Raw genomic sequence first — 109,998 nt, forward strand, 5'->3', positions numbered from 1 at the left:
TTTTTTTTTTTTTTTTTTTTTACCATTCTTCCTGTTTTTCTAGTTTGACATACAAAGCCTGCAGACAAGTGACGAAGAAAAGTTTGTGTAAATTATGATGATAAACAGACCACATTTAAAGAAAATATCTACATCCCCATAAAAACATACTTGGCCTACACATGAGTACTGAAGCATGTCCCATTTTAAGTCCCCATCAAATGGAGGATTTAGTTTGCGTGGGAGGATATAAGGAGGAATGGATGGTAAACATGTGTAACAAGTTGAAGGAAAGGACCTCCAACCGCAGCGCAACAGAAACAAAGAGGCTTATTTCACACTTCATTTCATACTCATATATCAAACAAAAACACTTAATATATTCCAAATGTGGGCAAACACCAAACAAGCACGCTGAGCTGTAAACACTATAGATGGTTGAACATGAAGATGGATGGGATTTCTGTGTCATCTACCCTCTTATGTATGCAAAGTAATGGTGAAGATGGAGGCTTCCAATGGAGAAAGAGCCACAGTTTAAACTATAAATATGTCCTGCAATCCTTCCATCTAATATTATTTTATTTGAGCAATTTAGGCTTTGGTGGACTTTTAAAAGGAAGTTTTATAAAACTGTAAACTGAAAGCCCGTACTAACAAATAGGAGAGGAGTGGGGGATAATGTTTGTAAAATATCTTATATTTAAGAGAGGAAGTCTGAAATTGTGCTGTCCAGTCTGAAACAAACATGTATGGCTTTTGTTTTTGTTGAAGTCCCAGTCAGCACAGGAGGAGCTCGACTGTATCTGACCTTAAGAAAAGGCCGTGTGGGAATCTGAAGAGATGAGCCTCTCTCGCAGCAATCACTAGAGGCCTCTCAGGTGACACTTCCACCTCGGTGGTGGAAGTCCCTGAGGCAGGAGGATAGTGGGTAGTTGCACGGCCCTGCAGTAGACATGTCTCCCCCAGAACTAATTAAGACAGAATCCTGCAGAGCTATCATGGCTGACAGGCCTTCAGGTCACATCCTTTGGGCTGGCACAGCAGGGTGGTGGTGCTCCCTGTCGAGCTGTAAAATGATCTACAATACTTTGTTGTTAGCAGTCAGTTAGTAACATAAAATCTCAACATTGTGAGTAAAACATAATTGTTGGGTGTCTGTGATTATACACTAAATTAACACCAAACCTTTGGAATGCTATTTCTCCTGCCTGAGTTCAGTTGTTAGTGCTGAGGTGAACCCAGCCCAGAACTTCAAACAGACTCAAGAACCCTACCCTGGTTAGGTTATAAATGCCAGTCTTGACATTGGTTTATCAGAACCTGGAGCAATTCAAATGCAGGGGGATTAAAGGCCTACCCCAGAGTACAAACAGCAGTAAGTAGCCGAGTTTCTATCCAACCCAAATGCAAATTTTAAGATGATTTTTAAAAGTAAAGAAAAAAGAGAAGAACATTTGCAGTATTTCCATTTGGTTTTAAAGGTATAGTGTAAGATTTTCGCAAATTTTTGAAAAGACCCGCCCTCTCCACTTTTAAAACAAAAAATGCTCATGCACAACCAGGTGCAAGAGCATGCACGAGCCCATTTCTCCTTGTGCACGCTCTGCTCAAAATCTGCTGTTTGTATAGCTCATACAAGCTTACTTTCCAATAGAAGATTTGAAATTCTAACACTATGTCAGACTCACCACTGATAACTGAAAACGAGCATGAAGGACGGCATTACGTTAACATATCACCAGAATGATTGACAATTACGAGGACCACTTATTTTGATGATCCACCTGGAAAAATAAAATCCTACACTATACCTTTAAGAGTGAATTAACCAAGCACTGCAAAGATTTATGTTATGATACATCGTCATCCACATGTCAGCCAGTAGTGGTGATGTTGCTTCCAGCCATGTCTAAATGCATGATCAATGCAATCAAAGAATCAAAGATCCAATCCAAGAAGATGCCGACACCTGATCAGTCATGTAAGTAATAATTAGCTACTTCAGAGCTGATTCAGGAAGAGTCATTTTAATCTCCAATTTTTCCACATAACCCCTTTTTTTCTAAAAGCCAAAAACAGGCTCAAGCAAGCGTAAAAACTTTGTTGCAGATTTCAGATTTTTACCGTTTTCATCAAGATTTTCTGATGCGATACTTCAAAATGCGCTTTTAAAAAAGTTGATGCATGGACTTGTGCTTAGTAATAGCAGCACATATGAGTAGAAGATATAAAAGAAAGGGAAAACACAAGAGATTCAAAAGTTATTATGTGGTTGCATGGAACAGTGAATATAAAATCAAACTAGCAAGCACCCCAAGGTGGACTTTCTTCTTCATTCTTCTTTATGAATGGAATATTAGGGCGATAGTGCCCCAAAACAATCTGTTACATCTGATGATGACTTGGTCCGAACTTATAATCTAAAATCAAACCAGGTCAGCTGAAGGTGTTAATCTCCTCAGTTTCACTGGTTCGTGAACCAGACTAGCATAGGGGATGGCCCTTAGATATTAAGAGATGGTCAACAAACAGATTCCCACAGCATGATAAATCCACCACCATGCTCCAAGCTGGAAGTGCTGCTTTCAGCCTCTGTTTTAAATCAAAATATGTAACTTATAAAGTCGATCATTTGCTAATGGCATTTATTTTGGGGTAAAAATGGCTAAATACCGTACAACTATAAAACATTTATTATATTTCAAAATTACTAAGTTCCACTGAAGACTGTGGTTATATTTAGATACGATTAAAAAAAAAAAAAAAGGTTCAGGAAGCATTTAAACTATTTTGAACCAGTGTATTATTGTGGGACTTCTCTTTAAATACTCACCTGATACTTTCAAAAGAATTCCCAGAAGATATGTGTACACACCAATTCAAACTGTATCAGCTGGAAGAGATGAGGTGTCATTTTCCCATAAGCATAATTCAATGATGTGAACAGAGGTCAGGAAATAATACAGCAAGTTGTAGCACGCATCACACCAAGTAAGTGTGTGTTTAGTGAATTGATTTTCTGGCTGAAGGAATCAATACGAGCTGACAAGTTGAGGCTTTTATATCATATGATATTCTTGATCCCATTAAACTTGTTTTTAAATCATGGTCATCATTTCAACACATACAGAGATAAACATTTGACTCATCTACTGCTGCAGAGGGGGGGGGGGGGAATTATCCGCTTTATATTTATATTTCTATACTACTATATATTTGGTTGCATGAATTACAGCAAAAATGCAGCCTAGATGAAGGTGGTCAGCTTGTGGAAGCCCAGAGAGTTTTGTGTCATATGCATTCCTTGGTTTGTTGATCTTCTTTAAGAACAGCATTGAGGGCGAGGATTTGCTAAACAAAAGAAATGCTGAATTTTTGCCTTTTTCTTCAATGCACCCGATCGCCTATAGGCTCTTGTGCACCATCTACAGCTACACATTTACCTTTCATTCAACTTTCTGTTAACATGTTTGAATTCTATGTTCTACTGACACCCGGATTGTTTAGAAAATTAATTATTTTATGACTTACCCCCTTTTTAGAGGATTAAATGCAGCAGTTATTTGCAATGAGATATCACTGGAGTCATATCATATCATCATATCATTTCTGTTTTAAGATTATGTTGTTCTTGGTCTCATGTAAGTCTAGTCATTTTTGGGGGGTTTCATTTGCTATCAATCAAACCTATCAAAGTTAACAGACTTTACATTAAGCTACAAATATTTCATTATTTCTTTTGATAAAAATACCAAAAGAATAACCTTCTTTGTGACATTATTGTTTTTTTTTTTTGTTTTTTTTCTTTTTTAGATTCACCTTTTTGGTCTCCCAGTCATCAGCGGGCAACTTTTAAAAACCTCATCCTTTGTCCTTAACATGTAAAGATGAAAGGCTTAAAACCCTGTCAGGACATTACAGTGTCAGTATTCTATATGACTATAAAGTAAAAGCTTCTCTCTGCATAATGAACAAATATCAGGCTGGTAACTGGCTAATTCAAGAGTCATAATAATCCACTCTGTCACTCAGAAATAAGCAAACGGTAAAGCATGCCTGTGTTTGAAATGCTGAATCTCAAAGCTGCTGCAGAGTTTGATAACAAAGTATGTTCAATTTCAGGAGCAGAAACAGGTGATAGTGATGAATTTGGAAGGTTCTTTTCTTGAGTGACTGCTTTTCTCATGCAGGCCTCAAAGGAGGCTGACTCCTCCACAAAGTTATGGTCAATTTGCCTATTTTACAAAAAGAAAAAAAAAAATTCTCGTTCCTTTCAATAGTAGAACGCGTTTTGTCAGTTCACCGCCTTAAGACATTCTCAACCTATCACTGACCCAGAAGGAGGAGGAAGTGAATCTGTATAGTTTCTCTGTCTCTCTGAACAGACAGACCATTTTACCATTAAAACAACAAACTGCTTCCATTTTACTAGTATTAGTTCCATTTTTTTTTCGGAAAAGAGGGGAAAAATAGTCACTGTCAATAATTTCCTTAATTGTCTTCTTATGGGGAAATTTGCCTTTGGGCTCATAAACAAGTTCAGCAGCAAAAAAGGGGCATAAAAGGGTTGAAGAAAGCCATTATAAAAAGAAAAGCCAGATGTTTGCAGTTTTTCCATAAAAGTAGAAACTTATGTTTGGAGGCATTCTCTATCTAGTCTAACTAAACTTCAGCTAACTAACAAAGAAAAGTGCAAATCTCCAAATGACAGAATGGACCCAAATAAGGAAGTCTTATCTGGTTTCCAGATCATTTGTCATTAAATATTCCTCAACTTCACATCCTTAAAGAACCCAGTATGACAGATTAAGCACTGTTGACACAGTCATTAATTACATGTCAGTAGCCTTATTTTAAACAGTGTCCACAATAAATGTTGGCAGGGAAATATAAAAACGACACATGTGAGCAATCTTTCAGCTGCCATGTGGCGGCTATGTAATCAGAATGTGTAAATCCCAAGCATTACATAAAATAGATATGTGCAAAATTTCTGCAACTATTCAAAATGAACAGGGTCTGCAGGAGGAACCCTTTTGCTCATTTTTTTTTTTATTAATGTGGCCATCAGGCCTCAATTTAGCGTCTACAACTGGATTCCCATTGTTAAAAAAAAAAAGTATTTTGTCCTTTACTGTTTATGTTCCTCAATTAGCTTCTACCACGGAACTGTTTATTGTTTATTTTGTTTGATCATGGAAATAAAACAGGAAAAACACCAGCAACATGCAAAACAAGCCAGAAAAGCACAATGAGGGGGGGCAGGCAAACTAACACCCACCACACACACAGCGTCTCAAGCTCCAACAAACCATTTGGCTGAGATGGTGGCTGATGGGCCACCCGGCAATAGGCAATGAAATAATGTCCTGACATAAACACATACATGCACACACTGTTCAAATCACCTACACACACAGATACACACTCTAATCAGGGTGCAATGAGCCCATGCAGAGAACAAAATGAGCTGAAAAAAAGACTGGGGAGGGAGAAGTTGGAGACAAACAGACAGAAAAAAAAAAAAAACAACAGAGAGGCTGTTGGCTTGAAATATTGAAACTATTGTCCACAACAAAACATATTTCCCTCAAGTCTATCTTAAAACTGCCATAAAAATGATCGATTATTCTTTTTCTTAATTCATCTAGTTTTACCCAGGTCATCCTAACACTCTTTGCAGAAAAAGTTTACAACATAACAATCAGTTTGGATTTCAAATTCTGTAAGTCAAATATTCTTCATTATTGGACATTTGATGGTGTTCATAACTACAATGGATGTAGACATGATTGTATTTTTAACTATCTAAAAAAAAAATGAAAAAAGTTACATTTAGAGCTAATTGGCAGCCGCGTATGGCAAACTGGGTCATGTTAATCAACAAGAATCTATTTCCATGTTAATAATTTTGCCAACAACCTTTTTGAACTTGGCCACAAAGATAAGGTCTATGAAACTCTGTTGAAATTAACTTTTATTGCAGTACAATTATTTTACACTGAGAAATAAAAAGTATCTATTTGAAAGTGGAAAAGCTGTATTTCCCTGTATTTATGGTGGTTGTTGACACTGTAGCACCAAGAGACGATAATGTGCGGGTTTGTATCAAAACAATGGAAGAAGAAAATGATTTTAAAAAATCTAAATGATCCACTTAAAATTTTAAAGCAGTTTATGTATCCCTGTTTCCCCTTAGGATAAATTACATTCCCTTTAGAAAGGCTTTGCGATTAAACATACTGGTTGGGAAGAACAAAATTCCTGAGCCATTTTTAAGTAGAAACAGGCCAGCAGCACAATAAACCCTCTCGCCATGGCTTGTAGATTGCACCCCACGGTTGTTTTAGGGATTTGCTGACCTTAAGGTGTTTCTGTGATTGTGCTTCTTTTTTGCATCATCACTGCAAAAAAATTTAAATGCAAGTTAGTAATTTCTTCCTTAAAATAAATGCCTTTTTTCTTGAATTGGGCTGGTAAGTTAGACAGTTTGCCAATGGAATAAGATCATTTACATGTTAAATAATGAAAAAATAACTAGAGACTCTTATTTCAAGTGCTTTATATCTAAATATCTTATTTTAAGGATAAAAATACTAATTCCACCGACAGATTGTGGGGATACACTTATTTTAACAACCTTTTACTAATCTGTAGATGCTCGCTGTGGTACATCATAACATCCGTTCTAATACATCATTGTATTTCTCAATTCCAGTTACTATAAACTTTTTGAACGAACTATTGCTCTCAAATACATATTGTACAATTATAGCTTAATAAGTTTGAGGACCAACACACATTTATCCTACCTAAATAGGATGTTCTGTAACATTTTGTACCCCTTTCCTTCACATTATTCTGGTAATGAATCTGCTTTTGGATACAAAAAACAGCCATACAAAAAAGCCCTTTTTATAAAGGCTTAAAGTAAACTTTCAATTAAATAAAAAAAAAAATTCACATCCCTGAATGTGCGTTTGGTTTTTACAAATCTACTTAGTGATCTCTCTTCCTTTACGATCCTTTTATACAGCTCCCCTTCCTCCTATATCCCACAGTCTGTTTTTCTAGCCCTTTCTACTGGTAGAAGTCCCACCAGGAGCTGGGCCTCCACAAAGACCTGACACCCAGGAGAAAAGAGAGATGGGGAGAGAGAGGGGACAGCTAGGAGAAAACAGAGGGTGAGAGGTCACTTAAGAGAAGAGAGCGCCCAGAGAGGACAGCCATAAAGAGAGAAGAGAATGGGGAGGGAAAGAGAGGGAGCGCCGAGAAGAAAAAGGATATTGAGAAAAGGAGGCAAATAAAAGCGGGAGAGAGAGTTTGTGGTGAAAGCAATGGAACAAGAAAAGGAGAAGAGGGAATAATGGAGAGCAGACAAAGATGAGAAGAAGAAGAGCAGAGATTGGAAAGGACCATGGGATAGAAGGAGGGATAAGGCTTTGAGACAAAGAGGCATCCAGCTGAGTGGAAAGGTGGAGAAGAGACAGATTTGATGAAAAGAAATCAAGCTTTTGAATAAAGAGGGAGGGAGCAGGCCGGTTGCCTGGAGCCTGTGAGTGAGTGTGTATTGTAGGGGATGGAGGGTCATAAGTAGCTGCTAAAAGGCTTGTGCCACCTCTCCTGGAGGAGGAGTCCTTCAGAAAACATCTCATCAGCTGAATGTCTCAGTGTGTGCTCTGTATGTGTGTGTGTGTGTGAGTGTGCAGTCCTGAGAGGAAGTGTTTTTTTTAGGACCAAACGGTGAGCTAAGAAGATTGTCGCTGGTTGGGTGATTGCACATTTTCAGCCAACCCCCTGAAAGAGAAACACACTGTCTGGTCACCGTGGCGCATGTTAACGCTTTAGCCCTAATCATCACCTCAGTGTCAGGCTGACAAAACGCCCCGCTCTGATCTGGCTCTGGCACGTACGCGTTGCATTTGCATGCACTTAGTAAATCAGATTAATGTTGAGGTTTTAGCAGTAACTTAATTTCTAAAATTTGATGTGGAAGAGAAACCTGATTTCTTTGGCTTGATGAGGAAGTAAAGAAAACTGAAATTAGCTGAGAACTCTGGTAAAGTGTCAGAATACACATAGGGGGGGATGAACTTGATCTGCTGAAATCAGAAATGCACAAAGAACCTTGTGCTGTCATTTTTATTAGATGATTAAGTGAAATAGGTGCAAGAATTTAGACCCACACAGACCTGTTATGAGCCCATAAAGGCTTCCAGATGTATCAGTCTTCTCTGCCTTCATGCTTTTGATTCATTTGTCAAGTTCCCTGTTGGGCATTATTTGCACTGGAAGGCAGTTTTGAAGCTTCCAAATTCAGACGAAGGTTCCAGACGATATCAAACATGGCAACAGTGGACAAAGCTCTAATAATAAAGGGATAAAGACATAAGAAAGAGTCGGGGTAGATGAGGTGGCCAGTGCAATCACTTTTAATACAGCTCAGCATGTTGATGGACAGGTTTAGCCATTTCTGCCATGGTCTTTGTCTTTATTTCACAAGGGCATGGCCACTTTGAAATGTCCGTGTCTGTTGTGTATATAGGTATACATGTAATAGTTGGACTTGGTATACATTTCATGTATGTTTGTATGTAATGTACGCTCTATATATTTTTCCTCCTGTAGCACTTTGAGCTTCTAAACGGCCAAATATTTTATAAACTTAATAAATTATTGTGTGTGTTTTTATACAAATGAAAATGTCTGTCTCAAAGTTAAATGTTAAATGTCTAGCCTGTATATGTAATGAATATATTTATATGTACATTTTTGCAAATCAACATATTGACATTTGGTAGAAGGTTATGGAACATTTACTTGTGAACCATCAACCTGAAAATCCAGACTAGAAAGCAGGAATGCATCTAAAGATGCTAAAACATGAAAGTAATGGAACAGCAAAGGATATTAGCAAGTATCTTCAGTGCAGATTTGCTTTAGATGCTTCCCAGCTTACCACACCCAAATTCAATTGATTGCTGATTAAGAGGCTTTGCTGAACAGCAATCTAAATCCGGCGTGTTAAAGCAGTGAGACATCTAAAACCTGCAGGGCAGTGTCTCTCAGGGAGCGGGTTTGAAATGCACTGTTGTATTACAGTAAATAATTGTTTACTTCAGAAATAAAGGAAGAACAAAGACACACATGGCATTTTGGATAGTTTTTAAACTCCTGATACCAGGCCTCAGGAGACAGAGGATGCTCCAACACACAGAGCTGTCAACGTCAGCCATGTTGGGCTACATGTTGGATACAAGAATTAGTTCAATCCATGGAAGAAAAGCAGCCCCAAGACAGTTTATTGTAGTAACTGATGGTTTGTGGGTTTAGACGTGATCATTTTAGTCCAAACATAGACATTTTGACATCTGTTCCTCTTTCTCTTTATCCTGATAGCTTTTTAAATTAATTTATCCAAGGTTAATATTTTGGACACAAATATGCACAAGGCTAAAGCAATTAGAAATCTCTTCTGCATGTCTCATTGTGCTAGCCTGTGACGTGCTGTGGAATGTGGTAAACCTTTGTGGTGTAGCTCTGCTTGATGTAGGTAAACCGTCTGTTCTTTTTCTGCCACATATGAAGTCCAATGACCCCAAAGCACTTCACACTACGCTCAGTCATTAATACACTGAAGGTGGGAAGCTACATTATAAATACAGCTCCCCTGGGGCAGACTGAAATAAGTAGTGCTGCTATAAAATGGCTGCCACTGCGCCTTCTGACCACCAACAGCAGGCAAGGTGGGAAAAATGTCTCGCTCACGTTGCCTGTGACTGAGAGAACAGGGGGCTTGAATGGTAACCCACTAGTTACAGGACACATCCCTTCCATGAGCCACCATCTCCCATTTGGTGTCCACAATGATATTCAGGCACAGCAGTGTTGAGAACCCGGCTAGACTGATGTCCAGCTGCACTTGTGGCCCGTAGAGCCTCTTGGTCCTGGTGTTTCATGCATACCTCACTCAGTTGCTGTGGATACGCTGGGAGCAGAACTGGGCTGCACTCATCAGTTTCACTCCATTCTGAAAACAGATGCCAATTAAAAATGTTCAGTCCATTCTCCTTATCTGCTATTCTGTGGCATTATGGGGTTGTGGCATGATCAAATGCCTTGTCTGATTGATCTACATTTACATACATAAAAACCACACATGGCCGACTCACTCTCTACTGGGAGAATGCCAGGCAGTGTTGTCTCCAATTATGCCAGCCACTTGCACTTCATTTGGAGCCACTGGTGTTGAATCACTCTTTTGTATATCAGCTTTATCCTTAGTTTTTACTGACTTCTGCCACTCCTTTCTTTTTGTTGTATTGCTGCATATCTGCCAAATAAAGTTCAACACCTTATTTCCACTTTCAGTACTAATACCTTGATTTCACATGCTGCCTATCTTTATTTTCTGCTACTAAACCCTGTTACCGTGGTTATTTGGGGTCGTGGTGGGTACCTCCCGGATATATATACCTTGCACTTACTTGAAGGAGGGCAATGCTGATCCCACACCTGCATTTAATTTTCCGCATATAGGGATGCATAAAGGAATATTGTGCAGTAACACATTTATGCAAGGTTTTATGAATCAGACTGTTTTGTTTGCATGCAAGCTTTGAACTGTCTTTGCTACTGCCAACTTCTGGTATGAATACTGTGTACTCTTTTAAACATGAAGCCCCTGAAGACTCACTGAAACTCTCTCAGGAGAAAGATAGACTTAATCAACTTGAAGCCTATTTTTAGTTGTCTACAAGCCAGGAATCAGATTTTTTAAGGTGGATATGCAAATAGACACACCCATCTAGCTATATATTTATTGTTTTTTTATTCAGCTGCTTTCAAATGTAAAGCACCCTGTTTTAAAAAACATTGTTTATAATTATTTGCAGTGGGGGTGTGACAGATCCATCAGCTTCCTCTTCTATTGATTTTGTCTACAGTTGTTAACTGGTTATTCTGGTTCTTCTGCAGCTCACTGATGATATTTGAGATTTTAAAAAAATTGCATCTAGGTGGTAAATGAGGACAGGAAGCAAAAAAAATCAGTCCTCAGAAACGTTTTAACTAATGCTAAATGATTTTGGTCTTTGTTCATATTACATTGAATGCAGAAAGTATTAAATTGGTTATGCAGATTAAAAAATCCCTTTGTCCATTCATGTGTTTAGCATATTTTTACGTTTTAAATAATGTTTCAAAAGAGGCAAATCGTGATTTCATATATCTTTCCATGAAGTTGCATCCAAGTTTAAGCACTGTAAGGCTTCAAAATCTAACACTACCACACAGCTTTGTGAGATTTTTGGTTATTTATGCTGCCTGCATACAAAGCCATGCCTTTGTTTTCTGTTTTTCTGGTTTTAAAGATCAAAATATGGAGGAAGTTTGCTGAGTGGCCAACTGACAAACTAGTTAGCACAATCGCTTCAAGAGAAAAAGGTGGGTTGATTTTCTTTTTTGTTTTCCATAATGGATGACATGCCTTGTTTTGACATGTCTAAAATCATAACTAACTAATGCAAGGTACGCACCATATGATGCACAGGAGAGAAGCAAGTGCAATATGATATCCTATATTGATTAAGAAAACATAGCAGTAACCGTCACATTGTTTATCTCCTTATAAAGATGAAAGTAAAACATTTTCATCATAAGCAGCGCACTTGCAGTGCAGCTGCAGTGTTGGGTTCCTGCAAAAAGTCACTCATACTAAATGCTGCGACCCGGATGGCTCAGCTGGGGCTGATGTCACAGAGCTGCACTCAAGAGAAAATAAATTAATGTGGGTTCACACATTTTCCTGGAATACTAGGACAGATTGTAATTCCTCTAATCCTCCATCAGCCCCTCTTTTTACTCATGTCTTTTGCCATTTTGTTTTCTATAGGCAGTTGATCATGGCTACGTGGGCTTATTTTATTCTAAAATTCACCATGACTCTTTCATTTCTGGCGCCTGACTTTCTGTAAATGGCTGAGAGGTTGACATGGGACAGTTACAGCATCTGGCTAAACTTCCTTCTTGGTCAGTCCATTGAACTGGACGAGCTCGGTAACCACATTTGCACTGTACCGTGGCTGATGTGAGTGAACACATTTACTTTAATGATTTGTGTTCTTCAACAGCACCATAATGCATGTGCTCAGAATTAGATGGGCTGGCATACTTATACACCACATTACAGAGGTATCAAAAGCATCAATGGTTATTACTCAACAAGAAGAATAAATCCAACAGTTTAAAAAACACTTTTGTAGAAGTTAGAGTATCAACTTAAGCTTTTTACTCAAGTAAAAGTGTGAAAGTACCATTTTAACTTCTACTTAAAATAAAAAAAAAAGTAAAAAATAATGCAGGGAAAAAATGGTGAGGACAAATGCTTAAAACCTTATACTGGTTATTGCACTACCCTATTAAAGGAACAATTTCTGCATGATAGCTTCCTTATACTTAATTTTCTTAGTTTTATAACTAATGGTAACCATGTCAAATTTAACTCTGCACCAAAATAAATTAATTGTCTGGATGAAACAAATCAGAATAAAGCTAACATATTTCGCCCGCAGGTTTTGACATTTTAAGTGAATTTAGGCGCTAATAAACTGTTTCAGCAGAGTGATCATGTACTACATCAGCAATTTTTGATGCACCTTGATGCACATCAACCATTGACTTTGCATGTAAACCAGATGCTTCTGCTGCTTCAATCTCATGCGGTGGGAACGTAGAATTATTCTTGATGAAGGTCAACCAAATGTTATGTTCAGCAAACATTGCAGGGACTAGCAAATGTATTGCATCTCATCTAGATTCGAGGTAAAAGTCCATATTTGTCTGTTCAGCATATTAAAGAACATGATCAACACTCTTCATTATGTCTAAGTGTTTAATACTAAAAATTTTAAAATAAGAAAATTTGTATTCAGTCTGCAAATTAAGGCACTGTTTTATGTAGGCCTGGCCCTACAGTATGGCTTGATGGAAGGTGAACCTCTGTCCTGGCCACAGGTATTTTCCAGCTGCTAAAACGTTTTCTTACAGAATTGCAATGTAATGAGTCAGAACAGAGAGATTAAGTATTTAGACTAGACCGACACTGAAATAACTTCAAAAGCGTTTATTTAAAACTGGGAGATCTGAGTAGCAGCGGCTAGGACGTCTGAGGCAGAAAACTCTGGAGAGAGAAATCACTGGTTTGTGACCACGTAAATCTAATGCGGGAAGATTATTAGCGTGAGTCACTAACCTGGTTCACTAGTTCAGTCCATACCCGGAGAGCGAGGTAGGATCCAGTCAGTGGGCTGCCAACAAGATGCAGCAGACACCAGCCAGAGAGTCCTAGATGCTGCAGCCCCAGGAATCCAAAGCAAGGTCAGGCCAACAGATCAGAACAAGAACAGGCAGACTCAGAGGTCCAGGAGTCCAAAGCGAGATCAGGCAAACAGATCACAATAGGAACAGGCAGACTCAGAGGTCCAGGAGTCTGAAGCCAGGTCAGGCAAACGGATCAGAACAGGAACAGGCATGCTCAGTGGTTGAGAGACAGACGAGGTCAGGATCAGGAAATCAGAAACACCAAGGCACTCTAAAAACACTCTCACCACTGGCTGGAGAGAACAAGAATGATTAGCCCCTGGTGACTGGATGCAGGCTTAAATAAAGGAAGGAGCAGATGGATCAAAAGAAAGGTATTTAGAAACTGGGCAGAATAGGACAGGTGAATGAAATGAGCAATTAGGCCAGTCATCAGTGCCAAGATCATGACATGCGAAGTATTTTGCTCCATCCATCGTCTAATCAACTCAAAACTGTCTGCCTATGGCTGCCAGACAAAATTCCCACAGCATCATTCTGCCACTGTCTTATTTCACCAACCACTAGGATTGTACATAGTGAAGTGAAAATCTTAAGGTACATTCACCATGAACCTGAGAGCAGAAAATCTTCAGTGTGTTTCAGCTGCCATTGGTCACCTTCTCACTTGCAATTAGTCCACACACTGCAGCGACCTTTACCCAGCTACCTTCGCTGCATCTTCAAACAGGGAAGCATCTATCTGCTTGCTGGTTCATCTTTTCTGTTACGCTGACCTTTGTGGATCTCAATATTATCGAGAGATACACAACGCAGTATGACATATGGAAAGCCAAACAACCTATCCTGTATCCCTGGGTCCAGCCAGAACCTGGTGTACCCCCGGCAGGGGGGTGGAAAAACCTCTGGTGACTTTTTCACACAAAAAAGTTACCTTTAATAGGCTGCATTTTTCAGATGGGCCAAAAGGTTTTCTTTTAGTCATATCTGACCAGGGCCTTTTGGTCTAATATTTTCCATTTTCAGTCAAGTATTAAACCATATAAAACCTTTCTTCAACTTCACAATTATGTGTGACTTTATATATCACATACCATTGAAAGAAAAAAGATTCAAGGCTGTGGTTGTAGTGTGACCTGGTGTTAAAAGATATAAAGAGGTGTAAGTGCTTTCTGAAAAGTGTTCTAGTTTATACATGCTCCTCTCAGAAACTAACTGTAACCTTACTATCCAGGGCTTTCATTGCCACAATCACAGGAGACAGTGAGGTTGACATTTATTGATCACATTTTAAATAGATGGGAAGATGAAACAGTGCTATCTCAGCATAATTTTAAAAATGCAAAGTCAGATAATCTCCCTTGCTCCCCACAGACAGTCTGTGAAAAGGGAAATACCAGTGAAACATCTCAGTTAAATCATTGTGTTTCAGTGCTGTAAAATAACAGAAAATCAATACCTACCGGCAGCGTTCACATTAATTCAAATTTAGGAACCACAAGGGACTAGGTGATCTGCTCTGCCACTAAGCTGTCCTGGTTTGAGCCCTGATGTAGAAAGCTTTGTGTAGTAGAAAAAGAGTACCTCTGGGAATGTCCACAGTCTCCTACACGAACCTTTGATACAGCTCTAAAAATGGTCCTCTGAATTATGGGCTACGTTTCCAATTAGGCTCATTTAAAAGATGTTTTTGCTTGTGACCAAACATAGCAACATGAAGCCACAGCTCTCTTCAGCTTTTATTTAATTCACTGTGTTTATATGAAAATGGTGGGGCTTCAAAGAACAAAACTCTTATGGGAATAAATAGAAATAATTGCATTTGTCAGCAGAGGAAAAAAAGAAAGAGAGAATGAGCGACAGATAAAGAGGTGAACATTTCTGGCCTATTGTCATCCAGCTATGAACCACTCAAACAGAAGTGTTTATAGCAAGATAAGCATGTCGCTGAGCTGTCAGGGCAGCATTGGTAAGCCAGACAACAGGTGTCTGCGTATGTCTGTGCGTTGGTGTCAAGGCCAGCAACACACACTGTCAAACGAATGTCTTCACACTGAGGTGACGCTCTGCGTTTCTCACCAGAGGCCCAGCTTCTGTTTTTCTGTCACAAAAGAGCAGGAATCATAGAGCCTGTATACCATAACTGTAGTAAGGACACCCTACAGACAGCTAACTGTGGCACTCAGGGCTAACAGACACCTGCTGGGACTTTGGATGACAGAATATACCTTCATTTTAGGCATTTATGTTTCTTGGTGAACCTAAAAGGGTTTCAATGTATTTTTTTTTACCTTATCTAATGGAAATACCTAATTTATTTGCTAGTTCATATATGGCTACTGAAATGTCTCATTTTAGACTTTATCCTAGGCAGCATTTCGTGTCCTTAAAGGAATAGTACACCCAAAACATGATTAGCCTTCATTTTCTACTCACCCCCATGCTGAACAACACTCTGGAGTACTTTTTTGATATCTCAAATGCATCTGGAGATCTGGGAGGCTTCTTGCTGTCTGCTGACATTCAAATAATGGAGGTCTATGGTGACCGAGACAGAAAGGTCCATAAAAGTCCACAAAAAACGTGTCAATATTCCTCCATACTGCTCGTCCAATGTATTCCAAGTGTCCTGAGTGGGTAGCATCCAGAATTTACTCGAAACAAAGTCATTTAGAATGTTTTTAGAGCATAAACAGTAGTGTATAGGATTTCCTGAAAGCGCGCTCATGCGCGTTCACGACGCTACGGAAGCCGGCAGACCAAACCAGATGAAAGTGCGCATTCAGCGTCTGCTCTGCCAATAATGCAAGCATAGAAGAAGAAATGTGCTGTTTACCTGTGCAAAGAAAGAAACAACGAAAGAAAAATGTCTGAGGACTTCAGTGTTGAGGAAGAGCATGAGTTCTTTGCCGAGCTGAATGCGCTGGTTTGGTCTGCCGGCTTCCGTAGCGTCGTGATCGCGCATGTGCGCGCTTTCAGGAAATCCTATACACTACTGTTTATGCTCTAAAAACATTCTAAATGACTTCATTTCGAGTAAATTCTGGATGCTACCCACTCAGGACACTTGGAATACATTGGACGAGCAGTATGGAGGAACATTGACACGTTTTTTTGTGGACTTTTATGGACCTTTCTGCCTCGGGCGCCACAGACCTCCATTATTTGAATGTCAGCAGACAGCAAGAAGCCTCCCAGATCTCCAGATGCATTTGAGATATCAAAAAAGTACTCCAGAGTGTTGTTCAGCATGGGGGTGAGTAGAAAATGAAGGCGAATCATGTTTTGGGTGTACTATTCCTTTAAATGTGTGCTGAGCTTCCTCACCAACCTCTTCATCTCTGATGTTGACCTTGCATGTCTTTTTTTGCTTTGGGTAGAGGATTCTCTTCTTGTAAATGTCTAACTGATTAGTTGTGGATCTATGCTTTTATCTCTGTCTGTTTATAATGCTGACCTCATTTGGGGTAGTTTTTAATTTCCTTTTCTGTGTATCACAGTTATAATATTTATTTCTGATATACTAAGTTGCTTGACATTTTGCCTCCCTCTGGCAAACAGTTCACTCTGACCCTCAAATAAACTCTGCTTGCCCCTCTTCGTCACCAAATAGGAGGAGTTTCTATCCACTTGCCAGTTCCTTCTTATAATGAACCACAATTTTATCAAGCACAGCACTGTGCTGCATTTATTGTGAAAAGCCTAAGAACAGTGTCACTGTCCCTGGGTCCACCCAATCTTTTAAAGCTTGAATAAAACAAAAACTTTGGCTCTCGCATCACTCCTTTACACCACATCACAACCACGTCCAGTATATGACTGGTTAAAAGAATGCAAAGTGACAGAAAAGTTCAAATCGTTGAACTCGTTTTGCTCTATGCTCCACTCTATTGGCGGTTGTGTTTTGCTTTATTTGTCCAATTTGCAGCATTACTCAAAACATGTCCTTCACAGCAGTGAGCATTAATTTGTTCCTGATTACGCCTTAACATAGGAATAACATGTAAATCACTTGAAACATATTGTTCGCATTGGCTTTGAATGCGCCTTTGGTTCCACATTGCACAAATATTGTATGTTTGAAAGAGTGGCAAGAAGAACACAATGACAAACAATGATAGTTAATTTCAGCTATACAGTGTACATATTAATAAGGTGCCTTAGTGAAAATAAACCAAATTAAACCTATTTTCTACATGCATGATTCTGAGCTACTTTGCAAAGAATTTCTCTCTAAGATGCAATAAACTTGAAGATAAATACACAAAGAGATACAGTGACTGCAGCTAACTAAGTCAATAGGAATGAATACACATGTTGACTAAACTTTTTGTTGTTTTTTTGTAAAACTTAGATGAAAACCAACCATGTGTTTTCCTTCTACGTCCTGCCACTACTGACCTACTGCTTCGTAAATTATATGCGAATTAAAGGTGCATAGCACTTTCTAGTTATACTTACCACTCAAAGACCTTTCACTTTAAATTATCACACTTTTATAAAGTGATACGTAAAGTGGAAGGCAAGGTGGGGTTCAAGGGAATGTCCAAGGGTCCAAGGTAACGTCGACATGTCGCTGAGCAGTAAGCTGGAATGGAACCTAGAACTTTCTTACTGGAAACAGAGCGAGGTTATTTTGCAACACAGTTGCACTACCACTGTATATAGACCCCTGTGATGTGCGAATTAAAATGACAAAAGTGGATTTATGAAAAGAGTTCCCTGCAGATGTAACCATACCCCTTGAACCTTTTCACAATTTGTCACGTTATAGCCACAAATTTCCACGTATTTTTATTTTATCTTTTAGGATTTTAGGTAGGGCTAAAAACAGTCAATCAGATTGATCGTGATTCAGTGATTACTGAAATAATCGTCAACTAATTTAGTAATTGCATTGTTAATTGGAGAATAGAGGCTCTTAAACAAGCTGACAGGGCAACCCACTTAGAACAGTATTATAACAAAAAAATTGTAAAAAAAAATATATATAAATATATTTTGCATTTAAAATTTTCATAAAAATAACTATGCATTATCCAGAACTCCACAAGTGGAAACATTTTAGTTTCACCTGGTTTTTTGTACAAAATCTCCTTTAAGAAACTTTTTGCTATCTGATTATTAATTGATTAATTAAAAGAAAATAATCGAAAGATTCATCGATTACCAAAATAGTTGGTATTTGCAGCCCTAGATAACCAGAAAATAGCACCTTAACATACAGAAGGCAGAAAATAGTGCAGAGCCAGATAAATCTGAAAATATTAATGCATTTGATAAAATAAACATTTATCCAATGTCCTATAATGTAATGTTGGCTTTCTTGTATACAGTGCACACTTTTTCAACATACTTAGATTGACAGCCTATTTTCCTGTATTATCTATCATTTCTAATCAGTGGCTGCCTCCTCTTTGGTGACTTACCGCTCATCAAAAAGCCTCTCCATCCTCAAGGCTCCTCCACAATAACAGAAAACATGTCATTACAGAGACATTGCATCTTTACATTCCCTGTTCGCTACTTCTGCTGATGTATCTGCGGAAGAGCTTTGCACTGGGGTGTCTGGGAACCTTTACAGCACTTCTCTACACCGAGTGATAATGAGAGGAATTTTACACAATGGATCCACTTTTCTCTTTGGAGTCAGCAGGGAGAAATAGCGAGTAGGGTAGAAAGGGAGAAAACAGGATGTTGGGTGAAAAGAGGGGCTAATACCAGGTGAAAAAAGGAGAGGAGAGGGAATGACTGCGAGAGCAGGGAAGAGTGATTGCCTGTTGACTGAATTAGAAAGGATGCATCATTTAATAATTGTAAAACCCACAAAGATGGGGTGTAATAGGACTTTCTTTCCTCCCACTGCTGCATTGGTAATTTATCCCTCCCTCTCTCTATCTCCTCTTTCTGCCTCGCTCGTTCACTCTGACACCCATCAATCTTTTTCCAATTACCTGCTCTGTCTATCCACAAATCCATCATAATCATTTCCATGGAAACGGGTTGCATCCTCCACTGGATTTGGCCTATTGTTAAATATAATTGCACACCAAACAGCGGTCTTTAGAAGAAAAAAGGGGACGCTCAGAGAGGCAGAGACTTGGATATTGTCCCGGCGACTAATGTCTCTCCCGCATCTCCAAAGAGTCAACTTTAGAGATGATTCAGTGCTTAATTTTAACCGTGGCGTTCATTCATCAGACATTTTATAGGCCATTATATGTGAATTGGCTTCATCCTGAGCTGATGAAACATCTTCATGGCCCTCGAGAATGTCAATTATTTTGTAAATGGAAGATGACAACGGTTAATTCACGCTCAGCAAAGCATAACAGATTGTTGTATTTTGGAACAAATGGTTGCCAAGAAATAAAATAGTTCTATAAAGATAGTTTTACTCTCTGCATAACTGTAAATTCTAACAAATCGACAATGTCAGGTTACATCGAAATTGATCAGGACCTGTCATTTAAATCACGTATCAAAGAGGTTTCTAGAATTTCCTCCTTTCTAGCAAAAATTTGAAATCTCCTGTCCAGAGGTGATGCTGAGAAACTAGTCCATCATTTGTTACTTCAAGGCTGGACTATTGTAATTCTTTAGAATCAGGATGTCAGTAAACTGCAGTTAAAAGCCTTCAGCTGATCCAAAATGCAGCCAGAGTTCTGATGAAAATGAAAAAGAGAGATCATATCTCTCCTATCCTGGCTTCTCTCCATTGGCTTCCTGTTAAATCCAGAATAGAATTTTTAAATCCTCCTTCTCACATATCAGCCTTAAATGCCCAAGCTCCATCTTATCCGAGATATGACTGTCCTTGGTCCAGGTCACGATGCATGTTCTCGAAATGTGCAGCCCGATCCATCTGATGCGATCTACCTGCTCACACTGCACGTCCAAAAACAACGTCAGACTCAGCGCCGAGAGATGGCGCTGGTCAGACTCCTCAATCTGGAAGAGGAAGAAGAAGAACTCCTTTGTTTGCACATGCGCAGTGCGTGAGGTCCTGGCAAATCAGCTTGTAGCTTACGACACCTTACGATGGCCGATCGAATTTCAAACATGTTTGAATTTCTCGTGACCTTACGATTCCTGATCGGGATGTGGTCGCAAGAGGCTAATTGCCCCTCCTTAACCCCTATATACTACATGACGCAGGATCAGGCTGAATCTCGGCCCGATCAAAAATTCTCGCACAACTGGAAAATCGTCCCGAAAAGGGCAAAAAATAGTACATTGTATGCCCGGCTTTGGGTTTTAGCTTTATGAAGCATCAATCTTTGTTCAAACTTTTTTATTAGCTTGTTGCTCTATTTTACTTTTTCAAAACACTGGCTTTAATAAAGTTTCCTCAACAGGTGATGGCAAAAGAGATCACTCTCCTCAACAGACTATTATAATGTTGCATTTTGTTGCAAACATTAAAGGCCCCAAGTTTCCTCATGAAATATCACTTGTTTTATCCTTTTTTCTAGACAGCTTTACAGTTGCTTCTCCTGTGCAGTCAGTTGTCCAGGTGAACGCAGGAATATAAATTCCCCCACCACCTCTTCTTCTTTAATAATCGAAATAGTGTTTTACCCATTTTAGGCTCTCCTGAAATCAACACTCTTTTCCTTCAATTCAGCACAATGCCACAAAGCTTTCCACCAATTCCCTGGTACTCAGCTTCTTGTCCATCAGTAATACATCAAACATCTGCAGATTCATTTGAGTATTACAGTTTTCCTTGGTACCAGAACAAGGCAGGAGATCTTGCATAACACTAGAACCGTTCTACTCAGTCTTAAGGAGGTGCTACAGAATCCCTCCGAGTTACTCAGATCTAACCAAGTCTTAAAATCTTAGATCAAGCCAAAATGTCTTGTAAAACTTCTTTGGAGATTGATAGTAATCAAAGGCAGATGCTGTTATATTAAAACATTTTTGATAGTTTAATAAACATAGTTTTATTGCTAATCTGAAATACAGGTTGTTTCCTAGCATTTATTCTTGATTCAGTTAGATGAAAGTGTCACATGGACACAAAAATATGCCACAGTTCAAACATTCTGTAAACCCATTTGCTTTTTGACCTTTGCTCAACAAAATGGCTTAATTGGATTAAAATTCATTATTATTCAGATACAGCTTCAGGTAAATGAGATGTGGGTTACAGTCTGAGGGGGGGGGGGCCCGTAACCCAAGTATTAGATTAAACCCTCTGTGTCCTGCTGTGGGAAGCAGACTCAAGCCAGCATGCTGCAGCCATTCAAGTCAATGTGTATTTGCTGAGCAGATGTTATTGATATGTATAGGCCGCATAATGGTGTGAATTGAATTAGCAAAACAATAACTATGTTATTCAGAGGGAGAACGTTTTCCTACTGCCAAGGACTGCCAGGAGGATGTAAGTGAGAGTTTTTATTTTAAACATGAGAACTGCAGACCCTATGAGACATCCCCACAAAACTGTTAGAGCAAAAAACAAACTCAATTCTATGATCATTAGCTTTCCTTAGATCTGTGGTTCTCGGGCTCTCTAGGGGTAAAAGCCATTGATGTTAATAACAGAAAAAAACTGGGGGTAGTGAGAACAAGTCAGCGTTTCAGCAGATGCAGATTGAAGTATAAAGAAGTTTGTTATTGTCTTGATCAGTGTCAAGCATCATTTTCAAGCTCACTATAGTCCCCCTCTCTTTTCCTCTCTCACTGGTCCAGAAGGTGGCTCTCCCTGCCTCCTCAGAGCAATTAAGTCGCCGGTATAATGAAAGGAAACACAGACAATGGCCTGTCAAAATAAAAGATAGAAAATGATATGACACTAAAACTACTCTCTGGGAAGTTCAAAAAGATTTAAGCAAGGAAATGATTGACTTTTGTCCGAATATGGGAACCAAGGATTTGAGCACAATTAAATGTGTGAATATTTAATTTTTATATTAGGTTTGCAACTAAGAACTGTCTACAATAAGGCCCATCCATCCATTCATCCATTCATCCATCCATCCATCATCAGATCATGTGGTCAGATTATATCGAAATAAAAACTGCTATCATACAATGCAGGTTGCTATATCATAGTTTGCAGAATGATGTTTGCCGGGAGCATAGTCAGAGTTGATAAGAATATTGATGGATCTAAATATGCACAAGATTGCATAAAGAACACTGGCAATAAAGGAAAAAAATGGTTAGACTTGAGCAGATGTTTACCTATCAGCAGGAGAGAATCCCTAAACAGACTAAACTAAAGTAATTTCCCAAACCTATCTTTGGTTAAAAATAAATAATGTAATAATTATAGATCTACAAAGCTTAACTAGTTAAATCAGAACATAAGTTATTCTGTTGATGAATCATATAATATTTTATCTGAAATCCGTATTTATGGTTGTTAAATAAAAATAAAAAAAAACAATCCCTTGCAAATACAGTGGTACTAAAGCAGTATTTTTGCAAGGGACCGTTTGATAAAAGCAGACTCTGTGTTTTATTTTGAAGGGCGGGATCGGAAGTCCATCTGAAACCATGTCTGGTGTGACAGTGAAACCCCCAGTCAGTGTGTGAGTCTGTGAGTGTGCGTTCCGCTGTCCGCACACCGTTCGTCTCCTCAGTGTAGATCGGCTCACCATGGCGGAAGGACGCAGAGAACAACCGCCTCATCCTCCTCTCTGCTTACCACCGGCCAGCAAGCGACCCTGCTTACGCCCCGCACCCCGGGGTCCCGGACCGGGGCCCGGCCATGGCAGTGGCTCCCCCGGCTCCCGGTATCGCTCCCCGGAGTCCCTGCTGGACTGCGCCGCTAAAGCGGTAGCGGAGAAGTGGGCCTTCGAAAGAGTGGAGGAGCGCTTCGAGCGGATTCCGGAGCCCGTCCAGCGGCGTATCGTGTACTGGTCTTTCCCCCGCAACGAAAAGGAGATATGCATGTACTCTTCGTTTCAGTGCAGAGTGGCCGGAGAGGAGGGTCCGTGTGCGGCTGCCTCTGGAACTGGGGGTACGGGGTCCGGAGCTGCTAGCGCCGGGGGCAGTGGAGGATCAACCGCCGGCGCAGCGGCTGCTGTCGGGGCAGCCGGAGTAGTGGGGACGGGAGACGGACTGCCTTTTCGCAGAGGAATCAGACTCCTGGAAACTGGCTGCGTGGAAAACGTTTTACAAGTCGGTGAGTAGAGAAAGCTTTAGGTATTTAATTCGGCACAGAAAGCGAGGGCTGTTTCCGAGTTCCTGCTTTCCCCCCGCAGCTGGATCAGCTCTGGGGATGATTGATGGAAGTTTTTCCGCTGTCGCAGAAAGTATGCGAAGCTTCCACTTTCAACTCCTTTCGAACCACGCGTGTTTCTCCTGCTGCTTTTCGTTTAGCAGACCTAAAGTAAAACATCTGTTCTTGAAGTTTGGAGCTTATTTTCGCAGTAGCGAAGGTCGCTAGCATAGCCGACCAGCTGCTGTTTAAAAATTAAAGGGGCTTCCTTTCAGCTGCCTTCTCTAGTTCCTTTAGAGTTTTTATCCTGTTTTGCCTTCGCGTTAAAGGGGTCGCCTTTCCCAGCAGCGGAAGGGTGTCTCCCTTTTTCTTTTTTCCCTTTTTTTTTTCTCTCTTCCTCTTTGGGGCTCCTTAGCCGCCCGGAGCTGACCGGAGCCCCGACAAGGAGGAGGGCTGACAGCCGCGGATACGAAAGCAGCCGCCGTTAGGGCGTCGGGGCTTTATTTTATTTTTCTGCCTCACAAATTACTTTTTCTCAACTCAACTTCGGTTCAGAGTGGCTTAGGAAGAAAACAAAGGCGGTTATTGGGTCCCCTTATTATGATTAATCCCACGTTAATCCGTAAAAATCCCCCGCTGATTTTTTTCTTCTTTTGTAGGGGGGGTGATTGTTTTTGTTTATTTACTGGACAAAGAACGCTCGGTTACCCGCATATATATATTAAAAAAGCAATATTGGGTGATATTTAATTTTATTTTTATTTATAATTTCAGTTAATCGCGTTCTTGCAACATTTCTCTGCAACACAAAGGCTTTCCAGTTGAAATGATCGATAAGCGTCTCGCATTTCCAGCGCTGCAGAGAGAGGCTGCTTTCAAACAAAGGGCCATTCCGCGAAGCTCCAGCTCCTTCCTCCCCCCCTCATCATCATCATCACCATCAGGCTCAGCAACAAACACAAACTGAAACCCAGGCATCAGGGAAATCGGTGGAATGAAACCGACGGATAGTCTAAAACAGACTTTATATGGTTACCAGGAGGATTTTTTTCTCTCCCCCTCCTCTTCTCTCTGGCCATATGGTGAGAGAGCCACTGGAGCTTTTCTGGGGGTTTCATGTTGCTCTGAGCAGGAGGGGGCAAAGAGTTAAAACTGTGCCTACTGCTTCTTCCACAAATGCTGCATCTAATTGCATCTTATAGATGCTCATTGATTTCATCCCCAAAGAAAACAAAAAAACAAGCAGGGATTTTAAAGTATTTATTCAAGGTTTGCTTGGACTGTAGTTCCTGCAGTTTGGTTCTGCTAGTTACTGCAAGTTGGATCCTCTTGAGTATTGTGCAAAGGGAAGCAAAGCTGAGATTGCCCATAGTAATTGCTTACATAACCACTTCCTGTGCCTAAGCCAGGTGAGGCAGCTCTAATGAGTTTACATTTTTAAAAGGTCCACACAGAGAGAAGCATCTGTTTCTGACAGAGATTATATCAGCAGGTTTTTATTTGTATTTTAATATTGTACCCAAATGATATCCCTCCCAATATGATTTTTTTTTTGTTATTTTAGTTGTTTCTAGGGCTGAATCAATTAATCGATTATTTAAATAATGTAAACTAATTTAGTAATCGATTAATCGTTAATTGGAATGTAGACTGTGAATTATGCCTTAAACTGACAGAGCGACCCACTTAGAGCAGCAAATATACAAACATTGTAAAAAAAATATATAAATATTTTGCATTCAAGATTAAGAAAAAGCCAATATGCTCTATCGAGAACTCCTAAGGTGGAAAAGTTTTTGTTTCATCTGGTTTAATTTGGTAAAAATCTTCTTTTAACAAACCTTTGCATATCAATTATTAACCAATTCATCAAAAATATAATCAACAGATCGATTTGCAAAATAGTCGTCGTTGCAGCCCTAGTTTCTATAATTACGGTGTCTATGTGACATTGTGAGGAGGAGAATGGCGGTGGGAATGGTTTAGAGGAAGGGAATATTTGTTTTTGTCATAAGATTGGCTCAGATGCTAGTTTTCCCCTCTGCTACACACTGCCAGTCAGCTTGCTGAAACAAACATCATAGGGTTTTGCCTAACATGTGAAACGGCTGGTTTCAAACACAGACATCACCTTTGCTGATGCAAGATTCTTTTACATCTCCCATCAAATATAGATCTACAATAGATCTATATTTAGATGCAGGCTGCAAGCTAGCTACTTGAAAACATAGCCTGACAAGCTAACGGGATGTATTTAAATCTTTTCATATGGAGCACACAGGAAAAACAATGTTAAACATTTTTGCAAAACAAAAAGAAAAGGTAAAAGAAAAAAATAGATGTTGTGTATATAGATGGTATTTTTTCCGCTATAGTGGAAATAATGATTTAAAACAAAATTTTTTCTTTGATGCAGTAAAACTGTAGCTAATTTTGCAGGTTCATTTCTAGACCACAGCTCGAAGTTTTGACTTTTGTAGTCTGGGGCAAGTTAGTTGAAGTTAGCAAGAAAAAATAACATTAAAGCAAGTTAGAAGCAATATATTATTTTCCTCGGCTTACGAGTTGTTGGATCAGAACTATAGACTGTGCAACATAACGTGGTGATTTGCTACTTAGTGAAACAGAGAAAGTATTGTTGAAGGTTTTCACGCTGTTTTCTTGTTGCCCTCATCTTAAAGTCTTACCACTAGGAAATTAGACAACCTAGAGAGATACACTCTCCACTGATTAACAGTTTTCATGGCTCCAAATCTGAATTTTAAGGCTGATCCAGCTGACAAACCATTAAGTCCAAATGCAGTGGAACAATAAAGCTGTCAGACCAGTTGGTAGGTCATTTGACCTCTTTGAGATCCAACAGTTTTTTTTCATTTTGCCCTCAGTTTTTTTAAATATGAAACAGGTGGGGGAGCCGCCCTTCATTCATACCCTCATTCCTACCTGCTCTAACAACTGATGGTTGAATATAGTTTTATGTATTTTACTCAGATTAAGGAAATATGATGTGACTTGGTGTTAGTTTGATCTCCGGTTTGTTTGTCATGTCTCACAAGATTCAATCCAGCAAAACAAAGATCTGAGCTATAATAAATTAGTAAATGGGAATCCAGTGTCATAGATAATATATGTCTATCATTAAGCAAATTATAAGTCAAATATTTTAGCATTTTTATAAACTCCTTTATTTTTCTTTTAAAAAAGAAAACCCGTCTCTTTGTTGTAACAGGTGGAAACAAACCATTAGAGCATCGCTAGTTTTTTAGCTTACTCTGTTCTTTGTGATCAAACTGGCTGCATGTTGAACCTAAAAGTTTGCATCTTATTGTTGACATAACTCAACTTTATAGCTAAACATCTTAATATGTTCATGGAAAGTTTTTTTTTTTTTTTTTTTAAGTTTTGATTAATTTTGACTGAAAAATGACCGGGATCTCCCACAGGAGTGGAAATGTGGGAACGGCAGACCTGATGAGCCTACAGGGTTGTCTGCTATGACTTCTGAGCTGTTTTCTGTTTCTCCTCTCAGCTATCTCAAACAGAGCAGCAGCTCCAGTTCCTGCAAACCCATGCTGATCTTTCCATTTGCCTTTTTGCTCAGTTTCTCAGAAACGCTGAGCCTGTGGCCCGATTCAGGGTCTGTTTTGATTCCTTTTTATTTTCTTCAGGTTTCAGCACTAAAAACAAACCCCTGAGATGATAGATAGCACCTTGGCTATTGACTGTAAAGTCTGCACCTTAGCGGCGATGAGTAATAATGAAACGATAAAGAGTCGTCTGAAAGTCTTTATCATTAAAGGCGGCTTTGTATGCGTCATTTTTAAAGAAATTAGTTGACTAGCATGTTTCTTATAGCTGCCCTCCGCCCTCGCTGCATTCCGGGCAAAGGTCTCTGTATGTCGGCCTCTTTTAACAGTGATACAGACGGATTGGGGGGGCGTAAGCCCATCAACAACTCATTGGCCCATGTGTTTTTAATAATCCCCTCCTACCCCCAAGTCATAATTAGAATAATCAAAGCAAAGCGTGATTTTTCTTTTTTTTTTCTGTGACGCACACACACACCAGCCCACTTTACAGGAGCCCTTATAAAGTCCTCAGAGAGCAGGAGGATGGGAAGCTGGGATGAAGGGGGGGGGGGTCCTTAGCTTTGAGTCAAGCGTTGGGATTATTGGGTCATGCTTTGTTACCCAGCTGTAGAAAACCCCTTGTTCGCAGACAGAGGGCGGAGGGGGGAGGTCAGGGGGGTCGCGGGGTGTACACGTACGCGTTTCTCGCCGAGACGCTGGAACTGATCCGTCTGTCTGACTGTTAACGCTTTAGCAAAGTAAGTGAAGATGTTTCAATACCTAGACTAACTTTGCTTTGAAGTCTCAGAGATGCAAAGTGCGGGAGGAAAGGCCTGCAAAGCTGTTTAACGCCAAATGATTATTATTAATAAATGTAAGTCTGTGTGTTTGGTAGTTTAAAGAAGTGTTCAGAGGCTGGCCTTATCTGCTAATGTTTGCTCAGATGTAATTTCCTGGCAGGATGGCCTCGGGGTTCCTCATCGCGGTATTATGGCTTCCCATCCTCTGGTGTTTGAAAACCCTTCAGTTTTTTGAAAGTGTCTTGTGATGAGACCCAGACCGAAGGCGGGGGGAGGCAGGCAGCTCTGCATTGGTTGCCTCATTTCCAACCGTTCTTCCTCTCTGGAGTCTCCACTACTGATTCCACCACCACTGCTTACATTTGATCCCAGCTTCTTCCCAAATATATATGGATCTGTATGTTTTTTTTTTGTTTTTCGTTTTTGCATCCTTAGATGCTTGTTTCTCCTAAGATCACATAGATCAGAAGCCACCGTCAAACTTTTTTGTTGTAAAGGTCCGTTGGTTAGTTCAGACGATGCTTTTTAAAGGCGTCCTCCACTCGCTGATGTTTCTGCACTGCCGGTTGAGATGGCGTTGGTTGTTTTAAGAGAGGAAAGAGGATGACTGGGAACGGTCTGTTATGAATCTGAGGTCAAATAGTTGTCTGCTGCATCTCGACTTTATGGAAACACTGCTGAGCTGTTCATGCTTTTTTATTGGAACTATTAGTAACTTGACAAGGTTTATGAAGGGTGAAGATTTTATTTTTCCAGGCTTTGCTTTCAGGCCTTTTTACATTTAGTCCTTATGTTAGTCAAAAAGTAAATGCTTTCTGATTTTAGTTTGTTTTGTAGCTTTTTTTTAATCATATCTCCAGCTGTAAGAATGCTATAAATTGTTGCTGGGGTTAGATATTGTCTCCAGAGTCTAAAGGTAAGATGAGTATGTGACTTTCAAATAAGTTTAAGATCTTAAAACTTTTGAATCACTGCTGACCTTAACAGGCGTCTGTTGTCTCACAAAACAGCTGTACTATACTTCCTGATGTAGTACGCTGATTTAAAGTAATCTGTTTTAACTGAATTACTAAAACTTCAAACTGCAGTTTTGTTGCTTGTATTTTAAGAATAAAAAAGCAGAACATACTTATAAAGCAGTCTACCTAATGTATAACATGAGTTTATTTTTTATTTTTCACATCAAAATAACTGAAAATGGGTACGCTTTTTTTCTTTTAAGCCAATAGAACAGAGAAATGTGTTTTCTCTACCAGGGCTGCACCAACATGAAGAAGATTTTCTGTTTCCTGAAGCCTTTTGACTGGAAGCTATTGCAGTTTTTTTTAATGCATTTTTCAGGTTCAACTTTCTTCTTGTATGATGTGAAGGATTATGTTTTGTACTGCAGTGGGAGAAACCTATAAAGGAGTTTGGTCCTTTAGATCTTGTAAAGAATGAAAGGTCCTTGCAGAAACAGAGTTCCTGCTGGGGAGGTTGCTAAAGAGAACATGTTTAAAGTTAGTCTTCACTCTCTTCTTTGGTGCTCCAGGCATTTCTTTCTCCTTATTATATAGCATCTTTGCTAAAGTAACCAACTCCTATTTTTCTTTCCTTGTTTTTTCATATTTCGATGTGGTGCTCATGCAACATATCATGTTAACCCAATTAGACGTTAGCTGAGCTGCCTGCAGCTACGAAGCAAAGCAGCGATGATGTTGCATTTTATTCAGAAAGAAAATACTCTGACCATTGAGAATCTTCCTGAACCTCCCAATGGCCACTCCACCCCTGGCTTCAAAGGTTGCGCTCTCTGTCTGCTGGAGGGAGCATATGTTTTCACATGACTCTGAGTGAGTCCTGGTTGGTGACTCAACCACCTAGTTAGTACCTTAAAGACATTTGTAGATCAGCTTGCCTTCTTCCAAGACGCTATGAAAGATGAATGAGTGATTTGTCTAGAGATGGGGGGGGTAGTGGCAGCCGAGTGTTTGGAACTGTTTGCTAAATGCGGAGGGTAAATCTCATGGTAAGGTTAATATGCAGTGATCAATAAAAGCTGATTATTCTTATCCCCGTTATTCTGTGTTTATGGAAACAAGAATTTGGTTTTTCAGAAATAAAAAATAAACGTGGAGAAAGAAAACTGTAGAAGTCGGCCATCAAAACAACTGATTCTATGTCATGTTTTACGAAAGCCAAAAAAAAAAGGTGACACAGTACAGATTTCTTTGAAGTCAGAGGTTGTGTCTTAACAATGAGCTGCACAGATTGCTCATGTTTTAGATTAAATCTTGAACCGGAGCAGATCAAATGCACCGATTTCTTTCATTCTTACAACTCTGCATAATGTGTAAAACATTTTAAAGTGAAGACTTTTTTCCAACCTGTGTTACAGTATTCATTAGTGGCCATAAAAAGATGTAGTTTAACATGGAATTGTCAGGATGCAGCATTAATTCCTCCCTGATTGCGTCTAACTTAACGAGAGCGCTAGCATTTAAAGCTAGTTACTTACAATTAAACCAAAATGGAAGTTTTCTTCTTTCTAGCAAAAAGAAAAACAATTTCTTTGAATGCTCTTTTTAAGTTAATATAGAAATTTAAAGCATAAGAAATGTAAAAAAAAAAAAAAAAAACAATTAGCTGAAAGCAAAAGGCTAAAATTGTGTTTTCTGGGATCAATGCTTTCTCCAAGCTTCTATATATCATTTATATAGAAGCTTTTATGATTAAAATCCTCACTGGTTCATCAACATCAAGAAGGGAAACATTTCGGTTGGAGGTGATTGTGCCTCGGTACAAAGCAGTAAAGCACAGCTCGAGGTATTTTGGTCTAATATGTCTGCGGTGCCCACATCTTACCCACTTAGCACTCAGCCACACTCTAACGGTCAGCTGCTCACCAGCTCGCAGAACGGCGAACAGATATTTAATCAGCGTAATTAATTCCACGCCGGCCGAGCTCAGAAACAGGCAATCGGTGAAACAAATCATCCCTGCATTCTTATTAGCTCTCAGAGGGCCGTGTGAGAGATGAGGCCATTAGGAAGACGCGCTGATTTTTAGGCTCATCAAAGGCGGCCACACCTGCACGCACACAAGAGTAAGACAATTACCTTATTATGTGAAATCATTAATCAGAGAGTTTTGTTTATCGACCAAACCCGCTGATTTTCACTTTTTGCTGCCAATAGTTGAGCAATAGATTCCTCCTGATTCTAAAATTCAGTTTTGACATAACCTTGGGTTGTATGAATATTCCCAGTGACAAATAATAATAATGATTGAACTTTATTGATCTCACATTGGATTATTTACCCCTGCATTTAACCCATCCCCTTAGGGAGCAGTGGGCTGCCATCGTGGGGCGCCCGGGGAGTAATGTGGGGTTAAGGGTCTTGCTCAGAGACCCACAGAGGCAGTCTGTGGAAGTGGGGCTCAAACCCAGAACCTCAGGATTATAAGCTCTATAACCACCAGGCCGCCAATCGCCCACATCAGACCTATCAGTACATGTGGCTGATGCAGACGCTGACTCTTTTGAGGGCTAGATATTCATTGTAGATATCGGATTCTTCCAGAAGTGGAGCCCATTAGACCCGACAAGCTTTTCACATCTTTTTAGATTTTCAGATGAATAAAAAGGGCAGCTCACATCAGGGGATAGCAGTTAGGAAAATGAAGTGAATGGAATAACGGGTTTTAGAGCCATGAAGTTTACACGTTACACACTGTGATTTAATCGGTTCCTCTTCTGGCGCTGTATGATTCAGGCTTTCTTTCCTCTGCCGTTCTTGCTTTTCCATTTGATGTGCTTTCAGCCAAAACCTGACCTCAGGTGTTTCAACCACAGTTGCAGTCTCAACAAAGCCTTGTTTGCAGCAGCAAGTCAAAATGCCATTCCCCTGCTGGTACAGTTTGTTCAGCTCTGTGCTTTAACATCTTCTCCCGCAAAGTGTGTATGAAAGCTAAACCCAGAGCAAACAAACAGTTTTACTGGCTCCTTTTATTTTTTCTTCAGCCTGCCTGTCGTCTGTGGTTGTTTGGATGTTTAATTATCAGCTAAGATCAGCCGTGTCCTTTTTCTTTTAGCTCTTGAAGCTGACAGCCTCCTGCGTCCGGTTATTGAGCTGCTCCACACCTGTCTTTTATTAGCTTTCTGAGTGCCTGTGTGTGTTTACTGTTGTCTTCTGCCCCCATCCACATCCCTGAGACAGGCTGAACTGGAAAGAAAACATGGAGGCGCTAAGACTGCACAATTATGTGTTTAGTTTGTTTTAATTGCTAAATGAATGGAAGAATAAAGAGAAATGACCAAACAATGAGAAGATGTGCTATGCAGATTGCACCTAAAGCTAATCTTAAAACTTTATTTTTATAATAAAATGTCATTGTTTATAGTTTTAGATAAAGGTCCACACTATGGCAATAGGCGGACCTTTAGTTTACCTTTATTGCTGACAATAAATATTAAAGAAGAGCTAGCTGTTTTGTTTAGGTTTTACCAACACAAGTTGTTCTTATAGTTACCTGAATAAATAATATAGCTAAATAGTTTTGTATAGCATGCCCTTTCCTAACGGAACTGTCTTTTTTTCCCTCCTTGGCTAACCTCTATTACATCTGTTTTGCCAACATTCGATTGGAAAAAATCTAAATTGGCCTTTTTTTAAAATGATCAATACAATTTAAGTCATAGCTGTGTATAGAGCTGGACACGACTTAAGGCTAATTCTGGTACGTTTACAGAAATGTTCATTAATGTAGACTGTCCCTGTCAAATAAGCTAATAAAAAATAAACATATTTTCCGCTGTAGGACACTGATGGATGGCCCTCTGTGCAGTAAAGACATCCAAGTTCAGCAGGGTCTCTGGCTAAAACCTGCTGTATTGACTGTGATAGCGGCTGTTATGGGACCTTTTCTCTGTGGTTTGGTTCTTATTTCCAAATACCTGAGTAAGATGCAGAAGGCAGAGATGGATTTCTTGTTTGATAGTGTTTTGCTAGGCATTTCAGATGCATATTTTCAACCCATTTTTTCAAATATACTGAGGCAAATAATCAATGAGTCCTTCCAAAACAGAGAGTATAAATGTAACTGGGTTTGTCCAGTTGTGTTGGAAGGATTAAAACAAAACATTTCTAGAAATCTTTGGGAATTTTAGAAAATGTTCAAGTTAAAAACCTTACCTTTCGATTTCTTGGACTAAAGTGGAAATTTAGACAACAAATGTTAGGTTTGTAATTTGCTAATTTCTGTGGGATATTTGCAAATTAAGCAATGATACCAATCCTCAAGCAAACCTACCTGATATCATTTTAACATTTGCCACTTTGTGTAGTTTTTGGGCTCAAATGTGTTACCTCAGAAGTCCATAGAAATAAATACTGCATGTAGTTTTCAAAAGGTTTTGGTCATGCTGAAAAAAATGATTCAAATTTCCATTCAGTTTTCCCATTTCCTGATAATTCTCATTGAAACTTTCCAATTGCGTATTTCTGCAATATTTCAACCCTGCTGTTCTATCAGGTGCTCCTTTAGAAATATTTTACCAAGGTCTGCATGGTTCAGGACTTAGCAGAACACAACTGCAGCTCTCTAAGCCCCATGTTGGAGTAGCTAACCCAGAAACTACCTGATCTTAAATGATTTGGGCCAGAAATCTGGTGTGAAACATTCCCAGTTGAAAACCCATCAATGCAGTGAATTAAGTACACATTTTATCCTTCCTAATAATATAGCCACTAGAATTTAAAACCAGTTCAACTTTTTTCTAAGTTATATTGAAAAGAAACTGTTAAAGTATTTGAGTTTTACATTTGGTGAAAACCTTTCTTTATCTTGGATGTCTCTCTAAAAACTGAGCCATACTTTAATGTTAAAACCTCTAATTCTGTAGCCGCGTATCAGCAGGATGCTTTAAAACCTACTCGTTTCTTTTATGTCTGCATAGCTTTAGCCACACTTTGTGTTGAACTATCCTGGATGGTTCTTGATCTCTATGCTAATGCTTTCCGTCTTTCCTCTGAATGCTGTATATTCGGTGCTTTAATGTGTTGCCCAGCTTGCGTTCGAATGGGCACTCACAGATCATGGATTTCAAGCCCAGATAGTCATCACTCCTTTGTTCACTGACCGTAGTAATACACACAAAGTTGTGTATTGCAGGTGGTGTGTGTATTGTGTTCTTTTCTAATCTCAGCAGCACCGATACGCCTTCACAACAGCAGAGCTATTACTGTCAGCAAAACCAATGAGGAGCCCCATGTGTAAAAACTGCATTATATCTGGATTTGAAAATGGTTCTATTCCTTTCTGCAGTTTGAGCTCAGAAAATAACAGAAAGCCTCACTATTCCTGTATGTTCTTTTAAGAAACTAGTTTGTATGTCTGTGCATACTGATTGTTTAAATTTTTTTTATAATAGTGCTTGCATTTGAGGTTGCTGCATTTAAGTGCGGAAAAAAAGAGTGAGAGATCGCCAACAGTGACCTCTTAAAATGATGCAAATTTTTAGGTGGCAAAGGTTTTTCTGTTTCTAGCGCTATTCGCCCCTCTTCACCTCCGCCATCCTCTCCCCAAATGTGTGAATAAGGTTTAAAAGGAAGCACTTAGTGCTAAAAGTATGAATAATCATATCAATTGGAGACCAAGTTGCCTATTATAGTGATTCAGACTGTCAGTGTGCATTAGCAAATGGGCCTGCTAGTCCTGTGTGGCTGAATAATTCAAAGTCCCTCTTTGTGTGGGGCTGAAATGTGACCAGTGCATACTTTTTTTCTTTTTCCCACCATCCAACGTCCTTAAACGTCTCAGCCGTTCCCATTTTCCTTCACGAAAGTGGTCATTATGACTTAGTCAATTGCTATAGGCACACATTGAACAGCAGCTAATGTTCTGTTGTACGCTGAAGTATTGCTGTTCTTTCTGGTAAATGTGCAGCATTGTTCTTAAGGTCACTTTTTGAAATGTTTTTGGAAGCTTTTTATTGGAAGAAACTGGTTTGATTTTCACATTTATCAGTTCTGCTGTCGAGCATTTATTCAGTGTCTTTGCGGCTACATTATGGAAATGTTTTAGGCAAGTGGTTAAAAACAAAGACCCCTTTGGCTTACTCTTATTTGATCATTGCTGCACTTTATGGAATGGAAATGTTAATTTACTGTCTGGAAAGCTGTATTAAATGAAATTTCGTTTTATGTACACTCTGCATACAAAATGACAATAAAAGTTGTCTAAGTCTTATAGCTCCAATATGGTTCTCAGCTTCCTATTTTGCACTAAACTAAAGGACTATTTCCCTTTTGCTTCTGAGGTCTTGCTGCATATCGGTAAAAGGATGTTTACTGCAATTTATATTCACAAAGGTATTATGTAATAAATCCACTGCAACTATCTGCTGTTTTGAACTAGTTGAAACATTCCAGTTTGATTATAATGAAGCTAATGTGCAGTCACACTGACTACACGTTCAGCATGGATTGATTTTAGCCTATGTTGGAGCTTTTTACAGCTTATTATTCAAACTAAAATCATTTTTTATAATTGATGTTTAGTCATATCCACTATTTCACCATACTTTTTCTGCAGACTTCATTCTTAAACTATTTTTTCCTTGGACTTCCCACAACTCATTGGTTTTTCCAATTATTCTGACTCACCTATCTGATCCAAGAGGACCTGCTGGGTCATCCTGCTCTACTCATGGCCTCCTCTTCTACAAACCATCAAAGCTGCAATTGGTACGGTGGAGATATAACTAATCTCACTGGATTGGGGCATGAACTTTGCAACAAATAGCTCCAGTTTCTAATTTCCGGGTACTGCGTTCTGCAGCATTTTCTAAAATCTGCGTCCCTTTTTCTCTGCTTGTCCCCTGGCCTCCCTCCTCTCTGCCTCTCCCTTGCTGCTAATAACGGCACTCTGTGTGGTTTCTTTAGTGGAGGAGGCCTGCTATGGCCCATTAGGCTGGCGTCTCACCGCCAAATGAATGGTAAGATGACTGCAGAGGGAAGAGGGACAGAACATGAGGCACGGATGAAAAAAGAAAACGGGGCAGCGAGGGGACGCGTGAGAAGAGGCAGCAAAAGGAGAAGGAGGAGGAAAAGGAGGGCGTGAGGGATTGGAGGGAAAGGGTGGGGCGAGAGGATGTGTGAAGTAAGGAAGACGTGACAGGAGGGAGGAAAGAGGAGAGCTGAAAGGCAAATGTAAGAAGTACATAACCAACCTGTCACCTCTGGCTCTCCCTTCCCCCTACACACACACACACACACACACACACACACACACACACATCTACACACACACTCTTCAGTCACCAAAAGCCAAAGGGGTGGGAGGGACCTCATTAGGCTCTCAGCAGTCCATCACACAGAGAGAGAGAGAGCCTAGAGCTCTGTGGTAGGGGGATGGGGATGCCTGCAGAAAAGAGGGGAGTGGAGGGAGAAATGAAATTGAATTGATAGGAGCAGTCAAGTGCGGTAACACACCCACACACACACACTCTAAAGGAGGGGGGGCACATAGGGGACCAGCTCCCACCACACACACACAGCCTCTCACCCACAGCTACATGATTAATGTGGTCAACAGCCGTGAGGATCAGTCTGGTCAAGACCTCTCACCCTCTTACACGCACGCACAGAAACACTTCTCTGGCTTTAATTCTCACACACACACCCCCACTATACACACCCCTCAACCCAACCAGCCATCTTTAGAGTCCTCGCACCCAAACAAAGATGGCGGTGGCAGAAACGCAGCACCGGGCTATTTTTTTTCTCTGCGGCTGATTGTCCTATTGTTCAAAGCATGAGAAAAATAAATTATATTTGGAAATCTTACACTTCCTTGACCTTTGACCTCATCAGAAATATATATTAAAATACCTCAAAAGTATTCTAACCCCTGTAACAAGTTCTGGAATGAATAGTATTGGTGTCAGTTAACACTTCAGTGCGATGCATTCACTGACTGGTATAAGGATGGGAAAACTTCTTTTCCACCAATCTGAGCCCATATCGCCAATTTGTCAGTGAATCTCTGATCAGCAACAATCAAAAACATTTTACTCCTCTTTGAAGGTTTCCTACACTGTAAAGTAAAGTTTTGATTGATTTGCATATGAAGGTTGCAAAGACTTGGACCCATTTTAAAACTGTAAATTGTAAGTTTCTTTGTTGTATGCCTTAGAGTGTGTGTATGTGTGTACTTTGTCAAATATGGGTATTTGCCAGTGAATGTAGTTTTTCTAGTAGTTGTCATGGTGTAAAAGGATTAGGGGCCTTCACCACTGCCTTACACAACATTCCTATTGTATTGTGTGCATGCGTGTGCAGGGGCCCATCGCTGGAAGTTTCTCTTGAGGCCTTCTTGTTTTCTATACCCAGGAGGGGGACAGACCACATTTACTATGTGTGTCACTACCCAGCAACTCGGAAGGCTTCTACGGCTGCAAGTGTTGTTGCCGGAACAAGCTTTTTGTGGTGTCAAAGCTTTGGTTTCACTTTGACTTCAGATGTGTTGAGTTAACTCTGGTGAAGTTATAAAAGTCTTGACCCAGTTGTCTAATCAGATTCAGCTTCGTTTTGATTTTAAAATCTACTTTTTACATAGTTAAATATCGCCTCAAAAAAGAGGGCATTAGTCACGCTTGGCACTTTTCTGCCATGGCAGCAGAAAAACAGTCTTTCTTTGTGTAAGTACTTTGCACTATATACTGTGTGTGCATAAATCAATGTTCAAAGTATTGTGTTATCAGTAGGATGAAACACCACCACTGTAACAATAGGATTAAAGCTGCACTTATGAAAGAAGCAATTAAATGCTATCTTATCTGATCTGCTTTTAACGCAAAAAAAGCACTTTCATAGTTTTCAAGTTTAGTTATCTTATTTTTCTGAAGGCGTTTCCAGGTTCTTGCACACATGTCTGTGGACAAGGTCTTAGGCAAAAGCCTGGCAGCTGAACTGTCTGCCGTTTTTTTTGCTAACTACTGTTTTGAAACGATATCATTCAAAACCAGTCACTTTATATGTTTTTTTCCCCAAATTATTCATTAAAATAAGTTTAAATTAAGAATGTCCTGGAGAGATTAAATGATAGAGCAAAATAAGCCATAGATCTTTGAATGATTCATCATCTGGAAATCTGACGATTTCATCCTGATACGTTTCTGTTGGTGTTGAGCCTCAGCCAAGACCTGCCAGGCAATCCAGAGTGTGAATGTGGCCGGTTTTATTTTTTTCATGTTGGTTCAAACCAGAAATGTCCACCAGGGTGCGTTCTCCAGAGAGCAAGGTTTTGGCCCTTTTCTTGAATTTATGTAATTCTAGGAAGGATGCTAACATTAGCCTGCCCTGCTTTCGTCATACCCAGCTCTATTCTACCTGAAGGGGCAAATTAAACAATCCAGCACTCGATTCTAACATTGCACCTGTTTGACATCCGTATCTTGTTTAATAGATGAATAGTCGAAGAGAGAACACATAGATCATGGGGTCTGTGTGAGGATTACTTAGGGACTGAGGACTGTTAGATATGATTATTCCCTGACCCTTTTGAATGATCTTTTATCATTTGTTTCTTCCATCTATCAATACCTGACATTAGGGAATGCTAAGGGGATTTCCTTCATTCCTGTTCTTTGACCATGTAGGTTGCCTCTAATAGAAAATGGTTGATCGCCTAAGTGTGATTTTTATTCAAACAATGTTCTGCAGCTATATTTGCTTAGGCTTAGCTCTCAAGTAGATTTTAATCAAGTGAATTGCCTTTGGAGAAGATATTCCAATGGCCTCACTTGTTGGCATGTTCTGCCATGTTCTGCACTTTCAGGTTTGCTTTACGCCTCAAAACCTGCTTTTCACTGGGCTGACCTGGCTGCTAATGGACCAATTTAATTGTTAATTAGAACTTTGTGTCCATTTTGTTCTTTTAGATTTAGAGTACTGTGTATTGTTCATTAGAAAGGGTATTTGGTTTACAAAAAACAGATGCTAAGAAAAAGAAGTGCTTCCTTGTTTCTACTCCTTTTTATTTCATTATGTTTAATCCATGAATCCTTTACTTTAAAAAGTGCTTACTTCTACTTGCATGCATAGATCTGCGCGCTAGCTGCAACTCTCTCTACCTTTCTGTGTGACAACAAACCACTTTGAGCATTTTACTGCTACTTTAAGGCCTGGAGTGAGAAATTTAGTGTCTTACTGTTTTGTGATTTAAAATGTGTGCCTCTGCAATTTGAAAATTGCACTTTGGTAAATTGCAATTATATTGCAAATGCTATTAGTTTCCCAGCCCTACTAGATGCTTTGTCAAACCAGCATCTCCTGGAAAGCTGATGTTTTGCTTAAATGATTGAGTAAAGCAGTACACTCCGCCTGTTTCCATCAGAGTTTGCCATTTATGCTTTAGGGTGGTCTGCATCCTGGTGTTAAATCTCCAAGGTGAAACCAGGAACTGTATTTTTTGACTGTGTTGCCAGGTGATTCAGCTGGCTCAATAGACAGCAAGGCAATGGTGAGCTGAAGGGTGAATAATGCTTTTGACATCAAAAACCAGTGAAGGCAGGTTTGAGTTGTTTTCCAAAGGCTAAGAAAGGCTAGAGAAGGCCTGCTAGGAGTGGCTTTAATGCTGCTGACACTTGGTGAAAAGCTGCTGCTTTATCATTAAGGGGAGCTACATTTCCCATGGCAACAAGATACAGAAATGAATCCCTTAAATGAGGTATGTTCTTTTGAAATCCAGAGGTGCGACCCTTCCAGCGGTCCCGAATGAAGAACAAAGGGTTGATATTCTTTTTTTCTTTTTCTTTTTGACAAGAAAGCCTTCAAGGCTCTGATGACATCAGCAAACGGTGATGCTTAATTTGCTATTGATAAACTTGATTATAACTTTTGTCAAGAAAATAGTGGCCCTGAGACTAAATTAGAAGTATAAACAATGATTGGTGCTGAAATCCTCATCTGCTTTAACCAAAAACTAATAAAAAAACCCCCAGAGAATCTGATTAAAAGCTCCTATTTTCTTTTCTCACAGTAAAATTATTTAAGTACTAAATCAAGACCTGATGCTAGTTTTTGATCATATTGTTCCTTCTTGGTAACATATTTAGAAACAGCAGCCCAAGCAATGAGCTGTAAGGATATAAGGGTGAGCAACAAATGGCTAAGGGATACCAGAGTTTTAATCACCCAGGGATGTGGTAACCTGCAGCTTGATTGAGCGTTTTCATTTTGTCTAATTTATGCAGATGACTCATCCCTTAACTGAAACTTATAGAACATCACATTTGTTCCTTGACACATATTGTAAAAAGACCAAAGCACGTGTACAAGAAGAGCTTTTTTCTGTAGAGATTATCTTGGAAATGGAAATGTTTATAGTATCGCTGATAAAAATAATCAGATTGATTTAAGTTATTTAACAAAAATCAAAGCCAGAGACGAAGGTGCGAGTCACTCTTATAAAGTGTACCAACTACAATGTATAATAATCTTGCCTGCTTTTGGCATTTTTAAAAGTTTGGTTAAAATTCTTAATCTGATATGTTTGCGGTCTATATTGTGACAAACCTTCTGGTATCTGAATGGGAAGTTCCCTCGTTCATCTGAAGCCTCTCCCTCAGGTTTTAAATTTCAAAGGACCTTTTATTTTGTGATAAACTGTGAATGTTAACCAAAGTAAGTTGAGTAAGTCTTTTAATGGGTTCTGTAGTAATTTTTTGGAATTTCCTACCTGGAATATGGAGATGCATCACAACATAGTGTGTTTTAACCTCTTTAATTTATTTTTCTGAGATCTACTTTCTTCGTATTTGGCTGATTTGCCTTTTAAAAATAATGACACGCACCAAGAGTTTTGCTCATCCTTTCACAAGATTCTAGACTATAGTTTGGGGAAATTCTAGCCTGTTTCTTCTGACAGACCTGGTCTAACTGACTCATGTTTGAATGTTGCTTTGCTTTTGCACACCTTTGTTATTACCATTCTATAACATTGTTGTTTGCCTTAAACCCCTTTGTGACTAATGAAGTAATGATCTGTTGGAATTTATTCCCATTTCAAAGACTGGTTTCTGCCCCAAGCTTTAACTGGCTTGTTTATATCTTTATATGTAGCTTTTATACTTTCACACATTTTTCTTTCCGTATGATGTCATGTATTTTTGAAGCCCCAAACTACCTCTGTCATCAAAACATCAACACATAATGATGCATCCAACCCCATACTTCATAGTTATGATGGTGTTCTCCAGCTTGAAAGCTTCCCCTGTTTTTCCTCCAAATGTAATGATGATAATTATAAACAAATACTTTAATTTTAGCTGTATTAGACCAGAGGACGTGTTGTTAAAATTGGAAACTTGTCTCCCACTGCATTTGCAAACTGTATTTTCTTATTTTTTTGGTTTCCTCCTCACCAAATGACCTTTTACCCTTTGTAGATCTTGGACATAAAAGACTTGTTACTGCACAGTTGCTAGATGTTTGTACTTGCATAGGATTGTTTGAACAAGATAAAAGCGGCCCCTTTAGACATTTAGAAACCACCCGATTAAGAATCAGAACTGCAGAAGACTTCACATTTTTTCCTGATATCTTGAATGCTGTTGAGGATATTTGTATTAAATGTTTTTGTTATCCTTTCTTCACTGTCTCATAGAAGAACTGTGCTTGAGGTCATAGCCATGAAGAACCAAAATATAAGATAACCTTTTTGTATCTGCAATTTCTGATATAATTCCAAGGCTTTGTAATTAGATTGTTTGTACATTTCTGATTTCAAAGAATGTTGTACTTTTAGAAAATGTCAGTCATTGTTCATTTAGCAAGCTGAAATAGTTTTTGGTAAACACAGTAGAGTTTAAACAGAACAGAAGGAAATTTTGGTAAAGGTTGTCCTGCATTGTTTATTAGCAGCTTGGAATGTATTTGTTGAACATATACACTTTTTTTTAAATTATTCAGTCTTTTTTGTTTACTAGCATGGTCTTCCCTTATTACACAGTTCTTCAAGGTCACAGTAGAAAAAAGTAGCGTCTGCCTGCATGATCTTATAAAATTCTTCAGATTATTCAAAGCAGATCTGTACGTAGAAACAACATTACCAAAGTTCTGTTTGCCAAAAAAGACATAAGAACTCTGAAAGTCGTCTTTGTTCTTTTCCTGTCTGAAAGCCTCCGGTCATATCTGTTATAGAGGCCTTATTAGATCAAATTGAAGTGCCCCGAGAAAGAGATTGGCTCTGATGAAACTTAACCTGGACCTCGCGCTATGCTCCAATTACCAGTATTAGTAGACTTTCATCCTGGAAGCTTTTTAAAAAGCCCAATATTTTTTTCCAAACTCCAAAAGTATTTTCATACTCTTTGATTTTGAAATAAGATAGAAATTACATGCAAGTTTTCTACTAATTGAAGCAGAGCAAGCAGAAACATAGGAGCTCAAAGGCCCACATGCAGTGCTGTCGCCGAGGACTCTGCTCTGTCTCTCCAAGCTCTATTCATTAATTTATTTCTTATTGGGACAGAGATAACAGGATTAGTCTTCCAACCATCCAGGAGTCAGCAGGGAGGATGGGGGACCCTTTAACCCCCTTCCCTCTTGCAGACAATGGCTCTGTGTGAGCATGTGATTGTGCTTGATTGTGACTTTGTGATTGTGTGAGTTTGTGTCCTTGCCAGATGGTACCAGTGCCTCTTCAAACTCTCCAGCTCTCCTCTTTTCTTTTTGGTTTGTGGCCAATCATCTAGCTTTATTCTACTGTTTGCTAGCTTCCAACATGGCTTTTGGAAAAATCAGCCATAGAATCAGTTTTGACCAAACTCCTCTTTTATGCTGTTTTTATCCTCGTTTTTTATAAAGAAAAGCAACAGTCTATAATCTTTGGCTGATTTCTAATCTCTGCTTTTTGTAAAGCTGTTGATACCAATTTTATATTTGATTTCTCTTTAGGCTTCTATAATATCTCTTGTCATTAATAAATCAAACTGCTATTTATCTAAGCAAATTTCTAATATGAATTTTCAAACAAAATGTTTTACATTTTACAAAAGAAACTTTAATTTGCTATTTCTTCACTGCTTTTTTACTTCATTCATTACTACATTTTTTTCTTTTAAATACTTTTTATGATTTGTAGATAATGGTTTGTTACCAGACTTGACTAAAGGGTTGAGGTCTTCAACCAATCAGAAGCTGCCATTAAAATGTGAAACAGTTTAATTTCTTTGTAAAGCGGTTGTTGAAAGACACCAAGAAGATAACACAGCAGGTAAAATGAGTTCTATAGAAGGCCAAATATAGATATGTTTTCACAGCATCATGGTAATACAGTTCAGTCTTGACATAAAATGCAAACTGGTATAGATTAATTTTCCATTTATCTTATTTGATTTCTTCCTCCCCCCACAGCCCGAATAGACAATGAAATAATCATGACAGTTAATATTGGTAACGCTGTCATTGAAGTACAAAATTTGTTGAGATGTTGTTGTACAGTCCAAATAATTGGAATAGCTTCTGAAAAACAAACCATGACTCTGAAGCCCGCCTTTGTTGGTGTTGGCGTATACATATAAAGAGAGGCTATATTAGCCCGCATGTGGAAACCTGCCAGTTTGGAGCCAGGTAAGCGGTTGGGACTGTACAATAGAACCCTATTTGACTGGGAAGCTTAACCAGCTTCATGTGGACAGAGCTGCAGCTGAGACACAGTAGAGAAACTGGAAGCATGCATCTGAGGAATGTTGCATTCCTGCACTCACACACATTCTCACAACCACCCAGTGCCCTACCAGCTTCGCCGGTCATTGTATTTGGCACGTGGCCACTATCTTTCCAACATTATGCGGACACCCTCATACACACACACACACAGCACATGCGCTCGCCCCCTGCCTGACTCCCAACTTTGGCAGACATCTCCTGCTGAGTAAGGAAGCCCTCCCCTCTCTCCCTCTTACTGTCTCTTTTTGTCTCTGCTGCTCCTTTTAGCACCAGTTCTCTCTTTGTCCAGGCCTAGGCTCATTTTTGTCTCTACCCCTCTTTATTTGATTCTTGCAATTCTTCAGCTCTCCAAGAATGAGCAAACCACAGGCACTCCCATGTCCCTCCCCCGTTTCCCGACGCCAGCCTCTGTCCTATCATATCCCTCTAAAGGTGCCGTCAGCTGCTTGAACTCCCTGCTAAGCCCTGCTGCGTGCTTTTGAATTGACACGTCGTAACTGGATGTACCAACTTAAACCTGGCCATTAGTCATGTTTTATTCTCCTGTCGGCAGTAATGTCTCAACAAATAAGAATGAGAGGTGGGGCTTGGGATTCATGATGACACTTAGGCTTTAAGCCCCGGTTGGTGTTTCACAATGGGAGCTTGTATATAGGCAGTTGCCCTATGTCCTTGCTTATGATTCAGATCTTAATAATTGTCTTAGGCAGCCTTCATGAAACAGGAGGAAAGCTTAGGAGGCATACAGTTGATAACGGGATATTGACACCAACGACATCTGAGTCAGCAGGACAGTTGTTAAGCAGCTCTCCTCCTTTACAAAACCTACTCCCATGTAAATCATACAAGATAACTGTATTTATGGCTTATGAAAGGTTGGGCAGACATTAGTAATTCTGTTTTTCTAGTGTAGCATTGTTCCTTTTAGCCCAATAGATAAACCAAAGCTTTCAAAAGCTTGAAGTCTGGTGTGACTAGAGTTATCTCCACCTGTATGGAAGCAAAAAGTAGGTCAGTAATCCAGCAAACTTCAGTAAGTTAAAAAAGAGCTGACTGGGATCTTTATAATTTAAATGGTAGTCCTAAAATGAGGATTGAGGTTAAATTTAAGTAACTTTGGGTATCTTGTTAAGCCAGCATCATTGCCATAAGATGATATAATTAAAATATATAATTTCCAATGTCTACCCTGCCCCTTGCAACGTATTACAATGTGCCCACTATTTCTGCACATTGTTACTCAGCTGGATGAGCTAATTTCAGAAATTTTCCTTTAGCATTTAAATCACACAGAAATGTGTTTTATTGTTTGTTTTGGATTATTTTAACCAATTAGATGGCCCAGCTTTTATTCACATCATTGAACCAGCTTCCCGAGTGACACTTAAGATGGAAGGTTTTGCCAAAAAGGGGCCAAGCTTCTGTTTGATAGTCAACAGTCATTGAAGTCTTTAGTCTTGGTGTCTTATCCCAATCTTTGGATGAAAATGGATCCTTTTGGGTTTCGGATGTTGCAGCCCAAGTAGGACCCTTTTCGTTTGTATCAAATGATAACAACTCATTTTAATGGTTGACCTTTTCTAGGGCTACATTTTCATTTATACCTGAGGAGAAAAAAAATGAAAGCACGCGTGTGTTTGAGTGTGTGTTTCATTGCCATGCCAAGGACAAACAGGCTTGTCCAGTGCCAAGTGGTGCCAAGCCAACTGGCTGTCGTTCAGGCTTTTGTTTTGTTCAGTGTTCTGTATTCAGTCTGCAACACACATTGTTGTGAGGAGTCATTCAGCACCCCCCCTCTACTGTCATTGTGTGTCTGTTTGTATGTCTGTGCTTTTGTGTGACAGTGACCTTCATGTTGCAAGAAAACCAGAAACACAAGTGAGCTGAGAAAGAGAATTGGAAATTAAACCCCGCTGTGTGTAATTGCCTCCTTAGCCGTCTGTGATGTGGGACTTTTGGACACGTCTGTGGTTTTCATCTGTGGATGCAGCAGAGGTGTATGGGCACTCCTGTGGTTTATTTCAGACTGCTGTTGTCTGCTGTCAGTGCTCTGCAGCCTCACAACCAGGAATTGAAAATGTCATTTTTTTAGTTTTGTTTCTGCTGGCAGCTTTCTGGATTGTACAGATGCTTGTTCCAGAGAAGTGAGACACAAACACAATGTTTTCACTCCCGTTCGGATGAAAGCATTTCATCAGAACGATTGAAAAAGAGTAACTTCGCCTTGGTCAATATCAGTCTGGTGAGATTAGTGAGATGAAGTAGGATGAAGTTAACATAAATCAAAGTATTTTTGCTTATTAGGCCAGACACTTCTAAGAGGAGTGAGACTTGAACAGATAACAGGAAGGCTAATTTATCTTTGAGAAATAGACTACACGACTGCTGTTTATAGTTTTATAATTTTAGGTGTATAAACTGCAGAAATCATTGAATTAAGATGCTTTAGATATTTTTAAAATAACTTAAATACCACGTCTTTACTAAGAGTATTTTAAAAACAAGGACTGGTCTCTGAGTAACAGCGTGATGTCACCTCTGCTCTTTAGATAAATAATTAATTTATGACAACAGTGAAGGTTCACATAAATATTTGAGAAACTTGTAAAAATTAGTTTTTAAAAGAAATAAAAATCTACTCAGAAATTGGCTCCAAAATCCTGTGATTGCTGCATCTTCAACATTATTTTAAGAAATAACCTCGGGAGCCTTTCACTGCGGTTGAGCTGGCTTATTGTTAAATACAATAAATCATCCTTGTCATTCAACTGTAAATGAATGCTTTGCCAACTCTTTTATAAAACTGTTGCTAAGAAAACTGGCCAACTTGACAAACATTAGCAAAAAAAAAGAATTTCTGAAAAGAAGTTGGTTGGCTGGTTCTCCCCATGTGGTGACCCTTGAAGAGGATATGTTTGAAGTGGCTATTCATCAATATTCATGAGCAGAATACAGCCCCACGTCCACCCTCCCACCTCCTGCTGCCCCATGTGTCCAAAGCTGTTTTAAAATCTCCATAATTTGAGTTTGAAGTGCCTTTCAGATGGCCTTTCCTGTTGTAACACTTTCCGGAAACAAGGGGCAGACACACTTACTAATCAGGCTCTCATTGTGTGTGTTAAAAACGATAGATGGACCACGTTACATGGAAGAGGAAAGACTGGAGACTAAATGAGAGCAAGTGAGGGGAAAAGACACACAGAGATGATGTGTGATATTTATACATTAAGACTGGAAGAAATAATCCAACTTTGCGGCTTAAAAAAAAAGCAGAGCCATCTGTCTGGGTGAGATGGCGGTTAACCAAAAACTTCAACATGCCACATGTTTTCTGACAACAAGATGTTCAGAGATTACCATGCAACCTAAGGCAGCATGGCTCATTTTAACCATCATCCTTGAGCGATTTATCTGCTCGCAGACATCAGGACAGCAGAGGTTTTTGTTTGTAGGGGGTTCAGCTAAGGTTTATCTTGATGTTCTTTCTCTATACCTGCAGCTTCAGAGTTTGGCAACAATTCCTGGTTGGCTTCCAATGGCTTTGCATTCAGCACTTCTATCCACAGTAAAGCACTGAAACCGTCCGCACCTCAAACTATGAGGGATCATTTTGGAAGCCAGTTTTCAGACCTTTATATCTTTAGTGTTGCCCTGGTAACAAACAACATTATGATATTCAGCTTTGTTTGCTCATTTAGACAAAAGTGTTTTTGAGGAATATGTTTGATTTTCTGAAGACATGAAGATATGAGTTTGAAACCCATCCATGTTCCAGACTAAGGTCTTGGTAAATAAACTTGGTAAATTGACAAATATGGAATTGATTTAAGTTTTTTCTGTTAATTATTTTCAGATATTCTGATAGTTTGATTTGAGCTTGACAAGCCCCGTGCTCTGATCAATAATCAGAAATCTACAACTCGATCCAGACTGTAAACACACTACATCTAATTGCTCTCAACAACACTCTTTGGTGTGGAAGTGTTGCTATGGGAATAACGATCAAAGTTATATAATTTCCCCATCATTGAGCTTGGTTACATGCACACAGAAATACGATACTACTACCATTTCTGGGGTTATTTGATTTCTAAAGTGAACATGTTAACAGCAAAATGCAATAAGTGAAATCGGAGAACAGCTTATTGTATTTCCACAGCTAGATTTCTCCCCAGTACTTACTTTGATTATGTAAACTATGTTCACTGACTTCTTTTGTTTGCACTTGTCCACATAAAACAGAACAAAACATGAGCAAATTAGATTTAAATAATGTGCAGCTTTTTTTTTTTTTTTTTTTTTTTTTTTTTTTTTTTTTTTTTTTTTTTTTTTTTTTTTTTTTTTTTTTACTTGTCATCTGCTGTATTTGTTTGTGCTACTCTCTGGGTTTGATGGGAGGTGTGGCCATAATGTGGACTGGGTCACAGTTTCTTTTCAGGGAAGCTGCCTCCTCTGTCTAAACGGTCTATATGGTTTTGAATCTCCTCTTCTTTCTTACAGAGATTAGAAAAAGAAAAACACCCAGATGTACTATGGGATAGCCGTTATCTCATTTGGACTCATTACATTTTACATCAGCTAGTAGCATTTTTTGAACTCTCTGAGACATCCTGACCTGAAGTGGTCTCACCACCGGGCACCATTCACCCCCATCCCGCCTCTGCTATGAACACACATCCAGCAAGCATGAAGTGCCATAGCAGACACGTGGAACAAAGCATGTAGACAAGGATTCATTGAATATCTGCTTTCTTTCTTGCATATAAACACATAGAATCGGATATAGCAGTTGTCTGGTTTCCCCTGCCATTGGTTTCTACTTAATAACATTCTAATCATCTTAATAACAAACAAAGATTTATAGTTGAAGATGTGGAGCTTTTAAAACAGAAACTGAATTGTCTAAGACATGTTGATGCATAGCTGTGGTTCGTACGAGCATTGGAGAGCAAGACTTATGACAGAAAACAGGAAGGCTAAACATTTTTTAGAGAAGTAGTTCTATTTTTGAATCCCTTTGAGTTTTCGGCCTCTGTTTTTTTGTTTATGGGTCCTTTTAATTAGATCCGAGCACTCATTCCTTAGGGGATTATAGATGGACACTATTGTTTTGTAATCTTAACAATGCTCAACATGCTAATGACTAATTCAAGAAGCAAAACATCCTAAAATGTAAACTTATTTTGCCTTTGTTTACAAAAAAAATTACAATTTAGTTGCTAATTCTCCCTTTGACACAGTTTAAGGTTTTTGTTCGTTGAATAAATAAAAAGCTTATAGTAGGAAGACCTTGAAAATGGTTGGAATAACCTTAAAGAGTTAAGAATGTACAAAAAGTTGTTTTTGTGGATTTTAAGTGTAAAAATCAGAGCTCAAAGATGTGAGTCTCTAACTCCTGTTACCATATTAGGCTACGTTCACACTGCAGCCTGAAGTGACCCAAATCCGATTTTTTTTTTCTGGCCCACATGCGACCTGTAGCCGATCTTTTCATGGCTGTCTGAACAACACGGATCTGATTTTTTTCCAATCCGACCCAGGCCACTTGGCTATGTGGTCCTGAATCTGATACGAATCTAATCTTTTCAAATGCGACCTGTGTCTGAACGGCCAGGTCGGATTCATCGGATCTGAACGTCATTAATACCCGACAAAGGTCACTATTATGCGTTTTGCTACGCAGAAGTGGCAAGAAAAACAACAACCATGGCAGATGATGATGCGGAGAGCAGTATTTATGTTTAACCATATTGAAAAGATTGTGTTTTTATGTTTGGGAAAGATTGCTAGATGCGCGCCGGCCCTACCATCAATGTTTACTTCCGGGGATAAGAGCATGCTGGCCTGTGACGTCATTGCGTCCTCTACTGTGCATGCGGGATACTTGCGTTGTATCACTGCAGTTTACACAGGAGATCCCATACAAGTCGCATATATTTGGAAATATGAACAGCAACGTAAAAAAATCGGATTTCGAAAATAAATCGGAATCGAGCATCAAGGCCTGCAGTGTAAACGTAGCCTTAGTCGGCCGGGTACTAAAATACAGATTGATTTTGCTTCCCTTTGCTATTGGAGAGCTTGGTCATTTTTGATTGGTGACTTCCTCCTTTGGGTTGACCTGGTCATGAAGTTTTTTCTTTTTCTCTCTTGGCTGCACTATCAGTAGTAAAGTCATGGATTAAGGTTTCTAGCTCTGCACTGCTGGAAACCTTTGAATAGGAGGCCTGAATGCCTGCTCATCAAGCTCCTTTCATCTAAGTACATTGCAAACAAACCTCTGTCATATGCATGGAAGTCAAGGTACAAATCATGGGCAATTACATAGAGCTTTATGATCAAGCACACATTCAGCACACAAAGGGCCCAAACATCCCTATAGAAACTCATAGCTGCATCACAAACTGACATCAAACCTTTTTGGTTTGAGGATTGATGGTTCTGTAAGATGTATCATGCTGGGTAAAAGCTTTTTGGGATTTGCTATAATTCTCTGTCCCATATAGGATTCAAAAACTCTAATCTTCATCCAGTTTCACACTGTTATCCCTTCTTTTTTCTATCACTGCCGACAGAAATGTATGTATGTATCATAAATCCCAGCGGCAGCATGAAGAGTACATTTTAAACAACACAGAACTGAATATGGGCCCTTAAGGGACACATGATTCAGCAGCACTAAAGGAAAATTGCGTAAAAGTGCCAGGAGTCAAACTTATCATTTTTTTATGGTCATAAAAGTCTTAGACCGGGCGCCTGAGGAAACATAAAGCCATTTGTACATTCACCTTCAGCAAAGTGCAGGTAAAATCATGCCAAGTTGTACTTGTCTTTCAGCGTTTTTGTTTTTTTTTACTGAAAGAAATCGCTGAGGCGTAAAAGAATGCAAGTCGAAGTTGGTTGTCTTTAAGGGGTTTCACAATAGCAGCTTCCAGTGCCAGAGGGAGCATACCAGCAAGTTGAGAATAGCTGAAAGATGCTGGTGCCGTCTGCTGTTGACGGGCTGAATGCTGGTTCAGGGTCAGATCAGAGGGTGAAGGAATAAAACTGAGCCAACTTTTGGTAGATTCCTCAACCGGATGATGGTCCCGTTTTCTGCTCTGTTGAGTCATGATTCTGGCTCACCACTCAGTTTTTGTATCTGCTGTTATGTTTCAGTACAGAACGGCGTTGATTACAAAAAAGGAAAATAAAAAAATATACATAGTTTTTTTGTTTAAAAGTAGCTCCAATTTTTTTTTCTTTTCCTTTTTATTTTAAAATTTCTGCTTCCAACAAATCTTTAACTAAGTGATTTTTTGTTTTTCTTTTCCTTTTTTAAATGATCTATGGATTACCATGTTTGCAGACATGGTCTACTAAAAACAACGAAAAAAATGGCAAGTTTCTGTAATGATCTGAATGTGTTTATTCAAGAGAACAGCTTAGCTAAGTTAGCTGCCCTTTACAAATTGTAAAGAGCAGCTAAAGAGCACATTTATGTATTTAAACAGTTTTACTGGTACTCTACCAAGTGGTGAAATTCCTAAACATTAAAGGTGATAATGAGACCTCAGATAAATGCTTTTCTTAAAACCAAAGTATTACCAGACCACAAATGATGCATTCTTCCTTGGCTCCAGAGTTTCATCATCTTCATGGCCTTGAATCATCCAGAGTCTGTTTGCTGCTGTGGGGTATACTCCTTACTTCTAGCTTACATGCATGGATCCACATTCAAGCTTTTCAAGATTTCTATATTTCTGTGCGGTGAAAAACCTGCTTTAAGGACAATACCGCCACCTAAAGACCTGGAGTGAGAAACAATGCATCGTACTCTTGTTAAACTCTAAAATACAATACATTTTTCTGCCCTAATTTAAATCTGCTTTTCTACAATACTGGGCTATAAAAATGCGCAGAAAAATATGCTTTAAATTTTTTTTAATCTATTCCTATGTGTAAATTTGTCCCTCCAAATTCAAACTGATAAACAAATCATTTTCAATATATTTAGTCATCCCTTACATAAAAGTTTGTTTTCCTTCACTTGAAAACCATTTCATAGAAATCCAGATATTGCACATAATTCAACAGTTTATGACCACTGATTAAAAAAGATCAACTCAGGGTGACCTCCTGCTGATTTTGTTTATTTAAGCCACATGACATCCATACAGTAGGAATGGAAAGATCAAAGAAAATTACTATAAATTATCAGCTTGCAAAGTGGTTAGAAAAAAAGACTGTTAGTACTGAAAAGACCTCTGGTGAAGGCTACTGCCATCATTTATCTCTTTATATAGGCTAATGGGTTGTTTTAAAGCTGCTTTGATAACAGATAATTTCAATTAATTTCTTGGCTCATAGTCTTCTTCTAGGAAATATTTAGTCTGAATACATAATATCTATCAGCAGGTTAAACTGGTATTTTAATTTGAATTGAGGTCATATTGCATCATAACCAACTGGCCCAAATAGAAGAACCAAACTAAATGAAAATGCTTTGTAATTCAAAGTGTTTGAAAAAGTAAGTTATGTGACATATTTCATAGTTATTTCACAGGTATTTATTTTCTATTACTGGTAATACAGTGAGAAATCAATCGATATATATAATGTTTTGTCTAAATTGGTGTAAAACTGGTTTGTGGGAACTAGATGGACTTCAAATGTCAGTGCGTACGTTATCCTCAAAGGAAGATTAATACTAGCCTCATTACCGCCCCCTACAGGTCATTTCTACCGATTGAGGACTTATCTTCTGTTCATATTGCAAACCCATCAGAAGAGCAAGCAGGTTTATAAATGTACCCTCGTTTGGCCAGTGGTGAGTGTTGGTTTCCATCCGGGACGTTTTCCAGAGTTGCTGGTACTAAACCCTCATTGTCCAATTGGAGGCCAGTGAAAGGCTTGAATCACTGTTGGTTCAACCTTAAGCTGTCCCTTTACTGTGAGAATCCAGGCTATTGTCATAGCTGTTGATTTGTGAGCGAGTCTGTGGGTGCAATACAATGCCCTAAGCCAGGCCCATCCAGCCCAGCTGTCCTGCATGAGCAACATGATGGAAAATGGCTGCTATGGTCATATTAAACCTAGTAGAGGACATTAAAATACACACTGCAAAATAGTTTATGTGGCATTGGACTGATGAAAAAGAGGAAAAAGAAGGGGGGGGGTTGCCTGGCATTGTGTCCCCCCCGTGCATGTCATAAAGGTCTCTCTCCCCTGTTCTCACCCCCACTGTGTCTCTGTGAGGGATAGAGTGAATAAATGTCTAGTGATTGGGAACCTTTTTTTCTTTTTCTTTTGTAAACTCAAGCCTCTGCCATAGAGCATTGTGCAGCATTGTTTACCAGTCCCTTCCTTGCTGACGGTGCCTGTGTGTAGATGTGTATTCAGTGTGTGTCTGACAGTTGACATTATCAGTTGATTGCTCCCAAGCCTGGTCTTTGTGTGAGCTAACGCACGCACACGCATGGCTGTGTTGGGTTATGTATATGACAGCTGACATTATTGGATTGCCACCATTGTGTGCCAGTGTGTCTGTGTACAGCTGCGTGTGTGTCTGTGTAGGAGAGAGCTTGCATTATCGGATGATGGGGTACGCGCTTCTGTGCGAGCGCACATGTGCTTGTTTTCTATTCAAACATAGTGTGTGGTTTGACAACATGGTGATGTAAGGCGTGTAGGAGCTGCCCGGTGTGTCACGTCTTCATTCAGCATGTGATGGACCAAGTCAAGCTAACTGTTGTTGGCAGCTCCTCAGACCGCCGGTCACTCTGCTGCTGAAATCGGAGCTTTTACTCGTTAAAGGCTTTACTTCTTAGCTAGGACTTTTGATAAGTTACGTTTTATTATAGAAGCAACACAAATGTCCAAATCCCAGAGGAGCTCCTAGAAGATACTTTAATGTAAAGGCCTGTTTCATCTTTTTTACCTTTTTTATTTTGAAATTTGTTGGAAGGATGTTTGGACAGCAACATTTCCTGCTTCAGTGCGAGCTCTTATTGTGAACTTGATGTGATAATTTTCAAAACAGAAGAAAGTCAGCAGGAAAATCCAGGAATAGTTGTTTGTATGGCCAAAAAACTATGTAGGGATTCAAGAAAGCTGTCTGCACAGAAATGGTTCCTTATGAGAAAATTTCTCTTCAAAAAAATGGAAACATATTGCAGCATTTGTCATTTTTTTGTTTGGCTTTTAGAAACGGGTGTCACAACCCTGTTTTCTTCGAGAATCTGTCACCAGGCAGCTTTACCTTCCGGTTGTGTTTGCTGGTTGTGTAAAACCCAGCAGCCAGTGAGTGAAGTGACAAATGTTTGTACTGAACTGAAGTAGAGAATAAAGCATAGGTTTTTTGTTTTCTAACCTAAAATAAGCTCTCCATCTCTTCTTGGTTATGGAGGTAATTAGTTTCACTCTTTGTCAGGTTCAATAATAGGTTTTTAAGAAACATTTGCCTTGCGAGTGCAGCCTGTCCTCTCTATCCTCCCCCCATGCCTATCTCTATCCATTGGCCTCTTCCAGAAGGCCTGCTGGCTGCTGCCTGTCTGCCAGCCGCCTCTCACCCATTGTGGGCTAACAATGGCAGGCGAGGCCCCAGCCTCAAGGCCTGCAGCCTGGACCTCAGAGGGGGTGGCAGGGATAGATGGTGGAGAAGGGGTGTCCTCAGTCCACGAAGTGTGATAAAAGAGACAAGATTGTGGATGCTTGGAGCTGTGATTGTTGTAATGTTCCAGGTCCCATACTGGCTTTGGCTTTAACAGGCATAGTAGGTGGTGAGTGTCCCTATTCTGTGTCTGGCTTCAGCTGTTTCAGCTGAAGCCAGACACAGAACACACCTTCAGGGTGTGTTGCTGGGGTTCCCTTAATGGGGCAGCAGTAGCGTCATACTGCATGCAAGACAAAGCTGATTTGGTGATGCATGCTTCCTTTTGTTACATTTACATTTGGGGATGCAGGGTGCTCTGTGTAAAACACACGCATGCACACACACAATTCAGTCCCCCTGTGTTTTGGGCCCCATCCCCATATGGTAGCTTGGCTTGATGAGAGCTTTATGAAGTCAACCAGAAGCTCCCTAACCCTGTGTGTTTGTGCATGTGTGCGTGTCTGTGTGTTTTTAGTGGGTGATTGCTTTTCAGCTAATGGATAAATGAGAGTTTCACCCTTGGCCAGTTATTGTGTATGTGTGAGAGATTTGGGGAGAAGGGGCATGTGCGAATCGCCAGCTTGTTTAGTAGCTTTGCAAGCTGTTTTAATTATATTTCATTATTCATGTTTCATGCATGATCGTGCAAGAGGAGCAGTGATCAGCGTTATTGGAGAAGGGACTAATCAGGGCAGGGGGACATTTAAATCAAACAAGCAGGCAGTCCAGAGATCCAAACAAAAGCAAAATCAAGTTTGACTATTGCATCAATTCCCTTAAAGAAAATATAACAAGAGGCAGAGCTGATAAATCGAATAAAGACGAAGAATGCACCAATTAGAAGCATGTGGCCGGTCTTTGTATAGTTCTGACGAGTCGATAATTGTTTTAGCTGATTCCATATGTCCTCAAGAACTATATATGTTTAGAAGAAAAAATCAAAAAGCATGATTCTAAATATTTTTCTTAGCAAAGACGGAATCAAGCTGAACTGTTGATATTTGTAGTCAAAGACCATTTAATTCATTTCTCATATTAGTTAGTGGCATGGTATGCCTTACTTTTATATTCCTAGAGATTTTGTACGCTTAGTTTAATGCTAAATCACAAATATCCAGACCCAATAAAGATAAACGTATAAAAGCATTGCTTTCTGTGCCTTCCTATTAGCTACTGAAAGTCTTGCTCTCTTTTAGCCTTAGTGATCCAGAGACGTGTGTCAACATGTAACAAATTGATTTCCTTGTGAATAGCTCTCTGTGCCTCCTCTGAGTTCATATTTAAATCCCTTACTGAAAATAGACAAGGAAAAAAAACACTTCTATTCATTTCTCAGTGCTTGTCTGATACGCTTTGAGGGACGTAGATGAGTTTCTGTCTCAAATGTCCTTTGTTTGTTTTGAACCTCAGTGGGACGAGCTGTTAATGTGGTGAACAGGGAACCATATTAACCTATAAACCAACAGCAGTTACTGTTATTTCACTGAGCTTGGTGGGATCTTAACTGCAAACCAGTCTGTAAATTTTAACTGCTACAATTAATTGAGTTTATTGCTTGTAAAAGAGGCAGAGAGTCAGAGCATCCCTGCACAGTTGCATGAAAAAACAAAACAAAAAAAAACTAGAAAGCAGAAACATCTTTTTTGGGAATGAGATACATGCGACATCCTGCACTTGAGCTGTATTTAGTCACAGGAAAACATCAAGTTGTTGTTTAATCATGGGTACTGTGTGTACTTTTGCTAATTTTGTAAGCATTGTTGGCGCAGTTTGTCACAGAAGCTCGACTAAATTGTGTCACATTGACAAGTTTGGGTCATTCTTCACTTCTTTAAAGTTTCTGCCAGCTTTTATCACACATATCCTTTCAGATGTACAGTATAAAAAGACTAGAAAGCATTGATTAATAAAGCCGGATTTGTGTTTCGAATGTTCTGCTTTGTGCTCAATTGTGTTTGTGGGAGTGCGACAAATGCTCGGCTCTGTGCCTTTATTTTTTTGCGTGTGTGTGTTTACAAATGGCATCACAGCAAGCCTTTTTTTTTTTTATTCCATTTTGTTGCTACCTCGCCTTTTCTTGTGTTGTGTTCGCCAACTTAGAATGGAGCCATTTTGTCTCCTTCAGTTCCTGAAATGAAATATAAGCCTCTTAAATGCATACTTATCTTACCCTGCAGACCATGCTTGAGGAACAAACACACACACACACCCAAGCTAAAGAGGCATTGTGATGCCAGCCCTTGTTCTTCCGTAGGCCACGGCTGCATGCATATGGCAGATGGTTGGTCTTTTGCATTGCATGCCGCCATATTAAACAAGAACCATGGCTAAGGCCACGGCTGGTTTAGGAAAAGGGCAAAGTGCGAGAAAGACAGAGAAGGAAGAGACAAAAGAGCAACAAAGAGAGATGAAGACAACAGGCTGAGCGTTTTTGCATAAGACCACTAAAACTTTCCAAGCAGCTTATTTAGACGCATGCAGACATGGAAGAATGCATACAAAGTGTTTTTTAAGATGGAAACCATCTTACAATGTGTTGCAGATGCGATACTGTATGTATAACTATTCCAGGGCTCTGTCAGGCCTGTCTTTCTGATCATCTGTTGTGTTGGTTGCTTGACAATAAACCCGCTGACCTTTTAGCAGCTCTCGAGGTTCATTGGGGTTGTACTTCTCACTAGTTTTTTAAAGCAGCCAGCGCTTTACAAATTCATGCCCACATTGCTCTGCCTTAATGGATTCATGTTATGTGAAACAAAAAAGTTGGTTCATCACATTCCAATGGCTGTAACCGCTTTTATAAGTGTGGCAATCAGCTTGTTCCGCTTGGTCGATCTAAATGTTTGAAGTTGGTTGCTGTCAGCGACAGACTGGTGCTTCAGTCCCTGGCTGCTAATTTCTGAATCCGTCTGCCCTTTTCCAAATGGTTTCTACAGGGCCTACAGATGGTTCTGCATAACAATCCATCTGTTATGTCACTTCATGTTGTTGATATCTGCATTTATAAACCCTGCTATCACCTGGGCTTTCAGTTGGTGGCAAACACTGTTTTATGGTAGCTAGTTGCACTTTTGGTTTAAAGTCATTCAGCCTAATTGGGCGAGTTTGGAACTATTTAAAGCCTTATGGAAAATAACATTAGGAGTAGCTAAAACATGCACATGTGTGTTTGTGTGCAATCTAGAGCTGATACAATTAATCGCATTAATCGTGAATAATTGATTATTGAAATAATAATCAACTAATTCAGTAATCGATTAATCTTCAACTGGATGGTAGACACTCTAAAACATGCCTTTAGCAGACAGAGTGACCCACTAAGCAGTATTTATATCATAATGGGAAAAAAAAATATATAGAAACATTTTGTATTTAAGATTAAAAAAAAAATGTTTTCATCCGTCTATCCTCAAGTGGAAAAGTTTAAGTTTCACCTGGTTTAATTTCATAAAGAATCTTCTTTAAGGAACCTTTGGCTATCCGATTATTAATGGATTAATTGAAACAATTGTTTATTTGTGAGGGCTTGTTTTTGCAAATAACCAGTCACACCATCCTCAGAGTAAGAGTTTTAATAGGTTTAGCCCAGGATGCATAGCGTCTGATTAGTTGGCCTTTCCTGAGCTATTTGCTCGTAGTCTTTCACAGGGATAGAGAAAAATACATAGTCACTAAATGTACTAGCTTAGCAAGGTTGTGGTCTTTATTGGACTTTTTGAGTTGCTGAACTACTTTATTTATGAAAAAACGTACTTTCTAAAAATATTTGTGATAAACACCATTAGAAATAGCTGATACATCAAATATGACTGGCAAAATGCTAACAATTGTAAAACGATTGAAGCTAACATGTCTTAGAGGCTAAACACTTTATATCTAAGAGACTTTAAACATTACTCTTAGCCTAAATGCTAACCTTACTCAGGCTAAAATGGTGACTTTGATTCAAGATGGCTAAAAAACGACCCTATATATGGTTATAATGGGGGGAAAAATTGTCTTATAGGCAACTGAAACTTTTTATGTTTGTTTCTGGTCATTTGTTATTGTCTGTATGACTTTGTTTTGTTCTAATGGAGAAAAAAGTAAAGTAGACTTTTTAAGGTTGTTTTAATGTAAATGTGATGGTCCCTAATTCAAACAGTGCTTCTTTAAATGCTACTTAATTTTTTACTTTTCTACTTTTAAAAACATCTTGGGACCAACATGTAATGCAGTAAGCAGGAACATGCAGTCACCATTAAACACGCTGAAGGATTTTTCAACGACTCTTCTTACTGTTAAAGCAGGCGTGCTGTTTTACATTTAGCTTTGATCGCCTCGTAGGATATTTGTGTTTCTTCATTCACGCTGAGACGGTTTATATTGGAGCTATTGTTGCTTATGAGTGTGCTGTGATTCACAAAGAAAGGGCATTAAATGAAAGTTTCTTTTTCAGCCTTTGCGCTTCATTTACTTTGCATGCTCTAGAAAAAAACAAGAGTCAAAAACCTGAAGTCCAGGTTTTAATGAATGGAGAGCTTTGTTTTATAGAGGGGAGTGACACGAGTCTCTCCGAATATTTGCAGCATGGTGAATTGCTTCTGCTCGCCCCTTTGTAAACGTGGCCAGACAAGGCCGCAGAACAATGATGAGTCGACACTGAAAACACAGCAAAGAACCGACTGGAACAAAAAACGCGGCCTTCTTATGTCCAATTTAGCTCTGGGTGAACACAGCTCACATACTCTCAGGAGAAGGACAACTTCTGTGAATAGCGAACACATACCAAGGGCCTTCAAGCCTGATTCACCCCAGCTCTACTTCAGCTTTGAGTCCTCCACAGTGTGGTGGAGGCTTTTTTTTGTGCTTCTGTATGAATACTTCTCCTCTTAGCACTTTCAGCTTCAAGTTCTATTTTTTTTTTCTTTTTCCTGCAAACCTGAAAGATAAATTTATGGCTTTTCTCTATTCAAAGTGTAACCTTCATTCCAGTGTTGCACACATGCAGAGTCATCTGTCAGCCGGGGGAGTTTTGAAGAAAAGCAATATGTACACAAAAGTGTAACAGGGCTTGTTTTTTCCGATTGAACGGATAAAGCCCTTTATCTGAATTTTAAGCCTGTTCGCTGAAGGATGGCAGTTTTGTATCCATACACGCAGCCTTAACCTTAGCTAAGATGCCTTTGTTTGCATGTGGGAAACAGGTTTTTTAAGAATTGCACTGTGCCCTTCCTCATTCTAATGGTTTCATCTGTTCTTGGTCCACCCGTTTCCCTAAACGGCTTCCTTCCCTTTGAGTTACTTAAAAAAAAAAATCAAGAAATGAGCATTTTGCTCAATTCTAGTTTGTCTTAGTTTTCTTTTTTTTTTTTTTTTTTTGCTCAATCAAGTCTGGGATTCAGGACAGATGCGTCAGCTGGATTTTCACCTGCAACAGCTCAGTCAGTTCCCCCCCCCCCCTCTTACTTCTTGTTGTTTTCCAAGTAATACATCAGCTGAAAAGGACTTGATTAAACCTTTCTCCCCTCAACCATTTCTCACACTTCCTGTTTTGCTTGCTCGTCCTTCTCCCCTTACCATTGACAAAGAATGGAGCAAATCAGGGAATCAATTCAGTGTAATCATAACAAATGAGTCCCGGTGGTTAGCCAAGATTTCTTTTCCTTTTCTTTTTTCAGTGTGCGTATGTTAGAGACTGAGCTGTTGGGAAATCACAAATGAATCAATCAGCTGTTATCGCATCAGCACACATCAATGGATGGATGGATAGGCTTATATTAAAAGAGTCAGTGCACTTTGTGTGTATGTGCACGCATGTGCAGTGTCTGATTTGCAGAGATAGACGGCTGATTGAATACAGGGCCAAGTGGGTGTCTGGGTGTGCAAAGGGGGGGGGTTGCTGTGTTAACCTTGGAGCTGTCAGAACAGATGGAAGATGGGAAGGGCCACAGGCTGCGAGGGATGTGTTGCTGCTGAAGGAGGATGAAGCCCCGGCTGCTTTTGGAAATGAGGAAGTGAGATTAGCGAGGAAAAGCGTTCTGTTTTCTAGCCTTTTTGTCTGGCCTGTTTAGATTTCTGCTGAGCTAAAACATTCTTCTTAAAAGTAGAAGAGGCAAAGTGCCATCATAGGCTGGATGGCAAAGAAAGGTTAGAAATGCTCAAACCACAGGGGGCTGATGGCGTGAAGTGGCAATGAGCTTGTGGGCGTCAATGGAAGATTGTTGGTGTAAAAGTATTTGTATGAAACTGAATGCATTTATATGGTTTTCCTACAGGCTTACATGAAGCTAAAATGTTTTAAGTGAAAAAATAATGTTTAAAAAAAAATAACAAAAAAAAACTGCCTTTAATAAAAAATAATCCCTGTTTACTGTCCAGTTGTTTAATAAAATGTTCCCAATCTTCTCTCTATAAATTCATCAAAAAGTTAATAGTTGAATGCCCTTTTAAAACTCAATGGGAAATGGCAAAAAAAAAGGTTAGAATTGTCACCTGCGTTTGTAAACCTGGAGCATACTCTGTTACTGTTAGAATCGGCCGATCTGATCAGCTTGAAGAGTTCATGCAGTTGCAATGCTGATGCTTCGAATAATGAATGAATTAATTCCTGACTCATGTCTCTATTATAATTATGTCCACTCGGCCCTTCCCTAACATTGAAGAGAACAAACATCTACATCAGATCTCTGTATCTGTTTATCTACCCAAATCTATTGTCACGTAGATCATAAACGCCCAACACTTTAATGATATATTTAACCACATATAAACTCCAAGCAGTCGTTTGTTTTTGTAATATACACCACATATTGATATATTGTGCAGCTCTTAAACCACTATTTTATTCAAAGTTTTATTAACTAAAATGTCTCCCCTCCAGTAGATTAGTGTTAATGATATGAAGTACATTCATTGTAATAAGACTAAGCTTTGCTTTGGGGCTTAAACGTGTCGGATGAGTCATCTGTGCCAAAAAAGAAACAAAAACTAGTGGGGAGAAACTCCGTATATGCAGATGATACCATACTTTCCCATAATTGTATTCCAGCTGAATGCTTTGGTTTCTATAGACACTGTAGATTTATGCTTTTAGCAGAATTTTGGATCTGATCAACTCCATGCAAGTAATAAATGACCTGAAAAGCCAAACTATAACATCCAGTATCTTTTTCCATTATATGTAGTGAGTAAAGCTAATTAAACAGGAAAAAAAACAATAACTATGTAGGCAGAAAGAAAATGAAAATGGTAAAGGGTAAGCTTTGGGCAAAGTGTGGTCAATGTGGGCACACAGCTGAGTGGAAATGTGTTGAATGGAGTCAAAGCTACTCTCTTACATAGCGTAGGAGTCCAGAGGGAGGGGGTAGGCAGGGTTTTTCTGTGTGCTTGCATTTAAGCTTTGGTTGAATAAGACGACCAATAGATTGTCTTTGTGTGAATGTGCATGCAGACTTTGGCTCTCCGCCCAGCTCTTTCTCCCGAGCTGATTAGGGGTTAATGGTGTATAAGCGTGGGGAGCACTCTGGCTGCTGATTGGTCACTGAGATCCTGTGTGGGCGGAGTTGTCGCCGAGTGACAGATGGCATACAAACGGAGAGGAAGAAGCCTGGAGTGTGTATGCATGTATATATACATTTAATTACAATAGAGAGATGCACAATAGCTGTCTGTCCTGTAACTTGAAGCTTACTGTTGGTTTCTCCCACGCACCAATTGTCCTAAACGAATAAAAAAAAAAAAACTGGAAAAATACAGATCCATGTACAATATCGCTTTTCGCTTAGTTGACCTATGAGACAGAGAAGCCACAGTGGTTCCTTGTGTCTACTTTGAATAAAACACACCCAAATGTGGATTTTATCTGGGGTTTGAATTAAAGCTGCTCCATTTAACGCGTTAACCACAAACACCACACGTATGCACTACCCTGTCGTAAATATAGACCATCAACACCAGTGGCAGATTGAGAGTGTGTGTGGTTTTGCTGGGGTGGCCTGCCTACCTGTATGCAGAACAGATAAAATCCACAAAAACACCAAAGAGACCCATATTTTTTTGTGTGTGTTTTATTTTTTTTGTCTCTGTCTCCTCCCTGTGGATTACGCCTGATCGTTGTACTTGGCAACCCTCCCAGTTTACACACATCACACCCCTAATTCATCTTTGTTAGAAATTCATCTGTTTTGCCCAACCAAAGTGTGTTTGGTGTGTATGAGAGAGAGAGAGAGAGAGATTAGTGGTATCTACTGTGAATATCACTGACTACAGTCGGCACCGTCCCTTCTTTATGTTCGCTGTGGCATTAAGAACAAAAGCAGACAGCCTCTGAAAAGGTTGTTTTGTTTATCGTGTTTTTGTTCCTAAATATAAGTGTGTGTGTGTTCTCTAGGACTGTCTGATGCCACATCTTTTATTATCAAGTGTCATTGCTTCCCCATCTGCTGAAGACACGCTGTCTACCACAGCGTTGACGCACACACACTAACACACAGGAGCTATGTTTGAAGAAAGAAATAACACAAGGTTAAGAGATACTGCCCTTCTCTTATGGGTCATAATCACAACAACAGAGATTGGTGTGCTGTCTGTTAATATTATTTTATTATTTTTTTGTAAATAATGAGATTAAATTTCATCCCTTTAGCTTTGAAACTCTTTTAGCTTGTGATGAAGGCCAAATAATGACAGCAATTACATTTTGATTTCTCTCCTGACGTCAGATAAGAGGATTGTTTTTCCTCTCATATTGGAGCCTGAGTAGGTAGCTACTTTTAAAATGTGAAAACATGGATACAACATGCCTTGTTTAAAAAAACAGAACTCCCTGATGACTTCCAAGACCAAATATGCTGCCCTGCTTTTGACAAATGCATAACTATAAAAAGGAAAGCGGAGAAGGTTTAAGGGCTTGCTGTCTGAAGGTGTGAAACCTCAAAGCTGCTAACTAACTTTGGTAATTAAAGCCTGCGGGGATGAGGTTTTTCTTTGAGCAGCAGAGCCAGAGGGGAGGGGTGCCAGACAGACAGACTGTGTACTGTGAGTGAGCCATTTTAGACTTGATTGAAAGTGAAAAGAGCAGCAGTGTCACCATCACATTCATCTTGGTGGCCTGAGCAACAATGGGCTTTAACCTAACAGACATAGGCGGAAAGAAAAAGGGTCGACTGGTCAGGAGGCATATGAGTGTGAGCTCTATCAGCCGGGGGGGAAATACTTGACGCTAACCATCACCTGACAACAAAAACTTTGGGCATTTTCTGCAAGAGTTTCAAGACAAGCACAGAAGTGACTGATGGCTGACAGGATATTATTTTGACTACTGGGAAGGGAGGTAGTAGCTTTCAAAAGTCTCACATGCTTTTAAGAATACACTTTTTTTTTATTTCTGCACTTAGGCTCTGCCAAATTTTGGGACCCCAACATTAAGCCGATGGTTAGCAAAAACTAGATCTAAAAGTATTCATATCAAAAACGAAGGAGAGAGAGTGGAACCCATCCGTCTATTCATCAATCTACTGCCAATTGGGGCTTTTGCCATTCTCTAGCAGTCTCAGGGTAAAAGGCGCTGTACACCCTGGACAGGCCGCCTGTCCATCGCAGGAAAACACAGACAACCATAAACACATACCTAAGGGCAACAGAGAAGCCAATCATCCTAACACTCATATTTTTGGATTGTGGTGGGAAACTGGAGCACCAGGAGAGAACACAGATATCCACGGGAAGGAAATGCAGGAAACCCAAGGCCAGGAGTAAAAACTAGAGCCTTTTTGATGCAAGGCAACGTTGCTACTAACTGCATCACTGTACAGTCTGGAAATGGGAAGCCTTGCTTGCCACTTACCAATATTACTGCACTGCAAAGAGTTTTTAAGCTGGGGGACTCAGCAGGAGGTTGAAACACTCAGGACTCCTTGTATCTATCACCAGCAGATGCATCGGCCTCTCCTTTTTCCTCAGTTTTTTCATCCTGTCATGTTCAGATGCCTTGTTTTGGTGCAAACGACAGACCATCTTGGTCAGCAGTGTATGATTGGCGTCAAAAGTTGTCTAATGAATAGGATTGGAGGATTTCTTAGCTTGATTAGCAGTTGATGGCCACTGGAGTCTGTGCTATACAGGACTATAAATGGAGTAAATATTGGCATGCGTTTAAAAACAACAATTGTTCCACTTGGTATTTAAATGTCAGCTTATTAAATAGGTGATAATTTGTGAAATGGTACAAATACTTTGAATGACTCCCTCACTCATATTTTAATGCTGCCTCTGGTTCTGACATATAATATTGACCATTTACAGCAAGAAGCTTGTAAAAATGTAAACACGCTTATTGATGATGCCTAGATGAAAGCTTTAAAATGCTGTTGGCAACAAAATGAAATGGCTTTAGCGAAGCATGTTCTTTTCTTATCGTTTGTTCTTTCTCATGATCTCTGGTAATAACGTTTCTACTTTAGAAATATCTTCTATAAATTCTTAGTGAATGTTAGTGATTCATTATTTAACAATGAATATACAACAGAGAAGTCTCCAAAAGGAGTGACCCAGATGTCCCTGTTAGGTCACTGTGTAAGCATGTCAGCCCACAGATCAGTTACTGGCTTAAAAATAGATTTAACAGAGTTTTCAATTGGCATGTTGACACATTTGTCTCTCAGATAGTTTCACACAGTCAAAAATAAATAGACCTTTGTGGCAAATGGTGAAAAAGCAGCAGCCTGTAGTTAAAGCAGACCACATAAATACATTTCTGCAGATCTATTTGTTTCTTTGCCCTCGCTTATGGTCTTCCTCCACATGGCGCTGAATTATGTCCTGCTTGTGGCTTGCCGTAGACGGTTGTCCCCCATTCACCCGTTTGCTTGCATTTTATAATCTCCTACTATAACTTTAATGTTGACAGAAACTCTGAAGTTGGGATTTCTTTTTACCAGTTGAGTTCTTGAACATTGCTGGCTGTTGTATGGCAGTGGTTGCAGGAGTGTCGCCAGGGTACCTCTTGTCCCTTGAACTTTTCTCATCGGTCCAATACGTTGGCAGTGGAATGGATCCTGCGTTTTTTTTTCCTACCTCATGCGGATGATCTTGAGAAACCTTGAATTTTGCATTGGCGATGGGTTGAACACTTACTGCCCTACCATGCAAGCATGGTGTTAATAGTTGTGTGAGGGTGTGTTGGAGCCGGTCAGCGGTGGTGTAGCGGTGACGTTTAGGTCCATATATGCATATGATGCTATAGGTTTGCTTTGTGAATGACTTGATGGACCTGCCTCCATGTTTCTTTGCTTCTTCTCTCCTGAGCTGTAGGAGCAGCAGTGTGCCTGCTATATTTAGGTTGGGTTTAGTTCTCCCTTTTTTTTCTTCTTTTTTTTTTATACAGAATTGACCTGTCACAGTCGGAGGACATGGCATCAGATGCTTTTCTCCCTTTCATTTTTTCTTTCTACTCTTCCATTTCATCCTCTGTTTCCTCATCACACTCCTTTCTCTAGGTTTTCTCCTTGGTTTTGTTCCACTCTGCACTGAGGTCTTTGTTCAGTTTGTCCTTTCTTGTCACAATAATCCCCTTTTAGAGCTAGAGCTGTAAAAGGTCAGCTTAGTAGGTGGTACAAGTCTTTTTTTTTCCTTAAAAATTTTTCATCAAATGCCAATGAATTCCACTTCTTTTCAACAAATACTGAGTCATTTGCCCTTTATTCTTTGTTTTCAGGGTCACTGGAAGACACAGCATATCCTGAGTTTTATAGTCTGGGAAAACCTAATCAGTCATTAGTTAAATTAAAACTGTGTGCCAACTCTGCTTTGTTTTTCAGGAAAAAATGTTTATATTCAGATTGGAGAATTTATTTAATTACTGATTATCTGTGATGTTGTAGAATATCATCCAGGGACTGATAAAGCCCAAGGTCAGAGGCTTGAGGGACTCCTCGGTTCATCCCATTTAGCAATATGCAATCTTTTTTTATCAAGTTTGCTAGACAAAATTGTGTAAAAAGGTTACGACCTACATCTACAGCAGATTCAATGTCTACTTAGTGAAATATTACTAAATTATATATTTTACATTACATCAAAAGGATCTTTTATAATTTTCAGAGAAATGTAACCCAGCGATCGACTGACCACTAAAACATGGCACTCTGTTGTAAAACAACTCGGCCGTCTTTAAGGATCTGTCCACCTGTTTGTGAAATTGGACAAACAGCTGGCTAAGTACAACCAATTATGCCTGATTTAATGTTGTGAAAACAGTTGCCAGCCGTTGTGTAACAACAGCCCAGCAGAGGATCAGAGGAAATGGTCAGCTTGGTGTGTGGGGCAGCAATAAACATTAGCTGTAAAAACCAAAATGTTTATTTAATCAGCTCTCTTTACTATCTATGGGGCAGAATGTGTGTCCTGGTTGAAATGATTTCTACCTTTTTCTAAAGAGAAAGCACAAATGCTTTGCATCAAACACAAAATACAGGCGTATTAGGAGACCGGTACTGTCTTGTTTGTAATTCTGATTTACCATAATTTGGATTGTGAGAACATAGAAAAAAAATGCTTTAATCAGTGTGTCTCTCCCTTCCCTCTCTGTCTCCAGGGTTTCACCTTAGCGGCACCGTGACTGAGCCGGCCACAGCTTCGGAACCGGAGGTAACCCATAAAGTGGCGATCAGCTTCGATCGTTGCAAGATCACCTCCGTCACCTGTGGCTGTGGAAACAGAGACATTTTCTACTGCTCCCACGTGGTCGCGCTCTCCCTCTATAGGATCCGTAAACCTGAGCAGGTGAGAAGTTAATGTAGGAAAGGATTATACTGTGACTTATTTATCTCACAGCAACTTCAAACTTGAAGATGTTTTATGTGATCCACTGAACCAAATAAAGAGAATGAAATGACGCTGAGCTTTTTTACATTTTTACACATAGATCTGAAGAAGGGCTGCAAATAACCATTATTTTGCTTATCGATTAATCTGAGATCATTTTTTCGATTAATCAATTGATAATCTGATAGCAAAAGGCTCTTTAAAGAAGATGTTTTTGTACAGATTTAAACCAGGTGAAACAAAAACGGTTCTACTTGGAGTTCTGGATAGAGCGTATCCACAGACGGAAACGCAAAATATTTACCTATATATATATATTTTCTTCACAATTTCCATATAATTGCTGCTTTATGTGGGTTGCTCTGTCAGCTAAAGGCATGTTTTAGAGTCTGTAGACTCCAATTAACGATTAAGTTGTTATTTTCAATAATCAAATAATTGCGTTTAATCCAATTAATTGTTTCAGCCCTAATCTGAACACTGTTTTTGCGCTTTACATTTATGCACTTCTATGTTTTGGTGTTTCACACAAATGTTAGTTAATTGAATAAACGTTTGTTGTTTTAATGTTACAAATTAATGAAATAAGTTTAAGGAGTCAGTTTTTGGCCTAATCTGATCAGATTATACCAGAAATTTTTTTTTACTAGAGGCTACTTATGAGCAGCATGTATCTGTAATCTGTCTGGCTTTTCTGTTTTCTGCAGGTGAAGCTACGGTTGCCCATATCAGAAACTCTGTTCCAGATGAACAGAGATCAGCTGCAGAAGCTGGTCCAGTATCTGATCACGGCCCACCACACTGAGGTGCTGCCCACAGCGCAGAAACTGGCAGACGAGATCCTGTCTTCAAACTCTGAGATCAACCAGGTTCATGGTGAGAATCCAGCTGCTTCATTTAAAACTCTAACTGAAGTTGCCTCTTAGGTCAACCTCACCATCTTGCCTTTGGTCCAAATCCATCAGCGACAGTTGATGCAGATGTCGCTTCGCTTTTTCCGTATTCTTTACAAGCGGTTTCCTAGTGGCAGTCCAAACCGTCACTCTACAGAGGTATCTTCCCAGCTCCAGGCTGGACATGAAAGCCGTCAGACTCATAAATGCTGCTTGCTAGCCCACAGGCTGCCACATGTTCAGGCACCTGATTACTCTGGAGGTGCCGCAAGCTGGAGGCTTCAAACGGCTCATTTGATTTCTCAGTTTCATCTCTTCTGCCACCACCCCCCGACTGACAGAGGCACGCTGGAGAAATCGGAGAAAAGGCAACTTGATTGATGAAATGGACAAAGGCAAAGACGTGGGAAGAGGATGCTGAGGGGAAAAGACGAAGGAAATGGTTTTCAGGGAAACGGGAGAAAGCAGATGAGAGGGGAGGAAAGATGAAAGAGTTAAAAAGAAGGATTGAGATTAAACAATAGAAGAAAACCATAGCATCTCCGCATTACTGGAACAACAACAAACCAGACACATCCTTTCACCAAACAAAAGTCTTTATCTCCATCCCTGTTTCATCCTCCACGTTAAATGTTGACATTCTCCAATACTTGCATCCAGGAAGCCCCATGCTGTGTTTCCTGTCTATGTTTGACAAGGGGGATCATGGGGGTTGGAGTTCAGTTGGTCCAGGAGTGAGAGTGTCTTTGATGCAGGAATGTTGCTTGTTTGCTGCTGTGCTCTCCCGGACGGTCTGGAAACACATCTCTGGGCTTTCCTCAGCTTGTTTCCTGAAAGATCAAAGCAGCTTTTTCCCCCACCGGAGCACATCTACATTTCTCCGCAGTATTACTCAGACTCACACAGCCAACCAGAAGAAAAATAAAGTTGGCTCCGAGTTCCCTCAGTGGATGATTAACCTAACTCGAGCAGTATTTCTGATCTGGGACTTAGCTGCGCTGTAAGTTGAATTTAAAAGATTTAAGGCATGGAGTGATATGATTCTCTGATTGCAATCATTGTCAGCATTAAATAACTTAAAAGTCCAATTTTTATTTGGGTAGGTAAACTAAAAATGGTTCCTTCAGTCAGTTTGGTCTTAAAGTTGGAATAAATAGAATATACTCATGTAGATGTACACTTTATTAATCTACATTTTCATTTTCTTTTTTTATGATGTTGCCGACTCCTGCTGTACTTCTGTTTCCAGTTTTCTCCGCTTGTCATTCACTGTCTCTATTTATCTTCTCAGGTGCTCCAGACCCGACTGCAGGGGCTAGCATTGACGATGATAACTGCTGGCATCTGGACGAGGATCAAGTCAGGGAGCAGGTCAAACAGTTTTTGTCGCAGGGAGGATACTACGGCTCTGGGAAGCAGCTCAACTCCATGTTCGCAAAGGTTCACATCATCAGTTCATACGCATAAATTAGAATGAGATTAAACAGTGTAATTCCCTGAGTGATTGTTTGTGCTTGGAAACCTGAAGGTAAACCAAGCAACAAGGGCTGCTTGGATAATGCCAAGCCTGAATATCCTCCAGCTCAAGTCATCATAAGTATCTTTGATTATGTTCTGTGGAATAGTTTTGTTGCCTGTATAAAGCATGGAGGGATACAACCTTTCATAAAAGCCAGAATACACCAGACATGATATAGCTTCTGCTTTGATGGAAAATCTTATCATATAAGACCATGGCACTGAAAGCTCACACCAAACACAAGTCTCTGCAACTGTTGTAGTGTAGCTCAGACCCGGGATAGATCCCTGCTCTATTTTGTGCTGACCTATGCAGTAGTTCATTGGCAAGGCATTGAGTCTAGCAGGAAGAGAAGCATGGTGTCAAATTGAAGTACATCTGCTTTGGGTAAAATATGAAGTATAATCTCTGAATCGCAAAATAAACGTGCCCCATTTATAAACACACAGCATGTATATAGTAAGTAGGACAGATTTGGACTTTCAGACTCAATAAACCTATAAGAGTAAAATAGACACTTTGGCAAACTTCTCATAAAGCTCTCCAACAGTCACCTTTCATCAATCTCACCAAGTTATAACCCATTTTACAGTCTTTGTTTTAGTTGTTTTCTTTCTTTTTTTATTGTTGTTTCTATAAAAATCCTTTACCTGCCAGTATGACTCAACCTTAACTAACATAGTTCTTACAGTTTTCAAAGGCTTAGATGAAAGGCAAATTGTAAATGCCAACATGTAAATTATATCTTTACTATAGTAAATTATATTTCTATTGATGGCTAAATATATATAAGCAAACATTAGCATTTTGACTAATAATAGCACCTAGTGTAACAGTTAAGTGTTAGCTGCTGTTAGCTACCAAGCTATTAGAAGCTTGTTAGCTCAAACGTATATATTAGCTTACATACATAAAGTAATGTTTTAATGTTAGAATGTTTGTCAGTTGTAGTATTTCAACTGACGAGGGCATATAAATAATTTTAGGATATTTGTGGAGGTTAGCTGGTGTTGGCTGTTATGCTATTAGTGAATCATGAGCTAACGCTAACATGAAAGCAAATGTGAGCATACCTCTTGAATACTTTGCAACACAACTTAAAAAAAGCACATTTTACCATGTTCTGTTATGTTAGCATTATCTTAAGTGTGTATGTATGTGTTTATATAAATTATTTTTCTTTAGTTTTTATTTTTTTTGGTTATGGTTTAGGGGGTATATTTACCAAACTCAAATCCTTTACTGTGGTGGCAAGTAAAATGAAAAAACGGGTAGTAATCATTCACATTTTTTACTTCACAACTTAGAAGTAGTTAGAATGGATTTCTAGTTGGATCCTACCAGACATTTCTTTTAAGTTTTGCACTGATGAAGACCAGAGTACTTTTCTCAAGAAATCAAGCTATTGCACATCCGCTATGTTTTGTATTTCTGTTGGAATTTATGCAACTTTAGCTAAATATTGTTCATGCATCATCCTTCTACAAATGCTATAAAAATATTTATGGAATTTCTCATTTATTATTAATATTTTTTTAAACACCAATACTTAGATCAGTTAGCGTCAGTGCTTTAGGAATTTTACTAACCTCTGAGGTTCTTATTCTGGCCAATGTCTGCACACAATAAACATGTATAAATTTGACTATATTTTTAATCCTGAACTACTTATTGTCCACAGTGTCCAAAAAAAATAATCATAGAAGTTCTTATATAGTCTCAAATGCTTCTGTGTGTTTGAGTCACTTTAAATAATTAGTCTGTACAGTTTATCTCCATCTTTCAATTGTGTTCCTTTTTGCCTATTGTTTAGACAACTGTTTGTTTTTCCTTTTAACTGTCTTCATTATAGAGCTTTCTAATTTGGTTTAATGAGAAAACATTCTTTTAACATAAAGTGTTACATGTTTTCACTGCTTTGAAGGAACTAATGATTTCTTCAGTTTGTAGTTGGGTTTCCTCTGCAGTTTGACGTCAAGTAAAGATTAGGCAATTATCAGCAGACCTATGAACTAACTGTTGCTGATACGCAGAATAGTGTTTAGGTTGAAATTCCCCTAAATATGTCTATTTGCTCTTAAGTTTTCTATGTCTGATGGAGTAAGAAAAATAAAATGAATAGAGAATAGTTTGAAATTGAAAAGTTTGTGTGTAGGCGTTTTTTGGCAGAAAAATTAATCCGCCAGCCTTCCTGTTCAGAGTTTGGCCTCCATCTGCTCATTCACAGCTACTGACTCATTAGAAGCAGCATAGATCATATTACAAGGTTGATATTGTTCATAATCGTATGAATTTCTTACAAATTGCTGATTTTTATTTTATTTTTTTTAGGTACGGGAGATGCTTAGAATGCGAGACTCCAATGGTGCTCGAATGCTAACACTGATAACTGAGCAATTTATGGCAGACCCCCGACTGTCTCTATGGAGACAGCAAGGCACAGGGATGACGGACAAGTGTCGACAACTTTGGGATGAGCTGGGTAAGAAGTCAGAGGAAAATAATGGGGCGAAAAAACTACCAATGAAGCTTTTGATTTATTTTCTACAATAATTAGACAGGCTGATGGCCACTTCATCGGTCACTGCATGTCAGACCAAACACCACAAATGTGCATTCACCTGGTTAGGTTAAGATGCAGTGTTTTTTTTTCGGTAGTCTGCAGCGGCCCCCAACCCCTCACTTCCCCCCGCACCCTTTCCTCCTGCTCTCGGCATGCAGGGGATGATAAAGGTTTACGGATCAATACTGCTGCTCAACTTCTCTGCAATCAATCTCAGCATTTAGGAGGTCAATAAGAACACTTCCCGAGCGAGCGAGTGAGATCATGACACAGACAGAAATAACAGCCAGATGGTCGGGTCATTTTTCTCTGGGATCTGATAGGTGGTACAGCTGGGAGTTGGGTGTGCTTAACCAGTACTGATCACCTCTGTGGTCACAGCATCTTAAAAGTGGCAAACCTATGAAAAATCTTTTTAGAGTTTGGACCTCTAATGTCTAAAACATTTTATGTAATTTGTTAAACATCTGTAAAAATACTTGATTTTACTTTTATAGCTGATTCGACACTTGTAGTTTAAAATTTTCTAGTTTTACTACCAGTAAAGATTTCTGTTTTTTCTTTCTTAAACTATCAAAGAATTTGCATAATCTTGAACATTTTTGTCTCATTATAACTACAATTTATTTGATAGACCAAATCTTTGTAAAGAGGAAAATGATCATTGCTAGAAAACTGCAGCTTTGTCTTGGTTTTCACACCTATAACTCAGCTTTAAAATACGTCCTTCTGCCAAATCTATTTCCAGTTAATAATGTTGGAATAATTTGTCTTCCTATCACATCAATCTCCAATAAAATATTTAATTGGTGTTGTTATTTTTAAATGCATTAAAGATTTTTTCTTTGTGTACTTTAATGGATCCCTCTCTCCTCCCCAGGTGCACTGTGGGTATGTGTGGTGCTGAATCCACACTGTAAAAGTGATGAAAAGAGTAGCTGGCTGAAGCAGCTGAAAAAGTGGGGAGACATGGACGTCTGCCCGCTGGAGGACGGAAACTACGGCAGCGAGCTGCCGAACATTACCAACGCGCTGCCACAAAGTAACCTCGCTCAAGGTCTGCAGGATGGCACTCACCTCTTCGTTTCCAGGCTGCTTCTCATGACGTCCGTAATGCTTGTCGTGTTTTCTCTCAGATTCTCTGTCCAGACCGAGACGAACAGTGTTCAGTCGAGCCGTCGAGGCCTGCGACCTCCACTGGCAGGACAGCCACCTGCAGAGGATCATCAGCAGCGACTACTACATGTCTCCATCCTATCAGAGAGAGGGGGAGAGCTTGCTGTTCAACCCACAGGGGCTGCCGCTCTGGCTAGGTGCTATTTCAATACACGTTCCCAGTGAGACTAACCGCATTTTCTTGATTTTGGATTTTTAAAGGGCTTTTATGCATTTATTTCCTCTTTAAACTAAGAATCTCTGAGTCACTTCTCTGATTTGGAAGCTGAATAAAAGTTTCTAGAATAACAGCACCTATCCACATTCTTAAAGTTTTTTGAAGCTAACCCAGTGCACTCTCACACGCACACACACTCATTCATTTTTTGCTGATATTAAGGCCAGTATCTGCAGTAAGCAGCTTTCCAGCTCAGATCTGTCAGATTCTGCAACTTAAGCCACCTATCAGACACTCTCCGGCTTCCTGCTGAGGCTGCACCGTGTGGATGTGTGTTTAAACACCGCCTGACTCTGCGAAGCTGTCTCACCCTATTTCTCTCCCATCCGACACACAGACCATGTCCCGACCGCATGCGCTCGCGTTGATGCCCTGCGATCCCATGGCTACACCAGAGAAGCCCTGCGGTTGGCCGTGGCCATCATTAACACGCTCCGTCTCCAGCAGCAGAGGCAGATGGACATCTACAAACACCAGAAGAAAGGTCTGAACATTAGCAGCTGTGGAGAGGGCCGTCTGAAGTGCTTTATTGTTGTTCTTCTAATATTAGCTGGCTTTTCTTTTTTCTGCTTCTAGAGCTCCTCCAGAGAAACGTCACCTCCACCACCAACCTGGAAGGCTGGGTGGGCCACCCCTTAGACCCCATTGGTTGTCTTTTCACCACGCTTACAGAGACCTGTCGGGTTGATGATGACAACACCATGGACACTGGAGGTATAGAAAAATATTTAAAAAAAAGCAATTTGGGTTTTCCTGATTTTGCCTTCAAACAGTCACTGACTGACTACTTGAAAGAGATGCAACCTAACTGATGGATTTAAAAGCCTTAATATATTAATATTCCATCTGAATACAAACCCAGTGTAATGGTGAAGTTGGATACGACCTTTTACCATAACAACACCATTACCATGGAAATGGAACACAGGCCAAAGAAGAGCTGTTATTGATCTGTAGGCAGCTCCCCCATTGGACAAAAAGAGAAACTGATCATTTTTAGTGAACATTTTGATCTCATTAATCTTAGTAATTTGATTTGACTTTTATTGTCATAAATAGCAAAACATTTGTTACTCACTTTCTGAAGTCTGTCCAGACCAAGGTTATTAACGTTAACTAAAACTAACGAAATGAGGCAAACTGGAATATAAGAAAAACTTTTTTGCGTTAACTGAAATAAAAATCCTAACTAGACAAAAAAAAAAACCTGAAATTGTAATCAATTTACAAAAAATTTAATGAAACTGATTTTTAAGGGTGAATGTTTGCGTCTTCATCATATATTCCATTTTATGAGGTGTAGTGTCCGATTGCTATTTTCGTCAATTCTCCCTATAACTTTACGTCAGCAGATTGCAGGTACAGCAGCCAGGTAATTTGTGTTTCTGCAGCGGTCTCTCCTTATCTGAGATTTTATTTTTTAGCGGCTGGGGTTCTTTTGTGTTTTCCTTTCCCCCGGTATGCAAGTCGCATTACATAAAAGACAAAAACTATAACTGAAACTAATACGGTACATTTAAGGAAAAACAAGCCAGCTAAACTAGTTAAAAATTTTTTTACTAAAAAAGAATTGAAAATCAGAAGCTACCATTTTATTTCAACATTGGTCTAGACTCCTCATACAGTAGCATAGAATCTGGTTTCCAGGGAGTTTGTGTTTGGGACATGAACATTATTAGTCATTCTAACGAAATAGGTCTACACTGAAAATATTACTTTTAGAGTTACCGGTAGTAAGTCCTTCTGTTTCTGCAGGATTTTAGATCCATCACACCCTAAAGTCACACTGCATACTGTAGGGCTTCAGATTGGGTCCTTTCTGCTCTCTTTAGGAGCCATAGCAAGTCATGGCACCTTGCACAAAGGTTGGCAGAGTTTTTATGTGGCCACAGGGAAATTGTGTTTAATACTAACCAAAAAACGCTGAAATGTTTTCAGTCTAAAATGTGAAGTTTCAGAGTGAAACAGAAAATACTACTTCCCCACCAGGGTCTTTTTCTGAATTAGATTTCTATCTGGTTGATTTATTTTTACCTTTTATATATGATGTGGAAAAAAAGAGCATCTGTAATGATCACAGCAAACGACCCTAGTTCCTAGAAGAAGTTCCTAAAGTGGAAATGCACCTAATGACTGTAATGCCGTAAAGCTCTACACAGTCATAAAGTAGTAGTGACTGAATAGGCTGCACTGGAACAGGCGCTCATTTACAACCCACCCCGGTAGTTTGTGTGTGTAGTATGTATAGAATCCCTCCCCATTAGATTTTTTTTTTTTTTTTGCTCAGTTTCTCCTCTTTGCAACAGATCAGAATAGGGCTTTGCTTTTCATTGTCACAAAGCTAGAGGGAACTATTGTCCAATCTAACAATGCTAACAGAACACTGGCACAGCCATCTGTGTCTGTCTCATGTTAGCCCCCCCAGCTGTGTTAGGAATATGAATCAAGTAACACATTGGTTTCATTTTTACCTCGATACTCATGTTTTCAGAACCTATGGAGAACAGCTGGAAACATCTGTTTATGTTGTGGGTGGCCTTCTCCTTTTGTCATCCAATAAGAGCACACCGCCCCCCCTCCCTCCTTCAGCTTATCAAATCAACTACTGGGTTGCTGGGTAGGAAGAAATAAATTGACCATACCAGAGGGGTGAAATCTGTCAAATACGTTTCTATTTTTCCCACTCCTGATTTAGAGGGGGAGATGCACAGACTCCCTACCCGTATATCCCTGAAATAAACAGGATTTAGAGGGGGATCTGTTGCTCAGAGGGGATTTAAGCTGAATGATGGGGCAGGGGGAGCGGGAGAGAACAAATCAACAGCTGAGGCTCCCTGGGCATCTGTTCTCACTTATACTGTGTAAAGCAGGAGTGCTGGGTAAGCAGCCGTTTCAGAAAGACAGGCTCAAATTAAGGTTGCAGACATGTTTCATTCCCCTTTAAATAAAAACCTCTCTATATATTCTATATACCAATACAGAACTCCAAACTCCTGGGAGCTAATGTGCCAAAAAAAAACAAAAAAAAAACACTAAAGTTTGATTTCTGCTCTTATTTCTTGCTTTTTATTTACATTTGTATTTGTGTTTGTTTGACTCATTCAGTTAAACTTGTAATAAATGATAAACGAATTGTCAATTCTGTTTCGGAGAGCTAATCTGAAGAACACAAAAATAAGGCTTTGGAACAAAAAAGAAACAACAAATAATCGGAGCTGCTTAAGTAGAAAAAAGCAGTAAATGTCTTTAATGTTAATTAATTCATGATTTTCTCTTGCTTTCTTTCCCCTGTTATCATTGAACAGTAAATGTTTGGATTTCATGATCTTCTCTCCCTGTTTTCTCCAAGAAGGTGACCCCAGGCCTCCAGTCTACCATCATGCTCCAGTGTGGGGATGTCCAGACGGAGGAGAGTCCTACCTCACTCTGGCCTTAGAGGTGGCTCTGATGGGCATGGGCCAGCAGAGGATAATGCCAGAGGGATTATATGCCCAGGATAAGGTAATTATTTGTGGCAGGGTGCTTCTCAAAAAATATTCATTCAGATTATCGCCAAAATTTTATCTGTATTTTTTGAAAAAATCCCTATTTAAATTAATTATTTTTAGAACAATCCAACTAAAAACCATCTTTCCTACCGTATATCAAACATAAGAAAAAGCATCCCCACAGCATGATTACACCACCACCATGTTTCAACATGGGGTAAACTGATTTCCAAGCTCACTATAAATGAGCTGTTGTTGATTTATAATATAAAAATTGAATAAGTTAACAGAAGTTTAATCATCGCCTGACATGTGAAACAGTTCAAGGGTTAAATGATTACTGTGCCTTACGGTGGATACTTTGAAGTGTGGATCTTTTATTTCCTGCTTCTTCCTGCTTATTAGTTTGTGCTTTATTAAAAATACACTCGCTGCATATTTAGAAAAAATATGTTCCTGTGGAAGACAGTGTTTCACTGATAGAAAATCACTATAATTTAACATCAGTTGGAAGTAAATGTCAAGCAAAAAAAGGCATAGAAAAGGTCATGGCATTTTTCTTTTCTTGAAAAACAAGCAGAAAGTCGCAGCACTTAAGTTCTCAGCGCACTGGAATAAATCCGGGGAGCATTTCTTTGTGTAAATGGTAATCTGCTTTTCAGGGCTTAGCGTGGTTGCTGCGGACCTTTCTTAATGTCACTGGAATTATCAACAATATTAATGTTTTAGGCAAGAATCACATTTAAAACCAATCACATGTGAGAGAGGACCTTCGTATAGATGGTTGGTTGGAACTAAACCAAAGTTGGTACAAAGTGGAGTGAGAAAAAAAGCGAAAGAAGTACCAGAGTGCCCTGCTGTTGCTTTTTTAAATCTCTCTAATGCTACTTGGCTTCACTAAAGTATGCATATCCCCCTTTGACACATTTCAAATCATTTCAGCCACTGCCTGTGTGCATTTCATCAGGGTTTGGAGAGATGAAGCGACAGAAAGTTGAACCTGTTTGTGAAATTGATGGATAGTGATGCATAGGGTTCAACATCATTTAACACAAGCCTCTATTAGACTGGAATCCTTTCAAGACTCAAAATTAGGTTGGATTTTAAGGATCTTTAACCATCATTTTTAGTTAAGATGTGATGAGAATTTTGAGCAAACTATTTAAAAGTCAAAAAACGAAAATGTTTCCAACTACTGGAACAAATTAATGATTCCATGGAAAACGTAATGTGGTCATATGCTAACTTTACACATAGCTGTAATAAACAGGTTATAGAGTTAGCAAGCTAGCTTGGGGCACAAATCTGTAATGGAGAGAGGTTTTATTAAATGTATCACGTCAGCTAGAAATAGCGATAGTTCCATCCATCCGGAGAGACATCGGGAGAGGAAGGAGTCTAATGCTGCATTTAGGACGACATCGGCGACAGAAAAGTTTGATCAGTCATGTTGGGTACATATTCGCCACGCCAGAACTTATTCAAAAAAAAAGTTTCCTTCTCCTCATTTGCACTTTTTCAAAAAAAAAACAAAAAAAAAAACCATCGAAAGCAAGTGTAAAACATGTTTTGTTAAACCGTTTCCATCAATCTCTCGAACTTGATACTTTAAAATATGTCAAAAGTTAGATGGAAACACGTCGACTCTAGCTCTTGTTGTGTTGTAGGTGATTTTCTGCCTTTACTCTCAAGTCTTTGTTTGCTTGTTGTCTGTGTTTTCCCCCTGGGGATGTTGTTAATCTCATCTGAACAGAGCACAGTTCTTCATATTTGAAGAGGTGGGAAAAAAGTCACTAGGATTTTTCTCAGAGCCTCTTTGAAACATGGCAGGATGACCTGTTGTCAGGTTTTCCCACCTGAGCGGTGGCTCTCTGCAGCTCCTAGGCTTACTGTGCTGGAAGAGAAATGTGCTGTTAGCCCTTGTAAACTCCTCCACAAAGATGTTTTAAGACTAGTGTATTTTGTATCTGACTGTCGTATATCTAACCTGTATTTGTATTATATTTGAACAAAGTATTTTTTAAACTTCTCCTGATTAATATGGTTAGAAATAGTTTCTTCAGGGCTGTTTAATCAGAAGATAATGTGATTGCCTACTTACAGTGAGACTCACATGCCTTCTCTCCATGATCCAGGTCTGTCGTAATGAGGAACAGATAGTTTCCAAACTGCAAGAGTTGGAGCTGGATGATCTCCTGGTTCGGACGCTTCGGAAGCAGGCCATACAGTTGCTCGAGGGTAAGTTTACCGCAGCGTGCTTTTCACTGCCCTGCAGACACGTTTATGGGACACAGAACTGAAGACAAAATAAGGAACGACCTATTAATTCGTCTCCCTCTCGGTTTCAGCGGGTCCGTTCAGCGGGCTGGGAGAAGTCATCCACAGAGAAAGCGTACCCATGCACACCTTTGCCAAATACCTCTTCTCAGCTCTGCTGCCACATGATGCAGACCTTGCTTATAAGGTGGCGCTCCGTGCCATGAGGTCAGATACACGTATCTACGTTTACAGGCTTTTACACAGAAATGGCAAACATCATGTAATTGCTTTTTTTTTTTGTTTAACTAAATAACAAAAATGAAAAAAAAAAACTATATTTACCAAACTGCTGCTAAAATAATCGAATAGATTTGTATGTAAAAATAAGTATAATTTCTATCTAATCTTAGAGAATTCAGTCACCTTTACAACAAGCGTTTTAAACCAGTGGCCTACTAATTGTTGTAAAATTCCTTCCACCTGATGTCTCAACATATATCTTGCTCTTGATCGCCCTCTAGGCTGCCGGTTCTGGAGTCGTCAGCAGGTTCTGGGGACGTGGGGCACCCTCATCACGGGATCTCCATTGTTCCCAGCAGATACCCTCGCTGGTTCACTCTGGGCCACCTGGAGTCTCAGCAGTGTGAGCTGGCCTCGACGATGCTCACTGCCGCTAAAGGTACTGATTTATCATAGTTTAAACCAGCAGAAATAAACATAAAAATCCATGGACTCCAGGAACTGAAAGAAAAGTTTGCCCTTTTGCATTTTTACCTTTTCTACTATATCAAACAGAATCAATTTAACGATATCTTACAGCATGTGTTTGGAGCCGTTTGCTGTGATTAATGTTCCAAGCAGGTCTTTTTAATTCATTAATTGTGTTTGGATAACAGTAGAAGCCATTAGAGAAGTTCATCCCCATTAAAATGCAAATTTACTTTCTGCTTCAAGTCGTAGTGTCCGGCTAAGAATAGAATATATGAAATGTTTAGTTTCCTGAGAGGCTCCGAGAGGCTCCAACATGACCGTCTCCCTCCTGTAAACCAACAGAGGTTTTCTACAGATTCTCTGGCGTGAAGGATCTAGATACTTTCTTATATTTACCTACTGAATGTTTTGATTAACTAGAGGAGCTTTTAGATTCTGGAGATTTTCCATGAAGCCTGTTTTTAAACGATAAGCACTTAAGACACATTTCTATGAAGACAGGCCTGAACGAGTTAAATCTAGTTTTCAGTATCTGGAAAGTCCATTAATATACAAAAATAAATATAACAGACTTTTTTATATTATAAATGATTAGTCAAGTTTAATCCTTTTTTTGGGGGGGGGGGGGTAAAATCCAGTTCTTATTCAATTGATTGATTGATTTGAGTTTATAAATCTGACAGTTACATCAGGAACATCAGGAAGAAAAAGGTGCATCGAAATATACAGTATATAAAGTGCATCCACATATGACCACTTTTTTATTTTTTTATAGTAGGATCCTTATACAGGGTGTTTACACGGGTATTTATATAGATGGATATATATATACATTTAAAAAAAAAAACATCACCATCTATATCTTTCTTAATATTGACCTCAGCTGGGTAATATTTTTAACCAAACTCTTTGGATATCTATGGTCAGATACTTGTTCCCATTATCACAATGCATGACAAATGTTCCGTTTTTCTTCCCACACTGTGTTCTTATTGCGGCTTTGCAGACACTATCAAGTTCCTTTTCTGACAGACATGTTGCAAAAGGAAGTGTGTTTGTTCTTTGCTCATTTGTCACTGAAAAATGTGTAACTTTCATTTTGATTCATCTGTTTCACCCACAGAAAAGGCTTTACTGAGTAAAACCAGTCATTAACATCTTTGTCGTCTCCTTTCTTCTCATCCATAAGGGGACATGTTGAGATTGCGGACAGTGCTTGAGGCCATTCAGAAAAACATCCACTCTTCTTCCCTCATCTTCAAACTGGCCCAGGATGCCTTTAAGATAGCCACGCCCGCAGACAGCCCGCCAGATATAACCCTGCTCAACGTGGCGTTGGAGTTGGGGCTGCAGGTATGTGTGTGTTCGAGGGGGAGGCTGTAATTGCCACGGTTTGACCACAGGAAGTTTACCGCAGCTAGAGTTTCCTTTTAACACGTTTTCACAGACGTTCAAAGCTCCACTACAAATTAACATCCCACACAGAGTTAACATTGTTGACGAGAAGAACCCACATAATGAGAGATCTTTGGTTCCACAGCAAACGGAGAAAAACGCACCAGACTGGAGCGTCGCTGCGGCGTCCTCCGCCTCTTTGTTCTGGTATTGTGCTGTACGAAGGTTGAATGCAGTTTGAAAAATCCACTGCAAAAAATTATGAGATTAACGTAAAAACATCAAATGATGTAAAAGCAGAGGTATTAAAATACAACTTTTCTTTAATAACTGTTCAATCTCCAACAAAAAGGTCTACAGTGTTTTTTCCTACTGTTCCAAATAAGCAGCTGTGACTGTAGATCAGGGTCATTGACTGAACCACATCGTAATCTATTTTTATTATAACATGTTAATATGACTTTTACATAAGACGCTTTATTATTTTGTTAGATGAAGTGTTTTTTGTTTCTTTTTATATCCTAGAAAGTATTATGTAGCAGCTTGCTGTTGTTAGCTTCAGTCCTCTGCATTTATAGCAAATACTGCTGAATTTTACAATTTGAATATTGCTAGCAGCATTAATTCTTAACAAAAATTAAACAGAAAATCCAGTTGCAGTGGGAGTGTTTGCAAAAAGGCAATTTTGGGTCAACTGTACATAAAATGAAGAAAATAAACAGATAAATTGCTAAATGTAACTAAATTACTTACGGTAATTGCAGAGTTTAAATTTAAGATCTCAAAATTAATAGGATCATATAAAATATATATTTAGTCTTACAATTTGAATTTTTTCGCATGATTTTCTTTATAGTGGTGTAGAAAAATAGACTGTTGAAAGGTTTTATAAAAAGGCTTAGTTGTTAAAGAAAGAAATCACCTTTAATACAGAGTCTGATTTCTTTTTTCTAATAAGAATCATTTTTTGAATTGACACACAGATATAAAATTAAGCATTTTTAATTTCCTACCTCCATGTGAAGATCTAAAATGCTGGGTGTGGCCCTGCTCTAATTTACCTAAAGGCTTGTCAATACTAGAGCCTTCAACATAAAGGCAAAGGAAGAACATTTTAGACCATTGATGAAGTTAATTAAACCCTGATAATTGAGTCTTTAATAATCTCTTTTTTTTTAGGAAGAGAGTGATTCTAATTGGTCTGATTTGGGGGTAACTGCATAAATCAGAAACATTAATTAGATTAGCTTAAAATCTACAGCTCTTATTGTATTAATAAGTGTAGGAAACTTGTATGTGAGCAGCAGCTGCTGCAGGTGGTTTTCTGTAGAAGGTTGTGCTTGATTATTAGCTTCTGACCTTCATGTATTATGGGCTGTTAATGGCCCAGAACGATCTATAAGGTTAGCTGGAGTTTCACAATAATGACCAGAGAAATGCTGCTGCATTGAGCGCCGTTTAAGTGACTTTGGATCAGATCAAAATAAACCACCCTACCTCTGACACCAATGAGCTAGCTGAGATTCTTCTAGGACACTTTGAGCTAAAGAAAAAAAAAAATGTTTGCTATTCCATTCATTAATTTTATAGTTTTAATTTACATAATGGATTTTCACATTCATTAATGTTGATTTTTAAACCTTATACCCATCTTTAAAATGTAGAATCTTGAATAAATATTCGGAAAGTGGGTTTTCCTGATAGATTTCTGATATTATTGAAATTAACGCAATGAAAGACAAATTTGTTTTTAAAACCTAGTTTGCTTGAGACAGTTTTTTAATTAAAGGTGATCAAATGTTGTGTTCTCTTTTTTTTCTGCAGGTGATGAGAATGACTCTGTCCACCTTGAACTGGAGGAGGAGAGAGATGGTCCGCTGGCTGGTAACATGCGCCACCGAAGTCGGTATGTTCCACCAATTAGATCACTTATATTACATTTTGGCACCCCAGTGATATCCAGCAAGTAATTACAATCCCTAAGGTTTCTTTAGATTTCCAGCTTTAAGGCTGACTCTGGCTTTCTGTAACCAAAAAAAAAAAAAAAAATGAAACAATAATAATCGAACATATGCTTAGTTCACCACATGGTGTGGTAAACGGCAGTTTTCCACAAGGTATTTGATATTTTGATGATGCTGCTGGAGAAGCTCTTATTCTGTTGGTTGAAAAAAAAAATATGCAGACTCTGAAGAAAACGCCAGATGTGTAAAGATTAAGGCAAATAAGAAATGTAAAGAAACAAGCTTGAAGTGGTGCAGAAGATGTTTTTTTTTATTTTATCAAAAAGAACCTCTGTTACTTTGTCATTGAATAGTTTTTTACCAGAGCTGACATGATTTCAGTTAATCTGACTCATCAGGTGAAACAAAGCTGGCAGCTTTAACCAAAGGTGGCTTCCTGAGAGAGAGAGGAACCTTTACATTTAATTTTTTGTTCTAACCAGTGAATGGCTTGTTCACCCTGCACAGTAACAAGCTGAAAGTTCAGTTTAAATTACACATGAATTCTTATATTCATACTTCCCTACTTAAATTCCACTCATTCCATAATGAATTGTAGATCATTAAATTATAATAAAATAAAAAGAAAACTAACCCTGATTAAAAATAAAATCACAAACACCTGGATTTTGATACTCAACATAGTGCTAGTGGCTGAGATGAATTGACGCTTATTGAAAATAAGATATATGCTCATCTTACTGTCACCCTGTTGAGTCCCCTGACAACTTCTAAAATACGTTGGTTGGTTTGAACTTTAAAAACCAAATAAAGGTAAAAAATCACACAAAATAGCCTTTAGTTACAGTACTCCGTTCCTTATTCGGTAAGTTCAAGATTTTTATATACTGTGCTGAGTTAGTCAGTTATCGTAAAAAGCTGTCAACCTTTAAAGAAATGCGCAAAATTGGAAACTATTGTCAATAGGAATAGAATTTAGGTTTGAAAAATGTGGAAAAACTTTAAATGTATTTATTTCTCTAACTACATTCTCAAGTTTACAATTAAAGCCTGTCTTGTGCGGAAAGATTATATTCATTAAACTTCACAATCCATTCGTACGAAATTGGTTGCAAGTCGTTCAATAAATTTTAAAAAATGAGTCTAAGAAAATTATCATTTAAAATTAAGATATGGCTATAAATCCTGTTGCGCGTGTCTCTTTAGATACATTTAAATGGTTCTTAAAAGGTTTGCACAATGAGATAATTTAGTCATCTTGTCAGTTTTCTTTCCATCCTGTTGGACATTTCTTGCAGAGTCGTTGAAATACTATCTATGCACTGAGTGTCCCATCCCATCTGTCTCTCCCATCAGGTCTGCGGGCGTTAGTGAGCATCTTGCAGAGCTGGTACACTCTGTTCACTCCGACAGAGGCCACCAGCATTGTGGCAGCCACTGTCATGTCCCATAACACCATCCTGCGCCTCAGCCTCGACTACCCGCAGCGTGAGGAGCTGGCCAGTTGTGCGAGGACCCTGGCTCTGCAGTGTGCCATGAAAGACCCTCAGAACTGCGCCCTTTCGGCTCTGACGCTCTGCGAAAAAGACCACATCGCCTTTGAGACAGCCTACCAGATCGTCATCGACGCTGCGTCCACAGGCATGACGTATTCTCAGCTGTTTACCATCGCGCGGTACATGGAGCACAGAGGATATCCGCTTCGGTCGTTCAAGTTGGCATCTCTGGCCATGACTCACCTTAACCTCGCCTACAACCAGGACACACACCCCGCCATTAACGACGTGCTCTGGGCCTGCGCACTCAGCCACTCACTGGGGAAAAATGAACTGGCAGCCATTATCCCCCTTGTGGTGAAGAGCGTTCACTGCGCTACGGTTCTCTCTGACATCTTGCGGCGGTGCACCATGACTGCGCCGGGTCTGGCAGGCATTCCCGGAAGGAGGAACTCTGGAAAGCTCATGTCGACGGACAAGGCGCCCCTGAGACAGCTCCTGGATGCCACCATCTCGGCGTACATCAACACCACGCACTCTCGTCTAACGCACATCAGTCCGCGGCACTATGGGGAGTTCATAGAGTTCCTCAGCAAAGCACGGGAGACTTTCCTTTTGGCACAGGATGGCCACATCCAGTTCGCCCAGTTCATAGACAACCTAAAACAGATCTACAAGGGCAAAAAGAAACTGATGATGTTGGTGAGGGAACGCTTTGGCTGACCTTAACTCTGCCTCAAAGACCTTCTTCTTGAGAAGTTGTTAAACTTATTGGTTTATTTAAGTTTTTTTTTTTTTTTCTTTCTTTAAGTTGAGCCATTTCTTGACCAAGTCATATGGTTTTGTTCTGTGTTGTTTCCTGAATGTGAACCAAAAAGTGTTCGCTATACTTGGTCTACATAACTGTTATAGCAAAGAGGACCTAAGGTGTCATAGAAGTATCCGATTAAATTCATCCAGTAAATGTTTGAAATTATTAGAAAATCAAAAGAATGTGATTATAAAAGCAAAGGAAATGTTTGCCTCCTGGTGGATTGGGTGTGTACTCTAAGTTTAGAAGAAGAAGAAGAATCGGCTTTAAAAGTGAAGGGAACTTCCTGAGGAACGCAGCGATTAAACACACAGTGTTACTGTCATACCTCGAATGTCAGCTTTAACTTTTGTTAGAAATAGCCTCTTGTTTCATTCAGGGCTTCTTAAAGGAGCAAGAACGGACTATAGAACTACCTGTGTGCTCTTTCTTGTGAAAACTCAGTAGTTGAATATCTAAAAAACTTCACCTGCTGCACGGTGAGGATTCTGCTTTAGAGTGCATGTTTTGAGGGTGACGTCCTGGCTGCTGCAGTTAATAGTTTAGCCTTTATGTGAACATCAGTATATTCCTTCATGTCACCCTTTAGGTGACAGAAACGCAGTGTTTGATCGGGTAAATGTGTTCCTCATGTCCAGATATGCCACTTCACTGCTTCTCAGCTGTTTGTGCCCCAAACTTAGTAAAGTGTAAATCGTCACTACTTTTTTGTTACAAAACTTAAAAACTATTTGGACCGCGTTCTTGGTTATAAATCCTTTTCCGTCACAAGAACATTTATTAAAACAGCATTTTTCCCACCTGTATTATTTAAACTTATTAACCTGGCACATTGAGAAACTTAATTATTGTTGTATAAGAACCCTAAACATAAATCTTTGTCTCCATTAAATCAGGGGAAACTATGAATCCAAGCCTTAGGGACCATCCTGACACACTTGCACCTATATTCTTACAAATTTTAGTTCAGGTGCACGTCATTCCCCAAAGAAATATAGTTTCACTGTATCTTCTAAAAGGGCAATAATGTGGCATTTTCTACATAATATAGAAGAAAAATATTAAAAGTCAAAGCAGTTTTGTTATTTTGTCTGTATAGTGAGAGGTATTAGGTCTGAAGTATCAGGAAATATCTGTTTGAGGCTAATTTTAGCATTTAGCCAAAATCTGGGACAACGGCTAACCCTGCATAAATGTTTGCTAGTTAACAAAGTTAACATTTAAGTTGTTAAATACTTTGTGTCATTACAATGACATTACAATTATACTCTCCCTAAACATATTTTGTATTTAAAGCGACTCTGAAATGTTTAGTAAAAGTCTCCAGTTCCAAACCGGCCTTTAGAATGTTCCCGCCAAAATGCAGAAAGTCATGCTAGTTGCAAAAAAATTTAGTCTGGGTCATATTTTAAGTTTTTTCAAAAATAATTTTATTTCATTATTCTTTTTTTAGAGTTTTGTTCAGCAAAAGCGTCCAAAAAATGTTTTTAATTTCAATTTTCTATTTTAAATAAATCGCTCCCTGTATAGAATAATTAGCATGTTGTTGCTAAGCTTAAATTAAACCGAGCATCTTTAGGTGATGTGTCAATTTTTATTTAGCCTTTTTTTTTAAGTGACTAAAAATCATAAATACATTGATATTTTTCTAAATATTATACTTGTTTGGTGGATAAGTTAGCATCCATATGCTAAAAAAAAAAGATTTATCAACAACCTTTTTTTCTGGGTGTATTCTACATCATCAAAATGGCCCAATAAAGTGTACAAAAAAGAAAAGTTGGAATATAGTAAAAGAAAAAAAGGAAAAACAATAAATCCTGGTTTTTTTCCCCCCTTGCATTATAGTAAAGCAATGCACACATTCATAAAATGTTCAAACTCCAGTATTTTGTTCTTGTGATGGAAACACTGTGATGCTTCCAGCGAATGCTACTAGATCTTATCATTCTTTACTGTGAAGAAGACTGGCCGTTTTCTTAAGGCTTCAGACAAAAACCGTGCACTCTACAAAAATTACAATATTTTGTTGTTACATGATAACTTTGTTAGTAACTGCGACCAAATGGAGCTAACCTCCTGATAAGTGACGTCCATGTTGTTTCCTCACCCGGTGGCAAAAAGTCATTTCCAATGGCAGTCCAACTAGAGCTTGAGTCTTTAACTGATCAGACTAAATCTACAAGCACTTCACACAGATACCTCTTCAGTACGTTCCTGCCTGGTTCAGCATTTATTTATTGATTGTTTTGTTTTTTTTAAATCACTGAGTTTGAAGTGTTAGACACAGAATTAGAACTAGACTGTATTTTAAAGCAAAAGAGACTTTAAAAACGTGGAAGGGTTCTAAAACATAAGGACATTTTCCTATCTGCTTTGACATTCCATACGAGTTACTTTCATGTACTACCGAGGTAGTCGATCATAACTGCGCCTTTTAAGATCAGAAGAAATGCAGATAGTTGAATGGAAAAGAGGAAAACTGAGGAAAAAAAGAGGGGAAAAAGGCTAAACTCAGTTCTCAGGGACATCACTTAAAGAAACAAAACAAAAATAGTAGCATTAAGCATTTAAGATATTGTAAATAATAAAGTGTCAATTGACAAAATTGTAAAGTTATAATTATTTATAATAAGTATGTTATGTGTTTGTTTTTCTTTGGCGGGGTGTACTTGAATTGTTTCGAATGGGGAATTTGATTTTTTTTTTTCTTTTTTTGAGCAAAGATTTCAAGGCATTCTCAGGTGCTCCTGTGTACATTTTTTATTTGCTTAAATATGGTGTTTCATTTTTTTTATTCAGTTTGCAATGACAAAAGAAAAAAAAAAAAACAGTTTTCCAATAGAAAGTTTTTCAGAGTTGGAAAGAATGAGGGAGGCATACGTTTGTAAACTGATTTGTACTAAACCTGACTATGCAGAACCACTTTGAGAGTCTCTGCCTGGTTGAGAAATGTAGAAGCCAGAAGGAGACCTAGTGGGCCGGACCACTATCAGAAAGGAGGAGGAATAGTAAGGAAGGGAGTTGAGCGGAGGTGTGCTTGTATTGACTCAATGCGCAGTCACCGGCCTGCATCTGCTGCAACTTCTTAAGGAGGCGTAAAAAATGAACCAATGGCAGAAAATGCCTTTCTGAGCGTTCAATGTACAAAGTTTCTTTTTGTTTTTGTGTGTGTCTTTGCTTTCTTTATTTCTGTCCTTTTAATATCAGGACCGAAGCCGTCGGTGTCTTCTAACGCCGTTACTCTGCAGTGAGGCACAAACGTTTGTGTCAGCAACAATACCTGATGGCCTGTTTATTCATAATACCATCTTTAAATTACCTTCTCTCCTCAGAGTTAAAGTTATTATATTATTATCAATGATTATTATTTGTTTTTATTCCCAGTTGGAAGTATCTTCTAGAAATCTAGGACTTGAAGCAATGCATTGCGGTGTGTTTAGGGGCACAGCAGCTTAAATGTGCTGGAGCAGACACACTCGGCTTATGCAACTAATAAAAAGAAAAAGATGCAAGGTTTTAAAATCGAAATGTTCTAAAGTTTTCGAAAACGTTACACCGCTTCACCAACTGCATAACACAAACGTAATTCCTGAGGGTCGTCCCCTGTCTTTCTTTTGTTTGTAGGAGGTTACTGTTTGCTAGTAGAGACGTAGTTCACCTTCTGTTTCCCTGTTTTGTTTTTGTTTCAGATCCGTTCTTAACTTAAGGGATAATTGAAAGTGTTTCTTGCCTCTTTGTGCTACTGATTTTGAAAAGGTATTTCCAGTATTTGTTGCCACAAAAGTATCATAGCTTATCACTTTTTTTGTACCTTTTTTTTTGTGCGATTTCTTGAGCTACTGTCTATAAAGCGAGATTTTATTACTATTTATGTAACGCTACTACCATTTTATATTGATTTGTGTTGAAATCTCAGTGCTTTTCTATGAATAAAGTGTGAAACACATAAGGATGCAGTTCTAATTTTGTTGGGATTAAATGAAGGAAACCATTTTAGAAAATAGATGCTTTAATTTAGTAACAAGTATTGAAAGAATCAATTTGTAGTTTGGTTGTTCGGTAGCTGCTAATTTAAGTATATTGGATGCAAAATAAGGTCTGATGCAGTTAGCAACCTCTGAATATTGACTTGGATATTTTATTTGCTGGTATATTTGATTTTTTTCTATTTGTAAATATGTTTTGTAATTATATTACAAGGTATGTTGTTTGCAATAATTGCTCTTCTATCTCAGCAGTATTTTAGATGCAACATAAAATTGCAGCTGTTTGTAATTTTCATCACTAGATGCCAGCTTCCAAACAAATCTATGGAATGTGTAAAATATGCATCAAGTTCATTAAGTCAGGAAGCTTTAGGAGATGGGAAGGCAAATTTAATCAAAAAAGGATTAACAGCCACACGGTTCTGTACACAATGAGAAACCATTGAAAAAACCCTACACAGCCAAAGGTTAATTGGGTCACGCCACCAAATCTTTGAATTTAGACGTTCCAATCACTTCCATACATGCAGGCGTTTGAAGTTTGACGTAAAGCAGAGTCCAGACTGCTGACCTCAACTTTATAGAACAGGATTGATAGGATAAATTATAGAGGAGGGTTGATTTCTGCTCAGTTCTTGTTAAAGTTCTTGGAACAAGGATCCTTTAACATATTGGTCCCTATAGATTAATAAAGGATGTAAAAGTAGATTAATACTTTTTAATTTTTAATGTAAATAACATTCTTAGTACAGCTACAACTTTTTAAAATTTTTTAGAGTTAATCTAATTCTAAATGAGAGAAATTTAATTTGAATTGATTAGCAACTGATGAATTTCCAGTCGGCATATCCCCAAATGCCTGGTGTTCAATTAACATAATGAACCAGCTGGGCAAAGAAGGTTAAAGTATCATTGATTTTCTAATGTCTACCTTTGCAAAAAAATAAGATAAAAAATAAAAAATAGATAAATAAACTAAGCAAATATCAGCAGTTTATTCAGAAAATGTGTTTAGTGATGAAACTTAAATTTTAGCCACTTTCGGCTTGTGGCCTTTAAAAAGTTCTCAGGTGAATCTGATCGAGTGCAAATGAACAAGATTTTTAACTAATAGTCAATACAATTTATTTAACCATCAGTCTTTGAACTGGCCTAGATTAGCTTTGCCATCTTAAGTGGTTGATGCATAAAAAAATTGCTGCACAATTCTTTCCTTCAAAGACGACACAGAAATATGGAAAAAATGCTCAAAATATAAAATATGACCTCAAACACATTTTAAACCTACGTTTTAATGTTTTTGCTTTTATTTGAACTTGTTACCGATAGAATAACAAACATCCAGATGCTTTTACTGAAGAACAGTCCTCCTTGCTGTTAAAACACAAAATAATCTAAAAATAACTATATAATTTTCTTTTGTGTTGTTTTTTTAATATCCAGGAAACCTGCAAGACTATTACATTTCAAATCTAAATTAATTTACAAAAATCTAACTTAAAATAGTTGATTGTTGTGCAGAAAATAGCACCTTTTTTTTTTCTTTGTCAGTATTTCTGCACCCTCAGCATCACAACTCTATCCTTTTTACTGCAATCACTGGATAATGGTTTTCTCAGTCTAATGCTATGCAGATGCTTTGGTTTGATCTTTGTCTAGACCAGAGTCAACAACCTTTTAATTTAAAAAGCCACTTTCGCTCCTTTGCTGTAAAACATGGTTTGACTTTAACCACTAAGATTTATCTTATCTTTCAGTGGTTCTAGTGGTGAAGCTGAAATAATAAAATTTTATTTCTTTTTCAGACGTTTATACATTGAGTCCTCCTACTCTTACAAAGAGAAAAAAAAAGCTTTGTTGCATTAGGGCCTTTCTTTTAGATATGTGCTATGCAGATATTTAATATAAACAGACAAAAAAAGGAACTGCAAATTCTAATTGTAAAATTGAAAACAAAAAGAATTTAGTGTTAGAAGAGCCAAAGTGAAGGAGCTGAAGTGCCACAGTTGGTAGACCGCCGGGTGAGGCCTCTCCAAACCCTCCATTTTGGTTTTTGAGCCTAATACAGCTCGGCAGAGCCAAGTAATTTTTACAACACGAATGTCCGTTGCCCCTTTTTTATTTGTATGTACATATTTATATGTACTATAACAGGTATATACTATGTTTCCAGTCTGTTTTGGCCTATCTGCTGTCTAGCAGTACAGAACTGGCATTTTTAATGGAAAAGTTTTCACATGTCTGTGGTGGGGTGGTCCTGTCCTTGCATTTTTACCAATCCAGCCACGCCAGAATTAGCGATAAATGAAGCATGTGCAGCCTTTTATAGCACCATCAATCTCTCGCTCATTTGTCTCTAATCAGAATATTTTTTTTCTCTAAACCCTCCTTCACTGCTTCATTCTCATTCATTACAGATTTCTGCGGAGCCATCTAACCAGACAATCAGGCTATCAAAAAGTGCAAAGAGTGCTTGTGTGTGGGATTGTAAATCTAGATTGATTGGCTGATGATAAATGAGCAGATTTATATTAATTATCCAGACAGATAGATGGAGGACTGATTGCTATGTGCTCAATCTTTTTCCCCCCAATCTGCCTCCACCTCATTCCTTCTCCTGCTTATAAAGACAAAACCACCAAGGACTCACACACACACACGCACGCACACACACACCTGCAAACCCACGTAAAGCAGGAAACTGGGGAGTTTTCAGCAACCTCTTTTTGTCCTTTGCTGGCACATCACTCTCCACACATTCATGCTTTTGTGTGCTTATGGGCTCACGTGCAACACTTTGTGGTAATCCCTGCTGCAGACAAGCAACATAAAACTTTAAGCAAAGGATGGTAACTTTAAAAAAGTGCTACCATTTCAACTATTAGCATGCATTTAGTGCTAATAGATTCAGTAAGAGTCAGTTTACAAATCTTCCCCTTAATTTAGAGGTGAATACCTTTGGGTATGTCTCTACCAGCTTTGCAACCAGTCAATAAAATGTTTACCTGTTCCTCTTTTAAACCAAATGGCTAAACCTCTTTCAGACTGGATGACTAGCGCCGGCGATCAGCACTAATTGAATTTAGATCTGTACTTTGACTAGGCCATTTTACCGCAGCCAGGGCAGCATTTTTAGGATAATTTCTCATGCTAAAAAACAAGTCTACCGAACATTGCAAGCCTTTTTTTTTTATTTATTTATTTATTTATTTTTTTAAATAGAGCTTTCCTGTGTATTCCTCTATCCATCCCCCAACTTTGACTTTAATCTATTTCCCTGCTAAAGAATAAATTTGGTACCTTGACAAAAAAGTTCAATTTTGTTCTGACCACATGTCTGCCGTGTCCTCTACATGACTTCTGGCAACCAGCAAACTGGACCTCTTCAGGGATTTCTGAACAATGGCTTTCTTCCTGCCACTTGCCCATACAGGCCAGATTTGTGCAGTGCAAGGCAAATACTGGCCTGTTGATTGCTTCTCTGATTAATGGTCTTCTTCCTCAGCCCGTCAGTTTAGGTGAAAAGCCACAGCACTTTGCAGCACTGCCATACTCTATCCATTGAACTCTGAGAGTTTCCGCTGTGCATGCATGGTTCTTTCAGGCAGTATGGCTTCCACCCACACTCCCAAAACACAAACTGAGTTAAATTTATTTCTTCAAATTGTCCTTAGTTGTATGAGTATTTGTATTTGTCCTATGTGTCTGTGCGCTGCTTGGAAAGGTCTGGCTAGTTGTTTATCAGTGATATAGAGTTCACCTTTGACCCTTTTGTGCCCCGTTCCTGAACAAAAATAGAAAATAATTCACCCTGAAGAAAACCTTGAAAGCATTTGTGATGATGTTACTAATTTGATGTAGAAGGACTTCTTTGTTAGTTGCATGAATAAGGACGGAAGCTATTGGAGCCCATTAAATAAATGAAAAAAGCCATTTGTTAGCAGTGGCTTTGGACAGTTTAAACCAAAAAAAATAATTGTATTCTGTCTTCTTTTGCTTTAAACACATAAATACATATTTAAAAATCTACTTTATGTACAAAGCTATTTCAAATCATTACATAATTCAACTCATTTATTGTCCACTTTTATCTATATTGAGATGAACTAGCTCTAACAAAGAATCTGACTCCCATCCTCAGTTATAATATTAATGAAGCATCTCCCACTGGGAAATATTTAATCATTTACATTTCATCATAGAAGAATAAGAGTAGATCATATAAAGTTATTAATATTGAAGTCATTACTTGTCAAAATGGTTACTAAAAACCCTCAATGTTGGTAGAAACCAAGAAGATGTGGAAGATAGCTCATTTTTATACCATAAAAAGTAGAATGCCAATTGACAAAACTGTTTAAGTTTAAAATGATCAGTTGAATCTTAAGTTTCTTATTGTACTTATTTCTTCTTCTTTCTGACAGTTACACAGTAACACTAGTTTAGTTATGACTTCCACTTGATGCAAGGTGAAGCTCTATTGGTTTGACAGATTTAACACATCCTGTTTGTCGTACCCTGATGCTGTTGCATACAGCGGCAGATTGTAAGCATAGATAAGCGACAGGGCTAAGTGTTCACTCTGACTTGTATGTACAAGCATCACCAGGCCACAAAAATAGAGGACTTACATTAACTGCAAATGTTGCGTGCAAGATGAACTTTCGCCTAATCTGTGAATTCACAAACTTACAAAAATACATCTTGCCAAAAGCCAACAAATTAGCCTCGAAAACAGGAATGTTTGGAACCAATGAAATGGTGCAAAGTGTAGGAAATCAACCAGAGGCAGCAGGCTGAAGCAAAACAAACATGGCTGCATTATTTTTAGCTGAAATACCCTCTATGATTTTTAAAAAAAAAGCAAAAGGGCAAGATTTTTGCCTCTGTGGATGGGAAGATGTTTGCACGTTCCTCCCGACCTGATTTGGTAAGAGTTTATCAATTAACTCTGCTAGCTGTGAAACAAATCAAGAACTGAATACGTTGTAGGTACCAGATCTGCTCTGCTGATGATGTCACAATATGGCAACGGCACTCAGACAAACTGTATTGCACCCGTTTGTAAAGAATAAAATCTCTTCTGGAGTTTCACCTTATCATTACCTATATTTGCTATTATTTTACGTTTCTATGGCGACTTTAAGTAGCCAAAAGTAGAAAACAGTCATTCTCAGTCTTGAAGGCAAGTACTGTATTCCAAGACAGAGATTAAAGAAGGTGAAACAAAAAGTTTCAGTACTTCTACTTCTTTTTAGGGCTGGGGAGGACAATTGGAACAACTTAAAAAATCACTTTTTTTTAGACAAAGAAAAAAACTATTACTATCTACTTGTAGAAAATGAACGCTTGTGTTTAAAACACAGTTAAAAGTAGTACAGCCTAATATTGGTAACTGACCGAGCTAATAGAGGCTACCCTGTTAGCTACTGAGCACAGCTAGCCACAGCTCTCCCCTTTATACCATGGTCTTGCAGTGACTTAGTTCTCCTTAGTTTTGCATTGGCCATTAGACATGTTAACACTACAGAAACTCCCGACTGGGTACTATGCATTATGTTATTATCGTATTATCGTGGATGTGCTCTCTTCGTCCTCTGGCATGGGAGCTGGCTCGGAGCTCGTCTGCCTGGCTGTGTGTTTCCTGGACGGGGCCGCCTTTTGCAGCTGCTTTTTGTATATCTGCTTCTGTCTCCTTGAACCCCAGTCGGCCTCGGCAGATGGCCGCTCACACTGAGCCTGGTTCTGCTGGAGGTTTTTTCCTGTTAAAAGGGAGTTTTTCCTCTCCACTGTCGCTACAAGCATGCTTAGTGTGAGGGATTGTATTTGAGTCAATGAGTCAATGCAATCAACTGGTTTTCCTTAGATAGAAAACTTTGAATCAATTTGACTGTATGTTCTGGTTGAACTGTAAAGTGCCTTGAGATGACTTGTGTTGTGAATCTGGCGCTATATAAATAAACTGAATTGAATTGAATTGAATGTTTTATGTCATCGTGGCAACTGTTAAGCCGATCATATAGTGTTGCGACACTGGAATGCACAGGGCCAGAGCATATCTGGTACCTACACCATTACAGTTGCTACTGCTGCTGTGATTGGCAAAAAGCCCGACATGGGAGGCAGGTATCCAATGAGCTTAAAGGATTGTATTGATTGTCCCTCCCTTTTGAAAACACTTTCCACAGGAGCCTTTGCAGATGGATAATATTTAGAATTCAAATTGAACTACATGGATCAATCTGGCTGACAGGATAACAAAAGAGTTAAAAAACATTAAACAATAGATTAACAGAGTTAGGTAGAATTTACACTGTTAAGCATTATGTCCACCTACATGTTTTGTCCCCATTTTGCTGCCAGAAAAACCCTGATCCAGTAACAGGGTTTTATCGCCTATAAGCCCTTCAATCCATGCAGTAGTCTCTAATACATACATATGATCACCTATGAGTCCTAAATGGAGCCTGCTGTTTGAAGGTATTTTTCCAACCGTTCACCAATTCAAAGCCTGCAGGTGACAGGTGTTGTTTACGGCATGTGTCGGACTTGCTGCAATAGGAAGGCATCATCTGCAAAGGAGGATTGTCATAGTTTTAGGAATCACCTAAGGGTCTATCTTAGACTGAAGCCAGAGTTTCACTCCCTGCCTCTACCTCCTCCAAACAGCCAACGTGGTTAATAATGCCTATCAGTCTCTGTCACTGTGGGCTGTGTACGTTCGCTCATGCATGTGGCCATTGAAAGATATGCTGTGTGTGTGTGTTTGGAAGGGGTGGTCACTGATAAAGCGCAGATAGTGTCCATCCATGACAGATGATGTACAGCTTGCTGTCTCTCCAGGCAGATTGGATTTTCAGGCCTGCTGATTTGCTGAGAGATGGTGACTGGACCTCCTTCAAAGGCACCCTGCCCACACACACATCAACACACACACAATCACAGACACACCCACACCTGTTCATTCTTTGGGCACAAACTGAGCACATAAAAGCCCACACACAACGATACTAATACACACAACAAAACGGTTTGTGCATATGTACACTCACAGCCCACTAACGTGTGCAAAAACACACACGGAAAACACACACACTTATATATTATTCTCCTGCCAAAGCCTTTAAAGGCAACCATGTGGAAATTGATCTCCATTTCTAAAGAGCGCAGATTCATTGTTACAACCCTCTTTCTCTCTTTCTCACATGCACAAACACACACACCCTGTCACTTTATTCCCAGATGGCCCACTGACACACAGCCACAGCCTCTTCAGTCTTACCTGTCGCCAATCAGCGGTGATTTTTGTTCATTTGTCTTCACTATTTATGGGCCCACAACAAAAGCCTGCGCGTGTTCAATTCGTGTAGGTGTGTGTTTGTGTGAGCGTGTGCATGTTTATTGTAAAAACCGCATCACAAAGGACAAAGATGAATACAAACCGCTGTGTTTTTTTTCACCTCTTCGGTTGCTTTGAGCTTTGTGTGGTTTTTGTAAATATTAATAACGCACGCTGTTGTGCAGTCTTTAATATGTGGGAGGCTGGATTTCTACATTTCCATTTTACGCTAAAGTGTGCTCAGCAAGCAGACAAACAAAAGATCAAAAAGTGCTCGTGCATGGACACAGCACTGCGTAAAGTGTCTATTATTCCACACTCTTGTTTTCCCTTATGCTTCCCTAAATGCTCAAAAGTTTGACGAATGCCTTCCAGGTGGAAATTGTGTGAAAGACAAGCACACAGCCTGGTTGTTTGGGTAGCTGTTTGTAGAATCAGCAATGATCTCCTATTATAAGAAACAAAAATGATCTCTGTCCCTAAAGTATTTAGATCCTAAACATTTCCTGCTTTACTACTTTATAAATTAGGACATCTTCATTTAACCATTGGGCCGTAACCACAATGAAACCATGAAGTGCTACTTATTTCTGGTTTATTATGATACCCCTAAAGGTCAGCCAATGGAGGTGCTATAAATGAAATCACAAGGAGACATTCTTGACTTTGCCCTTATAGATCATAATCTTATGCCTCTAAGAATTAGTGACATCAGAGGACATCAGGGGTGCTGTACTGACACCTTTACCTTAACAGCTGAATAAAAAAACTTAACGAAGGTAATAATCATCGGTCCAAAGGAGGAGAGATGCAGAGCTTCAGCTTCAGCTCGTACAGCTAGAAACCACTGATTATGGCCGAAATAGTGGTCTAATGATGGACTCAGTCCTGAACCTTCAGAGGCAAATAAAGGCAGTTACTAAGTCAGCCTTTTATCACCTGAAGAACATTTCCAAGAACAAAAGACTTATGTCCAAGCAGGATGTATAAAAAGTCATTCATGCATTTATCTTCAGTAGAATTGATTACTGTAACAGTGTCTTCATAGGTTTGCTTAAAATGTCCATCAGACAGCTGCAGCTGATCCAAAACCCTGCTGCCCGTGTTCTCACTAGAACTAAGAAAGTAGAGCACATCAGCCCAGTTCTGGCTCCCTGTAGCTTAGAGACTTTAAAAACCTTCTGTTAGTCTATAAATCACTGAATGGATCAGCACCTCAATACAAAACAGATTTTTTGTCAGTATATCAACCTCTCAGACCACTCAGATCTTCTAGTACCAGCCTTCTCTGTACATCCAGAACTAGAACCAAACATGGCCGCCCACCCTGAGCGTTGTTCTGCTGGAGGTTTCTTCCTGTTAAAAGGGGGGTTTCCCTCTCTACTGTTGCTGCATGCTCAGTGAGAGATTGCTGAAGAGTCAACAAAATGCAAGCAAAAATCAATACCGCAAGCTTGTCCAGGAAGAGCATGTCTTGCAGATCAGTAACTGGATGTAATCCACTGGTTTTCCTTGACAGAAACCTTTAACCAATTTGACTGTATTGTCTCTGTTGAAATGAAATGTGTTGAGAATTGGTCTTATATAAATAAACTGAATAGAATTGAATAGAAGCCGCTTTTTTTGCTCCTTTGCTCCACTTATGTCGAATAAACGTCCAGAAGACTGTAACAGTGCAGAAGCCATAGTTAAAAAAGCCATCTTTTTAGAACTGCCTTTGACTGTTCAGGTTAAACTGTTAACTGAGGTAACATATCCATTACTGTAGAAATGTCCACAACTGTATATTAATTATTTATTCTGAAGATACACAGTATTTGCGTGACCACATTAAACACATTTGCTGTAAACTTTGCTGCTCTAACATCTCAGTTTCCCCATTGCGGGACAATAAAGGGATGTTTTTATTGTATTCTATCATTAGCTTAAGGTTGTGGTCCAACTTTTCTTTTTTTTTTTAACTACCAGCTTTTATCGTGTTTTTATCTTAATTTTGCTTTTATTTTCCATATTTTATTGTGTAATTCATGTAAAGCACTAAATTGTCTTTGTGCTGAGTTGTGCTATGCTAGATAGATAAACTTGCCTTGCCTTTGACACACATCTACGTAAAGTGTAATGGGATGCCGCATAGTTTCAGGCAAATTCTTGATGCTTCTGGTTTCCAAAGGATCATTAGAAGCCACATCAAACAGACGCTGCAGGTTGCGGTTAATAGTTAACAGTGGGTTAACTGTGTTACATGAATGGGAACCCAATGGAACCCCCTGAGGGCCTCCACTGACTCATTCTAGCATAGTGTTTCTTCGGCTGAACTAGAAATACTTTTAGTCTAATTCTGTTCCATCCCACCAACAATGACTGGACCACTGGTCTACGGCAGCTGATGGGTGCCATGAGGCCAGGAACGCCTCGGACTAGGTGATTACTGTGGAAAATACTTAGGTTTGAGAGGAGTTTGGGGAGGCTATGGAGGCGATAATGGCTAACCATGCAACGCCTCAGGCGAAGGAATTGCTCCGCCAGCAGTTTTTCAGTGAAGGTTTAGTGGGGGAGCTGCTGATCTCAATGGAACGGCTACTCCTCAGTTTATCACACCTTCCCTAGTGGGAGTAGAGGATGAGGACTCAGAATTGGACTCGCTCATCATCACCCAGGCCCACAATAAGCCCAAGCTCCTGGTCATGGTGGGCCTGATGAGCTTTTTTACTGGAATACTAGAGTGGTGGCTCTCATCCACTGGAAGAGGGAGCAGACGGTGAAATCAAACTACAGGGGAATCCATTATCAACCAATCAACCTACTTTATTTCAATAACACAATAAAATAACATAAAAATATTTCAAAGCGCTGCACAAATTAAGAGAACAAACATATTAAAATAATTAGAAATACTTTCACAAAAAAATGAATTATTCAAAGTTAATATATGTGGAGAATTACACTGTTCATTTGTTAAAAGCAAGCAAACAAGACGAGACTTAAGTTTTTGGCCAAAAAGTAAAAAATAGCCTTTAAGGTCTGTTTTTCTAACAATTTAGAGGTTTTGGTAAAAAAAAAACAAATAACTTCTCTGATGATTTGTCTGCTTTTAAATTAACTACAAAAAAAGTTAAACTTTAAGGTAAAAAGGAAACAACAAAGAAAAAAAAATGAACACATAAATAATTTAGATATATCAGTGTGTGACTGTGGGGGGGAAGGGGCTCCTGAGGTTCTTCTTTCCCCCCATTCTGGTCACGTGATGTTTGCTGGTTTCCTCCAAAATGGCAAAAACATCAGCAGCAGCTCAAAAACAAACGGATTTAGAAGAATCAGCTTATCTACTCTTCTTAACTGCGTCCCGGAGCAAAACAGAATTTTTGGATTAACTGATCTCCTCTGTGAGCTTCTGCGATGATTCCAGTAATGAAGTACATTTCTGTGTAATAACATGGAGCTTTTTGTTAACCCCCCTCCCCAATTGATTCATTTGTCAAATCCGGTACGGATAAAAAAAAAAGGCCAGGAGAGCTGAGAATGGGTCCCGGATCGTATCCTGGCTGGGTCTGGTTTTATTTCAGGAAAGTTAGATTTCAGCTTATTAAAACTGTTTTAAAGCAAATTGTCTGAAAATGGAACCATTTCACACGGTAAGTCATTTCATGTGAGGGTTTTTCAGAGAATTCCCTGGTTTGCTTTAATCTGCAAACACTCATGTAATTATGTTTCTAAGTTTGACCTTCTCTGCACAGACACATGTGTATGTCTGCTTTGAACTTTGCTGTTCTTGGTGGTAATTTAATTCTTGGTCTAGAATCCGTAAAAATTCCTGGAATTCTTCCAGGCAACTGTCTGGGTGTTGATAATACTTTAAGTTTTTTTCATTTCTCCTTTATTTAATCACAGAAAAGATGAATGCAAAGTTTCACATGATCATTTCCTTTTAAGGTATTATTTCAAACAGCAAACCTTACTGTGTTTCTTAATGATTTTTATTCACTCTGTTTGACCTTGAATAACTTATATTTACTTTTTATGTTTCCAGGTTTCTTGTTATAAAATTTAACCTTAAATTTCACTACATTTATTCTCTTGGGCAAAAAATAGATGCCTAGATAGAAATAGATGTTGCCTATGCTTTTAAAACATTTTGTACAACCAATAGGGTGCCATTTAGTCTTCTCCTCTAATGTGTTTCTTAGGTTTTACATCCGACACCCCATCGGTCAATTTTGTGTTTGATTAATCACTTCTGTGCTGGTTCGCTGATGTGTTCTTTTTAGATAATTATTATGCTCAACCACAACAAAAAAGTGTTTTGTTTGCTCGTTGCACCCAACATTTTTGTTTAAATTAAAATTGCAAATTAAAGAAATAATGTAAGGTTTCCAGGGCTTTGGAGGAGAAACAACCCACTGCATCACACACCCTCCACTGTGCTTATAGTATACTTACACCATGCTGTCCATATGTTTAGGCTTTCATGGCACTGAGTCAGACCATCTCACTCCCTGTGACAAGAGTCCAAAATTGTCAAGATGAAATCTCTGTCATGTTAGACAGGAATTTTTTTGCCTTTTTTCTTTTTTTTCCAAGAGGCAAACACTTATTTAGTGTTTTTTTATTCTTTGGTTAGGAAACCTTTTCAGTTTATTCCTCACAATCAGTCTCTTACTTCCTGTATTTAAAGTTTAATGAATAGGTGTGTTAAAATCTTATTGAAAAAAAAAAATCACTTAATTACTGTAAGTTTTAAATTAATACTAAATCAAACAAGCATGGTAAAAAAAAAAAACAACTTTTAAAATGTTCAAACCTGTTGGTGATGGTGAAACAACTGTTTGGTGGATACTGGCGCGTCGTTTTTTTTCATTCTGCTTTCTGTCAGCGGGTCATTATCTGGCCTTGTGACAAAAATCCAGCCCTGTGTCATATTTACACTACAGGGAAACAGGAAGTGATTCATTTATTCCTGGAAAACTCTAGATTACCTATAAATATATATTATAAGGAAACATTCCAACCTTAAAAGCGCTTTTAATTTCCTGCTTTTTATTCAAATGAATTAGAAAAAAAGCACTGATTTTTTAACGCATTGTTTTTATTATCTTTAACACAATTATGGTTAGAGATGCAGTCTTATTTTCCAATCACAGACTAATACTAATTGTTACCTTACTTAAGTAGAAATTTAGGCTATCTATAATTTATTGAAGTAATTATTTTTCAGACAGCTCCTTACTTTCAGACAACTACTCTATACATGTTTTTGCAAGTATCTCTACTTTCTACTCCTTAAAATCTAAAAATAGACTCTATTTTAAGCTCATTTTAGTTATGGCCTGTTGGTATTAAACAAAAAAATACAAAACATCAAAAATGATTTGTTTCATCCGGACAATAATTTCTTTGTAGTTGAACTCATTTCAGCACCAATTGTTGTTCGCAACACACCAAAATATTTTTTTTCAAGATGATGCAAAGTTAAATTTGATAATGTTAGCATTAGTTATAAAACTACGAAAGTTAATTATAAGAAACATCCAGAATTGCAGATAAAGTTTCCTAATGTAATTCAATAACCAATATAAGGTTTTAGGAAGTTTTATCCAGAATTGTAGAAAGATTTTCTTTTAATAGGCTAATGCAGTAAAGCTTCTGTCCTTAAAATTTTTTTCCTGCAATGCTTTTACTGTTATACTCCAAGCAGCTTTAAAAATGGCACTTTTACATTTTTACTTGAGTAAAAAGCTTAATTTGTTACTCTAACTTCAACAAAAGTATTTCTAAACCATAGAATTTATACTTCTAATTGAGTAATAAACTTTATTACTTTTGACACTTCTGCCAATTTCAATCCAATTTTGTTCTAAATCAAGCAAACTGCCAGCGGTGTGAATAAATGTTGTGTTTTTAGGGTTATGTGGAAGTGGAAGCGCTTCAATGTTACGATCACTATTTGCTGACATTTTAAGCTTAAACACAGATGATCCACTGATGTATCAGAGGAGCATTTTAACATTTCATAATCATTTCAATGCATTTCTTAAGAAACTAAAAATCATGCTCTACTTGAGCTGTTTACTCCTATAGCCCCTTTACTGCAGAGCATTTCTCAAAGGACTGGAGACTTGCTGTTAAAAACAGACTCCCACACCTTCAGGCAGGACACTGTCTTACTCCCTGTCCCAGTTTCAACACAGAGTCGTGTCTGTGCCCCACTTTCCTAACCAGGTCTCGCTATTGAATCACACATGATCAATCAAGTTTTTTTTTTATTCCTTTTCATCCCAACACTAGCTTCAGATTCTACCAAGGCATTTCTTTTCAAAAAAGAAGAATTTTTCAGAGCTTCAAGCTTACTAGATGTGAGGTGCCTATGCTCTGTTAAACCTACCCTGCTCATCAGAAGTTACCCTCCACCAGCATGGATCTAACTTCAACAATTCTCTTTGAGTTTCATTAGACAGAGTAAAGACATTCCATGAATTTGAATAAACAAATTTGGTGCACACCGTTCTTACAAGGTTTTCTTAAACTTGCAAGACTAAAATTTTTAATATTTTCTGAAATGTCCCTTAGAAAGTCCCCGAGTTTCGACCATCAACGGTCCTGGCATAGTTATATAGAGATATTTGATCACTTTTCTCCTCAAAAATGGTTGGTTTCCTCACACATCTAAAAAATAAAAACAAAAAACAGGCTGTATACTGTCACTGAGGTTGACATTTTAGCCTGTTAGACTTGATGCGTGTCTGGCATCAGCTTCTTCAAATAATATCCCAGAAGCCAGTTTTAACCATCCAAGGTTTAAGGATTTTGTTAATTATTTTTCACCTTGTACCGTGCATAATTGCCTCCTGTGGCAAAAAAGCCTCAGCATCATTATACCACCACCATGCTCAGGTTAATGCAGGTCTTCATGTTACGTAGGATAGTTTTGCTGTTCTTAGAGGTCAAGTACTGCTTCAACACACCTTAAAATAATTACATTTATTTCTAGAGTTTAACCTTAGGTGCCAAAATTCTTGAAAATCACAATTGAATTCTTCCTTAATTTACTCCTACACACACACACACATATATATATATATATATATATATATATATATATATATATATATATATATATGACTTTTGTCCCAACCAAGGGTGTTACTTTGTGATGAAAGTTGGTAAGGACACTTTAAGGGTGGCGGCTGATGGACCTACAGTTACTCAACACAAACGCTTTCAATAGGGTTTATATTTTTCAAAAATGAGCTCAAACATATATTTATTTAATGCTTTCCTATTGTTGAGAACAGAAAAGAACCAAAATACACTGATATTTATAGGTAGTTAGACATTAATGTATATAAAAAAAGGAAGAATAACAGCTGATTCTGATGCCAACAGCAATATATCAAGCCTCCCTAGTATGGACACAATTTCAGTTTCATCCATCAATCCATCTAGAAAAATGTGGATTGATCGATGTTTTCTCTTTCAGCTACATCAGTGATTATCCTCCTTCAAAAGCAGCAAAATCAAATTAAAAAATGTGTCCCACATATTGCCAAAGTCTATGTATTAAAATTATTGGTGGGGACATGTCCACACCAGTTCCTTCAGAAAGTTACGCCTGTGGTCCCAGTGGATTTCTTTCGTGATCACCATGCATCACCCTTCAGGCTCTGAGGTTTAAGTCATTGGATGCTGTTGAACATCTTACCCAACTTCCTTCCTATAGAGGTTAATGTTTAGGTAAGATGTTTGAATTTGGACACATTTATTAAGGCTCAAACTTTAAACTGACAGCAATTTCATTGTAAAAAAACCAAAAAAAATTAAGGTGTAATAAACCAGGACTGGAAACGACCACACAAAAATCAAGATTTGTAGGTTCTTATCTGTTTTCTCGGTAAGGGAAGTATGTGTGTGTGACTCTTCCCATGCTGAGATTCAGCAGGGGGAGTTGCTCAGTCAGGATGTTAGGCAGCAGAGTCATCAACATCTGCTGTGTGCTGACATTTCCTCCCAAAAAAAAGCAAATATGTTTTTCTTACTTTAACAAAAGCTCCCTTGACAAAACCCTTTAAAACAAATCACCTGTTGTTGTTTACAGGGCTTTTAAATCCCTCATTTGTTTTTCAAAAGAACTACTCTGCCTGAAGACAAGCTTATAGACTCTAAATATACTTAAGTATTTCAGTGTTTTATATATTTATATGTGCTACAGTAACATTCCTGAAAAAAACAAAAACATAATACTTGGAAAATATTCATCATCCAAGCTTTCCAACAGATGAAATATCTTCACTAATATGGTACAGCTGAGCTCTACATGTACATCTACATGCTAGAATCATCTGATTGCTTTTCAATCCAAGCACATAATCCACTCCTGGTTGGATAAACACCTCATGGATGAAGAGAAAAATATCCCATCTTAGAGAAGCAACATGTTTATCCTGAACAGTTGCACGATATGTGATTGTATTTAGCAGTGATTCACACAGTTGTTTTTGTTGTTACTTAAACAAAGATACAGGTTTAGATTTTTTTATTAAATAATGCATTCTTCTCCACATCTTTAATAATATACATTCTCTATCTTGTCCTCATGCTTGTTTGATTGCGAGTTTAGAGTGCTGGTGCACGGCTTCGATGAAGGCACCGACGCTCTCTGGGTCCATGTCGGGGTAAAGGCCGTGGCCGAGGTTAGCGATGTAGCCCTTCCTCCCAAAACCCTCCAACATTTTCTTCACAATCTCTGAAATCCGCTCCTGCAGGCGAGGAATGTGGAGAAAGAGCTGGTTAGAGGATTACTTCTTAGAAAGAAGATTGTCGGGGTGACTTATAGTTCCTGTCCCAAAAAGTTTTCCCACCCTTTTAAAATTTCCTGCCACTAATTCTGTCATGTTACAACCAAAAACTCCAAACTGTGCCATCGCTGTTTATTCCCTAGCAACGACATGACATGAACAAACTTCTTTTTTGAAAATTCCCTGCTAAAAATAAAAGCTTTCCCACAGGATGACCCTGCCACCTCTTTGTTTTACTGTTTGGATGGTGTGTTCAATTTTCACCGCCCATACAGTAGTGTTTTAGGTCAACTTTCAGCCATTTCACCATTACGACCAGGCTTGCAGAGCACTAGTCCAATAATTTCTCCCACCTAAGCAGTGAATCTCTGCAGCTCCCCCAGAATTACCACAACTCTCTTGGCTGCATGCATGCAGCCTCTCATTGCAGGTGTACCAACGAGTTGGTAGGTTTTCAGATGTTTTCTGTTTTTGCACAAGGGACTGAACCTCAAATATGTGCTACTCCCTGTTGGTGTATCCTTATAAAATGCGCTACATATACATCCACATAGTGGAAATGTATGTTATGGCTTAAACAAGAAATGTAAGAAGTATATTTAATCTGTTTTTGTCAGTGATCCAGGCTATAAATGGCTACACTTCTTTTTTTCTTTTCCCAAGCAGAAAACTGCTTCATTTATCAGAGCCTCACATCTGTCAATATGCAATTCTAAACATTGAGGAAGTAGAGGTTACCTTTGGAGCATACAGAGCACAGGGGTCCATGTTACCCTGCAGGCTGACCTTCCCTCCGGTGCGCTCCCTGAACGAACACACACATGCACACAAACTTGTTAATCCTTTAACCAACAGGTTAAGTATTTGATGAGTGAAGCAGGAAGCACATATGTTTGTTGACTTAAATCCTGCAGCCAGAGACCAACTAGGGGGAGGAAAGTTGTTTTAGAGAGTGCAACAAACCCATGATCTCTGCTTTAACTGGATTAATAAGCTTTTAGCTGCTTCCAGTAAAACCAAACAGAAGGACTGAATTTAAATGTAGCAGCAAAGGGTGGGGATCAGTAGAAGTCTCTATAAACTGTGTGTTACCGTGCTGATCGGGGGTCAATGGTCCAGTCCAGCCCCACAACTTCGTAGTGAGACTCTGAAAGCTCCTCTAAAGCGTAGTGAGCATCCTTCGCAAACACAATCTGGAATAGCAAAAGACATCAAGAGGTAAAGATGGCTCATGCTGATCCAGCTTTGATGCAATGCTGCCACCTACAGGTGATGAAGGTACATAGAATTTGGCATCATTTTTATTGATCCCATTAGGGATTAGGTGTTATTTTAGAAACAGTATGCTGGTGAGGGAACACAAGAGGTCTGCGTTTGTTAAATCGCAGGCACTAATGCAGTGAATAAATGAGATCATGCATTTAGAGCCTCCGTGTTGTTCTTGGGGAATTGTTTGCACCTAATCAGATGATGCCCACTGATCTAAAAGCATCTCTGGACACGGTGTCTCTCACCATCGGAACATCCTGTCCTTTCTCCTTAAGTCTGTCCTTGACGCGGCGAGCGATGTCTCGGAGATATGGCAGGGAGAACTCTTTAAACTCCACCGGGCCCAGGATGCCGGCATGGGAGTCAAACACCTGCAGAGCCTGGAGAACAGAGCAGTCGGCAGATTAAAGATCTAGTTAAACAGTCTGAAAAAAACAGCATCTTTACAGTAAATCAGCATTTTGTTTCAGAAAATCCAGACAATGTCCAGTCGATTAAATCAGGCTGCAGCAGCTGCTGGGTCCACTCGGCGTTAGTCAAGCTGCTCATGATTTCCGAGTAACAACTCTTCCAGTAATCGTCTACATAAGCATGTAGGCAGAGGACACTTGTTGCAAGTGGTTGAGTAACAGACACATTGCATGAGTCACTAAATATGTCATAACAGTATAATTTTCCATATTACACTGTAATAAAGCTGTAATAAGACATATCTTAAATCATATGTGTGACAGAGAGAAGAAACCAGAGCCCTTTGCTGGAGTAGTTCAATGTCCTGCCTTTAATCTTTAGCTTGGTGCATAAATGTGAAGTCAAAGTTAAACGCTGAACACATTTTACAGACAAAAATCTAAAAAGTGTGGCACACATTCGCACCCTGTCCCATTCAGTCTTTATCCCTGAATGAACATGGCGACCAGATTAACTCTGGTGGTCACCTAATTAGTAGAAAGAGTCCTGTGTGCCGGTTATGAAAACACCTACTCTGTAAAATCCATAGAGGTATTAATATTTATTACTTGTGTAGAAGTAGAAATCCTGCTGTCTAAAAACACTTTTATAGAAGTTAAAGTATCAACTTAAGCTTTTTATTTAAGTAAAAGTATAAAAGTCAATTTTTAAAACTTCTTAAAGTATAAAAGTAAAAGTCATGCAGGAAAAAAAAATCTGAAGTGAAAATAGAGGCTGTGATAGCAGAGATCAATGCTAATCTATCCTTATGATGGGGGGTAGTGCAGATAGTCTTATGATGAGGGGATGAGTAAATTCAGACTTATTGGGGAGACGGTACGGATGGATGGAGGTTAAAGAAACCTCCCCTTCTGGGAGGATGACAAAGCTAAACATACAGAAAGAGCTATAATGTTATACTGTATGATATAGTTATTGACCCGATATGATTGTAGCATAAATCATACATATTTTTTTTAACTTATTTTGTACTGTTGATTAGAAAATGTTTGAAGAAGTTATGTTACTAAAACTGAGAACTCAAGTCATCAACCAAAGGACCCATTTAAAATGAACCAATGAGTTACAAAAACAGAAGTGTTTCTATCAGCATGAAAATATCAGAGATTTTAGATGCCGGTCGATATTATCCGGTATTAGTTCTTTAGTCGATATTGGATCGAGACATCCTTAGAACATTGAAGGATAAATTCCTAGTATAGAAAGAAAAGAATGAATTCCAAGAAGAGAATTCAACTTTTATCATCACAAGCACAAAGCAAGGAAATTAACTCTCTGCATTTAACGCATTTCCTTGGGGAGCAGTGGGCTGACATTGTGCAGAGTTAAGGGTCTTACTCAGGGAGTGGCAGTCCGTGGGAGTCGGGCTTGAACTCTGAACCTCTGGGACCCAAGCGCAATGCTCCAACCACTAGGCCACCACTACTCAGAACTTCAGTCTCTATGTGCAAATGTGTTTGACAAAAAACATGCTAAGCTCCTTGTCAGGAGGATTTAATTCACAAGCAAACCAAGATAGAATTTGATTTTTTTTAAGGAATATTCTTGAAAACCACATTATGTCACTTTGTATTGGGCAATTACAGTGAGTCCAAACAAACTATGCAGAATCAATAGTTTGAAGATCCCAGCATCATGCCATGCCAATCCGTCATAAAGTTGGAGGGATTTAAATTTTTAATACTATTTGTGTTACACAGTAAATAGTAAAGTCATAATATCATTACATCAAGATATAGTTTTCTAGACTCAACCATAACAATGCAGCTTTGTGTTTCAGGACTTTGGTCCATTTCTTTAGGAAATCAAAAGGAAAATGGTGATCAGCAGTATTTCCTGCTGATATAAAGAAAAACGGTTTCCCTGCAGAGAGTAGGCGGGAGCTGCCGCAAAAATAGCAGAAAATAACCTTTTTCCCTGTAACTCACATCCCCTCCCCTTCACAGTACGAATCATCTTCTTACTAAATAGATTTCAAGTGATGATGCGGTGTAATTGTAAAGGAGAAGTAAGGCTAAAATGGTTCTGACCTGTGCTCCTGCTGCTACCTGACCCAGCAGGTACTCTACAATCACATCCGTCAGCATCTTCAGCAGCATGTGGCTGGACTCCGGGTGCCGGTAGAGCCAACGCTTGGCTTTAGAATATGTGTTGGAACCTCCACCTTCGATCATGTACGCCATCAGGGTCCACTGTGGAACGACAAGGGTTTAACTTGTTTCTCTAGACATCAACAAAGCAGCGGGTCGTGACTTTCTCTCACCGGAGCTCCGGTGAATCCTATGAGGGGAACTTTGCCTTCAATCTTGTGTCTGGTCAGCGTGATGGCTTTGAAGACATAATCCAGCTCTTTGTTGACGTCCACATTGGGCTGGAGACGCTGCAGGTCCTCGGGTTCCTTCAGCGGGTCGGTGAAGGTCGGACCTTTACCAGGCAACATCTGGACCCCCATACCCATGGCCTGAAAGGACAAACACAGAAACTAAATATTTACAAAGAGACCATGAAAAACGAGCGTTAAGTTTGTCTTCTGGTGTATAAATTTGCTCATGATAATACTCTAATAATCTATAAAACATGTTCCAGCACAACATGATAAGAAATGAAGGTAAATAAGTTGCTTTAAAACAACAATAGGCTGAACTTTT

At 38.9% G+C, this 109,998-nt stretch overlaps 2 protein-coding genes across 4 annotated transcripts in view; one reads left to right on the plus strand and one right to left on the minus strand.

Annotated features, from left to right (window-relative positions):
* Nucleotides 1-22,838: 22,838 nt before the first annotated feature.
* zswim5 (zinc finger, SWIM-type containing 5) lies at nt 22,839-87,967 on the plus strand. 3 transcript variants are annotated; one of them, XM_015385749.1, is made up of 16 exons: nt 22,839-23,443; nt 66,772-66,959; nt 67,709-67,877; nt 69,186-69,334; nt 71,745-71,895; nt 72,857-73,033; nt 73,113-73,313; nt 73,707-73,853; nt 73,946-74,083; nt 76,722-76,870; nt 78,993-79,095; nt 79,206-79,341; nt 79,638-79,795; nt 81,017-81,180; nt 83,047-83,128; nt 84,543-85,405. In XM_015385749.1, exons 1-16 carry the CDS (start codon nt 22,915-22,917, stop codon nt 85,403-85,405), a joined length of 3,504 nt encoding a protein of 1,167 aa, XP_015241235.1. In that variant the 5' UTR covers nt 22,839-22,914. The 3 variants fall into 3 exon arrangements, with proteins under 3 accessions (XP_015241235.1, XP_015241234.1, XP_015241236.1); XM_015385748.1 differs by having other exon boundaries at nt 22,842-23,443; nt 76,719-76,870; nt 84,543-87,967; XM_015385750.1 differs by having other exon boundaries at nt 22,915-23,443; nt 73,113-73,289; nt 76,719-76,870.
* Nucleotides 87,968-104,291: 16,324 nt separating this feature from the next.
* urod (uroporphyrinogen decarboxylase) overlaps nt 104,292-109,998 on the minus strand; it is a 9,880-nt gene continuing 4,173 nt past the window's right edge. Inside the window, exons 2-7 of the mRNA XM_015385739.1 lie at nt 109,614-109,811; nt 109,381-109,542; nt 107,125-107,259; nt 106,703-106,803; nt 106,349-106,415; nt 104,292-105,571 (exon numbers count right to left, since the gene is read on the minus strand). Of these exons, the coding sequence (XP_015241225.1) occupies nt 105,407-105,571; nt 106,349-106,415; nt 106,703-106,803; nt 107,125-107,259; nt 109,381-109,542; nt 109,614-109,811 (828 nt within the window). The 3' untranslated portion in view covers nt 104,292-105,406. The remainder of the gene's footprint in view (nt 105,572-106,348; nt 106,416-106,702; nt 106,804-107,124; nt 107,260-109,380; nt 109,543-109,613; nt 109,812-109,998) is intronic.

The sequence above is a fragment of the Cyprinodon variegatus genome, unplaced genomic scaffold (assembly GCF_000732505.1).
Source record: "Cyprinodon variegatus isolate N-32 unplaced genomic scaffold, C_variegatus-1.0 Scaffold347, whole genome shotgun sequence".
NCBI classification, from domain to species: Eukaryota; Metazoa; Chordata; class Actinopteri; order Cyprinodontiformes; family Cyprinodontidae; genus Cyprinodon; species Cyprinodon variegatus.

Excerpts from the sequence above, each read along its gene's own strand:
- zswim5 (XM_015385748.1), top strand. The coding sequence starts at position 22,915 with ATGGCGGAAGGACGCAGAGAACAACCGCCTCATCCTCCTCTCTGCTTA. Across the intron at positions 73,854-73,945 it reads CTACAAACACCAGAAGAAAG|AGCTCCTCCAGAGAAACGTC; the intron begins GTCTGAACATTA and ends TTCTGCTTCTAG. Across the intron at positions 76,871-78,992 it reads GATTATATGCCCAGGATAAG|GTCTGTCGTAATGAGGAACA; the intron begins GTAATTATTTGT and ends TCCATGATCCAG.